This window comes from Chlorocebus sabaeus, chromosome 1 (genome assembly GCF_047675955.1).
Source record: "Chlorocebus sabaeus isolate Y175 chromosome 1, mChlSab1.0.hap1, whole genome shotgun sequence".
In the NCBI taxonomy this organism is placed as follows: domain Eukaryota; kingdom Metazoa; phylum Chordata; class Mammalia; order Primates; family Cercopithecidae; genus Chlorocebus; species Chlorocebus sabaeus.
In genome coordinates, this window is record NC_132904.1 from 19,305,879 (window position 1) to 19,448,682 (window position 142,804).

Below are 142,804 nucleotides of genomic sequence, written 5' to 3' on the forward strand. Positions count from 1 at the left end.
GGGTGTATGTAAAGGACAACTCCCTCTTCCAGAACTTTTTGCTCAAGACAAAGATATCTTAGATCCAAAGGTCAACCCAAAGCCATTATTAGAGAGAAGCCAGGAGAAGGGCAAGAGGGAAAGGCAGGCCCAGGTCTTGGTAGGAAGGAGGCCAGCAGGAGCTTCAGAGCAGAGCCAAGAATGAGACAAGTCCCCAAGGCAGGTTCCTCCCCTTTCCTCCTTTCTCACTCTGTGCAGGCCAGACTGTGATATTCTTGGCCTTTGCCTGGACCCCTTCCCACAAAGTTGGGGTGTGAGCAAATAAAGCCTTCAGTCCAAGGCTAGCATCCCCTAGCATGGAAGCAGAGCACACTGCACAGAAAGGTGCCATTCTCTGGCCATGGGGGCAGGAGACAAAGCCAGCATCCAGGCACTCTAGGCTTGGCTGTGGGCAGATCTCAACCACCTAGTCACAGCCAGAGAGCCTGCATCCCCTACTCACAGCTCACTCCTGGGCTGCAGCTTAAGTGGCTGCACTGAATTAAAGGATGGATTGAGGGCCTGGAGAAGGCCCTGCACTGACTGACCCCCAGCCTGGGGGTGTTTAAGTGGGCTGCGAGGCTGGGTGGCACTGCAGGATAGCACTCAGGACCCTCACTCTGGGCCCAGAGTGCTCTGTACTATTCTGGCCAGTTGACCCCCAACTCTTGACCAAGCTCTGGACCAACTCTTGACCAAGCTGCCCCAGTCTGCTCTGGATGCTTCCCTTCCTAAGGAGGAATAGGAGGCTCCTGACTCCCACAGAACCAAGATGGGGTGGCCGATAGCTTCATTCAGGCTCAGCCTTACCAAAACCCCGGTTTCCAGACCTCCCACAAGATTGACGACAGCACAACCTTACTCAGACAGGTCATTTATAAAACAAGTGAATATTCACAAACAAACTATGGGAGAAACACACTTTCCCAGCAATAGAAAATCTCTATAAAGTGCATTTTGCCCGCAACCATCTCTTCCCCATGCTGACCCTTAGGTCAGGATTTGGGGCATTGTTCCGAGGGAGCCCTCAGGGCCACCTGAGCTGGGAGAAGGGAGGCATGAAGCCACTGTGGAGCTCCAGGCTACTGGACATACCCTCTCCACCCTGCCCCTCCCTCCTGGCTCCAGGAGTGCACTGCCTCCAGGAGTGCACTGGCAGGTTGATCTGGGAACGGGCTGGCCTGCCAGGGATGGTGGAGAAGTAGGGGGAGGTGGTTCTGCCAACCTGTACCTTAGGAGAGAGCCAGCATCAGACAGGCAGGAAAAGAAATCATCCTGCTACCTGAAGGCACTGCTAGTGAATACTGAATCTGGGCCTCGGCCTTTGGCCTTCCCACGGTCTCAGATTTGTCCTTCCAGGTTTGCTTTACTCTCTTTCTGGCAATGGCCTCTGATACTTTCCTCTCGGCTGGGGCTGAGGGAACAGGGAAGCCCCCAACCCAAGCTCTGAATGCACACCATCCCCTGTGCTCTGCTCCCCTCCAACGATGACGGGACATTTCTAGTGAGGGTGACATACATACAACAGTTGGACTCTAAAGGCAGCTCTCTGGCTGAGAGAATCTGAGGATATCTCAGGAAGAAGCCTGTCAGTGTGGTGGACAGCTATAGGAGATGGGTCTGGCCCCAGGGTTCTGGTCCAAGGACAGAGGACAGTGAGGGATCGGGCTGGCGCCAAAAGAATTAACAGATCTGAGGCTAGGAAAGGTCACAGGGGAGGTAGAAAGGAAATGGCCCAAAGGCCAGCTTAATGATACATGTGAGGACAAAAATCCAAACAGGAATCAGCCTCATAGCCACACACATACACACACGTACCACATACACACACACACTCTTTGTGGCTCAAGTGCAGGCCACAGGGTGGAAGGAAGACTTGCTCTCGTTGGCCACTATTGTCCTTTCCATGACATCTTTCTCAACGCAGGTCTTTTGGCAGTGGGAAGGAAGAGGTGGGAGGCACAGGCCACTCCTGGAATGCGAGGGTTGGCTTCTCTGGGTCAAACCTCCCACCTACTGCTCCTGGAAGGGATGGTGTGCTGGGTGTAATCTCTGCTTGGACTTTTGCCAACTGCCCCTGGCAGTCCCCATCCCTGAGTCCCTCCACCTGAGTCCTTGGAGCTCAGCTACTGGGAGAGCTGACACGGCAGTCTGGATGCTGACAAGTCCAGGGCAGGCCCTGGAAGCCAACAGAACAAAGACTAGAATGGTTTCCCTGGCTGGGTGTCAGCTGTCCTCACTGGCAGCACTGTGGTGGTGCCTTGGAGTGTGGCCAGAGAAACCAGGGGACCTTATGCCACTGGAACCTGGGCTCCTCCTGGTAGAGTGACTGAGTTTGACTCTGGCCCCTCCACAGCTCCTGGGTAAGCTCTGAGGCTGGCTCTCAGCTTCTGGGAAAGGAACAGTGACAGCTGGGATTCTCTTTCTAACTTAGGTTCTAAATCCTGAAAAGGTAGGTGTGCTGTCTTAGGCTCCTATTACAGTACCAGGCATATCCCACACCAGTCAGGTATCTGCATGTACTTCTGTAGGGTGGTGGAAACTTTTTAGATCTGTCTATGGCCTCATATGCTCAGTCCCAGATGCCCAAGGAAGGGCCTGGGACTGAGCCCAGTAGCAGAGAATTTTAAAATAAGAAAGAGAGGCCAGGTGGCTACGTCTGGACAGCATCCATCCACTCTGGCCTGCTCAGCCTCCAGGTCAGAAAGCAGGAACTCAGCAGGGCTCTGGCTGCCTCCAGAATCCCATGCTTTGGACAACAGCCAGAACTGCTGCCCTCCTGCTCCACAGTCTGACGTGAGGAGGGAGGGAAGGAGGTCTAGGGAGGCAGATGCCAGAATCCCTGCTAGGGTCCTACCACTAGGTTCTGTTCAGACAAGGCAGCTGGCTTGCAGGGACAGGTCTCGGCTGAAAGTCACTGCCATAACCTCGAGCCTTGTGTCTGGAGGCCGGGAAACAGCACTGGCGTGCTACAGGTACTCTCCTAGCCCAGGCAACATTCAGAATCACGAGTGTCGACAGATGCATGCACACGCAAACAGGCACACCACTCCCTCCTCTGCACACGCGCATACACACACACACATGCTCGCTCTATCTCTGCCCGGTGATCAGCTTCTCTGCAGGTTGTACTCTGCTGCCGCGGTGGCTGCTTGGGCACCCAGGCTTTGCTCACGGAGCAAGGGCTCTGCAGCTGGAAGAGAAAAACAAGTGCAAAAGGAGCATTCAGGAGGCTGCTCAGTTGCCCAGGGACGCAAGCTCCTCTGGCTGCTTCTCTGGGGACACTCAGAGTGGGAACTGGGAAGAGCTGAAAGAGTGAGCTGAAAGGGCCACGGTACCTGGGGACAGGTTGTTGTTGGGATGCCACTGGGATGAGAGAATACTGCCCCTCTGAAGTGCTGATGCAGGACAAGCTCCCCCCTGCAGGCCCTCCACCCAGGGCTGCGGGCAGCAGAGGAGGAGGAGGAGGACAAGGCTATGTGAGAGTCACGTGAAGCCTTGGGGGATACTTGCTCAGCTATGACAAGGGCAGCTTCTGAATCAAGGCACAGCAGCTGCTGCCAGAGATGGAGAATCAGGAAAAAATGGCTGGAAGAGAAGCCCGCTGGGACCAGTAATTTTGAAGAGTAAGGCAATGACTGAGTTTAGAATCAGCAGGTGAGCACATTTCCACATATAGATGAAAGCACCCTGGCACAGTGCTGGAAGATTGTGGGGGCAGGAGGGAGAGAGGAGACACAAGGATGACTCATTTTAAAGATTTATGACATCCGGAATCTGGGGCAAAGAGAAGAAACAGCTTCATCCCTGATAACAAAGGAAGGACAGGGTGTGCCTGTCACAATGCTGGGTTATCTGTTTAAATAGGTTTAGTGTGTCTGAGAGTCTACAGAGACACACAGTGTCCCATTAAAAGTTTGTGCAGTTTAAATGTGGGTGAGGTAGGTAATAAGTAGGCTTGCTAAGCCTGCCGTGGGTCAGGTACTATACACTTGTGCTACGGCTGAATTCTGCCCCCCACAAAATTTTTATATTGAAGTCCTAACTCCCAGTACCCCAGAAGGTGACTGTATTTGGAGACAGGGTCTTTACAGAGGTAATTAAGTTAAATGAGGTCATTAGTGCAGGCCCTAATCCAATATGACTGGTGTCCTTAAAGGAAGAGGAAATTTAGACCCAAACAGTACAGAAGGAAGACCATGTGAAGATATAAGGAGAAGATGGCTGCTTATAAACCACAGAGAGGAGCCTCAGAAGAAAAGAAGCCAACCCTGGCAACATTTTGATCTCAGACTTCTAGGCTCCAGAACAGTGAGAGGACAGATTTCTGTTGATTAAGCCATGCAGTCTGTGGTACTTTGTCATGGCAGCCTGAGCAGACTAACAAACTTGAGATCCCAGTAACCTTGAAGCTTGCCCTCCATTTTTGTTGAGAAAACAGAAACCAGAGGAGAAGGAACTTGCCCAGGACAACAGCATTCATAAGTGGCAGAGCCAAGAAGGAAATCCACATCTGTCTGATTCTCAAATCTGTATTTTTACCAGCAAATAATCTCTATGATAGTATTGCTCATTAAGACTTTTGGGGAAGACTTTTAGAAGAAATTCAACATGGCAGCATGAAGACTAATATCCAACAGACATACATGTGAGTTAAGCTGTTATTCAAAAAGGGAACATGCTCTTAAAGTCAAAGACATTGGAGGCAAGGATTCAGTATTAGTCTTCTGACACATGCGATGCTTTTAAGGCCACATACTAAATCTGAAGCAGATTTTATCGGATGATAATTTATCTGGAAGCTGGGCAAAATAAAGAGCAGACATAAGAGTGGGTACCTGTATAGGTCAGTACTGTGTCTTATTCTTTTTTTTTTTTTTTTTTTTTGAGACAGAGTTTCACTCTTGTCACCCAGGCTGCAGTGCAATGGCGTGATCTTGGCTCACTGCAACTTCCGCCTCCCGGGTTCAAGCGATTCTCCTGCCTCAGCCTCCTGAGTAGCTAGGATTACAGGCATGCACCACCACACCCAGTTAATTTTGTATTTTTAGTAGAGATGGGGTTTCTCCATGTCGGTCAGGCTGGTCTCGAACTCCCGACCTCAGGTGATCCACCCACTTTGGCCTCCCAAAGTGCTGGGATTACAGGTGTGAGCCATCGAGCCCGGCCTTTTTTTTTTTTTTTAAATAGACAGAGTCTTGCTCTATTGTCCAGGCTAGAGTGCAGTGGTGTGATCTTGGCTCACTGCAACCTCTGCCTCCCAGATTCAAGCAATTCTCCTGCCTCGCCTCCCAAGTAGCTGGGACTACAGACACCCACCACCACACCTGACTAGTTTTTGTATTTTAGTAGAGATGGGGTTTCACTATGTTGCCCAGGCTGGTCTCGAACTCCTGATCTCAGGTGATCTGCCCACCTTGGCCTCCCAAAGTGCTGGGATTACAGGCGTGAACCACCGCACCTGGTTCTGTGTTTTATTCTTTAACATGTGTGTTATTTTCAATAATTTTTCCCTTTAAGCTTGTACTATAATAACCTAGCCTTTTTTTTTTTTCGCTACAAATAAATGTATGTATTATTAAGGTGTACATGTGTTTATTGAAATATGCTGATTGTGAGTGTATACTCCACACACAGGGCTCTCTCTGGCCCCTGTTGTTAAACTAAAGAGATGGCTATTCTTCTGAAATAGAAAACTCAGGATTGCAGGATATACCACAAAAGGTCCTCGTTACCCAACACCTCCATTTTTTTGTGTGTGTTTTATCCATTTTCAGGGATGGGGGAAGATAAAGAGTGCATGAAGACTCCTTAGAATAATGCTATTAATCTGGGGTTCCTGGGCCTTAAGGAGTCCAAGGATAGGCTTTGGGGCAGTCCATGGAGCTTCTGGAGTGATGTGCACATTGCTCTCTGTGTGTGAACATATGCAGTTTTCTGGGTATGGGTTCTATCCTCCATCAGACTTTCCAAAGTGGGGAGTAACCCAAACAGGGTTTAAGAACCAATGTCTAAGCTTAGAAGATAAAGGGGTGAGGTATAGTCAGGTGGATATAATAACAATTCAGACATATGTTGACTTCAGCACCAGTTAGTTTTGGGCACGCTAATGAAGGGAGGTGGCAGTGTCCTGGCCTCAGATAAGCCCTAGTCACCCAAGTCCCTCTATGATGGTTTCAAATCTACCAACGCAGAAAACCAAGGTTTAGAAGAACCAGCTTGGCCTTGCCTGCAAAGCTAGTCAAAGGCCTATTCAACTAGTTACTCAAGCTGCTTGATCAGCAGATAACTAGTTGGTGCCGTGCTCTTGTCCTCAAGCTAGGGCATGTGTCTGTAGAAAAAGGGGTCTGGGGAAATCAAATGAAGTCTTGCAGAAAAATGATGACAGCGGGACTAAAGGGAAGGGAAGAACAGCCAAGGGGAGGCAACAAGGGAGAAACTAACTCATAAAACATTCACTGAAAAATCAATATCTTACTTGTTCAACTCTTCCAACCTGTCATTAATACAAAAAACACAGACGTAACTAGAACAAAAAGTAGTGGAAAGACTGTCTCCCTCTGCACCCCAATGTTAGTTAGCATGGCCTCCTGGGTACCTTTGCCCTCACACCCCTTCCCATCCACTAGATGCTATCAAGAACCCAAGTGTATAAGTCCGCCCGTCCCTATGCTCCTCACCCTGGTAGGGTGGATGCACCTGTGCAGGCATGAGTTTATGCTGGCAGAGGGTCCACAACAACTGATGGTTTGGAGGAAACTTTGTTTGCAGACTGTCACTGAGTCTCAATGTTTCCCTCTCCCCATCATATTGGGCAAGGCACAGTGCCCAAGAGCTTGAGAAAGGCAGAGGTTTGCTACCTGCTTCCAAGTGAGGGCCAGGGAAGTACAGCTGGGCCTGGATGGGAAAGAGAGCTGAAGCTCTTAGCTCAGTCTTATTCCTCAGGTCAACCACACCTTTACCCCTCCCACAGCATGCAGATCATGCAAGAAAGTGGAAGGGACAGCCATCAGTCAACGTCTACTTATGAAGTACCAGGGAAAGCGCTAGGGGACGTGAGTCTAAACTTCTTATTTTCAAGGCAGGAACTGAGAATCAGAGAGGTGAGACTATTTGGGTGGAGTCTCACAAGAGGCAAGTGGCAAATCTGGGACACAGACACTGGCCTGAGTGTAATGCGGGCAGGTCTGGGGCGCAGACGCTGGCCTGAGTGTAATGCGGGCAGGTCTGGGGCGCAGACGCTGGCCTGAGTGTAATGCGGGCAGGTCTGGGACGCAGACGCTGGTCTGAGTGTAATGCGGGCAGGTCTGGGACGCAGACGCTGGCCTGAGTGTAATGCGGGCAGGTCTGGGGCGCAGACGCTGGCCTGAGTGTAACGAGGGCAGGTCTGGGATGCAGACGCTGGCCTGAGTGTAACGCAGGCAGGTCTGGGATGCAGACGCTGGCCTGAGTGTAACGCAGGCAGGTCTGGGATGCAGACGCTGGCCTGAGTGTAACGCAGGCAGGTCTGGGATGCAGACGCTGGCCTGAGTGTAACGCAGGCAGGTCTGGGATGCAGACGCTGGCCTGAGTGTAACGCAGGCAGGTCTGGGATGCAGACGCTGGCCTGAGTGTAACGCAGGCAGGTCTGGGATGCAGACGCTGGCCTGAGTGTAACGCAGGCAGGTCTGGGATGCAGACGCTGGTCTGAGTGTAACGCAGGCAGGTCTGGGATGCAGACGCTGGTCTGAGTGTAATGCAGGCAGGTCTGGGATGCAGACGCTGGCCTGAGTGTAATGCAGGCAGGTCTGGGATGCAGACACTGGCCTGAGTGTAATGCGGGCAGGTCTGGGATGCAGACGCTGGTCTGAGTGTAACGCGGGCAGGTCTGGGATGCAGATGCTGGCCTGAGTGTAATGAGGGCAGGTCTGGGATGCAGACGCTGGCCTGAGTGTAATGAGGGCAGGTCTGGGATGCAGACGCTGGCCTGAGTGTAATGCAGGCAGGTCTGGGATGCAGACGCTGGTCTGAGTGTAATGCAGGCAGGTCTGGGATGCAGACGCTGGCCTGAGTGTAATGCAGGCAGGTCTGGGGCGCAGACGCTGGCCTGAGTGTAATGAGGGCAGGTCTGGGATGCAGACGCTGGCCTGAGTGTAATGCAGGCAGGTCTGGGATGCAGACACTGGTCTGAGTGTAACGCAGGGCTCTTTGGCCAATGCCACACTGCCTCTACTTCCACTATTTAGCATTTTACCAATTGCTAGTGCCTTTCACCTTACAATGACAGAGTATACAACTAAACTAGTGTCAAAAAGACATCAAGGAGAATCCAGAAGTCAGGTTTCACTTGATGATTTACCCAGTCAGGCTTACTGCAGGGCTAACAAAAGCTGGCGGGGGAGGGGAAGAGGTGATCCTTGGCCAGGAACCTTTTGTATTCAATGGGGCTTCTCTCCACAGATCAGTCTGTACCAGCAGAAGGGCAAATGGAACACGTGAGCTGTTCTCCCCACGGTAAAATAATTGGACCAATGAGAGAAATCTGTACACAATTCAAGGCTAATGGAATCCGAAGCAGTCAGCAGCTTTGGGGATTATGGGGAACCATTTGAAACAATAGCTATTTGGGGGCTGGCTTGTTTTTCAGTTTAGTGAATGCTGTAAAATAAAACTTAATGCACAACAGACAGTTGGTGTGGATTTGAGGTAAGTGTGGAACCTACTGATTGGAGGCCATGTTTTCCTACCAGATCAGTTTAAATTTTAAGTGACTGTCCACCCTGTACACTGCCACAGGTCTGAGGCATTAGAAAAACAGAATCCAGAACTATAGAGCTCAGAGCTAAAGGAGACCTCAAAAGGCCCAGGATGTAGCCTTCAGGCTGGGGAAGAACGACTATTCACATCTTACACCTAAAGCATGGCAGAAGAGCTATGGATCCAGCCCAAAGTCACACAATTTAAAATGACAGAGGAAATGGGGGACAAAGGGACAAGTCTCCCCAACCCCCACCCCGCCCAATATAATATGATACTAATTTGGGCTACATAGCCACAGCTCTGTAGTCCATTCAGCTCAGGGTGCTGGCTCTGACTGAAGTAACCCCAACATAATCAAAGACACCCGGAGAAGAATGTGATTCCATTGGTATAGTGCATTTTACATATTCAAAGACTTTTCACATGTGGTTTTTCATTTTCTTTCCCTAACATGTAAGCTTGATGGGTAGGGCAGGTGACAAGATGCTATTATCACCGTTTTACAGATGAGGATGCTAAGCATCTTTAGGCCCAGGTGCCTCTGCCAGCACATGGTGAGACATGGAATACTCTCCTCTCAGCTGTTCCTCCCTAGTCTGTCTTGGAGGGAAGTCTGCACCTCCCCAAGTCCTCTGACCTCTGGACCCCCAACCTTCACAGTCTAGCCTGGTCTAACTCCCCACTGAGCCACCACTGGAGGGCAGAGTAAACCTCAAGAATCAGTCCTTAAAATCCCAGTAGGCCGACAATCTTCTGGACTCCAGGGCAAGAGATGGGTGCTTACCTCTGCACCCTTGTCATGTCTTCCCTTGGAATCACTGCCAAGCCTCTCAACTGGCTTTCTCACTCCCACCTGTTCCTCTGCAGGTCCTAGCCCAATGCCTAATTCATCCTCCCAAAATGCCAATTTGATCATTCCTGTTCCAAAATGTTTCTTCACTCCCAGAGAGTACACCAGCAGACTCACATGCCTGCCATTTACAACCCTCCATCATCGGACCCAACTGTAACCTTGTGTTCCTCTACAATAATAATCATAACAATACCTATAATAATTGCTGCTTACCAAGGACTTACGAGCCACACACTTGAGAAGTGTCTTGCCTATTACGCAGTCACCGTTAGCCGTCTACCAGTATCCACACTTCCTGGTTAACAGAACCTAAAATGTGTTGAGGAGGCAATGGGCCTGGCCCAGAAAATGGATTTTGATTGGTCTAAGTCAGTGATTCTCCAAGTATGGTCCCGGGACCAGCAACCCTTATAACACAGAACTGCAACCTCTTCTGTGCCCTGACCTTACTTTCTTACCCAGCTTTATTTTATTGTTTTCATAGCACTTACGGCCTCTTGACATTTTCTTTTTTTTTTTTTGGTGAGACTGAGTCTCGCTCTGTCACCCAGGCTGGAGTGCAATGGCGTGATCTCAGCTCACTGCAACGTCCGCCTCCTGGGTTCAAGCGATTCTCCTGCCTCAGCCTCCCAAGTAGCTGGGACTACAGGCACCTGCCACCACACCTGGCTAATTTTTGTATTTTTAGTAGAGACGGGATTTCACCATGTTGGCCAGGCTGATCTCAAACTCCTGACCTCGTGATCCACCCGCCTCAGCCTCCCAAAGTGCTGAGATTACAAGCATGAGCCACCATGCCCGGCTGGCCTGTTGAAATTTTAAATATTTATTTGTTTACTGTCTGTCTCCTTCCACTAATACGCACCCAAGGGGGAAGGGACATTGCCAGGCTTGTAGACAACCACATCCCCCAATGCCTGGAATGGTGTCTGGCAAAGTATGAGCTCTTGATATGTGTACAGAAGGAGTGCAGCTGCCCTTGCTGTCCCTTCTCTTTCCTCTTTGATCAAGAATTGATGGCTGAAGCAGGGGCTGCCATCCAAGCCCAGACCACCAACACTATTTCTGGGTCCCTTGTTAGGTAAGAAAAATAAGCCCCTATTTGTTTTAGCCACAGTAATTGAGCTTTCTATTATTAGCAGACCCCTACATTTCTAGCTGACACGTACAGATTTAATTTTTTTTTTTTTTTTTTTGAGACGGAGTTTTGCTCATCACCCAGGCTAGAGTGCAATGGCGCAATCTCAGCTCACTGCAACCTCTGCCTGCCAGGTTCAAGCGATTCTCTTGCCTCAGCCTCCCGAGTAGCTAGAATTACAGGCATATGCTACCATTCCAGCTAATTTTCTATTTTTAGTAGACATTGGGTTTCTCCAAGTTGGTGAGGCTGGTCTTGAACTCCCAGCCTCAGGTGATCCACCCACCTCAGCCTCCCAAAGTGCTGGGATTATAGGCATGAGCCACTGCGCCCGGCCCAGAGTTAATCATTTAATTGATGCAACAGCAACCTAATTTATAGGTGAGGAAACTGAGTCTCATAGCAGTTAAGTCATTTGTACAAGATCACATAAACCTTCAGCTGTTTTTCTTGTTCTAAGTGCCCTGCTCACTGCCTGAATCCAATTCACTTTTCAGGCCCCCTGGTGCAAACTTCTGTGATGTGTTTCCTGATTGTTCCAGACCACACCAGCTCCCTTCTGCTAAGCTTGTGTAGTCTGTATCATTTATCCAGGAATTCTAGGTTATTGCTCCTTTTTATCTAAGCAGACTGTTCAATTCTTGTGGATGGACAGCACATCACATTTTATATGTTTAATGCTCCCCCTTCTTCACCCACCTGCTGGCAACAATTTCATGTTGAATTGGACACCATTAACTTACTAAGCAACCTTGACCCAGACATTTAACCTCTCTGTTCTTTGGTCCTCTCATCCGAAAATCAGAGTGTCAGCCTGGCAAGTTCCAAATTTGTAATACAGGATGAACTTTGCTTAGTATCACAGAGCTAAGAGATAACCGAGAGAGTAGTAGGTTGCTAGTACTCCCAGGAACAAGACAGCACACATCTGTCCATCAGCAATGACTATGTCAAAGAGCCCAGAAAAGGTGAAGGGTGCAGGCATCAAATGCCCATCTCAGTGAGCACACAAATCCAGACACTCAAACCAGATGGCTGCAGCCTGGCCCTGAAGAAAGAGGGATCTGATAAAAAGAACCTATCAGCTCCATGGAGAAAAGTCACCCTCCATGACGAAGACACGGTGCATAAGGAACAGCCTGAGATGATGACTCAGAGGGGACAGGAATTTACATTTCCCCAAGAGGGGCATAAAAGGCCCTTCCTGCCCTGGGAAAGGAGAAGCCAGTGTTTTGACGACATTCGGGAGGCTTCCAAGATAAGCGCTGCCAGGGAGGTGCAGAGCTGAGGCCACAGGACGGGTGAGAAGGGAGGAGAGGCCGTAAAAGCAAAGATGATGACAGATTGCGTCTACTGGTCCTCAGGCAGGGCTGGACCGAGTGAGACACAGCACAGCCCTCTGTCCAGGCTTCTCAAGGTCAGTACTGCCCTCCACTGGCTGGCCTACAGAACACAGCCTGTCGGAGAGCAGGGGGCCTGGAGCAGCCTCAGACCCTGCAATGGGCCTTTTCCCCACTGCTTCACACACAGGTCTCAGCTTTCTTTTTGTTGAGCATGATTCACTTTAATAGGTAGAAAGTGCCACCCCTCGCCCCCATGCCTCCCTTTTTCCCTTAGCTAGCAAAAAAAAAAAAAAAAACAGAAAAGGGCTTGACTTTTAAATCTCTGATAAAAGTCAGAATGGTGGGATTTTTGAGCTGAAATCCTAAAAGTCATGCAGTCCCACCAGATTGTTATTATTATTGTTTTTAGAGATGGAGTCTCACTATGTTGGTTTGGCCAGGTTGGTCTTCAACTCCTGGCCTCAAGCGATCCTCCCACTTTGGCCTCCCAAGGTGCTGGGATTACATGCACAAGCCACCACAGCGGGCCCAATGGTAAGGGTCACACGGATATGATCGAGAAAGTACTCATTCCCTAAGCCAGGAATGAACCCGGCTGCCACTGTAAAATGGTAAAGCTTTAGTGGCTGAGCATTGGGTGGTCCCACCAGATTTTCATCTAGTTTGTTATGTTTTAACCTTCAGCTGGCAGGGCAGTAGGCACCCCCGCTCCCACCTTCCTTCCTGAGGTTGAATCTAGACTGCTGTCACTCACTCTCAGGCATCCTTGCTCGGCAGCTCTGGGGTTGGCAACTCTGCCACCTTGGCCCGTTTGCTGAGTTCTTCACCAGGTGGTTCCTCAGCTGCTTCCAGCTTGCGTTTGGGGGATGCTGGGCCACTGGGTAGTGGTCTTGGGCCTGTAGGGAAGCGTGTCAAAGGGTCACACAGACTGTGCATGCAGCCAAACTGACCCCACACTATGCAGCAGCAGTCTTTAGGGGACAGGTAGCACACTCATCAGTGGAATGCCAGCATGCTGCTCCTCAGACTTGCCCCTCGGCCTTGCTTTCAGCAGTGACTCTGCCTGGAAATGTGCAAGGAGAACATGACCGAGCAGGCCTGCTGGTAGCAGGGCCCGCTTTTGGGCCCCAAATGGCATGGGCTGTGGGCCAGAGACTGACTTGGCCTGCCTGCTGTCCTTGCTTTGAAGGTGAGGCATTCCCTCTGCAACCCTGAATCAGCCTCCCTGAGCAGCAAAGAGCAGGGCCCCTGAGAAGGAGGCATGCTGCCCATGGAGGCAGCCTAGCTGGCCCAACTAGAAAAACCCATGTTCGTGCCATCTCATGTTACTCATCTTCATCCCCAAGAAGGGAGGAGGCTCCAAATGCAGCAAATCTGTCCAGTCTTTCTCTGTGTGGCCACCACCCTGTCTGTGCTGCCTCCTCTTTGGCCTCCCTATGCCCGCTCTGGCCTACACTGTCCAATCTCCACCCAGCAGGCCAGGGAGTTTTTTCAGACCTAAGTCCAATGATGCCCTGCCCTACTGACCATCCTTCAGTGCACTGAAGGCTGAATCCTAGTCCTCGTCTTGGACATCGGGCCTGCCACATGCTGCTCATGCTGTATCTTGTCCTCATTTCCCCAGCTCCTCACTGGGACATGCCGCCACACTGACCTCCCTTCGGTTCCTTGAATGGGCTAAGCTCGGTACTGTTTGTGAGCTTTTTCTTGCTACTCCTTCTGTCTGGAATGGTATTTTCTCAGTGTGTGGCAGGCCTGGCTACTGCTCATGATGTGGGTCTCTGCTTACAGAGGTGTTCCCCGACTGCTCCAATCTCAAGTGACACAGAAGAAACTTTTCTTTCCCAGTCCCTCTGTCAAGACACTCGACTTTCTTTTCCTCCAAAGCACTGGTTATCTGGAATGATCCGACTTGGTTCCTTTACTATCTGACTGCCCTGGGTGAAATATAAGCTCCATTGGGCAAGGCCTCCTTCTGGCCTCAGTCCTGAATGACTGAAGTGCTGGCACAGGCCACAGGAGGCCATTGGAGGCGGGCTGCTGCTGCTCACCTGCACTGTTCACGCTCCCAGCCTGGCTCGAGCTGGGCTCTGCCACAGGGTGACTGAGGTCTTCCACACAGGAAGGGACAGATGCCAGTAGACCTGGGAGAGAGGCGGGGAGTAATCAGAGTGCCATCCCGCAGGATTGCAGAGGGTTACAGGGAAGGATGAAGCAAGCTGGGGTGGGGAGGATAGGAGCAAGACACTGAGGTTCCATTTCTTCCCACTGCCCCACAACTACTCAGGGAGGCCCAGTCCATCCCAGCCTGCAGTGTCCCATACCCAGAGAAGGTGTCAACCTGAAAGACAACACTCAGCCTCCCTTTGCAAGTATCTGGCCATCCCCATCTGGCACCCCCGAGTCTGCAGGTGCTGTCCTTCCCTTCAGTGAGCTAGGTGTTTGTGTCCTTACAGAGTCCCCGGTAGCGTGAGAGCTGCTGGTAAATCTGCTTCATTCGTTCAATGTTCAGCCGGCTGGTCTCGGCATGGTTGACGATGGGCCGTGGGTAGTCCACACCAATGATGCACTTGGCTGCCTTCTGAATTGACTCTGGGGCATTCCAGGGTTCATAGATGTATCGAGAGGGGAACCCTTTCAATTTTGGCAGGTATCGCCTGAAATAAGACACACCAGATGACCCATCAGCATACCTAGACCCTCCTTCAAAGGGCCCTGGGTATCCCATCCTAGTAGGAGGCCACAGTGGTCAGAAGCCAGAAAGCGTGGTCTGCATCCTCACCTGATGTAGTCTCCACTGGGGTCCGTACGACGGCCGAAGCCCACAGGGCAGTAGCAGTGGAAGAACTGCTGGAAGAAAGCACTGCAGGACAGCCACATCCAGCTGCCTGCGTTCACGCTGAAATCTGCATCCAGGAGCAGCTCATCAAATACCTAGATAGGGGAGAGGAGGATCAGCCTCCTTGGGGATCTGCTGCCATGTTTTTTCCCAAGTCACCACAGTGCCCCCAGGAGCCAGAGTCCTTCTGCTGAAGGCAAGCCACAGAGGATCTGGAGGGGATCTCCTGGACCCAGAAATCCCACCCCATCCCTCAGCCGAGAAGGGGGCTGCCCTTTGCTGGTCCTGACCAGAGGGGTACAGGCCAGCTTTTCGCTGAGAGAGCACTCACCCGGACCCCGCTCTCCCAGCTGACCCAGAGGTCCCCGCGGGTCAGGAAGCAGGCCACGGCGTGCCGGGCCAGGTGGTGGATCCAGCCCTCCTGCCTCAGTTGAGTCATGATGGCATCGATCCAAGGGAAGCCTGTCTTGCCCTCGGCCCACTTGGCCAGGGCCTCAGGATTGCGGTCCCAGGGAATCTGGATGCAGATGGGGTTCCCCTCCATGCGGTCAAACCTGGGGTTGTTGGTAGCTGCCGTGTAGAAGAACTCTCGCCACAGGAGTTGCCCAAATAGGGAGAGGGGAGGTGTGCTGTTCCGCTTCACCTGAGGGGTAGGGGTTGCACATGGATACGAACACTCACCCAGCTCTTAGCATGATGCCTCTCAGGTCTCTTCTACAAAGGAATCTGGGCCCTCCACAGACCTGGCAGCTCAACTCCCAGATGTGGAGGGACTATCCCCTAGAAGTGGCACAGTGTGCCTGCAGGTGCAACACCCAGGCCCTGCCTGCACTGTGCCACTGCTCCGAGCAAGAGGAAAGCTACAGAGGGCCGGGCAGCAGGAAGGGGCCTCACCACACGAATCTACACTAGGACTCAAACTTCCCAAGGCTGGTCATGTTCCTTGTCCTCAGAGTTCCTTGTTTGGGTCCACCTTCTAGAAAGTCAAAAGGAGTTTTCCTATCAGCGCACATGAAAAATACTTAGTCTGGGCCGGGCGTGGTGGCTCACACCTGTAATCCCAGCACTTTGAGAGGCCGAGGCGGGTGGATCACCAGGTCAGGAGATCGAGATCATCCTGGCTAACATGGGGAAACCCCATCTCTACTAAAAAATACAAAAAATTAGCCGGGTGTGGTGGCGGGCGCCTGTAGTCCCAGCTACTGGGGAGGCTGAGGCAGGAGAATGGCATGAACCCGGGAGGCGGAGCTTGCAGTGAGCCGAGATTGCGCCACTGCACCTCCAGCCTGGGCGGCAGAGCGAGACTCCATCTCAAAAAAAAGAAAGAAAAATGCTCAGTCTGGATTTTGGTTGAATAAGTTATACACACAGCCTGGATCTGGGGCCATAAGGTAATTAAGAAATCAGACCTCCAAGCAAATAATGACTTCCCTAAAGTCACAAGATTACTCACCAAACTGGCAAAGCTATCCCATGCCACAAAATCTCAATAATGGCAAGGATAAGGAGATAACATTAAAAAATGTAGATAGAGCCAGGTGTGGTGGCTCACATCTGTAATCCCAGCACTTTGAGAGGCTGAGGTGGGTGGATGGCTTGAGCCCAGGAGTTTGAGACCAGCTTGGGCAACATGGCGAAACCCAGTTTCTACAGAAAAATACAAAAAATTAGCCAGGTGTGGTGGCATGCACCTACAGTCCCAGCTACCAGGGAGGCTGAGGTAGGAGGATCACCTGAGCCCGAAAGGTTATGGCTGCAGTGGGCTGTGTTCACACCACTGCACTCCAGCCTGGGTAACAGAATGAGATCCTGTCTCAAAAGCAAACAAACAAACAAACAAACAAATGTAGACACAATGGCTAGGCATGGTGGCTCACGGCTGTAATCCCAGCACTGTAGGAGGCCAAGGGAGGATAATTGCTTGTGCCCAGGAGTTCGAGACCAGCCTGGGCAACATAGCAAGACCCTATCTCTACAAAGAATGTAACAAATTAGCTCTACTTGAGAGGCTGAGGCAGGGGGATTGCTTGAGCCTAGGAGTCTGAGGTTGCAGTGAGCTGTGATCAGGTCACACTACACTAGCCTGGGTAACAGAGCTAGACTTTGTCTCTTAAACAACAGAAACAAAAAAACCGGCACAAGATGAGGTGATCACTCTGAATGTTGACTGTGTTGCCCTCTCTCCTTCTGGGGACAGTTAACACAGGCTTATTTGCTTCTTGTCTATACAGCACGGCTCTGTGTGCAGCCCCTCTAGACCACTCCCTCCATCGCTGATGGGCAACTGCTGTTTCTGGACTCCACTTCTGAATGCTGTGGACACAGCCCCAGAGTGGGCAGCTATGCTCTTCCACTTCAGACTGGCTCCAGCCTCACCCTCTCCATGCCTGTCACCCTGGGGACCTTGCCCCGTCCACCAGCTGCCAGAGGATATGCCACCTCTAGGGTCACACCTGATGCCTGCTTTACTGCCTGTCCTTATTCTCTACATGGTAGTCTGGGCTTCATTCTGGTGGGCAGTTCACTCTGTGCTTGGCTCTGCCCTCTTGGATACTGACTCTTCTCTCCTCCTCTGGACTATCCACACACACTTAGGCCTTTCCAGGGGCCACAGCCCAACCCCCTCCCACCAGTGCCTTTTTTAGGGTGACTGACAAGCCCAAAAGGCCTGGCTGCAGGCCTTAGCTGCAATGTGGGCACGTATGTCCCCCTTACCTTTTTATACAGGTCCCACAGACGGTAGTAAAAGAGGCGGCAAGAGAGACAACCAAAGCGCAGGTAGGGACTGAGGCCCGTGGGGCTGGCCAGGAGGGAGTTGGCATTCATTCGGGGTCTCTCATAGTTGGCAACCCAGGCCTACAGCAGAAAGAGAAGGTGGTAAAAGGAAAGGCCTGGATGTTACAGAGGAAAAAATGGAGGCATTGGGTGGTTAAGGAACTTGCCTACAGTCACAGAATAGCCAGCCATGGAGCCAGCACTTGAACATTGTGCTTGTCCAGCTGATTTTGAAATGGAACCACCATCAGACCAAACAACGAGGCCATGTCCTTCCCTGACTTGCTCTTTAATTTGCAGGGTGATTGTGAACACGTTATTACGTCCCTCAGCTACGTATCTATTAAATAAGAACAAAATTTCCAGTCTCCTGCGGATTAAAATGAGTTATGAAAGAATTCTGAAAGCACTGAACGAACTCTCTAATTATACAGCAGGAAACACGGCTTCTACTTTACAGAAAAGAATCTCTCTCTCAGTCCGTCCTCCAGTCACTAGTGGCCCTGAAGTTATATTATAGACACCAGGGACTTCGCACTATTGTTCAACAGCAGCTGGGGAAGGAGGAAACTTCCAATCCATTCCTGGGGACCAATGGAGTCATTCATTTCTGGGGCCATGTGTCATATAACATTATCGGTCATGTTTTTATCATCACTGGTTGCTGGCATAGGACTTTACTTTCCTGACTCGCTGTTCCATGCAGTCTCTCACGACCTTTTTTTTTTTTTTTTTTTTTCTGAGACAGAGTTTTGCTCTTGTCGCCCAGGCAAGATCGTGCAGTGGCATGATCTCAGCTAACTGACACCTCCGCCTCCCAGGTACAAGTGATTCTCCTGCCTCAGCCTCCCAGGTAGCTGGAATTATAGGTGTGCACCACCGCGTTCGGCTAATTTTTGTATTTTTAGTAGAGACAGGGTTTCACCATGTTGGCCAGGCTGATCTTGAACTCCTGACCTCAGGTGATCCACCCACCTCGGCCTCCCAAAGTGCTGGGTTTACAGGCATGAGCCACCGCACCCGGCCTATTTTCACTTTCTTAACTTTCAACATCCTTTACTCCTCTCCACAATACTGTTTCACAACCTTGACTCTCTTCAGGCCTCCTGCTCCACACTCTGCTAGATACAGAAGCCATCAGGTGGGAAACACCTCTGCTTTCAGCCACTAAATCTACAAAGTCACCTGCACCCACACCTACCCCTCTTCCTCCTCCCCTCCTGTGACTCCGCCCAAGACCAAGACCTCCAGCTGCTCTGGAAGCCCCCTTTCTTCCTTCTCTTGCATGTTCAACCTTTCTTTCTAACTCTTCACTCCCAAAACATTGAGGAAATAATCTCGTTTCTCCTTTTTGCAAAGACAACAAAATAAAAACAAAGGGCTTCTGGCAACCCTGTAGACTTGGGCCCTTTTTCCTCCTTCACAGCCCACCTCTCTGCATTTCCCCTCCCCTACATCCCCTACCTCCAAATTTCTGGCCGACCCCATCCTGGCTTCTGCCTTGACCACCTGACAAGGCTGGCTCCCACAAGTATTCTGTGACTTCTGTGCCAGAGTCCTGTAGGCACTTTCTGTCCTTGTATTTTGGGATCTCTCAGCAGCACTGAACCTGCTGACTGTGCTGTCTTACCCTCTGTATTCCTTGGCCTCTGTGACTCCACATCACCTGGTATCTCCCGGCCGCCTGGCGCTCTTGGTCTTCCACCAGCTCCATCTCCTCTACCTCTCCCTTAAATGTGGGCACCCAGGGCTCAGTCCTAGGTTCTCTACTCAACTGTGTGCCTCGGCAAGCTTATCCAGGCCCATGGCTCCCGGTTCCACCCCTCTGCACACAATCACCACATCCATACCTCTAGCCCAGGTTGCTCCACCCAGCTGCCTGCTAGAAACCTCTACTCAGCTGCCTCTCAGGCACCTCAAGGTGGATGTGCCCTTTTCTTTCTTTAAAACCACACTCCCACTGGCCTCCCTACCTCAAATAATACACTGCTGGCTACTTAGCTGCCCAAGGCACAATCCTTTATCCCCTCACCAAGTCCTGTCAATTCTACTGCCCAAATATTTCCAAATCTGTCCTTTTCTTTCCATTCCCTGCTGCCACCAACCTGGTTCAGGCTAGGTCATATCTAGACTGGACAATTGTGACAGCCTCCTGACTGGCCTCCCTGCATCCACTCCCATCCCCTGCTAACTCGTTCTCCACACTGCGACCAGAGTGATGTAATGTCTGTTCCTCGGGATAATGTGCACAGTGGGCTTCCTGTTGCTCTGAGGACAGAGCCCAAATCTTCACGAAGGCTTTTGTAGCTCCCCAGCACCCAGGCCTTTCCAGCTCTGTCTCTTGCCCCTACTCTTTTTTTTCGAGACAGGGTCAGGGTGGAGCGCAGTGATGCGATCTCAATGCATTTGAACCCTCTGCCTCCCGCTGCCCCTCCTCTTTACGCATCTGCTCTCACTGGCCTTTGCCTGTGCACAAGCAGCTGCTTCTGGACCGCTGCCTTCCTTTCCCTCAACTTCACCTGGTTAACTGAAACTCTTCCTTCAAGTCGCAACCTCAAGGCCGCCTCCTCTGCAGGTAACCCCTGTGGTATCAGGTTAAGCACCTCTAACAGACACTAGGGATTTTTGCCTGCACATACCTTTGCTAGCCCCCCGCTTTTAAAACATTTTTATTTTTAATGAAACATGGATACAGAAAATCACACAAATGTGTGACTTAATGAATTATTCTAAGGCAAACCACCAAGGTTTGGGAAATAGCTTTGACAGCCACTCCAAGAGTCTATGTGCTCATCCCAGGAATAGTCCCCTCCTGTCCCCCAACATATATAACCCCTACCTCAGCTTTTATAATACACACTTTCTGAATTTCTGAAATGTTTACATTTTTCTATTTTGGCAAAACATGTTTGAAAGGAAGGACTTTATTTTTTCACAGTTATTCCCTGTGTTAAGTAGCTTCTTTTTTTTCACCCAAATGTGTATTCCTACGTGTTATAATTTAGTCTTGGCCATTTAAAAAACTTTATTTCTGCCTGAGTGCGGTGGCTCACGCCTGTAATTCCAGCACTTTGGGAGGCCGAGGCAGGAGAGTCACTTGAGGTCAGCAGTTGGAGACCAGCCAGGCCAACATAGTGAAACTCCGTCTCTACTAAAAAGACAATTAGCCAGGCGTGGTGGCATATACCTGTAATCCCAGCTACTCAGTTTTCTTTTCTTTTTTTTTTTTTTGAGATGGAGTCTCACTCTGTCACCCAGGCTGGAGCGCAGTAGCGTGATCTCCTCTCACTGCAACCTCCACCTCCCAGGTTCAAGCGATTCTCATGCCTCAGCCCCGAGTAGCTGGGATTACAGGCACACGCCACCACGCCCAGCTACATTTTGTATTTTTAGTAGAGATGGGGTTTCACCATATTGGCCAGCCTGGTCTCGAACTCCTGACTTCAAGTGCTCCACCCACCTCGGCCTCCCAAATTGCTGGGATTCTTTTTCCTTTTTTTTTTTTGAGACCCCACTCTCTGTCACCCAGGCATGAGTGCAGTGGCACGACCTCCTGGGCTTAAGCGATTCTCCCACCTCAGCCTCCCAAGTAGTCGGGACTACAGGCACATACTGCCACACCCGGCTAATTTGTTTTTATTTAGAGACGAGGGCTTGCCATGTTGCCCAGGCTGGTTTTGAACTCCTGGGTTCAAGAGATCCTCCTGTCTTGGCCTCCCAAAGAGCTGAGATTACAGGTGTGAGCCATCATGACTGGCCTTAAAAAAAACTTTTAATAGGTTATTTAAATTTATTTTAATCTGCACATTTCTGCCATTTCTTTCTTTTCCTTTCCATTGTTCTGGGAAAGAACCCAGGCCATCTGACTTGCCGAGATTCCCACAATCTGGATTTTGCTGACTGTATACTCACGGTGCAGTTCAACAAGTGCTCTGTCCTGTGTATCACCTGCACATTGGTGGCTGGTACCAGAAACTGGACTGGACTCAGGTTTGATCCCTTTGACAAGACTACAGGGGGCACATAATGCTTGCCTCCTTCTATGGTGTCAGCAGTCACCAAAACATAATGCGTCTTCATTGAGGGTTACAAAATGGTGGTATTCAAATTCTATCATTCCTTTTTCATTTAATAATCAGAATACTCTTATAGAGAGATGCTTGCCCTCCTCTACCACTGGGTAACCCAGTGGTAAAGATCACGTAGCTTCCTCCGCTCTTCAGTAACAGCATTTCATATTCCTGTGGAGAACCAGCCTTCCCTAATCTTAGTCCGAGTGGGTAAAGCAGAACTAAACCTACCTTCCAGTTCTGGGAGTGGACTCATGATGCAAGTCTGGCCAGGTCCTATACCTGGCCGCAGTCATTGAGTCAGGGACAGTCCCATGACCCAAACCAGGCCAATGAAAACACGCCTTGGGAATTTTCCTGATGTTTTTGGAAAAGAGGCACATACCTTCTTCTATCTAGTATTGCTAAACAGACTGAAAATAAGCTGCTGGTGACCAGCTCTGCCACTGATCAAGGAAAGCCTCTCTGAGGATGAAATAATAGAGAGGAAAGCAGAGCTGAAAGATGGAGAATGCATTCCTCATAGCATTCTTTGGAACCTGGATCCAGCTGTGCCTGAAGGCTACTCTTAGTTATGGAACCGAACCTAAAAAAACTTTCCCTTTTTCAAAAGCCAGCTTGCAAGCAAAACTGATTGATATAATCCTCATGCTCTTTGCTCCCATAACACTCTGAACCTTCCTTTCTAGCCCTTAGAACTTCTGTAATTCCTTGTTTAATGTCCATCATTTCCAGAAGACTGTTTCTGGAGACAGATTTCATGCCTATCTTGTTTGGCAGTCTTTCTAGAAGCTAGAACATCCTGGCACAAGTAGATGCTCCCTTCAGATTTGGAGAACTGAAGGAAGCTAAAATAAACATCCTGAAATCAGGTTCAACTCCTGTATCTCTAGCACCATCTGTTCTCCCAGATGTGCAGGACACAGTATTTCCTCTGGCCACCACAGAGTCTGAATGCATCCATGGCGTAAGGGCCCTTCAGAGAAGCGGCCCACTGGGGGTATGTGGAAAAGGAGCTCCTGTCAGTGACCTAAGGGGCATCCCTCTACAAAATGTTCTCCAGCTGATAAAAACTAACCACAGATGATAGCTCTTTATAGGTTTAAGCCTTATTCTACTCCTGCAATCCCATTTGTCATCTCCACCCTTCTGCCCCTTGGCCCAACCTTTATCTTCAAACTGGGCCCAAGAATCTCTAGATGAAGCTTTTAATGTGGACAGAGATAGCTGGTCTCAACCTTTAAGTCTGTGGGGCTTGCTTTCGGCCCAGGCTGATGGTAACACCCAGGTAGAAACATCAAGGCTGTCAGCCTTCGCTGTTGACTGGACACCTCCAGGGCTGGAGAACATTCTTCCCAAGTAGACTTGCCTTGGCTTCTTTGTTCTATTATCATTATCATCTGGCTGCTGGGCAAAATACCTATATACCTAGCCATCTTAGCAGGCATAGAAAAAGCTGAGATTTTAAAAACCAGTTGCAGGGGGCAGGAAACCAGGAGCTCACTGTTCTCAGACATGAGAACTTTCTCTGCTCCTCTAGCTGTGGGGCAGGGAGAGGGGGAAGTGAGGACCTTGTGACACTGTGCCTCTGAGGCCTGGGCTTCTTTCCTCCCCAGTTCTCACTGCACTGGGAGGTGGGCCATTTGCTGTGTGTCCAAGCAAATGGAAATCAACACGCTGAAAGAGTTCCGGCAAAAAGGTGCGGAGACACATCAACACAAAATAATCTTACAGATTTTACTGACCAGATATCCTCTTAGTAGGGTGAATCTGCCCACAGATCAAAGAAAAGCAATCCGACATAGCTTTAGAATAACATAGAACATGGTCTTACTGTATTATAAAGTGAGCATTCCTAATTCAAGACTCTAAAATCTGAAACACTTTGGATAAGGGATACTCAACCTGTAATTACTAACTTTGTGACCTCAGGCACGTTACTTAACCTCTCTAAGCCTCAATTTTGTAATCTGTAGAATGAACAGCTTAATACCTACCTTGTAGAGCTGTTGGAAATATGAAAAGAAATGCCAGCAGGTACTTAACTCAGAAATGCCAAGCCTAGTGACCAGCACATGGTAAGTACTCTCTAAATGGTAGCTGCTGTTAGTGTTGCTGTTGCTATGGCCATCAGGAGGCTAGGAGGATTTTTCATTTTCCAACCAGTATGAGCTAAGAGGGACTAAAGGACATGGACATCCCCTGCTGTGTGGACATCAGTATCTGCAGATCTGTGTCTCAGAAACGGCCCATACCTTCCGTTCCAAGTGCTTATCCAGGCGGGCCAGAGCTTCTGTCTCTCCTCCCTGCCAGACAGCTGGACCAAGTCCTTCAGTGGGGAACCCTGAAGAGAAGGAAGGGTCATAAGACAGGAGGTTTGACCATTTCAGTGATAGCCTGGCACAGCTGTGCTGTTATTTGAACTTTATGAGAACTGAACCATAGTGTCTCAGTGCTACTGGGGGTGAGGTAATCCTTAAAGTTTTAGCGTTTTCTAGGTCAACTTGGTTCTCTTCCCACAGTCACTATTTTCTCTGCTTTCCCCTGCACCCTCATCACTCCAGGCAGGTGAGAACAATCCTGGACCTCCTGCTTTTCAGATTAGCTGGCAACTGTGGTTTTCATGTGAAAAAGGCTAATAGCTTTGTTCAGATCAAAAGATTGGAGGGGTGGCTCACATCTGTAATCCTAGCATTTTGGGAGGCCAAAGCGGGCGATCACTCGAGGTCACGAGTTTGAGACCAGCCTGGCCAACATGGTGAAACCCTGTCTCAGCCGGGTGTGATGGCTCACGTCCATAATCCCAGCACTTTAGGAGGCCGAGGTGGGCAGATCTCGAGGTCAGGAGATCGAGACCATCCTGGCTAACACGGTGAAACCCCCATCTCTACTAAAAATACAAAAAATTAGCCGGGTGTGGTGGCGGGCGCCTGTAGTCCTAGCTAATGGGGAGGCTAAGGCAGGAAAATCGCATGAACCCGGGAGGTGGAGCTTGCAGTGAGCCGAGATTGTGCCACTGCACTCCAGCCTGAGTGACAGAGACTCTGTCTCAAAAAAAAAAAAAAAAAAGAAACTCCGTCTCTACTAAAAATACAAATATTAGCCAGGCAAGGTGGCAGGTGCCTGTAGTCCCAGCTACTCAGGAGGCTAAGGCAAGAGAATTGCTTGAACCCGGGAGGTGGAGGTTGCAGTGAGCCAAGACTGCGCTACTGCACTCCAGACAGGGCAGACTCCATCTCAAAAAGAAAAAACAAAAAATAAGAAAGGGGGGGGGTGAAAGAGCGTAGTTAGTAACCGGAGAGGCTGACAGACTCCCTGCTTTCAATAGAAGCAGTACTAGCTATACTGTTACTGAGAAGCCCACAGACACCAGCACCAGGCAGTGCCTGTATTGTCTGTGAGAGGGAAGTACAAAAATAGAGGCACAATCTAGAACCAGAAACAGAAGATTACATGTATGAGTATGAACAGAACAAATACTAGAAAGACATAGTTTAAAATTAATTGTGGTTACCTCTGGGTGGTGGAGTAATAGTGACTGCCATTTCCATCTTTGCTTTCCTGTGCTTTCTAACCTTTCTATAATAACATGCATTACTTTGACAAAGAATTTCTTTACACAAAAGGAGGCACCAGCACAAGTGGCTCTGGGCAGGAAGTACGCACCCAGCTCCTCCAGGGAGGGCACACCGTAGGTCTCATCATGGTTCTCCTGGATCTCGGCCCTGCAGCTCTCCATCTGCTGACTGGTCACCAAGCCCACCGGCTTCTTGGGCAGCTCCATGCGGCTGATGATGGCCTGAAAGCGCTTGTATGTAAGGGGTGGCTTCTGCCCATTCAGCTCAATGATCCTGGGAAGCCCAAAGCACAACTGGTGTTACCCACAAGGCCCTGTGATTTGGGTCCCTGCCCACCCAAAAAAGAACCCAGACTCTGAAGGTTTGAGCGTGGCTTTCCTCATCCACTCACAGGTCCCACGCCTGAGTGGAAAGGTGGGGGGCAAGGGAGGCTGCATCTCCATTTTACCGAGAGGGAAAATAAAGCCCAGAGAGCTGGAGCAGGTGCCTCAGTAATGGAGCAAGGCAGGGCCAGAGCTGGGACTCAATTCCAGGTTCCCTGGTGTTGACACAGAGCTGCCTAAAGACAGAGACTGAACATATCTCTAATCACAGAAAAATCCCTACTAACCAGCTTGGCACTTGGCCTATCTGTCCAAGCTACGGGAATCCCCATAGGCCTCTACCACCATGTACGCCCTGGAGAAAGTTCTTTGATAAGAGCTGAAGACATGTTTTTTTCTTTTTTTTTCCTACTCTAACATCATAAGGAATAGCAGACATGTTCCTTTCTTGGAAAATCATGCCGTTCTTAGCCTCCATTTATTAGAACATACAACAGAGAGATGGAGGACAGCTTATCTTCTCAAATACAGAGACTGGGGCTAGAGTTCATAGCCACAACTGATAGTTAAAGAGTGTCTTGTAGTTTACAAAGTATTTTTCATGACCAAGGGAAACATAACTGCACTCATGCATGAAGGAAAGAGTATCAGAGGGCGAAGAACAGAACGGAGGTTGTTTATATAAGGATGAATTAGGATGGTATGGAGTCACATTCCTGGGGCTCTTCCTGGCTAAGAAGTAGCTTACGCAAGGCCCATCTGGCTGGGTGAGTTCATTTCTCAGTTTGCTCTACCTCGCTCTCCCCGCGTTAGTGGAGATATATGGTCGGCTGCTGCCTCTGCTGTGCCTCCCCCTCCTCTGGCATGCAGCAGGAGGAGGATCTCCACACCCAGCCTTTCCTCCTGAGGGCCCGGCTCACGTGCACAGCTGTGTGACCTGGCTTCTTGGCAGCCAGCACTGGGTTGGGGAGTGGGGGTGGGGAGCGGCGGCGGCTGCTGGCTTGGCAGCAGCAGCAACAGCAACAGCAGCAGCAGCAGGAGGGTGACAGCTCTGGCATGGCAGGGAAGGGGAGGAGAGGATTTCCTCCTAGAATCTCTGAAAGCACAGAGGCTGTCACCAGGGGAGGAGGCTCCTCTGTAGTTAGCAGCTCCCTGCAGGGATCTCTAGAGCCCTCCCCACCACCAAGTAACATGGCCTGGAAACCCAGATAGTCATAGAGCCCGGGGAGCTCTTTTTTTTTGACACAGGATCTCGCTCTGTCACCCAGGCTGGAGTGATGTGGCATGATTACAGCTCATGGCAGACTCAAGCCCCTGGGCTCAAGTGATCCTCCCACCTCAGACTCCTCAGTAACTGGCACTACAGGCATGTGCCACCATGCGTGGCTAATATATTTCTTTATTTTTAGTAGAGACAGGGGGTCTCACTAGGTTGCCCAGGCTGATCTTGAATTCCTGAACTCATGTGATCCTCTTACTTGGGCCTCTTAAAGTGCTAGGATTACAGGCATGCGCCAGCATGCCCAGCCTAGGAACTCATCTTAGGTACAAAAGCTGGACCTGTGTGAACAGAAGTCTGTTGGAGGGGTAATAGGCAGGGTCCACTGAGGTCAGAGGGCAGCTATTGTGCAGGATGGAAGTGGGAGTAGGAGGCACAGGTGGGATTCGGGCATACTAGGAGCAGATCTGTAGAGACTCTGAGTGTGGGTCCTCACTGCTTCCATGCCTTGGGTCTAACAAGCCTCTCTGCCACCCCAATCGGGTAAAGCTCTCCGTGACCTGTTCTACAGGCCCTGACTCTGGCCTATTCTCTTCCAGCTTCTAGAAGATGCCATGCCTCCTGGGTCAGGTGGCCCTAATGATGAACCTCTCTGAGTTCCACTCAGCAAGGGCCCAAATTACTACCTCTCACAATTGGTAACCTGACCCCTGGGCCCCATCTCTTACCTTTCCAGGTCATAGAGTGTATGAGAGTTCTCGGTCACTACTTCCACACCAGCCTCCTTGGCCATCTTCATGATGGCTGCATCTCGTTCTTTCCCGAAGGGTTCAGAGTCATATTCAAAGGTCAAGCGGGTCACTCCCCATTCCTGTGGGGAGAGGATCTGTTATGCTCGACACTGTGTTTGGGGAGGAGGGGGAGGCTGGACTCTTAGTTCCTTCCTGGGAGAGAACAGAGCTAGTCTAGAGACCTGTCTGATGGGCAGCAAACAAACTAGGAACAGGAATTTGATCTGGAAAGCAAACAAGTTGAGGTTCAGAAAGTTTGAGGAGGGCAGGCAGTGTGGTGAAGCCAACAGCACAGCAACAGTGGAGTCAGAAGAGAGGTAGGCAGCCTTGTGCACTTGCTGTGTCCTTGAGGTAGGAGAATGCGGCAGGAGGCTATAAATACAATGCTCCTGGGAGACCCCCAGTCCCAGAGAGTGGCACTGACTCACGAGTGGGACAGGATCACAGCCTTCCACCTGCTCAGCAAGCTTTTCCCAGAGCTCCTCACAGCCCTGCAGACTTGTGGCCTAGTTTTCTTGGCAGAGTTGTGCTATGTGAAGTGTCTTAATTGTTTCCACAGCAACACTCCTAAGGCCAATAGCAAACAGAGCTAATAGGTTCCAGCCCTGAGAGAGTCAGGAAAGGAGAAGCGATCCTTAGTCTGGAGGTCAGAGGAAACTAACCAGAGGGGCTGCATGTTGGAAAGAAGGAAGTTCTTTCCTAAGCCTTTAGTCATTTCTGGTAGGAATTTCTAGATCTCATGGCAAGCTGGCCCAGTGAATGGTTGTACAGACAACCCACAGAAAACCCTAGAGCATTCAACTTGCAAGAAGAAAAACACATTCTCCAAAGTCTCTGGTCATGGTCTCTGAAAGCTCTGAACCACAGGGGCAAATGTCCTGGCCATGCACAGACTGGTCTGGTCCTGACTCAGCCCTGCCTGGGGAGTGGGTCCTTAGCAGGGCCAGTTATCCCTCATTCGAGCAGACCAGCATTAAACATTGATTAAGCCCTTGCTATAAGTCAGGTGCCATGCTTACAGTTCATATAGATTACATCACTGAATACTCACTGTAACCTGTGAACAATAACAATATTATTAAAAGACATTTTCTCCAAGAAGCCTTCTTGACCTCCTCCTTCAGTATAATTCTTCTGCACCTTGTCTTTTTTCCACTGCAGCATGTATTATATGACAGTGATACACTTGCCTGTTTCCCCATTAGTGTGAACTCTCAGAGCAGAAACCATGTTGTCTTGCTCATCATCATTATCCTTATACCTAGTATGGGGCCTAGTACCTGGCAGAAGCTCAATCAAAACACATTAAATGACTGAATGGATGACCTAGCTATAGCTCTGGGCTAGAAGTGGGTTGGCCTCTGAGTTGCTGGGGAAGAGAAGGGCAATGTTGAGGGGAGAAGGGAGGCAAATGTATTTATATGGTATGGTGGGTGAGGACACAGCTCTAGAGTCAGAATCCAAGATCATCACTTGTTAACTTCACAACCAATTATTGTTTCCTCACCTATAAATCGGGATAGCAGTAGCCACCTCTTAGACCTGCTGTGAGGAAGAAGTGAGTTGATGTAAACAAACACTGGGAACAGCGCTTGACTCACAGGCAGCCCTCAATGAATGTGGGCAATTACTAGCACTGTGTGATTTGTACATGTATGCGCAATTATGTGTGGGGGTGCAGGGAGGGGAACTGAAGGATGATGTATTCACTAAGCTGTTTGCCTCGACATGACTTTTCCTTTTGTCTCGGAGTTAGGGTGGAGAGGGGCAAGACAATCATTGTGTGCTGCTGAGGATGATAGCAGTCTATCCCAGAGCCCTCTGTCCATCAGTTCCTGTGCTTCTGTGTGGGCCTTAGAATATACTTTTAAAGGGATTGAGGGAAAAGTAGACTGGCCCCCTGATACTGCAAACAGAAACCTATGTGGCACCAAAATGAAGATTTCTATCAATCATTTATCCCATGGGAAACAAGAAAGCTTCTTCAGAAAGGCTGACTTTTCCCAATAAGCAGAGCAAAGCAAGATGGGAAACACAACTTGCTAGAAATGAAACCCCACCCTCAAAGTCTTGGCCTAGAAGGAACCCTAATAAATCTTGCTGGCTTGAGCCAAGAAAACATCGACAGAAGCCAGTGGCATCCGGGGTGGAATGACTTACCACATCCTATGTCTGGACTGAGCTGAGAGCTTTCCAACAAGACACTGGTTTCCCAGAATTTTTTTCCTTAACACAGTTTCCATTCCAAGAGAAAGCTAACTGGCTGCCGTTGCTCCCAACTTCTCTAGCAGCAATAGCCAGACCAGCCCTGATGTTTCCATTCCCTCAGTCGGAATATCATCTCACTCAGCCTGTGGGGAAACCCTCAGGGACAGAATCTCACTGTCTTCTCTGGGGCTCTGCACGCTTACCTTGAACAGCCTTGGGAACACGTCGGCTGGCTGTCCCCGGACTACAAACAGGCGGGAGTTCAGTTTCCTTAAACTTGTGTCCAAATCTTCCAGAGACTGAAGTAGGAACCTGCAGAGTTCACACAGGCCTTGTTAGTGATAACATCATGAAGAGTGGCTCTCTTTCCTAACAAAGCAGGGAGAAACTGGTTCGCTGTTTATGCCCAACAGGCAGCCTCACGATCACTAGGGCTGGAGAGGCCAGGGTTCCAGCCCAGGAGGGATGTGGTGGTGGATCAGCGCTGCTCTGCTTCAAACCCTGGCCTTGCCACTTACTAGCTGTGTGACTTTAGGCAATCACCTAACCTCTTTGCCTGTTTTCTCACCGGTAATGTGAAGCTGATGTTAGTACTTCATAAAATTGCTAAGAAAAGAAAATCGAATCATGTGTGAAAAACATTTAGCACCATGCTTGGCACACAGACATCACGAGATAAATGTGAGTTGTTCCTAGTGTGGTGTTTCTGTGTGATCAGAGGCAAGTCACTTATTCCCTCGCAGTCTCGGGGGCTAGATATAAGTATCCGCCCAGCACGAGGTTGTTGTGAGACTCACATGGGAGCCATCTGAAAAGCCAGTGCAATACCGTGGTATGAAGCTTTAAGGTCCTCTTAGCAGAGGACCAGACTGCCATAGCTGGGAAAATCCTCCTTACTCTGGTGGAAAAGACTCCTTGACTTTCTGCACGCATGCTGTGGGCCATGCGTATTTCTGCTGCCACAGCCTCACAGCCCGCAATGGGTCCCTAGTTCCCACAGCTTTGTTTGGCAGGTGGCTTACTCTCCAGGCTTCTCCAAGGTTCTGGTGATCAGGTTCTCATCCCAAGAAGGAGAAGGCTTTAAAAGGTACTTCTCAATAGCTATCTTCACATTTTTGTGAGGGTGGGGATGGGGAAGACTACAGATAGGCAAGAACTTCAGCAGCAGACCTGGATCACCAGGTGAAAGGGAAAGGAAATTAACACTTGCTGAGTGCCTTCAGTGTTTTATTTTTAAGTTAAATTAACATTATAACCAGATAAACTATTCAAGTGGCTCAAAATTCCAGAGACAAAGCAGTACACAGTAAAAAGGGCTTTCCCCTCCCTCCCTCCCCAGAGGCAACCAAGGTTATCAATGGGATTTTGGTTCTGTCATGCTTTTTAAGTGCATTTTTGCATTTAATTCTCTCAACTGTTTTGAAGGAAATAGTACCATCCTTATTATATAGATGAGGAAACTGAGACACTCAGATGTAAATTAATTTGCCTAAGACCATAGCTGTTAAGTGACAAAGCTGGGGATTCAGGAACCTAGGGTGGTCACCCTGAAACCCACATTTTCCTCTCTGTGCTTTTTTTTTTTTTTTTTTTTGAGACGGAGTCTTGCTCTGTCGCCCAGGCTGGAGTGCAGTGACACAATCTTGGCTCACTGCAACCTCCCCATCCCAGGTTCAAACAATTCTCCTGTCTCAGCTTTCCGAGTATTTGGGGTTAAAGGTATGTGCACCATACCCAATTAATTTTTAAAAAAATATTTTTGGTAGAGATGGGGTTTCACCATGTTGGCCAGGCTGGTTTTGAACTCCTGACCTCAAGTGATCCGCCCGCCTCAGCCATCCAAAGTGCTGGGATTACAGGCGTGAGCCTCCGTGCAGGGCTTTGTGCCCCATTTCTAAAGATTTCTAGTTGTACGCCAACTCTGCTCCAGGGCTGAGATTCCGCAGGCCCTCAGGAGTTTGAAGCCCTTTTCTCTAATAGCAATCTGACTACAGGTAGTCCGCTGGCATTCTCATCTTCCTCAGGAACCCACAGGCCGATCTGCATATGTCACAGACACCTCTGAGGCACCTGCTCTCTACCCCTTGGGTCTCCGCCCATCCCCAGCATTCTTCTCTGTCAACAATAGGAATGGCACATCACAGTCACATTCTCTCACTACTGGAGGTTAACAGAAGCAGTGACTATTCCCAGGCTGTCAACTAGAACCAGCTCCCACTGCTGCCTCTGACGTACACAACTTGACACACTCCTACGGCCAGTGCCACCGACCCACATTCTAGCACGGGCTGAGCCCTGGGCTCGGCTCAAAGCATCATGTCTGCAAAAGAGCATGTGGAAGACTCTCTGAGGGGCTGGGATGGAAGACTAACAGGTTGAATGCTGCTTTATGCAAACCAAAAGCTCCACCTCTGTGAATTTCTGTTTTTGAAAAATTGACACCTCCAGAAAAGGAAAAGGGAGCTGCAAGTGCGTCACTTGTGTTGGCCTCCCCCAAGCCTCACCACTCTTCTAGAAGGAAAAGAAGAGAAATCCATGCAAATGGTCTCATGCCATCTGAAACCTGGACTCTGCCAGGTAGAATGCCTAGGGTTAGGAGCGGTGATTTAAATTCTATAACCCCAGGACACAGGGTCCTCCATCTGCAGCTCCCAGGAGTGTCCTTACTGTGCGCTTCAGGGGCCTTTTCCTTCACAGTCCACGAGGCTGCATAGGACTTTGATTTGAAGCTATAAATAAGGTTGGAATGCACATGAAATCTAGGTTCCAGAACATGTAGCAATCTGCCTTCTATAGAACTTTATTTTTAGACCTCATTTACTAAAAGGAGAAATTCCTCGTAGCATCTCTAAAGTACAGCTAATCCTATGAGAGCCCTTTTCTTCTTTCACAAGAGATGTTTATAGCAGAAAGCAGAGATGTGAGGCTTGTAGAAGGCCCAACTCTGAACCCAGCAACTCAATAAAAATGATGATAATAATGGCAATGACTAACATTTAATGAGCGTTTACACTGACAGGCACTATTCTACTTGTTTCACATACATTATCTCATTTAATTCTCAAACAGCCCAATCAAGTAGGTACTATTATCATTCCCATTTTACAGATGAGGGAACTGAGGCATAGAGAGATTATGGAACTTGCCCAACATTATATATCTAATAAGTGGCCAGAATTCAAACCCAGGCAATCTGTCAGGCTTGACATGTTTGTTTTTAGCCAGCCACTGCCTCTCAACAAACAGAGCACTGAGGTTGTGCTGCCCAGGACTCAGCCGTTAGGGAGCACCAGAGGCCAACTCAAAGGCCAACAACACCTCTGCTGCCAGATCTTTCCTCCTCTGAGTGTGGTCTGACAATCAGCAGCATTGGCTATGAAACACCCAGGAGTCTGTTGAAATGCAGAATCTCAGACTCTAACCCAGACCTCCAAAATTAGAATCTGTATTTTAGCAAGATCCCCTGGTGATTCATTTGCATATTAAAGTTTCACAAGCACTACTCTAGAACACGGAACTTTACTTCTAGCCTCTGTTACAAGTTGCCTTTCTTTGCTTCTAGTTTGTTTCTACTAAACTTTCTCTCTTGGGCATCCATATTTCTGCCTCCCCTTTGGCCTGCTAGAAACGCTCTGCTTCTTCCAACTTCCCTCCCGAGTCAACCCAGGAAGGGAGGGCTCAGGACAGCCACCATACGGAGGCAACAGGCGGAGATGTGAGGAGGGTCCCCAGTATCTCCAGACTCCAGGCAGTGAGAGAATGCATAGAATGAGAAGCCACCACTAGGGTACCACCTTTGAGGCCTGCCAGGTGACAGCTGTCCATCACATTTGGAGCAGTGCCGCGACTGGGCAAAGGCTCACTGGGCAGGTATATGCATTCTTTCACCAGAGAGAACCCTGGGCCTTCTGTGGTCCCTCAGAACCCTCCTCTTTACTCCAATTTCTCTTTACTCCCATGAGGGGACTCTGAAGGAAACTGGCCTGGCATTGGAGGTGGTGGTGTTGGGGGCTGGCACTTCACCCTTGGCAGCTCTTAGCTGAGCTCACATGGCCAAAATTCAGAGCACATGGTCCTGGGAGAGCAAAGCTTACCCTTTGGATTAGACAACATGTGCAACTGAATTACATTATTACGTAAGTGCTCTGGAGCCAGAGGCCGGCAGAACTAGAGAAAACCAGACTGGGATTTCCAAAAATACAGAGAGGACACTATAACTCAGGGACTCTACAAGGCTAGCCTTTAGAATAAAACAAGCAGATCCTTTGATTAAGTACTCACATTTTGGGAAGGCCTTCTCTACGGATGGCTGTCTCTACTGATCCTGTGTTAAGGAATATTTTATTTATTTGTTGTTAATAGGGGGAGGGAAGATAACAGTGAATTCTTTTGGGTCCAGGCTGTCCTTGACCAAGTTCTTCTGCTTCAAGCCAAGGTTATCTAACAATAATAATGATACCACTGGCTGGCACAGATTGGCTACATAGGATATTAATAGAAATTAACTTTTCCTAAGTGATTAAGAGCGCTTAAGCCCCATGGAAAAGGATAACCTAAACTCACAATCTCTGGCAGGGATTTATTTCTAAGTATCTGAGTGATACTTAGAAATACTTAAATATTAAATACTTATTATTTAAAAAATATATTTATTCTTTCCTAATTTCAAAGAGAAAGATGAAGGTTTTTATCCCCTTTGGGCAAACAGAAACATTTCCTTGGCAGTAGAACGGTAAAGTGCCTCTCTCAGATATCAACGTGAATAGCTCAGAGAAGCTCCTGTTTCCCTGCCAGTAGACTAGTTCTCAACCCACTTCCCAACAGTCCAACAGTGTTCAGCTCTCAGCATCTGGGAAGAGAGGCACACTTGTTCTCATGTCGCATCCTGGGAAGTTCTCAGTTTACCCTATTTACCAATTCTGAGAGAAACGGGCTGAGAGGGAACATATTTTATTTTTACAAATTCCCTCTGTCCTGGAAGTTCCTGAAAGAGGTGCAGCACAGAGCCAGGGACAAAATGATTTAAATAAAGTGGAAGAGGAATTGTTGCTAACACCTACCTAAGTCACAGTGGGGAGAGAAAGGTAATGAAAAACCACAGAGCCCATTTTAAAATCTAGGAACTGCTCACATCTTCCTTTTGTTTATCTTCTTGCTGCAGTAACTCCTTCTAGATGTAGCAAATTTTGGGGGAGGTGAGGCTGGAGAAAATGTGAAAGGGTTTAGCCAAGCAGCACTTGGGAAAACAAAAAAAAAAAAGTCCTGAGGCTCATATAGCTGCAATTAGCCCATAAACTTCCCACCATCACCAAGGCAGGGAGTATACTAGCCTTCTTCTTGCTAATCAATGTGTGTATTTCTTGGTTGCATTTCTCTGTCCTTTTTTACTCCTAGTGCCATTCATAGTTATTTTAATCTGATTTCATCTGCAGAAAAACACTGTGCGGGAGTCAGTGTAGGAGGAGCAGGAGGGAAATAGAGTCACAGATTTTGGGTCCTCCCCTCCTTGCAGATGTTCCCTTGCCTTCCTAGGGAGGCTTCTCAGAGGCAACTTAAGCAGCTGCAGAGCTAGGACCTTATGGTGCAGCACAATTCTCTCAGACCACTCTCGGAATCCAGAAATAGCCACGGGACGATTACACATACTACAGTCATGTCAAGATATGGCTGGCTCCAGTCTTCCCCTCTATCCCCAACTTTGTACACAAGAGAATGCAGCTCTGCCTTCAACTGATCCAGGAAGCAAGCAGAATGGTGGAGGTGGTAGGAGTGTGTCTGTTACCAGGCCCAGGAGCAGTTATTATATTCAATCTGTTTGTGTTACTTCACCTCTTTCTTCTGAATGCCAAGACTAATTAGACTTCCTGTCAATGCACTGCAACACACTTCCTAGGTTGCCCAGCTCAGGACTGAGGTTCTCTAGTCCAGTGCTTCTCAAGCTTTGCTGCAATAAGAGTTTTAAAAACCTTAATGCCCAAGGCTGGGCACAGTGGCTCATGCTTGCAATCACAGCACTTTGGGAGGTTTAGGCAGGCGATTGCTTAGGACCAGGAATTCAAGACCAGCCTGGAGAACATGGTGAAACCTCATTTCTACAAAAAATACAAAAATTAGCCAGGCATGGTGGTGCAAGCCTGCAGTCCCAGCTACTTGGGAGGCTGAGGCAGGAGGATCGCTGGAGCCCAGGAGGTCAAGGTTGCAGTGAGCTATGATCATGCCACTGCATTTCAGCTTGGGTTGTCACCTGAGCAGGACCATGTCTCAAAAAACCCCACAAAAAACCAAAAACCAAAAACCAAAACCAAAACCAAACAAAAAACCCCAAAACCTTAATGCCCAGGCCATAACCAAGAACAATTCTAACAGAACTGGGGGAAAGGGGTTGGGCACAGTGGTTCATGCCCTGTAATCCCAGCAGCTTGGGAGACCAAGGTGGGTAGATCACCTGAGGTCAGGAGTTTGAGACCAGCCTAGCCAACATGGTGAAACCCTGTCTCTACTAAAAATACAAAAAAATTAGCCAGGTGTGGCAGTGGCCGCCTGTAATCCTGGCTACTTCGGAGGCTAAGGCAGGAGAATTGCATGAACCTGGGAGGCGGAGGTTGCAGTGAGCCCAGACTGTGCCATTGTACTCTATCCTGGGCAACAAGAACAAAATTCCATCTCAAAAAAAAAAAAAAAAAAAAGAATTCGGGGAAAGGGGCCCAGGCATCTTTTAAAGATCCTTATGGGATTCCAATACACAGCAGCCAAGATTGAGAACCACTGCTCTAGTCTGTCCCCTTATCTTATGTTTCTCATGGCACTTCGTTTCACTAAATTATGGTTGTTTGCTGGTCTTCTTTCAATAAAATGTAGGCTCCAGGAGTTCTGGAGCACAGATACATCTGCTTATTCACTGCTGTATCCCTAGCAACATCTAGAGCACTACCTGGCAGATATTAGGCACCCATTAAGTAATCAATTAATATCTGCATTCCTACACAGCCTCTGACTTCAGGATTTGACTCAGGCATCTGAGCCACATTCCTTTTCTCCTTCACTAGATTGACAGCACGATCACAAAACGATGACCCACAAAAATCCATAAACACCTGGTTCCTAGCAAACTGGAGTTTAATCAACAGGAATTTTATTGTTGATTTTTAATCTCCCCTATCAAAAAAGAATAGGTAGTACTAGGCAGTGTCCCCCAAAACCCAATAAAAGAAGAAACTCTGTGACAATGTAACAAGAAGGTAGTCGGATTCCATTTGGCTGGCTCTGACTGGTGCAGGGCAGTCTGAGGCTTGGCTTAATGTCCACACTAGGGATGGTCATTTGATGATGCTTGTCAAACCCAACCTCCTATCTGTAGAAAACTGGAGCAGAGACAGAGCAATAAGGCAGCCTGAAAACTGTGGGCAGGCTCTCCACAGGACTCTTTAATTGTTCCTTCTATATAAACTGGGCAAGAGGGGACACTGAACAGACCTACTGCTAGGAGCACTCACTCTCTTAGCAGGGTACACACCTTGGAGAGAAAAGAATGGTGTGCCGAGAGCCACGGTATCCTGGAAATAACCCTGTCCATCGGTGCAACAAGGCCACAAGCAAACATTCCCCAGAACAATGTAAACAAACCCAGCGACTGCCACTAGGTGTTCTGAAGAGCGATGAGTACATGATGTCTCAAAACTCTTTAATTTGAATACTGCTTACAAAGAAAATACATTAACGACCTGTTCATCTTTTTCCATGATCATGTCGACTCCATCTCCTGGGGGGTCATCAGAGGGGCCCTTGATATCATGGCTTTCCTGCTCCCTAACCTTAGCACAACAGTTCATAGAAGTCTCATCTCTAATGGCTCAACTGTCCTCTAAAATCATGACAAGAGGATGACGGGGTGACACTTTGGATCCTTTAAAATTTTTTTTATCGAGGTCAAAGCTCCAGAGCAGGGCTTAAACCATTTTGGAGAATCCCCTGGATTCTCTGGAGCTTCGAACACAACGCAATTCCACCTGAAGACGCCTTTGGCTTCTTTATTTATAATATAGGGGAGAAGACTTTATTTAATGCTAAGCCAGGGTCACCTGACACCCCTGGAGGCAGGACGGTCTGGGCGCAGGGAAGCCAGGATGGGTGGTAGGGCGGATTCAAACAAGCCAGAGGCTTAGGAATGATCTCCCCGAGCCCAGCAATGGGCTCTTTACTTGAAGAATGCGAGCAAAAACCCGTCCCGCCCTCACACCACAGTATCTCCCTTCTGCCCCTCCCTGAGTGGACCGTAAGAGCCCTAGACCAGGAGCCCCTGTTCCGCCACTCACTGGCTGCAAGTCCTTGGACAGGTCGACTTTGGGTCTCCAGGGCCCAAGGGTCTCATCTGTACAACGGGGATCATGATCTCCGTTCCACAGGCAGTTTTGAGGCTCAGAGGGGTAACAGTGCGAACGCGCTTTGTCAGAGGCTGAGCCCTGGCCCACCGGCGCGTTAGGACCATGACGAATTACTTCCCCGGTCTCGGTTTCTCCACCGCCTCCCAGCCGTGGAGAGGTTGAGAGAATCGTGCTGTTCGCCGGTCACCCCAGGGTCAGGGTCCTGGCTGCGTCCCCGCCACCCCGCCCCGGGTCCCCTCACCTCCATCGGTTGATCCCGACTGAGGAGGAGGCCGCGAACCACGGGTCAAGAATGTAAACGCAGCGCACGCAGCGCGCCCCGCGCACGGCCGCCAGCAGCGCCGGGTTGTCGTGGAGCCGCAGCCCTTTGCGGAACCAGTGCACTGAAGAGGCGCCGTCCGTGCCGGGCGCTGGCGCCGGGGCCACAGCTGCCGCCGTCGCCACAGTCGCCGCCATGACTGTCCAGACTGCTCTGGCCACCCCCGCTCCGCCCCGGTAGGCGACGCGGACCCCGCCCACAGACCGCCCAGTGACCTATGACGCCGCAGCTCCTCCCTTCGTCCCCGCCCCCAGGGCCTTAGAGCCCCTGTGCCATTGGCTGAGTGCCTCCCGCCCGGCGATTGGCCCAGAGACGCCAGAACAGGCCCCGCCCCCTCACGTTCCTACCATGTGTGGGTCCGCCTGGGTGGAGCTGGCAGGCGGACAAGTGACGCAGGCTGGCACTGTCCGCGGAGGGCCGGGAGTGGGCCGAGTCTCGAGGGACAGCGGATCTCTTACACATGTCCTGTTCAGGGCCTGCTTCTAGAAGAAGCTGCCTGGGCTGGTAGGGGTTGCTGTGACTACAGCCAGAGACTTGCAAAACTGACAACCGACCTTCCTATTATCACCAACATCGTCACCAGCATCATCTACATCATTCTACTACAACTGCCATTTATTAAGTGCACTTTATATGGCAAGAGACATGATCATCTCCTTACGTAGTCGGTCTCATTTACTATTCTGAACTCAGCCCAGTTACATTCATTTAACGAACACCAGTGGAAGAGCTGCTGTTATTTTCGTTTTACAGATGAAGAAAATGGAGGGTGCCGCAGGTTGAGCGACTTGCTCAGTATCATAAAGCTACTAAGAGGGATTTCACCCAGATTATTCTGATTTTGAAACTTCTGCTTTTATCCACGAAGCTATACTTCTCTTTGTGCGAAGATCCTTGGTAATTCCAAGTGGCAGAGTCCAAGGATGGGGAAGGAATGCCCTGATACGCAGCATTAGAGGACTTGGGAGTAGGGGCTGGGAATGTGGAGGACTTGAGCTCGTAATTATGCCATCAGATGAATTTATTTTCTTTTAGTCTGTTTAGTAGATCCAGTGGTACTATTGTGTGCAAAGCACTGTACTGGATTCCAGGCGGGGTCCAGAGATGTGGAGGACACTGTCCCCATTCTTCTGGGACGCCAGGTGGAACCCTCTTATTCCTCTGGCGTCTAGCATAGAGCTTGCTGATTGACTGACTAAATGGCAAGAGAAGCTATAAACACCAGCAACAAGGTGTTGGGGAAGGCTAAGATGGCTTAGTCAAGCTGCAGCTTTGGGGTTATCAGGTGGCGAACAGTCTGTTTCAACTTGGCCCTAGGTTGAGCCCAGGCTTGGAACCCTTCCTGGACCTGGAACAGTATGATGAAAGCATTTAGCAATTTAGTCTGCAATTTAGTGGCATTAATTGGCACCACTCTCTAAACCAGTGTCACTGCAATCCTAGGCATTCTCTGCCATTTCCAGGGCTTTTCACAAGCTGTTCCCGCAGTCTAGATCACACTCCCTCTTCCTTCTTTGTTTCTAACTCCAGTTTGCTCTGTGTCATTGTTCAGTATAGATGTCACCTTCTTGCTGTCTGATCCCAACCTGAATAGTGCCCCCTCTCATTCTGTGCTTCTTTGTGGTCACTTGTCTTGGCACACAATACTGGAATTTCTTGCTTAAATGTCTTAATGCCCCATTAAAGTATAAACTCCTGGAGAGCAGGGGCTGTGGCTTATTTACAGTTGTATGTCCAAAGTCTAGCTCAGTGCTTGGCACCTAATGCTCAAGGATTATTTGGGTAAAAATTGAACTAGAGTCTCATATTGGCAGGCTCTTAGAGGCTTATCCTAGTCCCCTTACCTGGCCCTGTCCTTATTTTTGAATTTCCTTTCCAAATGCTTGCTGAATAAATCGATGCCACCTTTCATTACTTTTATTTTAAGGTTTTGTGTTCCCCCTCTCCTATCCCCGCTTCTCTCCACAAGGCTGGTGCTTTGCTAGGAATGGAACAGAGTGTAAGGAGGTGTTTCTCCCTTAAACAACCTCAGAGATGAGTCCTCTTCCCTTCTTCTCCTCTAAATTCCCGTAATGCTGTATCTGTATTCTGTGAGCCCGGGACTGTGCTTGTCTTACTTATCAGTGTCTTCCCAGCTGGTGCTCTGGTACCTAACATATAGTAGGTGCTCGGAAAACATTTGCCAAATGATCAAAAGTCATTTCCCTCCCCTCCCCTTGCCTCCCCTCCCCTCCCCTCTCTCTCTTATTAAGCTATCATGAGAGGCAGTGTGGTGTAATGGTTAAATCCTAGGCTTCGCACATTGGAGTTGCTGAGTACAAATTCTAGTTCTGCTTTTATTCTCTGTGACCTTGGATAAGCTAGTTAACCTCTCTGTTCCTCACTTTCTTAATCTTTGCAATAGGGTGATAATAGCACTTAGGATATACTAAGCATTTGTACTGTATCAGCTACTGTTATTCTGAGCAGCAGGACCTGTGTCTGGTTTTATCTTCCTTGTAATGCTCAGCCCTGGATCGTACATGTAATGTGGGCTTCATAAGTTGCTGAGTAAATAAAATATTTTACTCATTTTTAAAAGTCCTCGAAATTTTGCCAATAATGAAAAAACAAGTAATCAACCTCAGTTCCCAAAACCTAACAGATCAATTATTTCTTATCTTCATGTTGCCTTCTAGACTTTGTCCACAAACACCTAAGCAGACTGTAATCAAAGCAGAGGTTCAGTGCTCCATGGTTTGCATGGTTTGTTTGTTCTTTTTTTTTTTTTTTTTTTTTTGAGACGGAGTCTCGCTCTGTCACCGGAGTGACAGTGGTGTGATCTCGGCTCACTGCAACCTCCGCCTCCTGGGCTCAAGCAATTCTTGCCTCACCCTCCCAAGTAGCTGGGATTATAGGCGGCTGCCACCACACTGGGCTAGTTTTTATATTTTTAGTAGAGTCAGGGTTTCACCATATTGGTCAGGCTGGTCTTGAACTCCTGACCTCAGGTGATCCACCTACCTTGGCCTCTCGAAGTGCTGGGATTACAGGTGTGAGCCACTGACCATGCCCTGCCTGTTCTTTTTTTTTTCTTTTTCTTTTTTTTTGAGACAGGGTCTTGTTCTGTCACCCAAGCTGGAGTGCAGTGCTGTGACCCTAGCTCAATAACAGTTTCAAACTCCTGGGCTCAAAGGATCCTCCTGCCTCAGCCTCCTGAGTAGCTAAGACTACAGGCACACACCACCATGCTCAGCTAATTTAAAAAACATTTTTTTTCTTGGTAAAAACAGGGGTCTTGCTATGTTGCCCAGGCTGGTCTTTAAGCAATCAACTCCTAGCCTCTATCAGTCCTCCCTCTTTGGGCTCCCAAAGTGCTGGGATTATAGGCATGAGCCATTGCACTAGGCCCAGTTTTTTTGAAACTTAAAATATTAAGCCTGTTGTATATTGCTGCATCATTACTTTTGTGTGTGTGTGTGTTTTTTTGTGGTTTGTGTTGTCAGGTTGACAAAGATGAACTATTAATACTTCATTGAATAATTGCATATTGCTTTAGTAGATTAACAGTGTAACATTCAAGAATCAGGAAGCAGGTTGGGTGCGGTGGCTCATGCCAGTAATCCCAGCACTTTGGGAGGCCAAGGCAGGCAGATCATTTGAGGTCAGGAGTTGATCTGGCCAACATGGTGAAACCCCGTCTCTACTAAAAATACAAAAAGTAGCCGGGTGTGGTGGTGCGTGCCTGTAATCCCAGCTACTCGGGAGGCTGAGGCAGGAGAATTGCTTGAACCCGGGAGGTGGAGGTTGCAGTGAACCAAGATCATGCCACCACACTCCAGTCTGAATGACGAAGTGAGACTCCGAAAAAAAAAAAAAAGAATAGAGAAGTAAATCTGACACTAGATAGAATGGGGTGCAAAGTCCACTTTGGGTTTTTACACTTTAAAAGGGACACGGAGAAATTGGAGAGAGACCAAAGAAACTTGTACGTTGCTAAGGAAGTGAAATATAATGGGGTACTATTGTCTCTTCGAGAGAAATAAGAGCTAATTTTTGACCTCGTAATAATGCACTCTAGTGTACACCTTGTAAAAAGTACCTCCAAAGAGTGGTTGTCATGAGGATGTCAAACAACCTCGTTTACACTAGGAAGAGTGAAGATTGGAGAGACTTCTTAGGATAAGGTGCTTTAAGGATGAGATGAATTAGCCAGGAACTGAGTGGCGTCTTTCTTCCCTGAAGATGCTTACGCAGATAGATTAGTCCTGTTTTGTCTCTTTTTGTTAATGTCCTGCATGGAGACTGGATTAAACAACTTTATACTTTGGCTTTGAACCGCGCTTTGGGTAAATATTTGATGATTGGCTGAAAGGTAACTGGGCGCGGCGGGAGGGACTTCCCCGGCGAGTTTAAGTTACCCGCGCCCTCTAGTGGTAGGACTGGGACAACGGCGGTTCGGTTTTCGGCTGTGCGGGGAACACCAGGACCTATCCAGTGTGCAGCCGCGGCATCCCTGTTCCCAAGGCTTCACGCAAAGCCTACTTTGATGTAGTGACGTAAAATGTTCGTTATTAGAACTGTTCAGCTTGAGAAGCAGTAAAGCTTATTGAGAGCATAGACCGTAAAACTAAACTCCCTGCGTTCCATTTCCAGATCTGACATTAACTAGCAAATTACTTAATTGGGCGAGCTACTTAACCTCTCTGTGCCTTAGTTTCCTCATTTGTAAAATGGGGATGATGATACTAATAATAAAGGACAGTATGAAATTAGAGAAAGGTGAATAGACTAATGAGTCAGAATTGAGAATCCAGAAACAGGTCCACATGAATCTGGACATTGTATTCACGACAAAGATGTCCCTGTAAAGAAGTGGGGAAAGTAATGGGTCAAACAGATATTCTATTGTAAAAAAGTGAAAGTTGACTCCATCTCACAACATACAAATCAATTCCAGGTAGATTATATGCTTAATGTGAGGGGTAAAACAATAAAATTTTAAGAAGATCGTATTGGAGAGTATCTTTGCAACCTTGGGGGAAGACAAACATTTCTTGAAAAAGACATGAAAAGCACTAACCATTAAAGAAAATATTGATGAGTTGGACTATGTTAAAATTAGGAACTGTTGATCAAAAAACATTATTCAGAGAGTGAAAAAACAAACCATAGAATGAGAAAAGATACTTACATAATATTTATAATTCTTAAAGAGCTCAAATCCAGAATATGTCAACAGCCCTTAGAAATCATAATAATAAAAAAAGATAGGCAACCCAATTTGAAACTAGGCCAGACTTGAATAGGCACTTTCTGTGTAGTCCTAACTAAGCAAAAGGAGTCAGACTGGTGAGATTGAAGGAAAGCAAAAAGAAAAAGCAGATAAACTGTAAGTCTGCCTTTCTTTGTGGTCCAGGACACATTGCCCTCCTGTGCCCAGCTATCACCAGTCCCTTGGCTGATAGAAAAATACAAGTTAGCTCACTGCAACCTTGGCATTATCAGCACTGCACAAAGCCCTCTTCAGTACACAGCACAAGCACCATCCTATAAAATCCCCAGCAAGCCTTTGTCTCTTTGTAGTCAGTTCCTTTCTTGCTGACCTGCCCATTGCACCCTTGCAATGTATTTTCATACTTTCTATAATAAATCTGCCTTTCTTTACCTACAACTGTCCTGGTAAATTCTTTTTACTGCCTGCACGACGCTGGCCCCAGATAGTGGCTACCTGTGACACTTTCCACACACCCTCGCCCCAAAGAATGGATATTTAAGTGAGCAATGAACACATGAAAAGGTACTCACCTTCATTAGTTCATTAGGGAGCTACAAATTAAAACCACAATGAGGTATCACTATAGGCCCACAAGAATGAATAAAGTTAAAAGGATTGGTAAAATCAAGTGTTTGGGAGGATGTGAGCAATTAAAATACGCTGCTGTTGGGATTGTAAATTGATACAACCATTTTAAAAAACTGTCTGTTATTATATATTAAATTCAAAAAGCCAAATACCTTACAAATCATGAACGATATATTCTATGACGCAACAGTTTCACTCCTAGCATATACTTAACGGAAATCCGTGCACATGTGCACCAAAAGACAGGTGCAAGAATGTTCATAGCAGTATTATTAGTAATAATAATAAATCAGGGATAACTCAAATGTCCATCAGCCAAAGAATAGATAAAAAATTGTGCTGTATTCAAACATAGGAATACCATACAAAAAACCTACAGTTATAGGCAGCAGTAACATGGGTGATTCTCACAAACTTAAGTGAAAGAAGCCAGAAACCAAAGAAAATATTTACATATGTGATATGATTTGGCTCTGTGTCCCCACCCAAATGTCGTGTTGAATTATGATCTTCGGTGTTGGAGGGACCTGGTGGGAGGTGCTTGGATCATGGGGGTGAATTTCCCCCTTGCAGTTCTCATGATAGTGAGTTCTCACAAGATCTGTTTTTTTTTTTTTTTGTACTGAGATGGAGTCTCGCTTTGCCGCCCAGGCTGCAGTGCAGTGGTGCGATCTGGGCTGTCTGCAAGCTCCACCTCCCGGGTTCATGCCATTCTCCTTCCTCAGCCTCCTGAGTAGCTGGGACTACAGGCGCCCACCACCACGCCTGGCTGATTTTTTGTGTTTTTAGTAGAGACGGGGATTCGCCATGTTAACCAGGATGGTCTCGATCTCCTGACCTCGTGATCCACCCGCCTCGGCCTCCTAAAGTGCTGGGATTACAGGTATGAGCCGCTGCGCCCAGCCCAAGATCTGGTTGTTTAAAAGTGTGTAGTACTTCCTCCTTCCTTCTCTCTCTCCTGCACCCATGTGAAAATGTACTTGCTTCCCATTCGCCTGTCTGCCATGATTGTAAGTTTCCTGAGGCTTCCTCAGCCCTGCCTCCTGTACAGCATGTGGAACTGTGAGTCAATTAAACCTCTTTTCTTTATAAATTACCCAGTCCCAGGCAGTTCTTTATAGTGGTGTGAGGATGGAAAAACACAATATGTATATATCCACTACATAAAGTTCGCAGTCAGACAAAACTAATGTGTGAATAGCCAAATAAGTAGAAACAACCCAAATGACTGTCTTCTGATGAATGGGTAAATAAAATGTTGTCTCTCCATACAATGGAATATCATTTGGCAATAAAAAGGGAGTGTTGGCCGAGCACAGTGGCTCACGCCTGTAATCCCAGCACTTTGGGAGTTTGAGGTGGGCAGATCGCCAGGTCAGAAGTGCGAGACCAGCCTGGCCAACATGGTGAAACCCCGTCTCTACTAAAAATACAAAACTTAGCCGGGCATGGTGGTGGGTGCCTGTAATCCCAGCTACTCGGGAGGCTGAGTCAGGAGAATAGCTTGAACCTAGGAGGTGGAGGTTGCAGTGAGCCGAGATTGTGCCATTGTACTCCAGCCTAGGCGACAAAAGCAAGACCCTATCTCAAAAAGGAAAAAAAAAAAAAAAAAAAAGGAGTGTTGTGTTGATACACATAACAACACTGATGAACCTTGAAAACATTATGCTAAGTGATAGAAGCCAATTACAAAATACCACATATTGTATTATAGAATTCCATTTATATAAAATGCCCAGAATAGCAAATCCATGGAGATAGAAATTGATTTTCTAGGGCTAGGAGGGCTGGGGGTGAGGAAAATGAGGAGTAAACACTAATGGGATGATGAAAATGTTCTAAAATTGATTGTGATGATGGTTGTATAACTCTGTGAATATACTAAAAACCATTGAAGTGAGTTTACCTTTAATAGGTGAATTGTATGTTATGTGAATTATTTTAACAAAGATATTATTAAAAAACTTATAGACTGTTATTAATATAATAAAAAGTAAAATAAGCCTCAGAACAAGAACAGGATTTTATTATTATTCTTTTTAAGACGAGATCTCAGGCCAGGCACAGTGGCTCACACCTGTAATCCTAGCACTTTGGGAGGATGAGGCGGGTGGATAACCTGAGGTCAGGAGTTCGAGACCAGCCTGGCAAACATGGTGAAACCCCGTCTCTACAAAAAAACAAAAATTAGCCAGGCATGATGACTCATGCCTGTAGTCCCAGCTACTCGGGAGGCTGAGGCATGAGAATCACTTGTACCCGGGAGGCAGAGGTTGCAGTGAGCCAAGATCATACCACTGCCCTCCAGCCTAGGCAACAAAGTGAGACTCGGTCTCAAAAACAAACAAACAAACAAACAAACAAACAAATGGTAAGGTCTTGCTCTGCCGCCCAGGCTGGAGTATGTATGTCATGGCTCACCACAGCCTCAACCTTCCACACTCAAGCCATCCACCCACCTCAGCCTCCCAAGTAGCTAGGCCTGCAGGCATGTGTCACCACACCCCGCTAGTGTTTGTATTTTTTCGTAGAGATCGGGTTTCTCCATGTTGTCCAGGCTGTTCTCAAATTCTGGAACTCAAGTGATACGCCCGCTTCAGCCTCCCAAAGTGCTGGGATTACAGGCACGAGCCACCGTGCTCAGCCAGGACTTTGAAAAGACAAGTATTCCACTCAGAAATTCTATTTTTTAAATTATACTTTAAGTTCTGGGGTACATGTGCAGAACGTGCTGGTTTATTACATAAGTATACACATGCCATGTTAGTGTGCTGCACCCATCAACTTGTCATCTACATTAGGTATTTCTCCTAATGGTATCCCTCCCCTAGCCCCCACCCCACAACAGGCCCCAGCATGTGGCGTTCCCCTCCCTGTGTCCATGTGTTCTCACTGTTCAACTCCCACTTATGAGGGAGAACATGCGGTGTTTGGTTTTCTGTTCTTGTGTTAGTTTGCTGAGAATGACGGTTTCCAGCTTCATCTATGTCCCCGCAAAGGACATAAATGCATCCTTTTTTATGACTGCATAGTATTCCACGGTGTATATGTGCCACATTTTCTTTATCCAGTCTATCTTTGATGGGCATTTGGGATGGTTCCAAGTCTTTGCTATTGTGAACAGTGCTGCAATAAACATGTGTGCACGTGTCTTTAGAGTCAAATGATTTATAATCCTTTGGGTATATACTCAAAGGATTCCTGGGTCAAATGATATTTCTAGTTCTAGATCCTTGAGGAATCCCCACATTGTCTTCCACAATGGTTAAACTAATTTACACTCCCACCAACAGTGTAATAGCATTCCTATTTCTCCACATCCTCTCCAGCATCTGTTGCTTCCTTTTTAATGATTGCCATTCTAACTGGCATGAGATGGTATCTCAATGTGGTTTTGATTTGCATTTCTCTAATGACCAGTGATGATGAGCTTTTTTTTCCATATGTTTGTTGGCTGCATAAATGTCTTTTTTTGAGAAGTGTCTGTTCATATCCTTCACCCAGTTTTTGATGGGGTTATTTTTTTCTTGTAATTTTTTTTTTTTTTTTTTTTTTTTTTTTTTTTTTTTTTTGAGCCAGAGTCTTGCTGTATCTCCTAGGCTGGAGTGCAGTGGTGTGATCTTGGCTCACTGCAACCTCTGCCTCCCAGGTTCAAGCAATTCTCCTGCCTCGGCCTCCTGAGTAGCTGGGATTATAGGTACGCACCACCACACCTGGATAATTTTTGTATTTTTGGTAGAGACAGGGTTTCACCATGTTGGCCAGGCTGATCTCAAAATCCTGACTCAGGTGATCCACCTGCCTCGGCCTCCCAAAGTGCTGGAATTACAAGTGTGAGCCACCACGCCCAGCCTTTTTCTTGTAAATTTGTTTAAGTTCTTTGTAGATTCTGGATATTGGCCCTTTGTCAGATAGATAGATTGCAAAAATTTTCTCCCATACTGTAGGTTGCCTGTTCACTCTGATGATAATTTTTCTTGCGTCCTGAAGCTCTTCAGTTTAGTTAAATCTCATTTGTCTATTTTGGCTTTGTTACCATTGCTTTTGGCGTTTTAGTCATGAAGTCTTTGCCCATGCCTATGTCCTGAATGGTATTGCCTAGGTTTTCTTCTAGGGTTTTTATAGTTTTAGGTCTTACATTTAAGTCTTTAATCCATCTTGAGTTAATTTTTGTATAAGGTGTAAGGAAGGGATCCAGTTTCAGCTTTCTGCATATGGCTAGCCAATTTTCCCAACACCATTTATTAAATAGGGAATTCTTTCCCCATTGCTTGTTTTTGTCAGGTTTGTCAAAGACCAGATGGTTGTAGATGTGTGGTGTTATTTCTGAGGCCTCTGTTCTGTTTCATTGGTCCATATATCTGTTTTGGTACCAGTACCATGCTGTTTTTGTTACTGTAGCCTTGTAGTATGGTTTGAAGTCAGGTAGCATGATGCCTCCAGCTTTATTCTTTTTCTTTAGGATTGTCTTGGCTCTGCGGGCTCCTTTTTGGTTCCATATGAAATTTAAAGTAGTTTTTTTCCAATTCTGTGAAGAAATTGGAATTTAAAGTAGTTTTAAAGAAATTTAAAGTAGTTTTTTTCCAATTCTGTGAAGAAAGTCAGTGGTAGCTTGATGGGGATAGCATTGAATCTATAAATTACTTTGGGCAGTATGGCCATTTTCATGATATTAATTGTTCCTATCCATGAACATGGAATGTTTTCTCATTTGTTTGTGTCCTCTCTTATTTCATTGAGCAGTGGTTTGTCGTTCTCCTTGAAAAGGTCCTTCACATCCCCTGTAAGTTGTAATCCTAGGTTTTATTCTCTTTGTAGCAACTGTGAATGGGAGTTCACTCATGATTTGGCTCTCTCTTTGTCTGTTATTGGTGTATAGGAATGCTTGTGATTTCTGCACATTGATTTTGTATCCTGAGACTTTGCTGAAGTTGCTTATCAGCTTAAGGAGATTTTGGGCTGAGATGATGGGGTTTTCTAAATATACAATCATGTCATATGCAAACAGAGACAATTTGACTTCCTCTTTTCCTAATTGAATACCCTTTATTTCTTTCTCTTGCCTGATTGCCCTGGCCAGAGCTTCCAATACTATGTTGAACAAGAGTGGTGAGAGAGGGCATGCTTGCCTTGTGCCGGTTTTCAAAGGGAATGCTTCCAGTTTTTGCCCATTCAGTATGATATTGGCTGTGAGTTTGTCATAAATAGCTCTTATTATTTTGAGATATGTTCCATCAATACCTAGTTTATTGAGAGTTTTTAGCATGAAGCGCTGTTGAATTTTGTCAAAGGTCTTTTCTGCATCTATTGAGATAATCATGTGGTTTTTGTCATTGGTTCTGTTTATGTGATGGATTTTTTTATTGATTTGCATATGTTGAACCAGGCTTGCGTCCCAGGTATGAAGCCGACTTGATCGTAGGGAATAAGCTTTTTGATGTGCTGCTGGATTCAGTTTGCCAGTATTTTATTGAGGATTTTCGCATCGATGTTCATCAGGGATATTGGCCTGAAATTTTCTTTTTTTGTTGTGTCTCTGCTAGGTTTTGGTATCAGGATGATGCTGGCCTCATAAAATGAGTTAGGGAGGATCCCTCTTTTTCTATTGTTTGGAATAGTTTCAGAAGGAATGGTACCAGCTCCTCTTTGTACCTCTGGTAGAATTTGGCTGTAAATCCATCTGGTCCTGGACTTTTTTTTGTCGGTAGGCTATTAATTACTGCCTCAATTTCAGAACCTGTTATTGGTCTATTCAGGGATTCGATGTCTTTCTGATTTAGTCTTGGAAGGGTGTATGTGTCCAGGAATTTATCAATTTCTTCTAGATTTTCTAGTTTATTTGTGTAGAGGTGTTTATAGTATTCTCTGATGGCAGTTTGTATTTATGTGGGATCAGTGGTGATATCCCCTCTCTTATTTTTTATTGCGTCTATTTGATTCTTCCCTCTTTTCTTCTTTATTAGTCTGGCTAGCGGTCTATGTGTTTTGTCCAGTTCCTGGACTCAATGATTTTTTTAAAGGATTTTTCGTGTCTCTATTTCCTTCAGTTCTGCTCTGATCTTAGTTATTTCTTGTCTTCTGCCAGCTTTTGAATTTGTTTGCTCTTGCTTCTCTGGTTCTTTAAATTGTGATGTTAGGGTGTCGATTTTAGATCTTTCCTGCTTTCTCTTGTGTGCATTTAGTGCTCTGACTTTCCCTGTACACACTGCTTAAATTGTGTCCCAGAGATCTGGTATGTTGTGTCTTTGTTCTCATTGGTTTCAAATAACATCTTTATTTCTGCCTTAATTTTGTTATTTACTCAGTAGTCATTCAGGAGCAGGTTGTCCAGTTTCCATGTAGTTGTACGGTTTTGTCCACTCAGAAATTCTAAAGTCTAAATACATTATTTACATTAACTTTGAATGAAGTTTTTCACTGATGTTGTGGGGTCTTTTATTTACCTGAATTATGATACCTTGGTTTAGTGTGTACAATGTTTTAAGTGAATTAACCTGGCCAGGCAGGGTGGCTCACGCCTGTAATCCTAGCACTTTGGGAGGCAGAGGCGGGCGAATCACCTGAGGTCAGGAGTTCGAGACCAGCCCGGCCAACATGGCGAAACCCTGTCTGTACTAAAAATACAAAAATTAGCCGGGCATGATGGCGCACACCTGTAATCCCAGCTACTCAGGAAGCTGAGGCAGGAGAATCACTTGAACCTGCCAGGGGCAGAGGTTGCAGTGAGCAGAGTCATGCCACTTCACTCTAGCCTGGGTAAAAAAGCGAAGCTCTATCTGAAAAAAAAAATTTAATCTATTGATGTCCATATTTAAAAGATTCTGAACTCACAAATTAAAACAAAAAAAATAAAAACTAATCTATAGTATTAGACATCGGACATCAGGATATTGGTCGCCATTGACTAAGAAGGATGGGATAGTGTGGGGGCTCCTGGGAAAGATTTTAGGGTGCCGATAATGTTCTGTGTAATGTGTTTATTTTATGGTAACCCATTGTGCTGTATTCTTTTATGATTCTTTTTTTGTTTGTATATATGCTACAATTTAATTTAGAAGTTTAAGAAGAAAAGATGGTGGCTCTGGGTGGGTCTGGCATGGTGAGCTCAGAATACCCCCATTTGTTTCTGTCCTCTCTGGCTGTATTAGCCCCAGAGAGTGGCCCCCAAGGGTTTCCCTGTAGTGCCCTGGGTTCTGCACAGAGACATCCTCTGGCTACGCAGCCCCTGTGAAGAATGGTGGATCTCTGGCGGTTTCCCTAGAACCCTTCTGAGAATGTTCTGCTGGTTCTAGGAATTGAGGAAGTTGGACCTGTGGGACCTAAGCTCTTAAAGCCATACACAGGTTTTTGCTGGAGGCAGGAAGTAGCTAGTAGCATCCTTTTGTTAAGTCTTACCGGGGCTTGCACTATTTATCCAACAGCATGGGAGGAGGAGACATTGAGTAAAGTTGGGCCTGGCCTCCTGCCTGGCACCCTGACCTGGTAACCTCGAACAAAGGGCCAAATAAATGGGCACGTGAGTGCTTTCTTATCTTCGCTACAGCTGACTATGAGTAGACCGGATGTTCCTTTCCAGCCGGGATGTTCCTTTCCGCAGTGTGGTCATCAGATAATAGAGTCAAGGGCTGGTGGGAGGGAATGGGAGGTGTGAAAGAAAAATATCTTGGGCCCCCAAAATCACTAAGGAAAACTCCAGCTGGAAACTGCTTAGGGCAAACCTGCCTCCCATTCTATTCAAAGGCATCCCTCTGCTCACTGAGATAGATGCACATCTGATTGCTTCCTTTGGAAAGGCTAATCAGAAACTCAAAATAATGTAATCATTTGTGTGTCACCTATCTGTGACCTGGAAGCCCCCTCCCTGGCTTCGAGTCTTCCCGTCTTTCCAGACTGAACCAATGTGCTTCTTACATGTATTGACTGATGTCTCATGTCTCCCTAAAATGTATAAAACCAAGCTGTGCCCTGCCCACATTGGGCATCCGTTGTCAGGACTTCCTGAGGCTGTGTCTTCAACCTTGGCAAAGTAAACTTTCCAAATTAGCTGAGACCGGTCTCAGATTTTCTGGGTTCAGAAGAGGCTATGCTCAGATCACCTGGGACTGAGCCCTTACTCAGTTCCACCATGCAGAAAAGCTGCCCTTAGTTTCTCCTTGAGAGACAAGGGGCCAGCCTAGATAGTGGACTCTATATTAAAGTACAAACAGGCTGGGTATGGAGGCTTGTGCCTGTAATCCTAGCACTTTGGGTGGCTGAGGCGGGAGGATCACTTGAGGTCAGGAGTTCAAGGCCATAGTGAGCTATGATGGTGCCACTGCACTCCAACCTGGGTGACAGAACAAGACCCTGTCTTAAATAAATAAATAAATAAATAAATAAATAAATAAATAAAGCAAACACAAGAAAGCAAAACCAAGAGGAGGGGCTCCAGCCAAGCGAACAGGGGCACGTGACCTTGTTTAATTTCAAAACAGAAATTTCACATGTTGTTGCTCAACAGTAACTATTCTTAAAGGTCAAGGGAAGGAAGAGGGGTGTGTGTGTTTGAGGCCCCTTGGGGGCTTTTAATGGGATTTGCAGTCAGGTAGACCTGGATTCAAATTCCAGCTTGGATATTTGCTGTGTGGCCTTGGACAAGTGGCTTAACTTCGCTGGGCTGCAGTTTCCTTATCTATAAAATGGAGATAGTACTATTACCTCCCTCTGAAGGCTGTTGCAAGGATTCTGATTGCTAAATTGTGTAATGCACACTGCACACTGCCTTGCACATAGAAGGTTCTTGCTGACTGGCAGTCAGGATGATCACGTTATTATCGTTACTGGCTCAGGTGTGTTTTTCTCAACCTTGTTATTTCGGACCAGACAGTCCTGTGCTGTGGCGGCCGTCCTGAGCACTGTAGGATGTTTAGCAGCATTCCTAGCCCCCACCCACCAGATTCCATAGCAACTCTCCAGCTGTAACAGCCACATGTCTCCAGACAGTGCCAAATTACCCCTAGTTGAGAACTACTGAGCTGGAGGTAATGCCTGGGAGATTGAGGGAGTAATCATGTGGGTTGATCCAAAAAATGTGATCCAGACAGGAGGATCTGATGTGGTGGGGGATGGAAATGGAGGAACAGGATGGGCCAAGGGTTAAGGAGCCAAGTAAAACCAGCAGATCCCAAATGAGCAGAGAGCGGGGATAGGCTCTGAGCAGAAATGGGCCCGAAAATCCCAAAGAGAGTAGGTCCAACAGTTTCATCTGGGTTTCTGTTTCTTTGTGTAATGGAATTTGTTTTTCCAGTTGTAAAAGTAATGTACGTTCATTTTAAACAAGTTGGCAAGTTCACAGAAAAGCCAATCAGAAAATAAAAATCTTGGCTGGATGCGGTGGCTGATGCCTGTAATCTCAGCACTTTGGGAGGCTGAGGTGGGCAGATCACCTGAGGTCAGGAGTTCTAGACCAGCCTGATCAACAGGGTGAAACCCCGTCTCTACTAAAAATACAAAATTAGCTGGGTGTGGTGACACATGCCTATAATCCCAGCTACTAGGGAGACTGAGGCAAGAGAATCTCTTGAACCCGGGAGGTAGAGGTTGCTGTGAGCTGAGATTGTGCCATTGCACTCCAGCCTGGGCAACAAGAGTGAAACTCTATCTCAAAATTAAATAATAATAATAACAGAAAAATCTTAAGTAATCCCAGCACAATTACACAATAGAGTGAGATATGCTCATTTGTTCTTTTTGTTCTTGTTGTTTAAGAAACAAATGTTTCTTAGTGGTCACTGTGTGCAGACCCTGCTGGGTGCTGGGGTGTCTGTGTGGGTGGGTGACTGGGGACTGTTCACATGCTCCGGACAAGACAGCGTGGGGGACAGCCTTGACTGCAGGTAGGCACAGTAGGGGTGGTGTGGTGGGGAGAGCAGAGCCTGTTCCTAGGGATGCTGCTGGTCGTTTTTGTCCTCTTCTACTGGCCTTCTCCTTTGAGGATCCATGCAGTGTCCTGGTCCTGGCTCCCTGATCTGGATCTTTTTGGAATCTGCTCATTCCTCTCCATCCACATGGCCCTGCACAGGCTGACCCCACCCACCATGTTAGTTTCCTCCTGCCATGCTCCACTTTGCTTCCTGTGTGCACCAGCCACCCTGATGTTCCGTCCCTGCCTCACCTGTATCCTGTTTCATGTTCTTCAGGTTTTAAACATTGTGGTAAAATACACATAGCATAACATTTACCGTTTTAATATGTATATTTTTTGACAGGGTCTTGCTCTGTCACACAGGCTGGAGTACGGCAGTGTGATCATGGCTCACTGCAGCCTCGACTTCTTGGGCCCAAGCCATCCTCCTGCCTCAGCCTCCAGTTGTAAAAGTAGTGTAGCTGGGTCCCAGCTGTGTAACTGGGACCACAAGTGTGTGCCACCATGCCTGGCTAATTTTTGTGTTTTTTGTTTTTTTTCTTTTGGAGAGATGGGGCTTCACTGTGTTGCTCAGGCTGGTCTCAAACTCCTGGGCTCAAGCAATCCTCCCATCTCAGCCTCCCAAAGTGTTGGGATTACAGGTGTGAGCCACTGCACCCGGCCTGACCAGTTTTAAGCATACAATGCGGGGGCATTGAGTACATTCAGTGTTGTGCAACAATCACCACTATCCATTTCCAGAACTTGTACCTTATCCCAAATGGAAACTCTGTACCCATGAAACAATGAGCCCACATTCCCCCTGCCCCAAGATCTCAGTCACCTCTATTCTATTTTTGTCTCTATCAATTTGCCTATTCTGGGAACCTCGTATAAGTGGAATCACACCATATTAGTCCTTCTGTGTCTGGCCTCTTTCACTTTAGCCCATGACTTCAAGGATCATCCATGCTGTAGCATGTATCAATACTTCATTCCGCTCTGTGCTGAATAATATTCCATTGTATGTCTACATCACATTTTGTTTATCCATTCATCCATTGACAGATACTTATTTCCACCTTTTGGCTGTTGTGATTAGGGCTGCTATGAACATCGTTGTACTCTTCTTTTTAAACAGCTTTATTAAGATATAACTTACATACCCAAAAAAAATGTACCCAGTTAGGTGTACAATTCAATGCTTTTTATTATAGTCACAGAGTTGTGCAACCACCACCACCACCATCTAATTTTAGAAGATTTTCCCTCACCTCCCACCCCCAGCTCTAGGCAGCCAGGGATCTATTTTCTATCTATAGAGATTTGCCAATTCTAGACATTTCCTATAAATGGAATCAGACAATATGTGGTCTTTTGAACCTGCCTTGTTCATTCAGCATAATGCTTACAAGCTTCATCCATCATCACCTGTTTTGTAAGTGAAATTGTATTAGAACACAGCCCTGCTCATTTGTCTACATCTGATCTACAGCTTTGAGCTTCAAAGACAGAGTTGCAACTTACAAAGTTGCATGGCTCACAGAATCAAAAGGAGCTACTATCTACCCTTTCACAGAAAACATTTGCTGACTCCTGATTTATGCCCTTCAAGTTGAGTTTTCTGGAGTCTAAACCGATAAAGGCACCAAAAGATAAAAAGCAAAAAGAGGCAAAATTGACGCCAAGGACCCCAGGCCTATAAAAGCTACCATTATTGGGCCCCCACCATAGTGGAAGCATCCCAGCCAGCCAGGCAAAGAAACACAGCAGAGGCAGAGCCCGCCTTACCTGGGAGGAGGAAGGAGACATATTCAACACCAGAGACAACTTTTTCCAGCAGGCTCTGATCACTCAGGGCATCTTATAGAAAATGCATTGGCCTTCCCCAGGAAGAGCAAGTGAAGACACCATTAGAGGAAGGGGGTTCAGCAGGCTAGATGCATGGCCCATGGTGACTCTGGCAAGCTGGTTCAACATACAGCAAAGCTTGGCAGATCCTGAAGTATCAAAGAATTCCCCAAGGCCCTCCCCAAATTGTTGCAGGCCAAAATGGTTCGGACTCATTTTTAAATATTTATTTATTTATTTATTTATTTATTTGAGACAGAGTCTCACTCTGTCGCCCAGGCTGGAGTGCAGTGGTCGGATCTCAGCTCACTGCAAGCTCTGCCTCCCGGGTTTACGCCATTCTCCTGCCTCAGCCTCCGGAGTAGCTGGGACTACAGGCGCCCGCCACCTCGCCCGGCTAGTGTTTTGTATTTTTTAGTAGAGACGGGGTTTCACCGTGTTAGCCAGGATGGTCTCAATGTCCTGACCTCGTGATCTGCCCGTCTCGGCCTCCCAAAGTGCGGGGATTACAGGCTTGAGTCACTGCGCCCGGCCTATTTTTATTTGTATTTATTTTTTTGAGACAGAGTTTCACTCTTGTCACCCAGGCTGGAGTACAGTGGCATGATCTCAGGTTGCAGTAGCTCACTGCAACCTCTGCCTCCCGGGTTCAAGAGATTATCCCACCTCAGCCTCCTGAGCAGCTGGGATTACAGGCGCCCACCACCATGCCTGGCTAATTTTTGTATTTTTAGTAGAGACGGGGTTTCACCATGTTGGCCAGGCTGGTCTCGAACTCCTGACCTCAAGTGATCCACCGGCCTTGGCCTCCCAAAGTGCTGGGATTACAGGCGTGAGCCACTGCATCCAGCCTGTTTTTATTATTATTAATTATTATTATAACAGAAGGCTTGTTATTATAACTATTATTATCAGCAGTAGCAAAAGCAACCACACAGCTCTTCTAGTTCTCTCTTGCTTCCCTGCCTTGCTCATTAGCAAGAACACAGTAGAGAAGGGCAGTAAAACCTTTCACACACTCAGAGAGCCTGTGAATGTTTTTTATGATACTAATCGCTGCTGGAAAATGGTAGAAGCAGCCAGACCGATCCCCTATGGGAAGCTTCTCTTCTGTGGAGGTGGAAAAAGAAGGGCATTTGAAATGGGACAGAAAATAGTCACAATCCCATTAGCTCTGGTTGGTAGAGATACTGCCATCTTTGCCCTGTGGGCTCTGTGTCCTACTGGACCTCTCACTGATGTGATAAGCTTGCAAAGAATTTATCCTCTAAGAGGCTGTGAAACGATGGCCTGATGCTGAATTTGGTCCACATATGTGCCACACAGCCCCCACGCACAGTCTTTTATAAATTTGAATCTTCTTTTAAACTCGGGAAATTGCACATAAACTTTCAGATTTCCGGTTTCTCTTGCAAAATTAGAAATACCAGCCTTTGAGGCCCACATTCCCAAATGGCAAAAAATGATGAGAGCTGAGGATTGGCTCCCTCATGCAGAACTGTCTAGTTTACCATCGTCTCCATCCAGCTTGCTTTCCTCCTTTATGTAACTAGTTGTCCCCGTTGGGCTTTTCATTAGGAATTCACTCCTGTGATGGTAAGTTTCATCTTATCTGAGATTGCAGCAGCAGGGAAGGAGTGGAGATCCATTTAGCAGATGAGGGCATCAGGGATGGATGCAGCACTAAGGTCCACGCATCTCGAGTTCCTGCCAGCACAGCCCTCTCCCACCCAGCAGTCTAGAAGGCTGTTCTGGCAGGCCTTAGAGCTGAAGCCATGAGCCCACATAGCAGAGGGGAAAAAGCCCCGCCATTCTTTCTCCTGGAAGCTTCCATCCAATAATCACACATGCTGTTCTTGTGCCAATGTGCTAAGCAATGCAACATGCATGATCTCATCCAACCACTGCACTGCCCTCTAGAATAGAAATTATTATGATCCTCACGCTACAGATGAGGCAACCAAGGCTTAGAGACATCATTTGCCTGTGGTCATACAGCTAGGAAGTGGCTGGGAAACTGAGGCTGTAAACATGTTATCTTGCTCTTGCAAAGTCACCCAGCCAACAGGTGGCAGAGCGGGGATTCCATTTCAGGGCCAACTGACTCCAAAGCCTAGAAGCTGGAAAACTGGAGGCCAGTGGGGCAAACTAGTTTAGCTGGCAGTATTTTTGAAAATTTGGACTTTTGGCTTTTTGCTGGTCTCACTGGTCCCCACTTTCTCACAGGTCCCACCAATGCTGTTGCCTCACACCCTGGCTTCTTTCCTCATGCATGGTGCCTGCCTGGCCTCAGGAGGGGTGACAACCTTCACATCCTCTGCACGTTCTCTTACCTCCCAGAGTTCAACTCTGATGGGCTTGAGCTCTCAGTTCTAGGACAGAGATGAAGGTCCGTGTTTGTCTCTGTTGATCCTACCCCGCCAGGTTTTGGGAGTTGAGAGCAGAGACAAATGGAATATGGTTTGGTTCGTGTTCAGTTCCATGGCTATGATGCCATTCCAGAGCCCAAGATTTAGAGGATTGATCGGGTTGGTTCCAGGATCCACTGATTCACTGCGGTGGTGGTTGAATTGATTGTATCGTTTTAAATCATTTCTCTACTTTCTCTCCCTTTGAGATTCAATCCAAAGTGACAGTGCTTTAGATCAGGGGTTTTCAAACACAGGTGTGGGTTCTGTGTCTCATTTACTTTTCTGGGAGGAGGTAGGCAGGAAAACCCATGGGCAGACATCATGGCAGGAGTTTGGGATCAGGCTGAATGGGGCTGAACTGTTACCCGGATTAACCAGAAAGTCTAAGGAGTGGATGAAAGTCCAGGGGTGGAGCCTAGGTTGGTTCAGGGGGAAGCAGGGAAGCCATAGAACCGACGAAAGGCTGGGAATAGGTTGAGAAGCACAGTACAGAGTAAAAGGAAAAGAAGAGGATTGTTTGGAGGTTGAGAACCCAGGCAAGTGCCCAGGAGCTTGCTCTGACAGATGCTGTTGGGTGAATAGTTTCAATTCAAGCCCCGCTGGGCTGCATCATCCCATTGTTCTAGTCATGGGTTCTTAAGGCTTAGAACAGGACCATGTTAACCACAGAATAGAAATGCTGAGCTAAGCCAGCTAAGACACTTTAGCTGCATGGGAAGGAAAATCTGTTAAAAGAAGCATAAATGGTGCCTAAGTTGGTTAGTTCCAAAGTTCAGTGATGTCACCGAAGACTCAGGTGTCCTAAAGTGATTGCCCTCATGGTCCCAAATGGCTGCCACAGCTCCAGCCATCATGCTGAGCATCCCTCAGGACACTAGAGAGGGAACATTCCTGTTTTGTGTCTCTTTTGAAGAGTTGGAAAACCTTTCCAGAAGCCAGTAGTAGACTTCTCATGCCTCATTGGCCAATCCTGCTTAAACCCATAACTGACAAGGAGGCTGGGATGATCAGAATTCATTCTAATGAATCAAGACTTAGTGCCACCTCTCCCTTCTCCAAGTCTTCTCAGAAGAGAAAGGAAAAAAACTGTGGCTATGTATGCAAGGATGAAAGAGCAGAGATTGGTCCACAGGGACTTCTACTCACTCCCCTCACTGAAATCCTATGGCCAATGTGTGCAAGGCTCCTCCCACCCCTGTTAGTTTAACTACGTCTAGAGCACATCCTCCATGTGTGAAGGGACACACCCGAAGCTGCCCTGCTTGAAGCAGGAGTGAAGGCCAGGAGCCTACTTGGCTCTCCAAGCTTCCTGGAGGCACTGATCTTGTCCAGCAACTTTATTTTATTTTATTTATTTTGAGATGGAATCTCACTGTCACCCAAGCTGGAGTGCAATGGTTCAATCTCTGTTCACTGTAGTCTCAACATGGGAAACCTCACTCAGCCTGGACACGGACAGGATAGATAGATTGACAGCTCTTTCTCAATTCTGTGGGTGGTGGTGCATGGCCGTTCTTAGTTGGTGGAGCAATTTGTCTGGTTAATTTCGATAACAAATGAGACTTTGAAATGCTAACTAGTAGAGACCAGGTTTCACCATGTTGGCCAGGCTAGTCTCAAACTTCTGATCTCAAGTGATCCTCCAGTCTCAGCCTCCCAACGTGCTGGGATTACAGGCATGAGCCTTCGTGCCTGGCCCCTCCCTCTATTTTATAGACATGGAAACAGAGGCATGGGGGAAGTTAAGTGACTTTGGATACACTGCTAAAAACCAGTGTATCTCAAATGCGGTGGAAACATGGCCTTGCCTCACAGGGTTAGGACTAAATGAGGTGAAGGATGTAAAGAGGCTAGCTCAGGCCCAGCACATATTAGGCACTCAAGAAGGGCAGGTCCTCGCTCCTTCTGGCATAGGGGAATGAAAGATGAGGTGAGGCAGGGACCCAAGGTACAGTGACCTGGGGAGGCAGCAGGGCTGGAATTACTGGCTGGCTGGAAAATCAGATAACCCTTCTGTGGCTACAGAGCAAGGTGTGTGGGTGCCAGACTCCTGGCCTGGTAGAAATGACAACTGGCCTTACCCCCAGCCCACAGGCACCCTCCACCTGCCTGAGAATCCTCTGAGAATGAATCCTCTCCTCCTCCCCAGCCAGCCAGTACCTGGACAGAAAGCTGACAGGCAGTAGAGGGTGTAGAAATAAACAATGACCAGGTGGGGCACGGTGGCTTACGCCTGTAATTCCAGCACTTTGGGAGACCGAGGCGGGTGGATCGCCTGAGGTCAGGAGTTCGAGACCAGCCTGGCCAACATGGTGAAACTCTGTCTGCTAAAAATACAGAAAAAGTTAGCTAGGTGTGGTGGTGCATGCCTGTAATCCCAGCTACTTGGGAGGCTGAAGCAGGAGAATTACTTGAACCTGGGAGGCAGAGGTTACAGTGAGCTGAGATCATACCACTGCACTCCAGCCTGGGTGTCAGAGTGAGATTCCATCTCAAAAAAAAAAAACAACAACAAAAAAAAAAAGAAAAAGAAAAAAAAAAAGAAATAAACAATGACCACACAAGTAAGACCACACAGAGGCTTTTTATTCAGAGCCATAGCAAGGGAGTCGGCCACCACTACAAGAGACAGAGTCTTGCACTTTTGTCTGGGCTGGAGTGTAGTTGCATGATCTCATACTACATATATTTGACAAACACTCAGAGTCAGACAGAATGAGAAAGATTTGCAGTGAGAAAAAGGGAAGGCTTCGGGTGTGCCCTCACTGGAGGCTGTTGGCATGGGGGTGCTAGAGGCAGCTAACTAGAAGCCCAACATCCTACGTGATTGATTGGTCCTGAGTTGGATGTGGTGGTTGTACTGTTGGGGAGGGTGTCGGGGGACATAAGGAAACTGGCAGTCACTGGCAATCATTGACGAAGTCCTGATCCTTCTGGGCCAATTGCTGCAGAAGTGGTGGTTTGGCTTCCAGGGCTGATCATGATGGAGGTTGTAGGGCAGAGTTCTATTATCATACACGGTTTGGCCATTGTCTGTTTGTATATTCGGTCTCTCGGTATGCAGAGAGGGAGGCCTTTCTATGTGATTTGGGGCATGTTGCTAACCTCTCTGTGCCATGGTTTCCTTACCTGTGAATGGCATATTAATAGTACCTGTTTCAGATGTGAATATATATCAAGTTCTTAGAATAGCACTTGGCATGTGGTAAGTATCCAACACAATATTAGTTATTATTTAAAAAATTATGGGCCTGCATGGTGTGGTTCACACCTGTGTAATCCCAGCACTTTGGGAGGTGGAGACAGAAGGATTGCTTAAGGCCAGGAGTTTGAGACCAGCCTGAGCAACACAGTAAGATCTCATCTCTTCAAAAAATAAAAAAATTAGCTGGGCATAATGGCAGGCACCTGTAGTCCCAGCAACTCAGGAAGCTAAGGCAGGAGGATTGCTTGAGCCCAGGAGTTCAAGGTTACAGTGAGCTATGACTGTGCCCCTGCACTCTAGCCTGGGTGGCAGAGCAATTTTTTTTTTTTTTGAGACAGAGTCTTGCACTTTTGTCTGGGCTAGAATGTAGTTGCATCATCTCAGCTCACTGCAACCTCCACCTCCTGGGTTCAAGCGATTCTTCTGCCTCAGTCTCCTGAGTAGCTGGGATTATAGGCACCCACCACCATGCCTGGCTAATTTTTTGTATTTTTAGAAGAGACAGGGTTTCACTATGTTGGCCAGGCTGGTCTCAAACTCCCAACCTTGTGATCTGCCCACCTTGGCCTCCCAAAGTGCTAGGATTACAGGCATGAGCCACCACACCAGGCTGACAGAGCAATTCTAAAAAAGTATTAGTATTATTATACTCAGTGGAAAGGGCACTGGCCTGGGAGGAGGGCTCTGGGTAGCTCTGGTCCTGGTTCTGCCCCATCACACTGTGACCTCAGGCTTCTTGAGGCTCCTCTGAGTCTCAGCCTTGTCAGCAGAGCAGGGGGCTGGGCTCTGACTTCCAAACTGGTTCCCAGCTCTAATGTTGTCAATTCCCCACTGGGTGTGTAGTGACAGCCTGCCATCACCCCTCCCTCCCCGACACCCACACTCCATCTGTGCTCCCAGCACACCTGGATGGGCAGCTGCAGCACAGCAGGCTCTCCTGTCCTCATTTCAGCTGGTTTCAGGCCCTAAATTTAGTCCTTTCACAGAAGCCACAGTGTGTGGGAGGAGGGCTCCGAGTAGGTCTGGTCCTGGTTCTGCCCATCACACTATGCCTGTGCGTGAGGGCTGTATGCGGCGGGGGCAGCTTTTCCACCCATGTGGTATACTCCAAAGCGAATCAGGCAGGAGGCCAGGAGAGCTGAGCACTACATCCGATCAATGCGCTTGTTGTGGGACAATCAAAGACTGCAGAGACTGAAAAGAAGGTTCAGGAGAGTTTATTAAGGTGATCACCGGCCCAGCTGGACATATGTCCAGAAAGTCTGAGCCACGAACAAAGGGCTTTTCCTACTTTTAAACATCTTAAGGCGGGGACTACGTGAGGCTGGAAGCGAGTTACAGAAGCAAGAAACAAAGGCAGCATTACAACATTTCTTACATCTTGAGAGAAACATGTCTTGCAATCTAAACTTAGCGGTCTTGTGACCCTGCAAGCCGTGCAGGAACTTGCTGGCCTGTAATAAACTTTGAGGAATGTGGAGTTGGGGAGTATAGATAAGGTCCACTGTCCACAGAGAGAAGACAGGCTGTTAATATTCCCTTTTAACTTGAGTGTAAGCGGGGAGGGGTGACATTTTGCAGCAACTTTAAGAGGATTTTAAAATTTCTATTACTACTACTATTAGGTTATGGTTGATTTCATTAATTCCTTCTTCACACTGGGTGAGTCCTTTGACCCTTTAGGGCCTCAGTTTTTCATCTGGCAACTAATTTTTTTTTTGTTTTTTGTTTTTTGTTTTTGAGACAGAGTCTTGCTCTGTCACCCAGGCTGGAGTGCAGTAGTGTGATCTCGGCTCAGTGCAACCTCCCGCCTCCCAGGAGATTCTCCTGCCTCAGCCTCCTGAGTAGCTGGGATTATGGGCATGCACCACCAGGCCCAGCTAATTTTTGCATTTTTTGTAGGGATGGGGTCTTGCCATGTTGCTCAGGCTGGTGTCTAACTCCTGATCTCAAGTGATCTGCCCACCTCCGTCTCCCAAAGTGCTGGGATTACAGGCGTGAGACACCATGCTAGGCCTGGCAATTAAATTTTATATATGTTGATGCCTTAAGCCATCATGTTATCTCTCTCTCTTTTTTTTTTGGAGACAGAGTCTCACTTTGTCGCCAGGTTGGAGTGCAGTGATGTGATCTCGGCTCACTGCAACCTCCACCCCCTGGGTTCAAGGGATTCTCCTGCCTCAGCCTCCTGAGTAGCTGGGATTACAGGCACACACCACCATGCCCAGCTAATTTTTGTATTTTTAGTAGAGACGGGGTTTCACCGTGTTGGTCAGGATGGTCTCAATCTCTTAACCTTGTGATTCACCCGCCTCAGCCTCCCAAACTGCTGGGATTACAGGTGTGAGCCACCGTGCCCTGCCCATATTATCTCTTAAAGTAGAACAACTTTCCTTTCTTTCAGAGGAGGAAAAGAATCAGAGAGAGGTTAAGTGAGTTGGCTAAGCCCACACAGCTAGCACATGGTTTGAATCTAGATCTTTAGACCCTAAGACCTAGTCTTTTTTTACCTTTAGATAATTTCACCTTTACTTCCATTATGGGACTATTATGATGATAACATGAAAATAATAAATTTTATACTAGGGAAGCAACATGGTTTTACAATTGAGAGCCAGACTGCCTAGGTTTGATTTCTGTTATGAGGATAAAGTGAATTAATGTTTGCGAAACACTTTCAACCATGCCTGACATCCAGTAAAGTTTATTTAAATGTTTGCTTAATTTAAAAAATAGCTCCCTTGCCAATCAGCATGTGACCTTAAGCAAGAAGAAAGTGTTTGCGATTAGGATCAGGAGACTCATGGTCTACTTTGGGCATAGCCACTACTTTGCTCTGTGGCCTCAGAAACTTTCTTTAACATTTTGTGCCTTAGTTTCCTCAACCGCAAAGTAAGGAGCTTGGGCAAGTTCAGTGATGAGCAGCATTTTATGAACAAAGATCAAGTCAGAAAAAAAAAATCAAAACTTTTTTTGCTACATTAATTTTACCCATTAGAGTCCATTGCGGGGAATATTCCAGTGTAGTGGGTGCAGCCTCAGCTATTGTCCCAGCATGCTGTGGGGCTCATCCATGGGCCCCCTAGCAATGGTCTGGGTGACCTATGTGTCCTTGCTTGGGGGTGAGGGTGTCTGGCCTAATCACATCCTCCTCCCAGGAAGTGGAGAGTCGGATCTGAATGTTAGACTGGGACGCATTAACACGTGCTCTGGCTGGAAGGCTGTAAACTCCTGCTGCTGATGGCTACAGAATTCTGGTTCCTGCCCTTTTTGAGAATTAGCTTTTCTGATCTTGAAATTCCATAAGAAACCCCAGTTTCCTTCAAACAACCCCCACCCCATTTACTTAGGCTAATGTATCAGTTATCTATTGCTGTGTAATAAATGACCCCAACATTTAGAGGATCAAAACAACAATTGACTATTTCTCTAGAATCTGTGGGTGGACTAGGCAGTTCTTTTGCTGGTTTGACCTAGGGGCACTTGTGTGGCTGTGTTCATACAGTGGGGTTGAGAGCAGGCGCTGTTGACTGCGGTGCCTCGATTCTCCTCCACGTGGCCTTTACATACGACTCACTTAGGCTTCCTGATAGTATGGTGGTCTCAGGACTGCCAGGGGAGAGGCACAAGCTTCCACTTCACTTAAGGCCTGGCCTCCGAGGCCCCAGCATGTTACTTTTTCTGTATTCTATTGGTTAGAGTAAGTTACACAATCAGCCCTGACTTAAAGATTCAACAGAACCCACCTCTTGCCAGGAGATGTAGTATGTGCGTACGTGGCTGGAAGGAACGGAAAGTGACCAGATGTGCATGCAACTACTGTGACTAGTTTCAGTTGATTTCTTAGTTGCAGGCAAAAGAAATTTAACTAGTTTATCCTATGATTTATGAACTCCCACCTTCCATACTCTGATCTCATCTCTTAGCATCTCTTGGCCACCTTGGCCTTGCCTTTCCTTACTCACGCTGGCCATACTCCCATCCCAGGGCCTTTCCACGTGCTGATCCCTCTTCCTGGCATGTTCTGACCCCAGATCTTCTTCTGACTGCTCCTTTGCCGCATTTTGATCTTTACTCACATCTTTATGTGGAGAGGTCTTCTCTGACCCTCTGATCTAAAGTCATCCCCCTGACACCATCAGTCCCTTAACTAGGCCTTATCTTCTTTGTGGCATTTGCGATGTATTATTTATATTCTGTGTTTTTGTTGACTGTTGTTCTTCTCTCACTAACCTCTAAGAATATAGGAACTGTGGTCTGTCTCAATCTCTGAGGTATGCCTGGCATATGGTAAGTACTCAAAAAATATTTACTGAAAAAAATGAATTTTAATGCTTTTTAGATACGATAATATTAATATTCAAAAAGTCATGATTAGAGGCTGCTTAATCAAAGTCACAGATGATTCCATGAAGGGAGGCAGGCTGATATTTAGGCTGGATAATCTCAGTGATCCTGATCCTTTCTGATTCTGAGAGTCCATGACTCTAAGTGAGAAAGTGCTAGGAAAATTTAAAGGCATAGTATAAACCTCTAGCTATTACTATTGAGAGGGCACACTGGGAGTTCTGTGAAGAACTGGGCTTAAACTTTCATTATACATTCAGATCTAATGTGTTCCTGGCTGAGTTATACGAAATAACACAGACATGTCCCATTTGTTTTTCCTACATATCATGGGCTACAGAGGGGCTGCTATCAATGCCCAGCCATAAGAAAGATTATGCTATGGTCTGAATGCTTGTGTTCCCCTAAAATAAATATGTTGAAACCTAAGCTCCACTGCAATAGTATCGAGAGATGGGACCTTTAGGGTGATTAAATCATGAGGGTGGAGCCCCCATGAATAAGATTAGTGCTCTTATAAAAGAGGCCAGAGCCAACTTGTTTGCTCTTCTGCCATGTGAGGATGCAGCAACAAGATACCGTCTATGAAGCAGAGAATGAGCCCTACCAGACAATGAATCTGCTGACATCTTGATCTTGGACCTCCCAGCCTCCAGAAATGTGAGCGATAAATTTCTATTGTCTATAAAATTATGCAGTAAAACGTATCTTGTTAGAGCGGCTCAAGTGGACTAAAGCAGGCTGTTTGGCGGTCTTAATACATAGCCTCGTTATCCTTTGAGCCTCCTCCCATGAGAGGTGGGTTTCTGTCCTGTGTTGTTGATTCTGGGCTGGCTTCTGATTTTTCCAATCAGTAGAGAAGGGCAGAAGTGAAACTATGTGACTCCAAAGTTGGGGCAGAAAAGCGCAGGTAGCTTCTACCTATTCCTCTTGGGACACTCAGTCTGGGGGAAGCCAACAGCTTGTAAGAAGTCTGACCACTCTGAGCCTCCCATACTGAAAAGGCCATATGTAGATGCTTCAGTTGACAGCCCCAGCTAAGCCTCCAGCTGACATCCAGTTGCCACCCATGTCATGAGTGGTCTTGGACATTCAACCCAGTTGAGCTTTCAGACAACTGCAGCCCAGGCCAACCTCTGACTGCAACCATATGACTTCAAGCAAGAACTGCTCAGCTGTGCCCTTCCCCAAATCATAAGCAAAATGAAATGGCTGTCTTCAGCTGCCAAATTTTGGGGTAATATGTCAGGCATCCATAGTAAGTGGAATAGGCCATTTCTTTAGTGCTTTCTCCTTCACAAAGACCTCCATAGTCCTAACATCTCAGAATCGACTTGATGTCCCCACTGAATCATTTCCCATCCCAGTCTGCGGACATCTCAAACTTAACATGTCCAAAAGTAAACTCTTGGTCCCAGGCCTGTCTCTCATTGCTTAGTCTTCCCTGTCCAATAAATGGCATCTCCATTCCCAGTTGTATAAGGCAGAAGTCTGGCATTGTCCTTGAATTCTTTCTTCCTGTCAACCCCACAGGCAATCTCTCTGAAAGGTCTCTTGGCTTTACTTCTAAAATGCATCTCAGGCCAGGCGCAGTGGCTCACACCTGTAATCCTAGCACTTTGGGAGACCGAGGCGGGCGGGTCACCTCAGGTCAGGAGTTCAAGACCAGCCTGGCCAACATGATGAAACCCCATCTCAATTAAAAAAAAAAAAAAAACCAGCTAGGCATGGTGGCATACACTTGTAATCCCAGCTACTCGGGAGGTTGGAGCAGGAGAATCACTTGAACCCAGGAGGCAGAGGTTGCAGTGAGCCGAGATCGTGCCTTTCCAGCCCGGGCAACAAGAGCGAAACTCAGTCTTGAAAATAAATAAATAAATAAATGCATACATACATAAAATAATAAATGCATGTCAAAGCTGTTCTCTTCTATCTCCACAGCAACCACCCTAGTCTAAGCCACCATTGTTTCTCTTGTGGCCACACTGTAACTTCTTGACTGGTCACCCTACTTGTGCCCTCACCACCCTTGCCTTTGGTGTCTATTCATTCTCCTCACAAGGGCCAGAGAGATCTTTGTAAATTATAAATCAAATCAGGGCACTCCCAGTGGCTGCCCATGGCACTGGGAATAAATCTAAACCCCTTGCTGTGGTGCTCAATTTGTTACTCCCGGCCTGAGCCCAGGCCTCTAACCCCTCTTTCCACTCTTCCCCATGGTGAGTGGAATCAAAAGGAAACAGCATTTTGAAGGAATGCCAGAAAGCTGTCAAATTTATCTCTACCTCCTTTCCTATTTCTGGGATTTGTCCTCCTCTGTGAGGCTGGGCCCCAGCGGAAACAGCCAATTAGCTTCCTCAAGTCTGCTCCTGCTACCCTGAACTTCTCTCTGGTCCTTGACCACCTTCAACTCTTTTCCTCCTGCAGGACCTGTGCACAAGCTGTGACCTCTGCCTGGAATGCCCTTTCTTCACTCTTCCTATGGCTGGCTCCCTCCCACCATTTGGGCCTGAGGTTAAATGTTAAGCTCAGAGAGGCCTGTGAATATTCCATCTGGAGAAGGTTCCCCCAGATCATCTACATTTTGCCTTTTTGTTTTATTCCTTCACTGTCCTTATCACACATGCATTTATTTGATTGTTTGTTTTTAGTGTCTTGTCCACTGCTTCTCCCTTAGTGCTTGGGCATAGTTAGCACTCAATGAAGAGACTGTTGTTTGTTGATGTGCACAGTAACAGTAGCTCGCTATAGTCCTGTACTATGCTGTGCACTCTACATGCTTCATTCACAATCATTATGTGTGGCAGGATGGGCAAAGGATTATCCCCATACCTCAGGTAGGAAAAGTGAGGCCCAGAAAGGTTAGGGGACTTGCCTGAGGCCATGTAGCTTCTAAGAAGTGGAACCCAGGTCTCCTGACCCCTGATCAGGTGCTCTTCAAAAGCAGAAGTGAAAGGGCGACGCAGGAGAGGCATGTGGTCAGCTGGCTCAGGCTATCCCTGGGCTTCATTTGCATGAGAATTGGGGTCTATGGCACTGTGTGGATCCAAACCCATCTACCTACACTGTGTGTCTTTGTATGTGTGTGTGGAGTCCTGCACAGTGGGTGAGGGCTGTTCAATTGTGTCCTAAGAGTTGGGCCCTCTCTAAACTATTTTAACTCATGAATTTGTTTACATTTGAGAAGCCAGAAGTCATGCATCCTTTTGTCTGCATTTAAGCATTTTTGGTGAAAAGTTGAAATTTAGATCTTTCTCTCTTTTTTTATTTTTAATTTTTTTTAGAGGCAGGGTCTGTTCTGTCACCCAGGCTGGGGTGTAGTGGTGCAATGAACTGTAGCCTCCACCTCCTGGGCTCAAGTGATCCTCCTGTTTCAGCCTCCCTAGTAGCTGGGACTACAGGCAGACGCCACCATGACCAGCTAATTTTTAAAGTTTTTGTAGCAGCAGAGTCTTGCTTTGTTGCCCAGGCTGGTGTTGAACTCCTGGGCTCAAGCGATCCTCCTGTCTGGGCCTCCCAAAGTGCTGGGATTACAGGCATGAGCGGCCACGCCCAGTTTAGATTTCTCTCAAAAAAGTGCAAATAGCATTAAGAAAATAGTCCCAATTTTCTGAATGTACAAAGGGTGCAGAAATGATCATGTCCACTCTGTTTTAGGGACCTGGCAATGGCGTAGCAATCAATCCGATCATGTCCAGATTGACCACTGCATTCAAGGTCTTCACCCCACATCCCACCCTGCCTTTCTGGTTTCCTCTCCAGTTCCAACCCCTAAACCTCTCACCGCTCCCACTTGTGCTCTTTCCTGAGCTTAACCTTCTCCCTGCTCTTCCTCTAAATCTCCTCTTTGAGGCCTCTGCTCACTCAGTTAGCCTGTTCCAATATCCTGGCCCTTGTCAGGACCTGGCTGACTCCCCAGACTTGGTCTGTCCACCTTCTGCTTGCTCATGGCAATATATTCAGATCTCCAACGTGGCTTCTGTTATGGGGCTGGCATACATGTTTACGTGCGAGCCGCTGGAAGCAGATTATATTAATATAAGCAGATATATTAATATAATCCGGGTCTTCATATTAATATAACTGCTATAGTGTGGATGTTTATCACCAAACCTCATGTTGAAATTTGATCTCAATGTTGGAGGTGAGGGCCTAATGGGAGGGTCACAGGGGCAGATGCCACATGAATAATCTATATTATTCATGAATCAATAATATATCAATTATTATATAATTAATGATACTATAGACATTATATATTAATATATCAATAATCATATAATCATTAACAATATATTAATTATATTAATACATTAACTATTATGTATTAATATCACTAATATACTATTTTATTACTAATACATTAACCATACAATATTAATATTAACAATATTAATTATTAAATATTATTAATATAGATTAATAATCACTTGTCAAATTTTTTTTTTTTTGAGATGGAGTCTCACTCTGTCACCCGGTTTGGAGTGCAGTGGCGCGATCTTGGCTCACTGCAAGCTCCACCTCCTGGGTTCATGCCATTCTTCTGCCTCAGCCTTCTGAGCAGCTGGGACCACAGGCGCCCGACACCACGCCCAGCTAATTTTTTGTATATTTTAGTAGAGACGGGGTTTCACTGTGGTAGCCAGGATGATCTCGATCTCCTGACCTCATGATCCGCCTGCCTCGGCCTCCCAAAGTGCTGGGATTACAGGTGTGAGCCACCGTGCCCGACTTGTTAATATTCTTAATATAAATTTATTATTAAGATTATAATATAGATTAATTCTTAAGATTATAATATAGATTAATTATTCTTATCTATAGTAATATCCTCCCTGAGTGGGTGGTGAGTTCTTACTTTGTTAGCCTCATGAGAACTAGTTGTTAAAAAGAGCCTGGCAGCCAGTGTGGTAGCTCACGCCTGAAATCTCAGCACTTTGGGAGGCTGAGGTAGGAGGATCGCTGGAGACCAGGAGTTCAAAGCCAGCTCGGGAAACATACAAAGACCCTGTCTTTACCAAAAATAAAAACAAAAAAATCCACCCGGAGCACAGTGTGCACGTCTGTAGTCCTAGCTACTTGGAGGCTGAAGTGGGAGGATTGCTGATTGTGCCACTGCACTCCAGCCTGGGCGACACAGTGAGACCCTGCCTTTAAAAAAAAAAAGAGCCAGGGCATCTCCTCCTTCCTCTGTCTTGCTTCCCCACCTCAACATGGGATCCCTGCACAGCTGGCTCTTCCAGAGTGAAAGCAGCCTGAGGCCCTTCACCAGATGCCCAACCTTGAACTTTTCCCAACATCAGAATCATCAGTCAAATAAGCTGTTTTTTTTTTTTGGAGATGGAGTCTCACTTTGTCACCCAGGCTGGAGTGCAATGGCGCGATCTCGGCTCACTGCAACCTCCACCTCCCAGGTTTAAGTGATTCTCCTACCTCACCCTCCTGAGTAGCTGGGACTACAGGTGTGTGCCACCACGCCTGGCTGATTTTTGTATTTTTCTTAGAGACAGGGTTTCACTATGTTGGCTGGGCTGGTCTCGAATTCCTAACCTCGTGATCCTTCTGCCTTGGCCTCCCAAAGTGCTGGGATTAGAGGCTAGAGTCACCAGGCCCGACCAATAAGTCTTTTTTAATTTATAAATTACCCAGCCACAGATATTCACTTATAGCAACACTAAGTGGACGAAGACAACCTACCACAGTGCCTGGCATATAACAAGTGCTCAGAAAAGTGCTGGGTAGGCTGGGTACGTCGGCTCATGCTGTAATCCCCGCACTTTGGGAGGCCGAGGTGGGTGGATCACCTGAGGTCAGGAGTTTGAGACCAGCCTGGTCCACATGGCAAAACCCCGTTTCTACTAAAAATACAAAAAATTAGCCAGGTGTGTTGGTGGGCACCTGTAATCCCAGCTACTTGGGAGAGTGAGGCAGGAGACTCTCTTGAACCCAGGAGATGGAGGTTGCAGTCAGCCAAGACCGTGCCATTGCCCAGCCTGGGTGACACAGCAAGACTGTTTAACAACAACAACAAAAAAGTGCTGGGTATTGGACTCAGAATGCTGGGGTAGAGTCAGGTACCAAGCTCTGAAGGCACAGACCTCTGAATCCTCCTCCTGCCTCTTTCTTCCTGGGGCCCTCTCTGAGCCTCAGTGTCCTCATCTGTAAAAAAAAAAAAAAAAAAAGAGATCAGTGACAGCTCCCACCTCAGGGGCCACGGGGAGTTGTGAGGATGAACTTCACAACTTCACAAGGGTGGATGTACAACACTCAGCACAGCCTATGGCCCTCAACAAGCACCCAGTAAATGACAATGACAACTAATAGGAAACTTGAAGTCTGGTCACCTACCTTCCAGGAAGGAGCCTGGTATCCTTAGAAAGAACCAGCTCCTACAAAGGCTGCCTGCTAGTGGGTGGGCTTGGTGAAGGCAGGGATGAGCCCCCCTTCCTGACAGATCCCCAGCTCCCCACCACCCCAGGGCCCTGTTCACAAACCTCCAGCCCTGCTCCCTCTGACAGGTCCCCGGCTCCCCTCCATCCCCTGACCCTGTTCATAAATGCTCTCCAGCCCTGCTGCCTCTTCCCTCAGGCCACACACACAGGATCTTCCTGATTCTTTATTGAATCACAAACAACTCAGGGCGTCAGGCCGCAGCAGCTGCATTAGAACCCACCTGGGATTGTGAGGGGACTGGAGAGGGATGGGGGAGAAGATCCACTCTCCCCAGCTTTTCTTTTTTTTTTTTTTTTTTTTTTGAGATGGAGTCTCGCTGTGTCGCCCAGGCTGGAGTGCAGTGGCGCGATCTCGGCTCACTGCAAGCTCCGCCTCCTGGGTTTACGCCATTCTCCCGCCTCAGCCTCCGAGTAGCTGGGATTACAGGCGCCCGCCACCATGCCCGGCTAGTTTTTTTTTTTTTTGTATTTTTAGTAGAGACGGGGTTTCACCATGTTAGCCAGGATGGTCTCGATCTCCTGACCTCGTGATCCACCCGCCTCAGCCTCCCAAAGTGCTGGGATTACAGGCGTGAGCCACCGCGCCCGGCCCCCAGCTTTTCACTATAGGGACTAAAAACCTCAGAAATCACCCTAAGAGAAAGGACGTACCAAATGCCCACCAGAAGGGCCGGGGAGTGAAAGCCATCCCGAGGGCAGGAGGGTGTGGTGAAGGGTGCTATGGTCCCAACATCTGTGTGTATCCCTCCCTCCCCCTGCAAATTCGCGCTGGGATTCTCACCCCCAACGGTGACGGTATTAGGAGGTGGGGCCTTCGGAGCTGATTGGGTCACGGGGGCGGAGCCCTCATGAACTGGGTTAGAGTCCTTATAAAAGAGGCAGGAGGGAGCTTGCTTGTTTGTGCTTCTACCATTGAGGATACAGCGAGAAGGCACCATCTATGGAATGGGAAACAGCCCTCAGCGGAGTCCGAATCTGCTGGCCCCTTGATCTTGGACGTCCCAGGCCCCAGGACTGTGAGCAGTAAGCTTCTGTTGTTTGTAAGCCACCTGGCCTACGGCATCTTGATATAGGAGCTCGCTGGACTAAGTGGGGCCAAGCAGGCCCTGTCAGCCGCAACCTCAGGGAAGAATGTAAAGGCTGGTGTCTTACCGTCACAAGGCAAGCGGCTCAGAACAAGCTATAACACCTCCCTTGCAGAGATCGGGGGGCGCCAGACACAGCTGGGGTGGAAAGCTGTTAGTCTGGACCCTTGCTCCATCAGCCCCACCTGGGGAGGAAGGCTGTGGGGGAGGCAGAACTGGGAGAAGAGAGAAGCAGCTCCCTGGCTCTGATTTCAGAAGGCTGTTACCTGAGCCAGGTGCTGGGAGACCAGAGGAGCAGGTGCCACTCAGGGCCAGAGGAGCCACGCAGGACAATGTGGTGTTAGGGACTGGGGAGGATGTTAATGACCCTGCTTAACCTCTAAGAGAAGCATGGTTCCCTCGTGTTCGAAAGCTGGACGTACAGGGTGCAGATGGTGGGCACTTTCTCACAATCCACCCCATTCCCGGGCCACTGCCCAGCAGCCCCTGGGGATCTGCTGGTCTCAGAGGGAACTCGATCATTTCCTCCCTGGGTCCAGCCCACACGTTCCTCCGAAGGAAGGCTGGTTTGTGGGCCCAGGGTGAGGCTGCCTGCCCACCGCAGATGGAAGGTTTCCCCACCCTCTCCAGGTGGCTGTGGTGGGGCTAGCTCCCCTGAGTACAGTGAAGCCTTCGTGGCTTTGCCGTTGCTGTCCCTTCAAGGTTGTTGCTTGTCCCTGTTCTCAGAGTGATGTGGAGGCAGACAGGCCCTGGAGGTGGAAGGAAGGGGTTCAGCTCTCACTAGGGTACTCCCTCGGGAAGGACAAAAACTCAGAAATACGAGAGGGTAGAGACAGATTTGGCAACTTTCTGGTATTACTTATAAACACTGGTTCCTTCAACTTTCTGATACTACTTGTAAACACTGGTTCCTTCTCAACCACCGTATTTTGATTGGGTCTGTAAGTAGTGCCCAGTCCATACCACAGCACCCTTCTGGGGTCTAGGAGACCGCCTTCACTGCTGTACGGGCTCCGGGGCCAGGCCATCCAGGGTGCCTGTGGCGCTCACACCCCCATGGCACTCTTCTCGCCCTCTTTGGGGCTGGGCTCCTCTGGAATCTTCTTCATCTCCCAGCCTCTGACCCAGGTGTAGGCAGAGGAGCCGCCCAGCACCATCATGTTGCTCGTCCACCAGAGGAAGCTCTTGGCCTCCTCGTAGTACAGCACGGCCAGCACCGTCTGGGCACAGGCCTTGGCCGTGCCCGACACATTGTGGGTCAGGGGACTGGTGAACTTGATCTGCAGTCCTGTCACATAGCCGATGGCGAAGCCAAACAGGCCGCCCAGCGTCATCATCCCCCAGAAGTGGGCACTGCCCAGCTGGGCAAAGTCACGCAGGGCCTGAAGCTCCCCGAGCAGCATGAGCAGGGGCAGGAAGAGGACGCAGGCGTTGACGTTGTTGTAGAAGGTCAGGCGCCAGATGCTGCCATCTACCGCTGGGAGCACCTTCTTGGTGTAGATGGCGTTGAGCGAGACACAGAGGCTGGCCAGCACGCCAAAGACAGTGCCCGGCCACGACAGGGTGCCTTCTGCCTCCTCCTGGTCCACACCAAGCCAGAAGCCCCCTGCAGTGGGGAGAGGAGGAGTGGGGGAAGGGTGGGGAAGAGGGATGAGGATGAGGAGGAAGAAGGACAGAGGATCAGACACCAAAGTTCACAGACTGAGTACTGCGGCCCTCCCCACTCCTCCCTAGGCCTCCCTCCAATAAGCACAGCCAGAGTCTCTACTGCAGGCAAGGCACTCTACATGGACTATGGGAGCGGCCCAGGGCAAGAAAACCTCCTCTGGCAGCTTATCTGCTAGCAGAGGAGAAAGACATGAAAACAAATCGCTTCCCAGTTACTTCTTTAATTACAATTTTAAGAATTGTAATGAGGTCCATAAAGCAGTACAAGGTGCTGTGAGAGTCCGTAAGTGGGCGACTGAGCTGGCCTGCGGCATCTGAAAATAACATTTGAACTGAGTTCTAAAAGATGAGTGCCACTTAGTGGTTAATGCGATTTAAGGTGACCCTGGGTAAATGACTTTCAGTGTCTAAGTCTTGGCTGCTTCTTGCATGGAATGGGAGCCTATGATGTCATCATGGGGAGCATTAAGTTAGAATCTCTTGTGTCATTTGGGGCAGTGACTCTGAGACTCTCATCTTGTGTCACCTCCTGCTCAAAGAGCTTCCATGGCTCCCCACTTCTGCCATCGGGACTATACTCCTTGGCATGGCAGGTGGGGGTCCCTGAACCTTTGCCAGCCCTTCCTCTGTCCTGTGGTTGCCCTGGCCTCTCTGCTCGTCTCCCTGCTTCTCACCCTGGGCCTCAATGTCCTTGTTCATGTCCTGTGCCAGAAACACCCTCCTTCTTTTTAGGGGATTCTACACATCTGTCAAGGTCAAAGTTGGCCTCTCTGGGGGAATCTTTTCCTGATAGCCCCAGAACCTGGACTTTTACTGCCTCGCTTTCCTTCAAAGCCCCTTGCCTGCTCTGGGCTGCTGGGCCCCTGCCCATGGTGACAGCCTGGTCTTTTCAGCCAGATCCCATGCTCCTAGAAGGCAGGGGCTGAACGATGCACGTTATACTTCCTGCCACAGCATCTGGCAACATGGGGCAGTGGGGAAAGCTTTGGGGACAGATTTAGCTTCCAATCAGGCTCTGCGACTTAGAAGCTGAGTGGCCCGGGAGAAGTTACTTAACCTCTCTGAGCTCTCTGGGTCACCTCCCTGTCCACTCCAGTCAATCTACTCTCCACCTTGCAACCGGAATGATCATCCTGAAGTCTAGATCAGCCCAGGCCGTGCCCTGGCATGAAGCCCCTCTGTGGCTCTCCGCTGCCTTCGGGAGAAATTCGACTCACTCACCATAGCTCTCAGGACCTGCACCACGTGGAGTCAGCCTGACTGGGCAGCCTCGTGTCTGGTGAGTCTCCCTGTGGTCCAGCCATGAAGAAGTGCACATGCTCTTCCTTCTGTCTAGAAAGTTCTGTCCCTACTTCTTCCTCTAAATCCAGTTTCTAAACTTCCTCCAGAAGGCCTGCTTAGACTGCCCTGTCCCTGGGTCCCCTCCCTCGCCCAGAGCTCCCACAGCCCCTTTTATGCATGCCCCATCACAGCCCTTACCATGCTAGTATAACTGTCACCACCATGCCCTCCAGGAGTGTAGGAGCTGAGGTTACCTTTTCCAAACTTGTATCCCCAAAGCCTGGCACGGTGCCTGGCATGTGTTTAGCCACCAATTACTAGTTGTGGAATGAATGAATGAAAGTTGTTATGGAGGTGGTTGTATTAAAGGAGACAGGATATCTCCTACATTATAGGCACTCAACATGCAGCACTTTTCTCTTTTTCTCTTTATTTTTTGAGACAGAGTCTCGCTCTGTTACCCAGGCTAGAGTACAGTGGTATGATCTTGGTTCACTGCAACCTCTGCCTCCTGGGTTCAAGTGATTCTCCTGCCTCAGCCTCTTGAGTAGATGGGATTACAGGGATGTGCCACCATGCCTGGCTAATTTTTGTATTTTTAGTAGAGAGGGGGTTTCACCATGTTGGCCAGGCTGGTCTCGAACTCCTGACCTCAGGTGATCCACCCACCTCGGCCTCCCCAAGTGCTGGGATTACAGGCATGAGCCACCATGCCCAGCCCAACCACAGAGCCTGACCCTCCTCTTTCTTGACATAACCTTTGCACAAGAGGTACCCATAGACCTGCTGGGAGCAGGGTGAGGGGGGCAGAGAACTGCACCACCTACTCACCTGCTTGGCTAGAGCACCCACAGCCCTCCTGGTGGTTACCTTCTGAGTCCAGAAGCAACTGCAACCTCAATGTTCTAGAGTGACTCTCACCCAGAAGGAACTTTTTTTTTTTTTTTTTTTTTTTTAGAGACTGAGTCTCGCTCTGTTGCCCAGGCTGGAGTGCAGTGGCGCGCTCTTGGCTCAATGCAACTTCTGCCTCCCGGGTTCAAGCAATTATCCTGCCTCGGCCTCCCGAGTAGCTGGGATTATAGGCACATGCCATCATGCCTGGCTAATTTTTGTATTTTTAGTAGAGAGGGGGTTTCAACATGTTGGCCAGGCTGGTCTCGAACTCCTGACCTCAGGTGATCTACCTGCCTCGGCCTCCCAAAGTGCTGGGATTACAGGCATGAGCCACTGTGCCCGGCCCAGAAGGAGCTTTGAAAGGTATTTTGTGACATGGGGGGCTAGGAGGGGAGGCCTAGAACAGTTGCCTGAGACTCGTCTTCCCCCACAAGGAGGAAGAAAGGGGAAACACTGCAGATAGGAGGCCAGGACCTGGGTCAGCAGAGAGCACCCACCTCTCCGGCCCCTGTCCCAGTCAGGCAGGCCGGTGAAGGTACCATTCTCAGAACCTCACCGTTGGTTACTTGGATGACCTTTGGGATTTGGGCCCAGTTACCCTAGTGTCTTCACCTTCCTGCAAGCAAATTCTCCAACTAGGAGCCTCCACCCCTGAGTCCATTCCTGGCAGGGTCAGCAGGAATGAAGTAGAGAGCCCTGGGGCATCTGAGGAGCACAGAGAGGAGGGGAGGTGCACCTGTTCCCCTGAGGGGGAAGTGGAAGCAGGTCAGGAGAGTTCTGGCAGGGAGGAGTCTTGCAGCTTCCCCACTCTAACCATGACCTTCTCCCCTCTCCCCTCTTGGACCTAGACCCAACAGCCCTAGATCCAGCAGTTGCCCAACAAGCGGAAACATTTTCTAGGACAGGTGGCATGGATGGGTCCCTTCCCCCACCAACTGGTGCATCTCGCCTGGGACTCTGAGCCACCAGCAAAGAATGTGGGCCAAATAAGATAAACTTTATAGCACCAGGAAAAACCTGCATAGGTTCAAATGAGGATTCCATTCCTAGATGACGCAGCCCTGGGAAGACTCGGAGCGAATGGGATGCTGGAGGCTCTCTAACCCACCGTGGGGCCCAGAAAAATATGGGCCCATCTAACCTGTGCTGTCCCATACCATAGCCCTCAGCCACATGTGGCTACTGAGCCCTTGAAATGTGGCTAGAAAATCAGATTGTAACACCTGCAAATGAGGAAATGAATGTTTAACATTTCACTTAATTTTAACTTAAATAAGTGGCCAATGGCTACTGTATTGAATACTGCAGTTCTAACCTCCAAGAAGAGCAGAGGGGATAGAAGCATTGCCTGGGAGTCTGGCCAATCTGGGTTTGCATCCCAGCCTGGCTGCTTGGTAGCTGTGTGGCCGTGGGCAAGTAACGTAACATCTCTGAGCCTCAGTTTCCTTGTTTGTATAGAGATGACCACTGGTAGTGATGCCACAACCCAGGGGATCTCTGGGAGAACCAAAGAGATGCTATATGTGAAATAATCAGCATAATTGCCCTGTTAATAATTATTATTTTCTAAGGATCAAGTCCGGGAAGACAGCTGAGGCCTCTTAAAGCATATCGCTTGCTACTGTCTCAGGCGCTATCCTGAGCTGGCAGAGAGTGATGGTATATTTCTTAAAAGACGTATTGTCCTCTAGTAAGAGCACTGGATGGGAAATCAGGACACCTGGGCTCTTGAGAAACAATAGAGTACAGTGGTCAGGCATGTGAACTGCGAAGCCAGATGGCTTGAGTTCAGATCCCAGCTCTGCCACTTATTAGCCGGGTGATCTTGGACAAGTTACTTAACTTTTCTGTGCCTTGGTTTTTCCATCTGTAAAATGTGGATTATAATCCCATCTTGTTATGAGGATCAACTGAGTTAATATGGCTAAGATCTATGTGCCTGGCACATTTTAATCACTCAACAAATGTCAGTTGCTTTTGCTGCTGTTGCTATTATTATTATTACTATTGTTCTTGCCCTGGCTGGGCTCCTAACTTGCTGAGTGGCCTTTAGTAAGTTACTTGCTCTCTCTGTGCCCCCAGGCTTTCTCCTATGACTGCTGCACCAAAGGAGCTGGGACAGATGAAGTCCTAGGATGCCTAGAAGGGTTGTTCTTCAGGGTTTCAGTCCCCATGACCACCCTATTCCCCGTGGCCCAGCTGCCACTCACCGATGATGATGCCGCAGGTGAGCAGGGCATACAAGGAGGTGGTCTGCTTAAGCAGCAGGTAGGAGAGCAGCACATTGAAGACGGTGGTGAGCGAGCGGCCCACATTGTAGAAGGCCACACCGACGTACTTGAGGCAGAGGTTATTGAAGGTGATCATGCTGATGAAGACCACTGACAGAGGCAGGACACTGCGGGCCACCCTGAGGTCCAGGCGCAAGCTGGGGAAGTCCACAGCACCAGGGCAGCAGGCGGCCAGAGCGCTGAGGCCCTTGCACAGCAGCGTGGTCACCAGGCACTGGTAGAAGGTGACGAAGATGGGGGTATCCAGCTGCAGGGAGGGGCTGTCCAGCAGGTACTTATTAAGGAACACCATGGAGATGGAGGTGACCCAGTAGAGGGAGACCACCAGCGCAATCTGCAATGCCCGCAGCAGAAAGGGCTTCTCCTCGTTGGCTTCTGCCTCTGTAGAAGGGTCTGAGGCCCCGGTCAGCGCCATGTGCAGGATCCTGGACCGCTTCAGAGGGGCCCTGTTCATGGTAGCACAGGAGCTGGGTCACCCCGCGGCCAGAACTCTGATTCCCTGGAGTCCAGGGCAGTGAGCTCACTTGTGCTCTCTGCAAGCCGCAGCCCTGATTGTCACATGGGGGTTGGCCTAAAGGCCTCCCCAGTGTCCTCATGGATAGAGAAGTTCTGCTTTGGGGTGAGCCCAGTAGTGCCGCTCCACAACCTGCTCCCACCCCAAGGGGGATCCTGAGACAAGACACAGGGCAAGGGGGAGGGATAGGCTAAGGCGGTACGGCCAGGGTAGAGAAGACCTGTGAGGGGAGAAGAGGCTGGGGCCTAACAGGGAGGGGTCGCAGAGAGAAGGGAGGGGAGAGGAATGGCAGGGCGGGGCAGGAGGAGGTACGCGGGGCGAAGGTGCAGGAAAAGGACGCGGGGCAGAGTTGGAAGAGCTGCCGAGAGGGCGGCATGGGCAGCTGTGGGAGGGAGGGGTGGGCAGGGGGAGGGAGGCGTTAAGGGAGCTGCCGCAGGCCGGGCGCAGCTGGAGGGAGGGCTACGGAGGGGTCAGAGGGGCTCGGGACTTGGGGCTGACGGACGCGGGAGGGGGCTGGGCCGGCGCCCACGTCTCGCTGCCTTCCCGGGCTCGGTCGCCGGCTCAGCCCAGGAGGCTCCGGACAGCCGAGGCCTACTCCCCGCGAGGCGGGCCCAGGACTCACTTCCTGGCACGCCCCCACGTGGCCTTAAAGGGCCCACACGCCCCGCCTTGCCCTTAAAGCGACAGCCCCAGAGAGGCGGCGTTCGCCAGTCCCCAGCCCCGCCCCTGCGATCCGCTGCCCGCTGCTGGCGGGGGGACCTCGGCAGCCACAGGTTTTTCTGTGTGCTTGAGCCTCGCCCTGCTTCCTGCAAGGGCTGCATCACCCTCACCTGCCCATCCTCATCTCCGTCTGCCCCGGAGCCTCCGTCCCCCGACTTGGCTTGGCTTGGCTCGGCTCGGCTCGCAGGTCCACCTCCCGGAACCCCGACCCAGGACCCGGGCGGCGCTCCATCAGCCTGGACTCCTCCACCTCCAGAGCCCCGCGTTGCAGCTCCACGTCCCTCTGCCAACCCGACTCATTCTTCCACAACGATGTTGTGGTCCCCTCCTTTCCCCCTCATTTTCACCGCCCCCAGGCCCTCTCCCAAGCCGGAGACTCCCGGCAGCGCTCCCAGAGGCCGGAGGCCACGCCGCCTCTCTCGGACTTCAGTCTGTCATCCCTGTGCTCCTATCGAGGTTCTCTGGGCGGCCCGGATCCAAGATTCCAAGGGCTCAAGGCAGCATCTCTTACCCCTTCCAGAAAATACTGTTTCCCCGCCCGGTCCAGCCGCACCAGCTCCCGCGCCCCTGCCTCTGTCCCCCGGCCGCGAAGGCGACCTGGCGCTCACCTCCTCCGGTGCACTGGGCGCCCGCCCCGCCACCCTGCGCCGCACCTGCAGCGCCGCACCCTGGGCCGCGCCCGCGGGGTCGACTTCCTGCTTTCCGCCCCGGGCCAGGGCACCGTGCCAGCCTCGCCGGCCTGTTAGCGGCATGGGGCCTGGGGGTGCCGGCGGAGAGGCGGCGATTCCGACGGTCGTGGGCGCAGGCCCCCTCCTCTTTCTAAGGCCTCTCCTGTCCCTGGTACCCCCGCCCGCCCGGGACCCCGGCTTCAGTTACCGCAGCTGGCACGTCCCGGGACCTGGCTTTATCCCTGGCCCGCCGCGCTCCCAGCTTGCACTTCCAGAAGTGCTTGAGGGGACCGCCCGGATTCTTCCAGCCGGCAGTGAGGGGAGAGTCCCCCGCCCCTTCCAGGGCCGGGGCCCGGGAAATCTAGCCTGTGGTCTGCCACTCACCAGGCAGCCGGGGGAACGCGGAGGACCGACTTCTCTGGTTCGCGCTCTAGCACCTGCGTGGGGCGGCCACTTCCTCACACGGCCTGAGTTATCTTCATGGTAAAACTAAGGGGCTAGGCTTGACCTGTGGGTCCCAACCTTCTTGCCCAGAACTCTAGGTGGTATGGTCGAACATAGATGTTTGTAATATTTTAGGCACCATTTAATTAGTGCCATTTAATGAACGGGTAAGATGATGTCATGGCTGGGATTTGTTTGAAAATACTCAGAATACTCACCAAAAATATTTTTTATTTTTATTTATTTATTCTTTTTGAGACGGCGTCTCGCTCTGTCGCCCAGGCTGGAGTGCAGTGGTGCTATTTCAGCTCACTGCAACCTCCGTCTCCCGGGTTCAAGCGATTCTCCTGCCTTAGCCTCCCGAATAGCTGGAATTATAGGCGTCCATCACCATGCCAGGTTATTTTTTTGTATTTTTAGTAGAGACGGGTTTCGCCGTGTTGGCCAGGCTGTTCTCTAACTCCTGACCTCAGGTGATCCGCCGGACTCGGCCTCCCAAAGTGCTGGGATTACAAGCGTGAGCCACCGCGCCCGACCTCAAAAAGATTTTTTTAAAAGGTCGGTAGATTAAACAAGATAAGCCATTGATAACTGTAGCTGAGCATAAATACACGAGGACCCATTACAAGAGTTTCCTTACTTTTGTGTACATTTGCAAATTTCCAGAATAAAAAGGTAAAACCTATGTAGTAATTTAAACTCTCAGATCCTAACTACACAAACCTTCCCTGGAGCTGAGTGCAGTCCTGGGTGGACTGTAGGGAAATGGGAGGGTTGCAGGCTGCAGTGAAGTGAACAACTGGGCTAGAGCAAGCCCCGCCCACACCCTACCCTCTTCCACTAGCCCCAGGTACTAGCACTGCCCTCTTCCTCCTCAAGGGATGAGACTCTGCTTCCTAGTTATGGGCTGTTCTCCACTTGGAGGATACCGTCTGGTTATCTTGTCACTTTTGGAACCAAAATATCCTTTTGGGGAAAGAAAGACTTAAAAGGGACTGATCTGATCTCCTGAACCCCACCTGGAGTCTACCTCTGGGATTTTCCTTTGAAGGTGTGGGTTTTGGTTTATTAAGAGCAATGCGTACCTGTTCCAGTCTCTCCTCTCTTATGCCCGAGAGCTCACCATGACAAATAATTTAATGACAGGGCAAACCTGTCTCTGAGAGGCACTGGTGACCTGGAAGGGCCTTCTCCTTGGCACATTAGCAGGAATTTATCTGATGTCTCCTGCCACCTTGAACTGGAGGGAAGAGATATATATTGGATATAGGCCAGAAGCGCTTTGCTGAGAGAGGCCTAGGGGAAGTCAGTGCTGTGTGTGTGGGGGACAGTGTGGGCTCTCTATGGAGGCCAAAGTACACCCCTGTCTCCAATCTCTCACCTTACATCATACCTGAAATTCTGTCATTAGTGTCACTCCCTTGGATTAAGGTTGTAACAGGCCAGTACAGCAAGTTTCCTGGATTCTAATCCTTTTTATGCCTTATGAGGGAAAGGAGTGGTGGGGATGTTTCTTAGGGGGTCTAAGGCCCCCAGGAACTGTGTACCTTGCATAAACGGTTTGCTTTTGAATTTTCTTTAAGGAATGTTAATTGTTTAAACCATCCACAAAGGGTGAAGTTTTAGGTCTTGCCAAGAGTGATTACCCAGGGTGTGAATTTGGTGTGAGGTGGAGCATAAGATCATCAACGTGGCACCTGAAGGGCTGTAATAGTCCCTTTATGGGTGTAGTCTCATTTTCTTGCCTTGGCTGGGAGCCACTAATAATGTCAGCAGGAAATTATTTCTGCCAGTCACAGTGAACAGAACTAACTTCCCAGGTTCAGGTGTCAGTGGATTTATACCTATGTGGCTTGAGAACTTCTGGGAACACACAGATGTTGACTATCTCACTCTTTGAGTTCAACAAGGACTCATGAGCCTACCCTATGTGATAGACACTCCTAGTTGTCTACCAAAATTCACTCCCCCATTCATCCAAAATAATTGGATTATAGCTAGTCTCATGGTTGCCCAGCCAAAGACTACATTTCCTAGCCTTCCTTCTAAGTAGATGAACCATGTGACTTAGTGGATGGTGAAGGGAGGTGTCTTGGTGAGTTCAGCCTGCTATAACAAAAATACCATAGATTGAGTGGCTTAAACAGTAAGCATTTATTTCTCACAGTCTGGAGGCTGGGAGGTCCAAGATCAAGGCCCAGGTGGATCTGGTGTCTGGCGAGGGGCTGCTTCCTGCTTGTAGAAGACTGCTTTCTCCTTCTGTCTTCACCTGGCAGATAGATGGGAGTGGAGTTGGGGGTAGGATCTCATGTATTTTCTTATAAGAGGACTAATCCCACCATGAGGGTTCCACTCTCATGACCTAATTACCTTCCAAAGACCCATCCCCAAATACTATCACACTGGGGCTTAGGGGTTCATTTGAGTATATGAATCTTGGAGGGACACCTCCAGTCTATAGCAACAGGAGAGATATGCTAATTTCTAGGTCTTTAAAACTTTAGGAGTGTGTTCCTGCATGTTTTTTCTTCCTCTTCCCATAACCTGGAAACCAAATGCATCTATAACCCAGTCTTGACCATGAGGACAAGGACAACGTCTTAGAGACTGTGGAGGAATGTGATGGAAAGAGCCAAGGTCCCTGATTCTGTGGAGCAGAGACATTAGCCATTGTGGACTGCAGGAAATCACCTTATGTCCCTGCATACCTACACACTTCTAAAGGGGTCTCTTTGCTACAGCAACCAGGCCTTTACCCACATGCCTACTGGAATGTCATTTCCTCCTCACACATTTATTTTCTAGGCAAAATTGAGAAGGCATGAAATTGGTTAGTCTAATCTCTCTGTTCCTGTCTCTTTTGCTTTCTCTCTCGCAGTTTCCCATCCATCCATCCATCCATCCATCCATCCATCCATCCATCCATGCATCCATCCAACCATCCATCTGTCCATCCTGACCTTATCCAGGACCTAGCACAATGCCTGCCACAGTAGGTGCCTAGTGCCTCTTTGTGGAATGAGTGGAAGTCAGACCATGGGTAGGAATGCCTGGAAATCAGGGCCAATTTAAGAACTTCGTTGACCCTAATACCTGAAGTTTATAAGGCTTCTCATTCATCCCATATATAATTTGAAGGGGTGGCCTGCCTCTCCACACCTGTGGGTGTTTCTCGTAAGGTGGAACGAGAGACTTGAGAAAAGAAATAAGACACAGAGACAAAGCATAGAGAAAGAAAAGCGGGGGCCCAGGGGACCGGCGCTCAGCTTACAGAGGACCCACGCCAGCACCGGTCTCTGAGTTCCCTTAGTATTTATTGATAATTATCTTTACCATCTTAAAGACAAGGGAGTGGCAGGACAATAGGATCATTGTAGGGAGGAAATCGGCAGTAAGACATATGAACAAAAACCTCTGTGACATGAATAAGTTTAAAGGAAAATGCTGTGCCTTGAGATGCATATGCAAACATCTCCATAAACCTTTTAGCATTATTTCAGCCTATCACATGGAGAGAAACCTTGGACAATACCTAACTTTCCTAGGCAGAGGTCCCTGTGACCTTTGGCCATGTACATGTCCCTGGGTAATTGAAATTAAGAGAATGGTGATGACTTTTAACCAGCAAGCTGCCTTCAGGCACTTGTTTAACAAAAACACATCCTGCACAGCCCAAAATCCATTCAACCTTGAGTCACCGCAGCACATGTCTCTTGCAAGGACAAGGTTGGGGGTAGGGTCACAGATTAACAGCATCTCAAATACAGAACAAAAATGGAGTCTCTTATGTCTACTTCTTTCTATATAGACACAGTAACAGGCTGATCTCTTTCTTTTCCCCACATAATTCAAAGTAAAAATTAACACTAAACTACAAAATACATGTGAGCAGAGCAAAAATCTTTTTTTCCTCATTATTACTGGAATGCTCTTTTGAAAATAGTAAGTTATTTCCAGAAAACAATTATGTCCTCCTTTTCTAGTGCTTGTGGCAGGTACTACCAACCATCTATTTCAGAAGTTGACAACTTTTTCTGTAAAAGGCCAGAGAGTAAATATTTTAGATTCTGTGGGCCATGTAGTCTATGTCGAAACTACTCAACACTGCTGTTGTAGTATTGTAAACAAATGGGTACAGCTGCATTTCAATAAAACTTTATTTGTAAAAATGGAGGGATGGTGAGAAGTTGGTTAATGGGTACAAAAATACAGTTTTAGAAGGACTAAGTTCTAGTATTCGATAGTAGAGTAGAAGAATTATAGTTGACAATAATTTATTGTATATTTCAAAATAGCTAGAAGAGAAGAATTGTAATGCTCCTAACACAAAAGATAAATGTTCGAGGTAATGGGTATCCCAATTACACTGATTTAATCATTATATATTATATACATGTATCAAAATATCACATGTACTCAAAAAGTACAATTATATCAGTATTTTTTTATTTTTATTTTATTTTATTTTATTTTTTTATTTTTTTGAGAGGGAGTCTCGCTCTGTCGCCCAGGCTGGAGTGCAGTGGCGCAATCTCGGCTCACTGCAAGCTCCGCCTCCCGGGTTCACGCCATTCTCCTACCTCAGCCTCCCGAGTAGCTGGGACTACAGGCGCCCGCCACTGCGCCCGGCTAATTTTTTTCTATTTTTTAGTAGAGACGGGGTTTCACCATGGTCTCGATCTCCTGACCTTGTGATCCACCCGCCTCGGCCTCCCAAAGTGCTGGGATTACAGGCGTGAGCCACCGCGCCCGGCTATATCTGTATTTTTTTTAAACGTTAAACAAGTAGTGGGCCAGATTTGGTTCACTGGGAATGTAGTTTGCAGACCTCTGGTTTACTCTATATTAAATTATTCAAGAAGAATAATTGGCCGGGCATGCTGGCTCACGCCTGTAATCCCAGCACTTTGGGAGACCGGGGTGGGTAGATCACTTGAGGCCAGGAGTTTGAGACCAGCCTGGCCAACATGGTGAAATCCAGTCTCTATTAAAAATACAAAAATTAGCTCAGTGTGGTGGTGCACATCTGTAGCCCTAGCTACTCGGGGTGGCTGAGATATGAGAATTGCTGGAGCCTAGGAGGCGGAGGTTGTAGTGAGCTGAGATTGTGCTACTGTACTCCAGCCTGGGCGACAGAATGAGACTCTGTCTCAAAAAAAAAAAAAAAAAAAAAAAAAAAATTCTTCTTTCTTACTAACATTCCCCGTATTTTGTTTGTAAGTCAACATGTCAACATGTTTCACCTCGAACTGGTTACTTGCAGCTAGAGGTGACTACGTGACATAATTTTGGCCAACGAGTAGTAAGCTGAGGATTTCTGGGAAAGTTCTTGCTTTTTACCATAGGTATAGACTTTTTTTTTTTTTTTCCTTTCTTTATTCTGCCTAATGCAGAACTGATGTCTGGAAAGGCAGCAGCCATCCTGTGGCCATGAGGCAAAAACTATGAAGAGGAAAACTAAGGATGGCAGAACAGAAGCTTGGAGCTGTCCTGAGTCCTTTAGAGCTTGGCTAAGCTTCCCTCCCATCTCTGGGCTGCCTAAGCCTTGTTGTAGGAGGTGACTAACCCCTATCAGTTTAAACCTCTCCAGGATGGTATTCTGGTTTTGGCTGTGGAGGAAAGTCCTAATGTAAACAGTGCTCTAGTGGGCAATTCAGTGTTGCTAGAACTCATGTTGAAGGTTCCAGGAAGGCTCAGGACTGGGTGGTTTCTGGGTCTGGGGCAGCAATGTGGAGGATTCACTTGTCAGGGAGTGAACCCATGCTGATGAGCTAAAGGTGGGGTGGAGAATTCCAAAGGCAGGGCCCATTTGCCAGAGAAGGATTGGGAATGGGAGAGTCAGAATGAGAACAAACAAATCCCAAAGCATGAGATGTGTGGCTAGAAACTAGGGGAGGGGATTCTTCAGGCAAGAACGGGAAATAGGCAGGGGATTGGCACAGAGTTGGCTCCCCTTTCACAATGACACTTACAAGGCACCACGTTGAATCCCTGGTCTGGCTTCTGGGCAGTGACTGACTTTGGACAGTGCTGGCCTATTTGGATCTGTTGAGATGTAGAGTAGTGATATGGTTTGGCTCTGTGTCCCCACCCAAATCCTATGTTGAATTGTAATCGCCAGTGTTGGAGGTGAGGCCTGGGGGAAGGTGATTGGATCACAGGGATGGTTTCAGATGGTTTAGCATCATCCCCCTAGTGCTGTCTCATGACAGAGTTCTCCCGAGATCTAGTTGTTTAAAAGTGCATAGCACCTCCTGCTTTGCTCTCTTCTGCCCTCTCCGGCCATGTGAGACATGACTCCTTCCTCTTTACCTTCTGCCATGATTGTAAGTTTCCTGAGGCCTCCCCATCCGTGCTTCCTGTACAGCCTGCAGAACTGTGAGTCAGGTAAACCTCTTTTTAAAATAATTTACCCAGTCTCAGGTAGTTCTTTGTAGCAATGTGAGAACGGACTAATACAAGTAGTAAAAAGCATCACTTCACAAAACTCCTGAAATATGCATCTGATTAATCTCTGAGCAGGAGTGATGTCTCCCCCATCCTAATCCATTGGGAGTAATGGTGTCTGCCCCTCTTGGTGGAGGGTGTGTTACCAGCAGCTAACATTTATTGGAGATTGGCTTCATACCAGGTGTTTTATATACAACACGTCAGTCCTCACAACAATGCTGTGAGGTAGAGTCCACCATCATATCCTTATTTTCCAGAGGGGGAAACTGAGACACAGAGATGTTAAGTCTTTGGTTCAAGGACACCCAGTGAGGAGGTAAGAGCTGGATTTGAACCCAGGCCATTTTGACTTCTGAGCAGAAGTTTATCCTGTTGCGTGAGCTCACCTCACTCCAAGAGAGTTTTCCAATTGGTCTTCCAGGTCCTTGGTCCTATGGAGTGACCCTGGCCTTGCTGCTGTCCATCCTGCTGTTGAAGAGCAGATACGTGCTTAGGGTTGGATTGCACCAGTCCCAGGGTTCTCTCCACGCTGGTATTTGAGAACCCTCTGACCGATTGTCTGGTCTTTGTCTGTAGCTTTTCCACCCATTAATCTTATCTCCCATGTAACTGTAAGCTCCGTGGTAGTAGAGAGGCTGTCTAGGGATCGTCATAGCTAATAGTTATTGGGCACTTGCTGTGTGCTCTGCCCTGGCCTCAACACTGCATGGATTAATTCCTCTAATCCCCATGATACCTCTGTGAATTGGGCATTCTTATTCCATTTTACAGAAGAGGAAACTGAGGTCTGCAGAGGTAAAGTTAACATGCCTAAGGTCATAGGGGCTGATAAGTAGCAGAGCTGGGATTTGAATCCCAGGCCAACTGATTTACTCCCTTAACTATTCATGTTATTCTGCCTCTCCTTGTGTATATAGCACTTTGTGGTTTACAAAGCATTTTCACCCACATTAAAAAAAGGCTGTCAGAGCATTGGAGCATCAAAAAACCTTAGAAATTGCCCACCCCACCTCATGTTACAGAGAACAAATAGGTCAAGAGAGGAATGAGTTGCTCAGGGTCACACAGTTTATGAAAGGGTGAGACAGGACTGGAACCCTGCTCTCCTAACTGTTCATAGAGAGCCCTGCCAGACCCCAGGCTCCTTCCCTGCCCTGTGAGCTCTCTAAGCACTGGGGCTGCATCATAGGCATCCTTAGGCCTCTGGCCCCTAGCACAATGCCTTGCACACAGTGGGTGCTCAGGAAGTGTGCATTGAATGGATGTGAGGCCAGGGCTCATGTCATTATTAGACACACCACTCCATTCCAGTACATCTTTGGTATGTCTCATGGCATGGGGCACGATGGCCGGCTCATAGCCGGTGTACTGGGTTGAACAGTATCTCCCCCAAATTCATACCCAGAACCCCAGAATATATGACCTCACTTGGAAATAGGATTATTGCAGCTGTTTTGAGTTTAAATGGGTTCATACTGGATTAAGGTGGGCTCTCAGTCCTGTGACTTGTGTCCTTGTAAGGAGAGGGGGATTTGGTGACGCAGAGATACAGAGTGGGCACACATGGCTGGAAGGCCCTGTTAAGATGGAGGCAGAAGGTAGAAATAGGACTGGTGTAGCGCCAAGCCAAGAATCTTCAAGGATTGTTGGCAAGCTCCCGAAACTTGGAGAGAGGCACAGAACAGATTCCTCCAGGAGGAACCAACGCAACGGACGCCTGCTGATTTTTGCCTTCTGGCCTCCTGAACTGTGAGAGAATACAGTTTTGTTGTTTTCAGCTACAAGTCTGTGGTAATTTGTTATAGCAGCTCTAGGAAACTAACGTAGTAGGTTTGTGAAAAACAAAACCAGAAACTGTTGCTTCACCGATAAATCCCAGGGGGATCACAAAAGCAACAGCTTTTGGCCAGACACAGTGACTCACCCTCTGTCAGTTTGGGAGGCTGAGACAGGCAGATCACCTGAGGTCAGGAGTTCGAGACCAGCCTGGCTAACATGGTGAAATTCCATCTCTACTAAAAATACAAACATTAGCCGGGCATAGTGGTGAGCGCCTGTAATCCCAGCTACTCAGGAAGCTGATGCAGGAGTATCAGTTGAACCTGGGAGGTGGAGGTTGAAGTGAGCCAAGATTGCACCATTGCACTCCAGCCTGGGCAACGAGCAAAACTCTGTCTCAAAGAAAAGAAAAGAAAAGAAAAAAAAGCAACAGCTTTGTCTCAATCTTGGCTGGGGGTGAGGAGAGAGAGGGTTCAGCGGCTGAGTTAACACTTCCCTCTGCGAGTCCATGGCGCAGATCCACCTGGAGAGACATTGAGGCATGGCGCAAACCTCCCCAGACTTTTGGGTCTTGGCCTAGTGGCTACAATCTTGAGATTTTTAGATAATTTCTCCATCACTCTAGACCTCAGTTTTCCCATCAGTAAGATGGAAGGGGAGCCAGGCTTAATGGCTTCTAAGGTAAAAGACTCTGATTCTCATCCCAGATGGTAAGTGGGTTGTAGGGGAGGGCCCGTTGAAGCCACATGAAATTTACTGGCTTATGTCACTGGGAAGTCTCAGAGATCTACTAGCTTTAGGTGCAGCTTGACCCAGTTATTACAGATCCTGGTGTAGGCTCTTATCCAAGTATTGGGTTTGTTCTGAGGCTCCATGTGATGGCAAAATGCCTTCAGCTATTCCACATCTTACACCATCTGGTTGAAGTCCGGTGGGAGGAAAAAAATCACTGTTCTTCCAAAGTCTTGAGGTTCACTCTGATTGGCTTGGCTCAGGTCACATGACCACCCTGACCAATCACAGTGGCCAAGTAGATAAGACCAGCGCTCTGGTTTAAGCCCTGTGTCACAAGCTCCACTCCCTGGGAACTGGGGGTTCCTAGCCAAAGGCCCAGACAAGGGGGACTGAGAGTTGGGGAGGACTCTGCAAGTGAATTTTGGGAGGTATTATCACAAGGGGATGAATGCTGGACAGCAAGCTACCAGTGTCCACATGAGGAGCCTGCCTTGGAAGCCGGGAAGGGAATCTGGAAGGTTCCTACTTTGTTCAGAGCTCTCCCACACTCATCCCTATACCTGGCTAACATATCTTTCACACACTCATCCCTACACCTGGCTAACATATCTTTCACACACTCATCCCTACACCTGGCTAACATATCTTTCACACAGTCATCCCTACACCTGGCTAACATATCTTTCACACACTCATCCCTACACCTGGCTAACATATCTTTCACACAGTCATCCCTACACCTGGCTAACATATCTTTCACACACTCATCCCTACACCTGGCTAACATATCTTTGAGGGCTCACTGAAGATGTCCCTTCCTTGGGGAGGCCCTCCTATTAGAGTCTGTCTGCCCGATGGTCACTCTGAGCTGCTCCTGTCCATTCCTTTTCTGATGAGATGTGAAGGAGGTATGGGCAGGAAGCATCTAGTAAGAGCATCCTGTTTTTTTTTTTTTTTGAGATGGAGTCTCGCTCTGTCACCCAGGCTGGAGTGCAGTGGCATGATCTTGGCTCACTGCAACCTCCGCCTCCCGGGTTCAAGAGATTCTCCTACCTCAGCCTCCCGAGTAGCTGGGATTACAGGCATGCGCCGCCATGCCCGGCTCATTTTCTTTTTTTAATTTATTAATTTTTATTTTTAGTAGAGACGGAGTTTCGCCATGTTGGCCAGGCTGGTCTCAAACTCCTGACCTCAAGTGATCCACCTGCCTTGGCCTCCCAAAGTGCTGGGATTACAGATGTGCGTCACTGCGCCCGGTCCCATTTCTTGTTGGTAGTGTCCCACCTTGGCTGTTTTAGTATTCTGGGGCCATCAACCCAGACTCCTGCTCTTCTCTAGCCTAAGGGCATGACCTAGCCAAAGGTGCATAACCCAGGCAAGGCTAATAAACCAATTATTTACTTTTTCTCTCTCTGAAATGGAATCCAGAGCAGACGCAACAACAACAAAGCCTGAAATTGGCTATAGCTGATTCGCAGTTGCAACAACATCCAGAGAGACCATTCACGGTTTCCTGCAACTGAGATTTCCAGAGCTGCCCTGCTTGTGGTTCCATCCCAGCCTGATTCTTCAGCTTTTTCCTCAGTTCTGTGAGCTTCCCTGCACTCTTCTATTAACCATTTCTTTGCATAACTTGGCTGAAGTCTGTATCTGTTGCTTGCAATCAGAAAACCCTAGATAACATTGTGGGCATTTCTCCCTGTCCAAGGAGAGAGGTTAGAGCAGGAACTGACCAGTGCCAGGGAGCGTGTTTGGACACGTTTGGACACCACAGCCCCACCTTCTTCTTAAGTGGTGGGATTCCAAGAGCAGGGGCAGGGAGAAAGGAAAAAAGCAGGGCAGCAGGAAGTGTAGACCAGGATGTGTACATACTGGTGTGTTTGCAGAAGGGCTCCCAGCAGGCGGGTGCAGGTTAAGGTTGACTTCTTTCTCTTAGTCTCTGCTGTAAACCTGGCAGGTGCAATGAGGTGGTGGTGAGGTGGGCTGCTGTGGATGCCTGGGAATTTGAAATCGGTTTAATTTAGCAAACATCTTCCAAATGCTCTTTTTGTTTTCCCCATCCCTAGGTTTACTGTTCAGTTCGGATGATTTAGGGACACCTCACCCTGGCATGCTGATAGCACTTTTACCCCCTCACAGGTTTTGAATGGTCTGAAATGAACATCAAGAACCCAAGTTTAACATACAGCTTATATAAATGAATGAATAATGGCATAAATCAACTGAGTTAAACAATTTCAATTTTGGAGCCACAGAATCCATGACAAGAATCCTCTCACTAATTTTTTTTTTTTGTTTGCTTTTTTCTCCTCTCTCCTGTGGTACAGCAGAGCAATAGAAACCTTCCCTTTTAAAATGGCATGGACCTAGGTTCAAGTCTTAGGTTCACTGCTTTATAAGCTAAGCTGTATTTGTTTGTTTGTTTTGAGACAGGGTTTTTGCTATTAGCCAGGCAGTGCAGTGATGTGATCATGGCTCACTGCAGCCTCCACCTTCTGGGCTCAAGAGATCCTCTCACCTCAGCCTCCCAAGTAGCTGGGACTACAGGTATGTGGCTAACTTAAAAAAATTTTTTTTTGTAGAGGCAAAGTTTCACCATGTTGCCCAAGCTTGTTTTGAACTCCTGGGCTTCAGGGATCTGCCCACTTGGGCCTCTCAAAGGATTACAGGCCTACTGCACCCAGCCTGAAAGCTATATTTGTAGACAGAGTTTCCCTCTGTCACCCAGGCTGGAGTGCAATGGCATGATCTTGGCACACTGCAACTTCTGCCTCCCGGGTTTAAGCAATTCTTGTGCCTCAGCCTCCTTAGTAGGTGGGATTACAGGCATATGCTACCATGCGCTACTGAGTTTCGCATTTTCATTAGAGACAGGGTTTTTCCTTGTTGGCCAGGCTGGTTTTGAACTTGAAAGCTGTATGTTCTTTTTTTTTTTGTTTTTTGAGATGGAGTCTTGCTTTTTTGCCCAGCCTGGAGTGCAGTGGCGTGATCTCAGCTCACGGCAGCCTCCGCCTCCCGGCTTGAAGCAATTCCCCTGCCTCAGCCTCCTGAGTAGCTGGAATTACAGGTGCCCGCCATCATGTTTGGCTAATTTTTGTATTTTTAGTAGAGACGGGGTTTCACCATGTTGTTCAGGTTGGTCTCAAACTCCTCACCTCAGGTGATCTGCCCATCTCAGCCTCCCAAAGTGCTGGGATTACAGGTGTGAGCCACCGCTCCTGGCCGAATGCTGTATTTTAAAATACAGAATGGTAATAATATATTACTTAGCATAGTGTCTGTCATTTAGTTACTTATTATTAGTTTTCCTTGTGTTTTTTTTTTCCCTGTGCTGGTTTTTCAACAATTCCTAAGAATCCTCTTGGCACTGGGCATATTCTTCATCATTGCACTAACACTCTATCAATTAGCTATTGCTGTGTAACGAGGCTTTTCAAAATTTAGCTCGTGAATCTATGGGTGGATTGGGCAGTTCTGCTGATCTTGGCTGGGCTTACATGTTTGGTGGTCAGCTGGCTATAGACTGGTTTAGGATGGTCTCAGTTGGGATAACTGGGCATAACTAGGATGGTCTCAGTTGGGATAACTTCATGGGGTCTCTCATCCTTCAAGAGGCTAGCCTGGAATTGTTCTTTATTATTATCATTTTTTTGAGATGGAGTCTCACTCTGTTGCCCATGCTAGATTGCAGTGGTGTGATCTTGGCTCACTGCAACCTCCGCCTCCTGGGTTCAAGTGATTCTCCTGTCTCAGCCTCCCGAGTAGCTGGCACTACACGCACGTGCCACCGTGCCTGGCTAATTTATATATATATATATATATTTTTAGTAGAGACAGGGTTTCACCATGTTGGCCAGGTTGGTCTCGAGCTCCTGACCTCAGGTGATCTGCCTGCCTTGGCCTCCCAAAGTGCTGGGATTACAGGCATGCGCCACTGCACCCAGCCAGCTTGTTCTTATGGTGATCAGAGATCTGAGAGAGAGCAAAAATGGCAGGGCCTTTTGAAACTTATGCTCAGAATTGGTACAACATCACTTCTGCCTTATTTATTCTATTGGCCAAAGCACCCCCCTAGGCAGAGCAAAGTCAGAGTATGAGGAGGGTACAAAGTTACAGGACAGCAATCTACCTATATTGAATACAGGTAGGACAATAGTTGGGACTATTAATGCATTGAAATCTATCTGACACACTATAGTCTATAATTATTTACTTCTCTCTCTCCAACCGGACTCTGTTTTCTTCACTGCAGGATTCTTTGTGCCTAGCACCGAGCTTGGCACATAGTAGGTGTTCAACAAACGTTTGTTGATTGAGTCAATGAAGAGCTGGACTGTGGAGCTGTCCCTGGCTGGGGAGCCGGTTGCTTGGTCACTCCCAATCTAGATGAGAATCACTGTGAGTCAACAGGCTTTGAAGTTTGGTTCCAGCCTTCCAGCTCAGCCAAATTCTTCTCTTTCACCTGGGTTTTGGTCTTTGGAAGGTAAATAGCTGAATGCTTATTTTGGTGTCATTCTGACATTTCTGAAATTTTGCAAGATCAAAGATCTTGTGATTGAGAAAGGGATGTAATATTTAACCCGTGTAATTATGTCAGGAATACAAACAAGGCAGGTCATTTGGATTTATTAATATCTGGACACTCAGTTTCAGATATAGTTAAACATTTAAAAGTCTCTTGAACTGAAAAAAATCTCCTTTCATGCTTTATATGTTGAAATTGTTTCTGTCAGTTGGTGAATACACATATATTTATTATTCCAGGATAAAATGGTACAATAATTAATGATAATTGAGAGGTGTGAATTTTATTTGCAAACGTAATTGTTAGGTTTCAAATATTTAAATAAATAGAAAATAGCCTGATAGTTCATATGAATATTAAGAGAGTGTGTTAGCTAGATAACTTTGGGGAGAACATTTTATTCTTTAGGAGCCAACAAATGTTTATACAAATTTAAATAAGAATACTAGGCAGAATAATAGAGATTCAATTATCTTTTATAATTCCAATCTTTATAGAATTATTTGGCAGAATAGCAGCTTAAACATTAAATCAAATAATTTTTAGGAACTATATTTAACTTGTAGTTATTTAATTCCACTTAGACCATTAATCTCTTAAGAAAATGTCTACTTGAGAATTAGTCATATCTTGTGGGATCAATTAAAGGTAAAATGTCTGTTTTTCTACTTCAAAATTTTATAAGGAAGAAAAATTCTGCTTTCAAGTGCAAGATTCACAATAGACCAACTTCCATTCAAATTCATTCAAATATGATAAAGAATATAAAAAACATGAAAGAAAAAAGTGGTTAAAAATAAAGAGGTATCTGCCCCCCCACCTTTTTTTTTTTTTTTTTTTAACAAATACAAAGATCTTGTTTTAGGCCAGGCGTGGTGGCTCACGTCTGTAATCCCAGCACTTTGAGAGGCCAGGTTGGCAGATTGCCTGAGGTCAGGAGTTTAAGACCACCCTGGCCGTCTCTACTAAAACTACAAAAACTAGCTGGGCGTCGTGGCGGTCCCCTTTAATTCCAGCTACTTGGGAGGCTGAGGCAGGAGAATCGCTTGAACCTAGGAGAGGGAGGTTGCAGTGAGCCGAGATCACGCCACTGTACTCCAGCCTCGGTGACAGAGTGAGACTCCATCTCAAAAAAAAGAAACAAAAATCTTGTTTTTTTCACTAACTTCAGTTGAAAATGAGAGACTACTTAGTATGACAAACGTGCAGTGTGTGATTTTGAGAGCAATGGAACCTTTTAAGGTACAGAGAAGGTAGCATTCCTTTTTTTTTTTGAGACAGAGTCTCGCTCTGTCTCCCAGGCTGGGGTGCAGTGGCGCAATCTCGGCTCACTGCAACCTCCACCTTCTGGGTTCAAGCGATTCTCCTGCCTCAGCCTCCTGAGTAGCTGGGATTATAGGCATGTGCTACCACGCCCAGCTAATTTTGTATTTTTAGTAGAGATGGGGTTTCTCCATGTTGGTCAGTCTGGTCTTGAACTCCTGACCTCAGGTGATCCGCCCACCTTGGCCTCCCAAAGTGCTGGGATTACAGGCATGAGCCACCGTGCCCAGCATGAACTTATTCTTTTTTAATGGCTGCATAGTATTCCATGGTGTATATTTGCCACATTTTCTTTATCCAATCTATCATTGATGGGCATTTGGGTTGGTTCCAAGTTTTTGCTATTGTAAATAGTGCTGCAGTAAACATACATGTGCATGTGTCTTTGTAGTAGAATGATTTATAATCCTTTGGGCATATACCAGCAATGGGATTGCTGGGTCAAATGATATTTCTGGTTCTAGATCCTTGAGGAATCACCACACTGTTTTCTACAGTAGTTGAACTAATTTACATTCCCGCCAAGAGTTTAAAAGCATTCCTGTTTCTCCACAACCTCTCCAGCATCTGTTATTTCCTGACTTTTTAATAATCGCCATTCTAACTGGTGCGAGATGGTATCTCATTGTGGTTTTGATTTGCATTTCTCTAATGACCAGTGATGATATGTTTCTTGGTCACATACATGTCATCTTTTGAGAAGTGTCTGTTCATATCCTTTGCTCACTTTTTGATGGGGAAAAACACAATTTTAAAATGAGCAAATGACTTGAGTAGATATTTCTCCAAAGAAGATATGCAAAATGCCAACAAGCACAGGAAAAGATGCTAGAAATCATTAGTCATTAGGGAAACAGAAATCAAAACCACAATAAGTAGCCCTTTACATCCACTAAGGTGGCTATCAAAATAATAATAATAATAATAATAATAATAATATTTAAAAAAAAACAGACAATAACAAGCATGGCCAGGAAATGGAGGAACTGGAGCTTTCATAAATTGCTGGTGGGAATTTAAAATGATGAAGCTGTCTTGGAAGCAGTCTGGCAGTTCCTCAAAGGAGTAAACAGAGAGTTACCATATGACCTAATAATTCTACTCCTAGGTATAAGCCTCAGAGAAATTAAAGCAAAGGTCCACCTAAAAACTTGAATGCAGACGTTCATAGCAGCATTCTTCATAATAGCCAAAAGGTATAATAACCCAAATGTCCATCAAGTGATCAACAGATATATGAAATGTGATATGTCCATACAATGGAAGGTTGTTCAGCCATAAGAACGAATTAAGTACTGATAACATGTTACAACATGGATGAACTTTGAAAATATTACATTAGGCCAGGCGCAGTGGCTTGCACCTGTAATCCCCGCACTTTGGGAGGCTGAGGTGGGTGGATCACGAGGTTAGGAGTTTGAGACCAACCTGACCAACATGGTGAAACCCCGTCTGTACTAAAGATACAAAAATTAGCCCGGTGTGGTGGCGTGTGCCTGTAATCCCAGCTACTCAGGAGGCTGAGGCAGGAGAATCGCTTGAACCTGGGAGGCGGAGATTGCAGTGAGTTGAGATTGCGGCATTGCACTCCAGCCTAGGCGACAGGGCGAGGCTCCATCTCAAAAAGAAAAAAAAAAAAAGAAAATATTACATTAATATTACATTAAGTAAGTGACACCAGTCACCAGAGACCATATTGTATAAATCCACTTACAAAATGCCCAGATAGGTAAATCTACAGAGGCAGAAGCTAGATTAGTGTTTGCCTAGGACCTAGGGGGCTATGGGAAATGCAAAGTGACTGCAAAAATAGGAAGGTTTTTTGCTGGAGTGACTAAATTATCCTAAAATGGTTGTGGTGATGCTTGTACAACTCTACAAATATAGTAAAGATCACTGATACTTCAAATGATAAATGGTATGGTATGTGATTTATACCTTAATAAAGCTGTTTTAAAAAGCTATTAGAGGAAAAAAAAGCTGTTAGAGCTTAAAGTGAGTTAAGCAAGGTTGCAGAATACAAGATCAATACAGAAAAATCAACTGTATATATAGAAAAATCAATTCTATATATGGAAATAAACAAGTGGAAATTGAGATTTTTTTTTTAAAGTACCATTTATAGCCAGGCATGGTAGCTCATGCCTGTAATCCCAGCACTTTGGGAGGCTAAGGTGGGGGGATCACTTGAAGTCAGGAGTTCAAGACCAGCCTGGCCAACATGGTGAAATCTCTACTAGAAATATAAAATATTTCTACTTCATCTCTACTAGAAATATAAAAATTAGATGGGTGTGGTGGTGCATGCCTGTAATCCCAGCTACTTGGGAGGCTGAGGCAGGAGAATCACTTGAACCCGGGAGGCGGAGGTGTTAGTGAACTGAGATCATGCCACTGTACTCCAGCCTGAGTGACTCTGTGTCCAAAAAAAAAAAAAAAAAAGAAAGAAAGAAAGAAAGAAAAAAAGACCATTTACAATATCAAGGAAAACCTGACATACAGAATACAAGCAAGATTCGTATGCTAAAAACTACCAAACATTGGCCAGGCGCTGTGGTTCACACTCGTAATCCCAGCACTTTGGGAGGCCCAGGCGGGCAGATCAGGAGGTCAGGAGATCGAGACCATCTTGGCCAACATGGTGAAAACCCATCTCTATTAGAATACAAAAAATTAGCTGGGCGTGGTGGTGTGTTCCTGTAATCTCTGCTACTTGGGAGGCTGAGGCAGGGGAATCACTTGAACCCAGGAGGCAGAGGTTGCAGTGAGCTGAGATCATGCCACTGCACTCCAGCCTGAGCAACAGAGCAAGACTCTGTCTCAAACAAAACAAAACAAAACAAAACAAAACAACACAACCAAACATTGAAGAAACAAATACTTAAATAAATCAAAAGATATGTGATGTTCATGGATCAAAAGACTTTAAATTGTTAAGATGTCAATTCTCCCTAAATTGTATTATATTATAATAATACAATTGACTGTTTTTCTGTAAGTTCTATTAGTTTTGCTTCATATATTTTGGGGTTCTGTTGCTTGGTGGATATACATTTATAATTGTCATATCTTCACCTCCATAAAGACCCTAACTCCAATACAGTCAAAATGGCAGGGGATGTTAGGGCTTCAACATATGAATTTGTTGGCAGAGAGCGGGGATGCAAGTCAGCCCATAGCACTGAATAATATTCCACTGTATGGATATCCTACACTTTATCCATTTGCCTTTTTTTTTTTTTTTTTGAGACGGAGTCTCACTCTGTTGCCTAGGCTGGAGTGCAGTGGCACGATCTCAGCTCACTGCAACCTCCGCCTCCTCAGTCCAAGTGATTCTCTCACCTCAGCTCCCAAGTAGCTGGGATTACAGGCGTCTGCCACCACGCCCGGGTAATTTTTGTATTTTTAGTAGAGATGGAGTTTCACCATATTGGCCAGGCTGGTCTCAAACTCCCGACCTCAGGTGATCTGCCTGCCTTAGCCTCCCAAAGTGCTGGGATTACAGGCATGAGCCACCATGCCTGGCCCCATTCACCTTTTGAAGAACATCTTGGTTTCTTACTTCCAGGTTTTGTCAGTTAAGAATAAGGCTGCTATAAACATCTATGTGCAAGTTTTTCTGTGGATATGTTTTCAACTCATTTGGGTAAATAACTGAATGCGATTGCTGAATCGTATGGTATAACTATACTTGGCTTTGGAAGAAGCTGCCAAACTGTCTTCCAAAGTGGCTGTACCACTTTGCATTTCCACTGGCGTGTATGAGAATTTCTGTTGATCCACATCCTCAACAGCACGCGTTACTATTGGTTTTTTGGATGTAGCCATTCAAATAGGTGTGTAGTAGTTTCTAATTGCTATTTTAATTGACAATTCCATAGTGGCATATGATGTTGAGCGTCTTTTCATTTGCTTCTTTCCTATCTGTGTATCTTCTTTGGCAGAGTGTCTGTTCAGATGTTTGCCCACTTTTAGTTCGTTTATTTTCTTAATAGTGAGTTTTAAGAGTTATTTGTATAGTTTGGATAACAGTCCTTTATCAGACATGTATTTTGAAAATATTTTCTCCCAGTCTGTGGCTTGCTTTTTTTTTAAATTCTCGTAATAGTCTCTTTTACAGAGCAGAAGTTTTTAATTTTTTTTCTTTTTTTTTGAGACAAGGGTTCACCGTGTCACCCAGGTTGGTGTGCATTGGTGCAATCATGGCTCATTGCAGCCTCAACCTCTTGGGCTCAGGTGATCCTCCCACCTCAGCCTCCCTAGTACCTGGGACTCAGGTGCGTGCCACCACACCTGGCTAATTTTTGTACTTTTTTGTAGAGATAGGATTTTGCCATGTTGCCCAGGCTGGTCTCGAACTTCTGGGCTTAAGTGACGCTCTCACCTTGGCCTTCCAAAGTGCTGGGATTATAGGCATGAGCCACTGTGCCCAGCTGAAGTTTTTAATTTTAATGAAGTCCAAATTACCAATTTCCTTCATAGATTACGCTTTTGGTGTTTTGATCTTAGTAGGCTGGATTGTTGTCCACATTTGATTGTTGGAAAAGCAGGTCTGAAGTGAACTGCTCAGAGTCAGCCAGTACCTGTGCATAAGCCAAAGTTTATCCGGTCTCCTCGTTGAGGGCATTCTTCACCGCACGTGGAGCAGCAGGAGGGACCCATGTATATATGTGTGTTTGTGTGTATGCACACAGATGCATTTTTGTTCATGAATGCAAATAGGTAGGGCATACGCATTTGGTGTTGAGAAGCCAGCAGACTGTTGCATAAAAAGCAACGTGGGTGGCTGGGCACGGTGGCTCATGCCTGTAATCCCAGCACTTTGGGAGGCTGAGGCAGGCAGATCACGAGGTCAAAAGATCAAGATCATCCTGGCCAACACAGTGAAACCCCGTCTCTACTAAAAATAGAAAAATATTAGCTGGGCATGGTGGTGCATGCCTATAGACCCAGGCACTTGGAAGGTTGAGGCAGGAGAATCGCTTGAACCTGGGAGGTGGAGGTTGCAGTGAGCTGAGATCGCGCCACTGCACTCCAGCCTAGGTGACAGAGTGAGACTCTGTCTTAAAAAAAAAAAAAAAAAAAAAAAAAAGCAATGTGGTTGAACAAAGATATACAATTTCTTACCTCTTAGAATTAAAAAAAATAAACCATTAAAAGCTGTCATTTGTCAGAATGGGGAGCAGCTAGAATTCTCATATACTGCAGGGTGGTGGTGAAATGGTAGAGTCACTTTGGAAAACAGTTTGGCAGTTTTTTTGTATGTGTTTGTTTGTTTCTGAGACGGAGTCTGGCTCTGTTGCCCAGGCTGGAGTGCAGTGGCACCATCTCGGCTCACTGCAAGCTCCTCCTCCTGGGTTCAAGCAAGTCTCCTGCCTCAGCCTCCCGAGTAGCTGGGACTACAGGCACCCTCCACCACGCCCGGCTAATTTTTTGTATTTTTAGTAGAGACGGGGTTTCACCATGTTAGCCAGAATGGTCTCGATCTCCTGACCTCGTGATCCGCCCGCCTCGGCCTCCCAAAGTGCTGGGATTACAGGTGTGAGGTACTGCACTCCGCTGGCAGTTTTTTATACAGTGACACATTTTCCATATGACTCTACACTCTCATTGTTAGGTATTTACTCAAGAGAAATGATAAGTTATGTTCACCCTGAAACCTATGTAAAAATCTTCACAGCAGTTTTATTCCTAATAGCAAAAAATCAGAGAAAATGCAAACGTCCATCAACAGGCAAATGGATAAACACACTAGGATATTTGCGTACAGGGGAACTCTACTTGATGAATGGGTAGAATACTACTCAGGAGAATGAAAGAACTGCTTGACTGTAACAGCAAAATGTATGAATCTTGGCTGGGCGCAGTGGCTCAAACCTGTAATCCTAGCACTTTGAGAGGCTGAGGTGGGCGGATCACTTGAGGACAGTTCTAGACCAGCTTGGCCAACATGGTGAAAACCCCGTCTCTACAAAAAGTACAAAAATTACCCAGGTGTGGTGGCGTGTACCTGTAATCCCAGCTAGGGACTGAGGAGGCTGAGGCATGAGAATCGCTTGAACCGGGGAGGCAGAGATTGCAGTGAGCTGAGACCGCGCCACCGCACTCGAGCCTGGGTGACAGAGCGAGACTCTGTCTCAAAATAAATAAATAAATACAATGTATGAATCTCAAAGATATTTTACTGAGTGAAGAAAGATAGACACAAAGGAGTATATACTATATGAATCCATTTACATGAAATTCTAGAACAGACAAATCTAAGCTCTGGTGATAGAGAACTGATTTATGGTTGACTGGTGATGGGGGGGATTGATTATAAAGAGGCACAAGAAAACTTCCTGGGGTGATGGAAATGTTTAATATCTTGTCATTGTCAGTATCAGTCAGGCCGGGTGTGATGGCTTATGCCTGCAATCCCAGCACTTTGGGAGGCTGAGGCAAGAAGATTGCTTGAGGCCAGGGGTTCAGGACCAGTGTGGGCAACATAGCGAGACCCTCTCTCAACAGGTTAAAAAAATGAGCCCAGCGTGGTGGCACATGCCTGTAGTCCTAGATACTGGGAGGCTGAAGCAGGAGGATCGCTTGATTCCAGGAGTGCAAGGTTACAGTGAGCTATGATCACACCAGTGCACTCCAGTCTGGGCAACAGAGTGAAACTTTATCTCTAAAACAAACAAAAGCAGTCAATCAATATCTTGATTATATGGTTGTTATAACGCTGCACTTACAAATCTGTGCATTTTATTGTATCTAGTTATGCTTCAATAAAACTGACGCCAAAACAAGTTGGTTGAAACAGTATTTTTGGCCCCTGTTTTATCAAGTATTATTAATTTTTATGCAACGACGATAGCTTCCAAAGTGCATTTTAGCTCTATACGCCAACCCCACCTTCAGACTTGTGGGCTTTTAATTGCTAAATAATTTCCCAGCAATTATGCATTCATCTGATGAAGTTATTACAAATTTTAAAGTTTTTCAGGGTTCCAAGTGAATCAACTGAAAGAAATTCGGTTGGAAATGAATGTTTACAGCCATTAGTTCCTGTCTTGATAAGGTCGTTGCACCCCGGGGAGATTTTGCAATTTTTGCATGCATTTTGAAAGCAATTTTGTCTTCTTTCTAGGTTGTTTCATTAAAACAAATTCATTTTCAGTCATCCATGTCCACTTTACCTATTTGGCTATGTTTTCACAAATTCCACGAAATTTCTAGTCTCTTAGAGAGGAAGACAAGATTGACAGTTCACAGAAACACTGACAAACAAACAGGGCAGGCATAATGAACTGAAAATAGATTAGGACATGAAATTTTAAAAAATGTCAAAGTCTGAAAGAGGACTACAAAAATGGAAAAATATTGTAACACAATGGATAAAGAATGATTTTATAAAGTCCCCAAATTCTGTTACCAGCTTGCTACGTGGGGCAAGTTTAACCTCTTTATGCCCCATTTCCAGGTCTGAAAGGTAGGGGCTAATGATGGAACCCCTTTATGGATTATTGTGAGGATTAAATGAAGTCGTTCACGTCAAAGCCTTCAGCCCCATACCAGGCGGGCCACTGCACTCCAGCCTGGGCGACAGAGTGAGACTCTGTCTCAAAAAATAAAAATTAAAATAAAATAAAATAAAATAAATGTTTGCTGCTATTATTATTACCTCCGTAGTGCGTAATAATTACTAATTACAATTAAAAAACCCCCAGTGACTAGACGTATTGTCAACCTTTTGGATCATTTTACTTGGGTCATATTGGGGGTATGGCTGGCCGGCTGGTGGTTTAGAAGGTGATTTGGTCACTGGACTGGTATAAGGAAAAGGAAGGATAGTTGCAGGGTTAAGGAGGCTAAGAGGCTTAACTTTGAGGGAGCGTTAGATCTTGGTGTCCCCAAGTTCTGAATTTATTCATTTAGTCACTCAGCAAACATACTGATTCCTCGGCATCCATGAATAAGTTAGGGATCTGGGGAGATGGCACCCAGGCTGGGGAGGGGTTAGCCTAAATGGCCTCTAAGCTCACATCCACCCTGCAGGGAGGAGATCCAGAGGCTGAAAGTGACTTGAGAGATATTTGAGCAAAGTCAGGGCTGGGACCTGCTATGTGCCCTCTGTCCCACTGGTGAGCAATTCTCCTAGCACCTATGATCACAGGCCAGGGTAGGAAGTACTTGAGTCCTAACAGGAGAGTAGTCACTTTCATCTGGGAAATAATGGCATGCAAGCCTGGCATTGACAGACTCGGGGCATTTGGACACCTATGGAGAAAGGGCTGTCCAGGTGGTAGGCGCGGTATAGGAGAAAAATAGGTGGATCTGGGAAACATTAGACACTGTTTCTTGTGTCATAGACTTTCCCTCCAAGTCCAGAAGGGCTTCCTGGAGGAGGAAGAATTTTGGGCTGACACTAGGACCTGGGTTTGATGAAACTGAGTATAGCAATTCTTTAGTATTACCAGGCAACATAAATTTCTACTTCCAGCTATCTGTCCTCTCCCCCTGCACACTTATTGGAAGCTGGCATTTTTCATGACTCACCTGATAAAGAGTTTTTAGAAATGTAACTCAAGGTAGGAAGGACATAGACACTCTTGTAGTATTATTGAATATGAAAATTATGCAGGTGGGTGATTTCCCCTAGGGGACGATTCTATGTGAGTTTTAGACATCTCGCCGGAAGCCAGGCCACAATAAGGACCCCATCTCCTTTCCCCTGTCCTTATGATCAAAAGCCGCTGTTTCCCCATATTTTTTTTCTCATTCTAAAGCAGAGTCAGAAAGAGCCAGAAATGACTGAGTGTCCAGGTGGGAGGCTGGAGGCAAGCGGAAGAGGGGCTTGGGGGAGAGGGTAAAGGGAGGCAGAGAGGGGAGGGAAGCGTGGGTCTGAGGTGGACTCCTTTCTTTTGTTTTTGTAGACTTAGGTTATTCACTATGAGAGTCCTTTCTTTTTGCTTTGTTTTTTGAGAGACAGTCTTGCTCTGTCACCCAGGCTGGAGTACAGTGGCGCAATCTCGGGTCACTGCAACCTACACCTCCCGGATTCAAGCGATTCTCCTGCCTCAGCCTCCCGAGTAGCTGGGACTGCCACCGAGCCCGGCTAATTTTTGTATTTTTAGTAGAGAGGGGGTTTTGCCATGTTGGCCAGGCTGGTCTTGAACTCCTGGCCTCAAGGGATCCACCTGCCTTGGCCTCTCAAAGTGCTGGGATTACAGGCTTGAGCCACTGTGTCCAGTGAGAGTCCTTTCCTGACTGCATGGTTCAGTCCTGAGTGGACACTTGGAATTCAGGCTACAGACCTGGAAAATGCCATCCTTGAACCTGCTGGGTGGGCGCCCATTCTGTCCAACCAGGAAACAGCTCCCAGCACCCAGGTGCTGGGGATACAGCGAGGACAGGCTGGGTGTCTCCTGCCCTCAGGACCACCTCGTGTGGTGGGAGACACGCATATGCAGAAAGATGGAAACATGGCAGAAGAGGCAGGAATGGAGCTGGGAGCTTTGGATCTAGGGCAGGTATGGCTGAGCTAGGCCGTTTCATTCTCTCCTCCTGAAGAATGCCCCCCTGCCTTCTGCTATTGTTCTGTGGGATCCCTCTCTCGTGCTTAGGAGCCTAGCCAGCAGTAGCCTCAGTGACCTCAGGGACAGACCCTCACAGCAGCAGAGGAGAGAGGGAGGGACCGGGGTGTGGGTGGCAAGGCTGGTGTGAGATAGGGAGATGAGAGTGTCTTAGCTGGAGGAGCTGGGGAAATCCAGGCTGCCCATTTTTCAGAGGGGAAAGCTGAGACTCTCATAGAGCAAGGGATTATCCAGGGAAAGGAACATGAGTACCGAGGAGGAAAAACCTGGGGGGCAGGGGCCCAGAAGAGAAGGCAGATCCCTCTCTACCCCACCCCCAGGCAGGAAGCCCAGGCTCTAACCACCACCTTTGGGCCAGGCACCTCTCCTGTCCTCTGAAGGGGCGGGGGAGAGGGGGATGAGTGTGGCTTCTGGCCCGCTGGATATGCTTGCAAGGCACATTTGCAGATTTGCTGCTGCACAGGGCGGGGTGGGTTGGTGGGGAGGTCCCAGCCTGATGGAGCACCTGGAGGGTGGAGAGACCTCTTGGCACCTGTTTACTCCCTCTCAAGTCTCAGAGGCAGCCCAGAGGCAGAAGGTGACTTGATGGACACTTGCACAAAGTCAGGGCTGGACAGGGCAGTTCCCCAGGCAGCTCCCCTTTCTGGTGCATTCTTGAATTAGTGGGAGGGCAGGTTCACTCTCCAAAGTTGGACCATAAATTCTCTGAGGGGCAGGATCACCTCACCCAGACACTGGCCCTCATACATCCCAGGGTTCCAGTAAATGTACACCCCATCCAGTCGCTTTTCTAACTGCAACAAGAGCTAAGTAACATTTATTGTGCACTTACTCTGTTCTAGGTACTATCACAGCAGGGACTGCTTTTCATTCTGGCACCAATTCTGGGAAGTAGATGGTATTATTATCCCCATTCGACAAAGGTGGAAACTGAGGCCCAGTGAGGTGAAGTGCCTCATATAGAGACTTGCTGAAGGTCACATGCAGACGGAATCAGGACAGGAATCCCTGTGGGTTCACAGCCTGCCCTGAATGCCCCACTTTTCCCCTTTCCTAGGGCCCCTGGCACTCTTTCTGGTGCCAGGCTCATGCCAAGCTGAAGGAGCCATTCTGGAAGCAAATCTGGGCAGGCGAAGGCCAAGCAGCCAGTTCACAGGGGTTGTGTTGACAAGTTTCTTGGCAACGTGGAAAGTCTGACGATCTTACAAATGTGTGAAACTAAGACTCAATTTTCCCTCATCCTATCTCCCCTTTCTACCCACCCTCCAACATGGATCTAAATATGGATCCCATGTTGGGGGGGTAGCCCCCCTCTCTAGACTGCAAGAGAAGACGACGTTGGGGAGGAGGTGGGGGCAGTCAAATTGGGCAAGAGCGGCCTCGGATGATGCTGCCTCCAAAAAGGTCCCTGTGTAAGTATGAGGTGGGTGACTGAAATTTCTGAAATCCGTATCTGAGATCACTGGGTGGAGTCATACATTTCCACCCTTCTGGGATTAAGGACACAGCAAGGAAGATCATTTAGGGCGAAGTCACCGTTTATGGGAATCTAAACTGTGACTTTGGCAAGGTGCGACATAAAAATGCTAATATGTGTTTATGCACTAAGCTGGAAATAATGCCGAGCCCCTCAGTTAAAAAAAAAAACAAACCAAAAAAACTGTCAAGAATTGCAGTTTCCTCGAGTCAGAGGAACTAAGTGAGCTGTTAACTGAGGACTGTAAACCTGCCACATGGCGACGTTGCTTTGGTTATTCAACAGAAATACCTGCTTTCTATATGCATGCACTGTGGTTTACATGCCTCTGAATTTCTAATTTCTGCAGGAGATTCTGGTGACTAGTATGCGTTTTCTCAACATTCACAGTTATTATAACTTTAAATCTTTTACCCATATTCTATAACAATGTCATCCAAGTGTTCTTTAAGTGGTGGTGCCGAAAAACGCACCTGAAAATCGATAACATTGGAAAGGAAATGAGATGTGATAAAACGTTACGAAGAAGGCCAAGCCACCGGCAGGAAATGCTGCACTGTTAATTTAGCAGAGAGTGCGTTATGAAATATTAGCGATAATGCCGGGAAAATAAAAAGCAGCATTAAAGCAAAAATATGCCACAATTGGGGTAATTTATGCAACACATTCTTTCTACTTTGCATTCATTTCTCTGGCCAAATTAGTCAGGAATTATGCTCGCTTTGAATTATGCAAGGTGCTCAGGACTACAGGCTTTGCATAAAACGCGACTGCCCTGAGGTTCTCAGTGGGTGGAAGAATGAGTGACCCTATTCTAGGGTTATCTTAGGCCAGGCAGTTGTACCCTCCTGTCCTAGGTGGGGATGCAGTGACCTCATCTGTAAAATGGGACCTTTGGACCGGCTTGTCTTTCTTTCCCTGCTAGACTATGTCGAGACAGGCACCATTGTATTTCTGCCCCAAAGGTGTCTTTTCCTGGATGGATCCCATAGCTGATACCAAACTCGTCTTTATTAACTGTGAGGCTGGCCATTCAAACACCAGGTGCCAGAGAGGGTTCCTCACTCATCGGAATCCAGGTGGGATGAATCCTCGGAGGCAAGGTCCCTCCACCTTCACCCTAGAGTCACACAGAGACTTGCCCTGGGGGCTGGTGACAGGTGGGTGGGAGAAGAAAAGGCCCCTGGGGAGCAGGAGAAAGCCAGGTGCCATGGGGACCCAGCGCCACTGGAGGGCAGCACCAGCACACGGCTCAGGCCGCCTCTCTCGGAGCCGGGAGGGAGGGCTGGGTTCCGCGCGCCAGCGATGCCCGGGTGCGCAGGACACCCCCACGTCCCTGCTCTCACGAAGTTCCCATTCTCCTGAAGGAGACAAAATAAACATGAACAAATGAACAAGTGTGCCTTGTCAGGCAGCAAGTGTTGTTACACACAAGATAGTGATGGGGGTGGGGACACCGTTAAATAGGGGCCAGGGAGGCCTAACCCGGGAGGGGACAGCTGAGATGCCGCTTGGGTGGGGAAAACAGCCCGAGATCTGAAGGTGTTCATGGAATGGGGAAGGGGCCCCTAGAGGAGTCGGGGAAGCCCGGGTCAGGCAAGACGAGAAAACTGAGGAACAGAGAAGCCAGGTAACTTACCCAGGGTCACAGAGCCGGTGAGCTGGGGACAGCGCCTGACGACGCCCGAGAGCCTTCCACCGCACTGGTTTCTCCGACCTTCCTCTCTAAACAGGACCGCGACAGTCACAGGTTCTGTCCCACTCCCCATTTCTGACTGTATTCCCCATAAGGAAACAGGGCAGGGATCACTGGCTGTGAGCCCAGCAAGTCCCCTCCCGTGGCTTTCTCAGTTATTAAATGGAAGGGTGGGTCCCCCCATAACTCCGAAGCTCCACTCTCTAAGCGTCCGCGGGCCGGGAACGCCTGAATTCTGGCTCGCGAGCACCTTCTTGTGGACAGTTTTGGAATCACACGCTCAGCGGGAAAAGGTCGTGGGAAAATGGTCTGTGCCTATATCGGAGAGGCTAGTGGATTGGAAGGTATCACTGAGCGTGGGTGCACGTATGTGTGTGTGCGCGCGCGCACGTGCATGCGTGCGTGCATCTGTGTGCCTGTGTGTGATGGTCTGTGTGTGAATGTACCTCTGTGCATATCGGTGTGTATGGTTGTGTGTGGGCACATACCGCCTGTGCCTCTGTGTGTGTGTGTGTGTGTGTGTGTGTGTGTGTGTGCGCGCGCGCGCGCACTCCTGTTTGTTTATATGAGCACAGGCACACACATGTCCATGTCCATGTGTGTGAACCTGCAACTATTTTTTCGTCTGTTGTGTGTGCTTGTTTTTGTGTGCCTGCGTGCATGTGCCCATGTGCGTGTGTGTTTTGGGAACTGGGACACAGAAGATGATACGAGGAGTCCCCAGTCTTTCTCACAAAGGCCTAATCGCTCTCCCTGAAGCCAGCTTCCTCCCCCACTTGCTTCTGTCTGCACCATCGCCTGAGTTCTCCAACCTGAAGTTTTCACCAACATTTTTCGATGATTTTTCTGTTTCGTGTCCATTGAGGCTCATTTGAATGTTGCAGATCATAGCACAATATATGATTCTCAGGCTGGGCGTGGTGGCTCATGCCTGTAATCCCAGCACTTTGGGAGGCTGAGGCAGGCGGATCGCCTGAGGTCAAGAGTTCAAACCAGCCTGGCTAACATGGTGAAATCCCGTCTCTACTAATAATAACAAATTAGCCAGGCGCGGTGGTGGGTGCCTATAATCCCAGTTACTCGGGAGGCTGAGGCAGGAGAATCACTGGAACCTGGGAGGCAGAGGTTGTGGTGAGCCGAGATTCTGCCACTGCACTCCAGCCTGGGTGACACAGCGAGACTCCGTCTCAAAAAAAGAGAGAAAGAGAGAAAGAAAGAAAGAAAGAAAGATTGATTCTCCTCTAGTCTACTCACTCAAATCATGAGTTTCACTTCTCAAGTGGGCTGATCACCCACTGTCCTGTTGAGACCTGGGGACTTGTACAAAGTCATACCCTGGAGGATTGAGCTGAAAGCCAGGTACACAGTAACTAAGACAATGGAGTGTTAGCCAAGCACTCCACACATCCCATTCACATGTGTGTCTTACTTGACTTACAGGCTGATCTTTTGTCTTTTTTTTTTTCCTTTGTGTGGAGAACAGGGTCTTGCTAATTGCCCAGGCAGGTCTCGAACTACTGGCTGATCTTTCAAGCCTAGGCAAGGTGAGGCTAATTATTCCCATTTTACAGATGAAGACACTGAGGCTCAGACAAGGAAATAATGAAAATAGTACTGCAGGACCCATCTAACCAATATGCAAACTCTCTCATCCAGTTTTCATAACATCATGAATTCCCTTCTTTAAAAGACAAGGAGATGGAAGCTTTAAAAATGTCAGGTCAGTGCTTAATGCCATGTAGCCAATCAGTAGTCAAGGCAGGATTTGAACCTCGCTCCAGAGTCTAAAGCCCAAAACACAATGGCAGGCATGAGGGCCCCCGGACACACACTAACTCAAGCTCTTTCAGCCACACACTGTCCCTTTGCCACGCCTCTGGGGTCCTAGAACATCCTCCTCTGAGCCCAAGGGGAGGTCATTCCCCATCCTGCGTGCCCCAGCTCCTCTCCCAGATGGGGGGCAGGTGAATCTTGTCACCTCTGCCACTCTCAGAGGCTGAGATGGGGGCTGAGCATTAATTATGCAATAACCTCGCTGTGGCGTGCCTAATTGTCTGATAAGCATAATTGAATCTTATGGATTACACCAACATTATTCCAGGGAGCAGTTTAAGGCAGTTAACAGAAGTCATACTCGCTTTGTGATATCTTCCTCCTGTCTCCCCTCTGGCTGGGCTGTGAATCCTTTCCTGGGGGCTGAGGGAGGCTTCGAGGTGCAGGGGCAGGCAGGAGGTGAGTGACAGCACAAATGTCGCATCACCTCATCCCCCCGAGGGCATCATCTTCCTGGCCGAGAAAAGCGTGAGTGGCAGGTGGAATTATCATTTCATAAATGAGAATGCGGCATCGGAAGGCTGAGAGACTCTTCCAATTTCAGTCTTGCTCGTTGCTACTGGTCCTTGGTAGCATCATCTGGGACTGTTTAGAAATGCAGCATCTCAGCCGGGCTCGGTGGCTCACGCCTGTAATCCCAGCACTTTGGGAAGCCAAGGAGGGCAGATCATGAGGTCAGGAGTTCGAGACCAGCCTGACCAACATGGTGAAACCCCGTCTCTAAAAATTAGCTGGCTGTGGTGGCGTGTGCCTGTAATCCCAGCTACTCAGGAGGCTTAGGCAGGAGAATTGCTTGAACCCAGGAGGTGGAGGTTGCACTGAGCTGAGATCACACCGCTGCACTCCAGCCTGTGTGACAGAGTGAGACTCTGTCTCAAAAAAAAAAAAAAAAAAAAAAGAAATGCAGCATCTCAGGCCCCACCCTGGACCTACTGAATGAGAAGCTGCATTATTTTTTATTAAATGAATTTTTTTTTTTTTTTTAAGAGATGAGGTTTCGCTCTGTCATCGAGGCTGGAGTGCAGTGGTGCGATCGTGGCTTGCTGCACCCTCGAACTCCTGGTCTTGAGAGATCCTCCAGCCTCAGCCTCCCTAGTAGCTGGGACTACAGTCAGAGCCACCATGCCTGGCTCCCAGAATCTGCATTGTAATAGTATCTCAGGTGACTTATTTGCACGTTGCCCTTTGCTGAGTGCTGGTTTATATAATTATTTATTTATTGCCTATGTGGGATCCATTGTCCTTTCTTGTGGCAGCAACACCTTGACTTCCATTTGGGAAATAACCCTTCTTCCCATATGGGAGACCCCTAGCCGTACCCCTACTCCTACCTCCCTCAGACATTGACCCCAGGCTAGGCCAATGAGTCAGTTCCAAGATCTTTGAGGCACTATCGAGGAAGATGCTTTTGATGGAGTTTTGTTGAGGCTTCTTCCTTCCCTCCCTCCCCTGCCGTGGTTCACTGTGGGTGAGTATTCTTCCCCACACCATCCTTGGTGAGCTCAGGGTAGAAGTGATGATGTGTGGGTTCCAAGCTAGGCCTTAAAGAAGTATCTTGTGTTTCCCCTTGTCCCTCTAGGGCTCCTGCCCACCATGAGGAAGGAAGGTACACCCAGGCGACCATGGTACCTTCATCTGGAGTCCAAGATGGAGACTGTGGGGCAAATTGGACCCAACCAGGGACTGGAGTCCAGCCTAACTCTGATATTAACAACCCCCAACTAACTTGCAGACCCATGAGTATGAAAGGAATGGTTGTTACAAGCAACTGAGATTTTCAGAGTGCTTGTTACACGGCATTGTTGCAGCAGATACCTGACTGGTATAAAAGACGTAGTTTCTTTCCTGGGGATTGCTAAACTGAATTTGTATTTTAGATGTTATCTTGTCAGGAGGAAAGCAGGGCCTGCCTAAGGGCAAAACCAACCCAGAGGGAAATGGAGCTGAGATAGGATAAGAACCCTGATCGTGATGATAGCCTTTGTTTTCAGGGATCCAGCCTTGCAGGAGTTAGTCAAGACTCTTTCAGTCTCAAGGAGTAGAGAGCTGAAACTTCACTGGCTTAACCCCAAGAGGGAATTAGCGGCTCACATAGCTCAGAAGTCTGAAGGTGATGTGGATTTCAGGTGAGGCTTGAATCAGTAGCTCCTGGACCCGTGTCCTTGTCTCTCTACTCTGCCTCCCATTCTGCTGGTTTCATCTGGAGGCTGGTTCCCCTTTGTAATATCGTAAAATACATATGGAGCTGTTGTCCACATTTCCTGGCACGTAACTCCTAAAATCTATGGAATCTCCAAAGTGGTAAGTGTCTTTTTGTATGCTGAGGAGTTGACTGATGGCTGACAGCCCCTAGGTAGCTTGAGGATGGGGGCTGCTATAGAAAGATCAAGGCAGGATTAGAGGACTAGGACTTTCAGCCCCACTCCCATTCTCCCTTAGAGGGGAGAGGGACTGGAAGTTACCTTGATCACCAATGGCTGATGGCTTTAATCAATCATGCCTGTGTAACGAAGCCTCCATAAAACCCTGAAGGACAGAGTCTGGAGAGCTTCTGGACAGCTGGACACACGGGGCTCCTGGAGGATAGCGCTCTGCTCTCCCATACCTTGCTCTGTGCATGGCCCCATCTGTGTCCTCTGTGGTATCCTTTATAATAAGTGAGTCACCATGTTTCCCTGAGTTCTGTGAGCGGCTCTAGCAAATTAATCCAACCAATGAGGGGATCGTGGGAACCTCAGTCATAGTCGGTTGGTCAGAAGCACAGGTGAAATACCCTGGGACTTGTGATTGGCATCGGGAGAAGGGGAGCAGTCTTGGGGACTGAGTCCTTAACCTGTGGAATTTGACGCTATCTCCAGGTAGGGAGGGACAGAAGTGAACTGAATTAGAGGACACAGTGTCTGCTGCATAATTGATTGCTTGCTTACTATGTGGGGACGCCTCCCCAAACACACATCCGGTGTAAGAAGCCCACTGTGAGTGTATAGTGGGAGAAACAGTCTGCTTATCCATGTACTCTCAGACCCTTGTTGGAGCACGATGGCGTCCTTGTTCGGGTCTGACAGGAGAGATAGTTTGTTCTGGAAGTGGTGAAGCTTCTTTCTCAGGAGCTGGCAGCAAATGTCTCAGGTCTCATGGCCTCACGTCAGGTCACAAACTGTCCCTGCACCAATCTCAGAGGCTGGAGACAGAATGTGCTGATGGGCCAAGGCTGGCTGGCTGGGGGGCAGGTTGGCTTCATTGAACAGCACACAGCCTCAAGAGAAATTGGGGTTGGCCTGAGGAGAGGCATGGGGGATTCTGGCTGGGCAGATGCAGGAGTTCCCTATCGCTGCTGTAACACAGCACCACAAATGTGGGGGCTTAAAACAACATACATTTATTCTCTCACTTTTTTTTTTTTGAGATGGAATCTCCCTCTGTCGCCCAAGCTGGAGTGCAGTAGAGTGATCTCGGCTCACTGCAACCTCTGCCTCCCAGGTTCAAGCAATTCTCCTGCCTTAGCCTCCTGAGTAGCTGGGATTATAGGCTCCCACCACCAGGCCCGGCTAATTTTTGTATTTTTAGTAGAGATGGGGTTTCACCATGTTGGCCAGGCTGGTCTTGAACTCCTGACCTCAAGGGATCTTCCTGCCTCAGTCTCCCAAAGTGCTAAGATTACAGGCATGAGCCACTGTGCCCAGTCTATTCTCTCACAGTTTTTGAGGCTAGAATTTGGATAAGGTGGGTCACGGTTGGTTCCTTCTGGAGCCTCTGGGGGAGAATCTGCTCTATACCTCGCCCAGCTTACAGTGGTTTCCTTAGCTTAAGCACTTGGTGTTCCTTAGCTTGTAGCCACATCACTCCAATCTCTCCTTCTGTTGTCACATGGTGTATGACACATGCCACCACGAACAACTCATTTCTTTTTTTTGTATTTTCTGTAGAGATGGGGTTTCGCCATGTTACCCAGGCTGGTGTTGAACTCCTGGGCTCAGGTGATCGCCTGCCTCGGACTCCCAAAGTGCTGGGATTACAGGCATGAGCCACTGTGCCTGACCAAGCCACCATGGCCAGCCCACGTGGCCTTCTTACAAAAACACCCGTCAATGGATTTAGGGGCCACCCTAATTCAATATGACTCCATCTTAATTTAACTAATGATTTCCGCAAAGAACCCATTTCCAAAGCAGGTCACATGCTGAAATTCCAGATGAACATTTTTGGGGAATGTGATTCAGCCGGTACTGAAGATAACTAGCTAATGCTCACCAGATTAAATTAGGATGACAAAATCCATTCTGTTCCAAATTTTTCTTATTTTGGAATAATTTTAAACTTATTAAAATATTGCAAAAATAGTACGGAGTTCCCTTAATATCCTTCCCTTAGCTTTCCCTAATGTTACCGTCTTGCGTAACCATAATACAATGATCATAACCAAGAAATTGACATTGACACACTACTACTAACTAACCTACAGACTTCGTTCAGATTTCACTGGTTTTTCTATTAATAGCTTTTTTTTTTTTGGCTCCAGGATGCAGCCCAGGATTCACACTGCATTTAGTTGACAGGCCTCCTTAGTCTCCCACAGGCTGGGACAGCTCCTCAGCCCTTCTCTGTCTCTCATGACCTTGACACTTTGGAAGAGTATTTGTCGCTTATTTTGTAGGATAGTCCTGTATTTGGGTTGTATGTTGCTTTTTCATAACTAGACTGAGATTATGCGTTTTAGTTATGAGCACCCGCAGAGGTAATGTGTCTTTCTCAGCGGCTGCGTGGTGTCCATGTGTCTGGTTTTGTTAACCTGGATCGTTTGGTTAAGGTGGCGTCTTCTGGGTTTCTCCACTGTCAATGGACTCAACTGACTATTCTCTTTGCAATTAATAAGCATCTGGAGATACTTTGGGTGGAGATACTTAGAGGCTATCCAGTGTATTAGTTGGAATTCTTCTGTCCTGAACAAGTTATCCTTTCTTCCCCATCCATGCTGTTTTCATAACGTTTCTCCCAGTTAATACTAACTCTCAGATCCTAGATTTGCCGAGTTGTCCACTGTCTGACTATATCCTGATTATTACTTAGTCATTTCTCAGTTGCTAGGTAATATTTATCAATTTCCCCTCAATTACAAACAATGTTGCAATGAGTGTACTTTTATTTATTGCTACTTGCTTTTGAGAGTCATTTTGAAGGCTGCAGTCCCTCAAATAGAAAGTCTGAGGCAAGAGGTATGAGCATTTTTAGTTTTTCATAGATATTGCCAAACTGCCCTTCTATGAGACCGCACTAGGTAACACCACCACCTCTGGTGTATGGACCTCATTTGTCCACCCATTCATTCATTCATATGGCTTGCCTTTGGTCAGGTTGTGCAAGGGCAGACTCAGGGAAAGCAAAACCTCCTGAAACTCTCCAGCCCCTTTACAAGTTCAGCACCCTCCTTCTCATTTATTTTATTCCCTGCCTCATTTTCTTATTCTTCTTTTTTTTTGAGATGGAGTCTCACTCTGTTGCCCAGGCTGGAGTGCAGTGGCACGATCTCAGCTCACTACGACCTCCGCCTCCTGGGTTCAAGCAATTCTCCTGCCTCAGCCTCCTGAGTAGCTGGGACTACAGGCGTGCTTCGCCATGCCCGGTTAACTTTTCCATTTTTCAGTGGGGATGGGTTTTTGCCATGTTAGCCAGGCTGGTCTCGAACTCCTGACCTCAAGTGATCCACCTGCCTCGGCCTCCCAAAGTGCTGGGATTACAGGCGTGAGCCACTGTGCCTGGCCCCTGCCTCATCTTCTTTAGCACAAATAAATTCCACATGTACAATACTTTAGAACAGTGTATTTTTTCAAGACATAATTCACATAAAATTCACTCTTTTACAGTGTCCTATTCAGTGATTTTTGATATATTTACATTGTTGTGTAACTATCACCATTATTTACTGTCAGAACATTTTGATTATCCTCAAAAGAACCCCCATGCCCATTAGTAATCACTGCCCATTACCCACTGCCTCCAGCCCAGGCAACCAGTAATCTGTTTTCTGCCTCTATGGATTTGCCTATTCTGGGCATTTCACATAAATGGGATCCTGTGATATGTGGTATTCGGTGACTGGATTCTTTGGTTTAGGATAATGTTTTCAAGGTTCATCCATGTTGTAGTGTGTATCAGCACTTCCTTTTAATGGCTGAATAATATTGCATTGTATGTGTCTTTTAGTTTGTTCCTGCATTACTATAAATAAATAAATATGTGAGGCTGGGCAATTTAAAAAGAAGAGCGGTTCGTTTGGCCCACAGTTCTGCAGGCTGTACTAGTATGGCACCATCATCTGCCCAGCATCTGGGGAGGCCTCAGGGAGCTTTCAATCATGACCAAAGGCAAAGGGGGAGCCGCTGTGTCTCATGGCCAGAGCTGGATGGAGAGAGAAGCAGGAGGTGACAGGCTCTTTAAACAACCAGGTCTCACGTGATCTACCAAAGAGAAAACTCACTTATTACCATGGGAATGGCACTGGGCCATTTACGAGGGACTCGCCCCCATGATCCAAACACCTCCCACCAGATTTCGCCTCCAACATTATATATGTATTTTTGAGATGAAGTCTCGCTCTTGTCACCCAGGCTGGAGTTCAGTGGTGTGATCTTGGATCACTGCAATCTCCGCCTCCCAGTTACAAGTGATTCTCCTGCCTTGGCCTCCTGAGTAGCTGGGACTACAGGCACCTGCCACCACGCCTGGCTAATTTTTGTGTTTTTAGTAGAGATCAGGTTTCACCATATTGGCTAGGCTGATCTCGAACTCCTGATCTCAGGTGATCGGCCCACCTCGGCCTCCCAAAGCGCTGGGATTACAGGCGTGAGGCACCATGCCCGGCCCACTTCCAACATTGGTGGCTACATTTCAACATGAGATTTGGAGGCAACAGACATCCAAATAATATCATATGCTAGACCACAGTTTGTTTATCCATATATCAGTTGGTGGACATTTGAGTTGTTTATGTCTTTTGGCTATTATGAGTAAGGCTGTTGTGAACATTGGTGTATGAAGGTATTTTTTAATTTATCATGATTACATACCTAGGAGTGGGGTGACTGGGCCGTATGGTAACTTTATGTTTCACTTTTGGAAGAATTGTCAAAATGGCTGTACCACTTTACATTCCCACCAGTGATGTATGAGGATTTTGACAAAATCCTTATACAAATCCTCTGAAACACTTGTTTCTGTTTGTCTTTTTGATTACAGATAGTCCCCGACTTACAGTGATTTGACTTAACAGCTTTGCGATGGTGCAAAAGCAATAGCCATGCAGTAGAAACATACTTCCAGAACCCGTGCAATCATTTCGTTTTTCACTTTCAGTATGCTAGTCAATAAATTACATGGGCTATTCAACACTTATTAGAAAATAGGCTTTGCATGAGATGATTTCGCCCAACTGTAGGTTAATGTAAGTGTTCTGAGCACATTTAAGGTAGACTAGGCTGAGCTATGATGTTTGGTGGGTTAGGTGTATTAAACGCATTTTTGACTTACTGAATTATTTTAAAATGTATTGAGTGCATTTTCCACTTATAATGGGTTTATTGGGATGTAACTCTATCGTAAGTCGAGGAGCATCTTTTCTTTTTTTTTAGAGCCAGGGTCCAGCTGTTGCCCAGACTGGAGTGCAGTGGTGCAATCATAGCTTGCTGTAATCTCAAACCACTGAGCTCAAGTGATCAAGCCTCTTGAGTAGCTGGGACTACAGGTGTGCACCACAATGCCTGGCTAATTTTTATTTTTATTTTTAATTTTTTTTGTAGAAATGAAGTCTCAATACATTGCCCAGGGTGGTCTCAAACTCCTGGTCTCAAGTGATCCTCCTGCTGCGGCCTTCCAAAGTGTTGATATTACAGGCATGAGCCACCTTGCTCAGAGGAGCTGAGGAGCATCTGTATAGCTAGACTAGTGGGTGTGAAGTGATAGCTCATAGTGGTTTTGATTTGCATTTCCCTGGTGACTAATGATGTTGAACATCTCTTCCTGTGCTTGCTGGCCATTTGAATATCTTCTCTGCAGAAATGTGTATTTGAGTCTTTTACCCATTTTTAAAACTGAGGTTAAAAAAATTTTTTTTTTTAGATGGAGTCTCGCTCTGTCGCCCAGCCTGGAGTGCAGTGGTGTGATCTGGGCTGACTGCAACCTCTGCCTCCTGGATTCAAACAATTCTCCTGCCTCAGCCTCCTGAGTAGCTGGGATTACAGGCGCACACCACCACGCCCAGCTAATTTTTGTATTTTTAGTAGAGATGGGGTTTTACCATATTGGTCAGGCTGGTCTCAGACTCCTGACCTCAGGTGATCCACCCTCCTTGGCTACCCCAAATGCTGGGATTAGAGGCATGAGCCACTGGGCCCAGCCTAAAATAGAGTTTTAAAACTGTAGAATTGAAAGAATTTTTTATATATTCTAGATACTAGGCCTTGGTCAGATATATGATTTGCAAGTATTTTCTCCCATTTTGTGGACTGCCCTTTCACTTTTGTGATGTTTGCCTTGAGAATACTTGCCAGTGGCACTTGTGGCTGCAGGTTTACCCCGAGATAACTTTGCCACGAACAATCTTGCACTTTTTTTTTGAGATGGAGTCTCGCTCTGTGGCCCAAGCTGGAGTGCAGTGGCGCCATCTCAGTTCACTGCAAGCTCCACTTCTCGGGTTCACGCCATTCTCCTGCCTCAGTCTCCTGAGTAGCCGGGACTACAGGTGCCTGCCACCATGCCTAGCTAATATTTTTTATGTTTTTAGTAGAGACGGAGTTTCACTGTATTAGCCAGGATGGTCTCAATCTCCTGACCTCGTGATCCACCTGCCTCAGGCTCCCAAAGTCTTGGGATTACAGGCGTGAGCCACCGCACCCGGCCACGATCTTGCTTTTATTATTATTTTTGCATCGCTCTAGTATAATTGACATTGGACACAAAAGACATCATTCTATTTATAGCAGGCTGGTTTTAGCAGTGGTATTTCCATTTACGAATTATAATCATTCTCAATCACTGAAAATGTCAAACCCTAGAAAACGTAGCTTTCTTATATGTGATGTTAACATCATTCTCAGACATTGACTGAAGATTCATTTGATGAATCCGATTTTTCTGATATAGACAATTCTGATGATTCAGATGATTCTGATGTTAGTTCTGTTTAGAAATAACTCCAAGAACAGTTTTTACACTTTGTTTTCACACTGAAAATCAGTCAGGTTTGCTTCAGCGTCAAAGAGCATGTTTATGTAAATTTAAGTGAGCCCTGGTTTTTGTAAATTTAAGTGAGCGTCGGCAGTGAGCTGAGCTTTTGTTCTAAACAGGAAAATGGTTAATAATGGTCTTTGATGCACAAAAGTTTTAAATTTTGGTGAAGTCCAATTGATTTTTTTTCTTTTGTTGCTTTTGCTTGGGTGTAATTTCTAAGAAATCATTGTCTGATCTGAGGTCAGGAAGATTTACACCTATGTTTAGAGCGGTGTACTTTTTTTTTTCTTTGAGACAGGGTCTCGCTCTGTCACCGAGGCTGGAGTGCAGTGGGGCAATCTCAGCTCACTGCCACCTCTGCCTCCTGAGTTCAAGTGATTCTCATGCCTCAACCTCCTGAGTAGCTGGGACCACAGTCGAGCATCACCATGCCTGGCTACTTTTTTTTCCTTTTCTTTTTTTTTTTTTTGAGACGGAGTTTTGCTCTTGTTGCCCAGGCTGGAGTGCAATGGCACGATCTTGGCTCACCGAAACCTCCACCTCCCGGATTCAAACGATTGTCTTGCCTCAGCCTCCTGAGTAGCTGGGATTACAGGCATGCGCCACCATGCCTGGCTAACTTCGTATCTTTAGTAGAGATGGGGTTTCACTATGCTGGCCAGGCTGCTCTCGAACTCCCGACCTCCGGTGATCTGCCCATCTCAGCCTCCCAAAGTGCTGGGATTACAGGTGTTAGCCACCACGCCCGGCCTAATTTTTGTATTTTTAATAGAGATAAGGTTTCACCATGTTGGCCAGGCTTGTCTTGAACTCCTGACCTCACGTGATCCACTCACCTAGGTCTCCCAAAGTGCTGGGATTACAGGCGTGAGCCACCGTGCCTGGCCAGTAGTATATTTTTAAATACAAGTTTTTGACCACTATTCACAGGAAGAAAACATTATGTGTTGCTACCTAGCATTCCCATACATGTCTAAGTTTCATGAAATAATATATACTCTTCCCATTTTCTATTCTGTTCTATCTCACTGGAAACAATGCCAGTCAAATCCCACTAAATCGAGCTTGTGACCTATTTATTGGCTGGGAATTGTAGTTTGAGAAATCACTGCTTAAGAGTTTATGAGGTACTCTTGTGTACCTCCCCACATTTTCTCCTGAAGGCAGGCTTGTGAGGCAGATGATACTGTGTCTGTTTTTTTTTTTTTTTTTTTTTTTTTTTTTTGTGACAGAATCTCGCTCGGTAGTCCAGGCTGGAGTGCAGTGGCACAACCTCGGCTCACTGCAAGCTCCGCCTCCCGGGCTTACGCCGTTCTCCTGCCTCAGCCTCCTGAGTAGCTGGGACTACAGGCACTCGTCACCACGCCCGGCTAATGTTTTTTGTATTTTTAGTAGAGACGGGGTTTCACCGTGTTAGCCAGGATGGTCTCAATCTCCTGACCTCGTGATCCGCCTGCCTTGACCTCCCAAAGTGCTGGGATTACAGGTGTGAGCCACCGTGCCCGGCTGATGCTGTGTCTGTTGAACAGGTGGGAAAACAGGCTCAGAGTGACTTCCGGTGGTGACATGGCAGAACTGGCATTCTGACCTATGCCAATGCATTTTTTATCTTTGTCATCAGCTTCCCTGCAATGATTTCCACACATTAGCATGTTTAAGAATGTGCTGGGGCCGGGCGCGGTGGCTCATGCCTGTAATCCCAGCACTTTGGGAGGTCAAGGTGGGTGGATCATGAGGTCAGGAGTTCAAGACCAGCCTGGCCAAGATGGTGAAACCCCATCTCCACTAAAATTACAAAAAAATTAGCCAGGTGTGGTGGCATGTGCCTGTAATCCCAGCTACTCCAGAGGCCAAGGCAGAGAACTGCTTAAACCTGGAGGGGTGGAGGTTGTAGTGAGCTGAGATTGCGTCACTGTACTCCAGCCTGGGGGACAGAGGGAGACTCTGTCTCATAAAAAAAAAGAAAGAAAGAAAGAAAGAATGTCCTGGGATGGCTTGTTAAAAATGCAGATTTCCAACCTTCACTTGCAAAGATTATGACTCTAGGTCTGAAGTGTGGTGCAGGAAATCACATTTTTAATTATTATTATTATTATTTTTTAAATTTTAGATAGCATTTTGCTCTGTTGCCCAGGCTGGAGTGCAGTGGCTCGATCTCGGCTTGCTGCAACCTCCTTCTCCTGGGCTCAAGTCATCCTCCCACTAAGTAGCTGGGACTACAGGCACATGCCACCATTCCAGCTAATTTTTGTAGAGACAGAGTTTCACCATGTTGCCCAGGCTGGTCTTGAACTCCTGAGCTCAAGCCTCCTAAAGTGCTGAGATTATAGGTGTGAGCCATTGTGCCTGGCCTAGGAAACTGCATTTTTTAACAAACACTTCCTGGAAAGCAGTGAGAGGAGCTACAAGTTTGTGCAAGGAACACTGCACCAGGAGTCAGGAGACCTGGATCTCCACCTGCTGGCTCTGGGAGGGGCTTCCACGGATGTTCCCTGAGACTGAGCACATAGGACACCAGCCTGGGGAGATGGCAGGAGACAAAGATATAGCCAGTCCTGGAGCTCAGCGGCTCACACTCCAGAGAGCACGTTTGGGAGGTGATGGGATTGCAGTTTTAGAGGTTGCTGGCTGTGCCAGTGGGCTGAAGCCGAGAAGCAGTGACATTCTGCTTGCCTGAATAGTTTGTTCTTTTATTAAAGCATTGAGCCAACATATACAAATAGGGAGATTTCAAGTCATAATATGATTTCTGGCATCTCTTGAAGAGTCAGATCTGGTGACTTAGACTGTGTTGCTGCATGACCGGGAGAGGCTGGAGTTGGTCTGGGCCTGCCCCTGTTCAGTTCGCCACAGTCCTCACCACTCCCTATTGTCTTTCCTGCCACCCACTCATTTATAGGCTGCTTCACCCCATAGGCATGTGAGAGTGGGTTCCTGGACTCCATGGTGTCCAGAGGCCTCCATGCTCTGGCTCTGAGACTGTAGGTTTCCCCCAGCTGCACTTGACCCACGTTTGCACACTCCTGCGTCCTCCCTCCATCCTCTTCCCACGCCCTCTCTGTTCCCTTCCCCCGGACTGTGGGCTTTTCTCTGAGACATAACCATGGTGGTGTGGAAAGACCATAGCCTCTGGGTTCCAGTGCCCACCCACCATGCCCCACTGAGTGGCTTTGGGCAAGTTAGGTAAACTCTCTGTTAAGTAACCTCAGCTTTCACCTCTGTAAAACAGGGGGAGCACTTCTCACCCACTCCTGATATTTCCGTCCTTGTAGAGGGGGCATCTGTTAACACGGTTGACCTGGGCCCAGCCTCATCTTCCCCAGGGAGGAGGGGGTGACTGGCCTAACTGGCGCGCCTGGGACCTGGTCGCTGCCTGTGCGGCTCAGCCCCTTCCTTCTCTTCTCTTTGGGGGTCTGCCCACCTGCGGAGACGAGCCTCCTCTCCACGCTCTTCTCTGCCCCAAGTTTTACAGGGGCCAGCTCTGTCTCTGTGAGGGGAGGCTGGATTCTGAGGGCGATGTCCAGCAGTCTGGGAGTGAGTGGGTTTGTCTAATTCTGGGGTTCAGTATTAGGAAACTGCAGACCCAAGATGTATTCTCCCAAATCACCTCCACCAATAGTCAAGACTGAAATTCATCTCACTTCGTTCTGAACAGGGGCTGGGAAGACGGGTACTGGGTCCACTCAGACACCCTCAAATAGTAGTTCCTTTGGCGGGGGTTGTGAGGGGCCGTGCCTGGCAGATAGTAGTTGCTCAATAAACGGCAATTGTTATTGTTAAAACTTTTGCTTTTCCTACTTAGTTACACTTTGAAATAGGAAAGGGGGACCAGTGCAGGGAGGGGTGGAGTAGGGTGGGGACAAGAGGAGGTGGGTGTGTGTGGGGGCTGGATTCAAAGGACTGTGAAGAAATAGATAAGGAGGAGGGTAAAGTAGCCTGGATAATGCTTCTCTTAAAAGCTGCCTTCCAGGGCCTTAGAAGTGTATGCAAATCAAATGCAAATCTCACGCATATTTATCAGCAGCCCTCCTTGGGAAGTCGGCCGGGATGTGACCCTGGGGGACAATTTGGGTGGAGGTCACTGAATTCCAGAGAGTTTGCAGTGACAACCAGGGAGAACAGTTGCCTGGGAATGGGTGTGGGGGAGGGTGCGAGGAAAGAGTGGTGAGAGCAGACATGGTGGGGGTAGGTGGGGTGGGGCTGGGATCTGGGGTGTGCAAGGGGGCGGAGGCCAGTCAGGATGGACACAGGAGCCTACGGAGCGGAGCGGGGAGACTGTGTGAAGGTACAGGTGGCCGCCAGCAGCAAGGGGCACTCAGCAACTCTGCACCCCTGGACCCGCTGCCTCTCCTAGCCAGACCTACTCCTTAGTCCCAAAGCTTAGAAAGACAGCGTTGGATCCTGAACAAGCCCTGGCCCTGGTATCAGACAGACCTTGGTCATCCTCCAGCTGGGTGACTGTGAGCCAGTTACCAAGCCTCAGTTTCCTCTTCTGTAATACAGGTTAGTAACAGTCTTCTCCTTACAGAGCTCCTGTGAAGATGCCGGGAGCGAGGCATGGCCAGGGCTGGGGAGAGAAAGTGCTCAGTGAGTGTGAGTCTAGGGCCTTCAGACTCGTTCCAGCTGCTCCTACCCTTCACGGCCCAGCTGGGAAATCTGTGCTTTACATGCCCTGTTTCATTTAATCCCAATGAGCTCTGGCTGTGTAGCCACTATTATTACTCCCAGTTTACCAATGAGGATGCTGGAGTCCCGTAAGGTAGAAGAGCCGGGTCGGAGCCAGCTTCACACTCAGGCCTGGACTGTTTCTCCTGATGCTCTACAACCTCCTCCCAAGTGTTAGAGCTGGTGGGTTTCCGAGATGGGTAACTCTTCATTTAATACATGAAATGAAGCCCAGAGAGGTTGAGGGACTTGCCTAAGGTCACACAGCCAGTTAGAGGCAGAGCTGGAGCTTGACCAAGGATCCTGACTGGGGGTCTTGCTCTCTTTCCCGCACAGAGTACAAGACCTCCCCTCCCAGGCAGCTCAGCCTGACCGCTGCAGGGACTCTGTTTCCCCTTCTTGGTCTTGTGGCACTGACTGCCCGGGGTGGCGACTGGGTGCCACCTGGGTGCCTCTCAGTCCTTGGAGGTCCCCTCCTCTCAGCTGAGAGTCTGAGGGAGTGCTGCCTGCTATGGGCTTTGGGAGACTTCCTGTCCTCTGCCCACCTTCTCCCCCACGATCCCTCAGCCTCTGCCTCTGCCTGGGTCTCTCCCACCCCTGCTCACCCGCTGTCCCTTCCCCTTTCCCACTCCAAGGCTGTCAGTGTTTGGGGGAGATTATGCAGTGTTGACATTGGAATATGAATTAGGCGACAGCGGCAGCCAAATATTGGAATTAGGGAAGGCAGGAGCCCAGGCGGGGATCCAAGAGTGGCTGGAACATCTGTGTCTTGGCTGTTCCAGATGCCTGACCCTGCGCCCACCTGAAAACGACGGGTCCCAGAGCCGCAGACAAGCTCTGATGCAGCCAAGGCTTGGTCCTTGACTTGCCAGCCGAGACCACAGCTAAGAGTCCCACAGAACTTGGCCCCATCAGCTCGCTGGATTCCGAGCCCCAGAAAAAGACAGATGCTTCTGTTGTGAGTTGACAGACGGAGGCAAGACGCTGCCCAAGGATGTATCCTTCATTTAATTGTCTGAAATCCCATCTTCACTGCTCAGTTTCTACTGCTCAGGCCAGCATTTGCAAAAATGTGTTCCACAAAACCCGAGTTCTGCAGGCTGTTAAGAAGTTTTGTGTAGAAGGGGGTTTCATGGCCATGTACTTGGGAGAGATGTTAAACAGAGCTAAGCAGGACTTCCCAGGCAGGGCCTTGAGTAATTTAATAGGCATAGCTATTCATCAGAAGGGGGAGGGACAGAGTCTGGAGTATTTCCTAAGCTTGTTTGACATGTTCTCATGGAGTATCTTTTCTCATGAGTATCTCATGAGTATCTGTTCTCATGGAGTATCTTTTTGGACCAATGCGAACAGATTTAATTGTATTCTAGCAGCTGCTGGTACCTCTGTCCGGGGGCTGGCGTGAGATAGACACTTAATACATATTATGGATTGATACTAAATCTCTCAGAACCTACTTCCTGCATCTGTAAAATGGAATAGCAGCACCTGCCCTGAGTGTTTTAGATTTAGTTTTTGAAAGTCAAATGAGAGGCCTGTGTGTGGGAGTAGTTGCAAGCTGAATAGTTGCACATTTCTCAGGAATGATTACGATCAGCCCTGCCTCTTCTTTTAACTAATCTGATAAATGTAGACACGCTGACAGATTTGTGATAATACTCCCCCCTGGGGCTTTTCCATTTTCCTCTCCAGGAAGAGGGCCATGTTTAGCAGAGCATTCCTCAGTGTGAGTTCATGCCTTCCTGGGCCTTATCGCATGGGATTGCTAGTGGCAAGCTCAAGGCCAGCTTGCTGGGTGGCAGGACAGAACGGCAGTAGATTCCAGGACTCTTGACTCCCGAGTCCAGCACTGTGCTTGTCCCAGTGCTGCCATGGTGCCAGGTGTGGGACAGGACACTGGGGAGGCACGTACGTGACAGAGGCACTTCCTGGACCAGCTTGTGGTGACACCGTACTCATCACCAGACACCCCTCTCAGGGTCTGAGCGCTGCCCCAAGCTCCCTGCAGGCCAGCCATGCTCGAGTCTGGGACCAAGAGTGCTCTCTCTAAGGAGGCTGGGATCTCAGAGTGGGACTCTCAGCATCCAGATACCAAAGGGGGTCATCCTCTTCCTCCCTGTCTTCTTCCTGCAGGGGCTTCTTGGGCCACAACCTCACCTTTGCCCATCCCCCTCAGTTGGGAATTGTCTGAATTAAGAGTTAAATAAGGTCAGATCTTGGAAGGATTGAGCCACCTCCCCCAGGAGGCCTGGAGAAAACTCCAAGTCATAAACCTATTGGCCTGGAATCCCTCACTTCCCTTATCTGTGCCTCGGTTTCCTCATCTGTAAGCTGAGGAACCTCATCTAGCTCTAGAAAGTCAGTCTATGGATTGAGAAACATCATAAACTCCTTCTATTTACGTATGAAATACTTCTTGTAATTCCCTCTCCCGCTGTCCACTCTCCTGTGGGGTCCTCCTCGTGTCACCCCGTGTGATTACAGCAGCTTCCTAAGGTGTCTCCTGGACTCTGGTACTTCTTCCTCATGTCTGCCTGGAGAAATCTTTGTAGGTTCTGCTCTCCTCCTGCCCTTTCCATACTTTCAAACTTGGGATGGCTTCCTGCTGGCCCTGGGTAAGGTCTGTGTCACGTCTCTGCACCTCTGCCGCAGAGACCACTTGGGATTTTCTAGAGACCTGAACTTTTACTCCTCCTAGCCTTTGCTTTTGCCATTTCTTCAGCCAAAATGCCTTTCCTCCTCCTGACGATGACATTTTCTGCAACTTGCAAGACCTAACTTCTTCCTATCCACCTTGCTTCTCCTCTGCTCCCTTAGTGCTCCCATTGTAAGTGCCTTTGTGCTTGTTTTGTTTTTGACACAAAGTCTTGCTCTGTCACCTAGGCTAGAGTGCAGTGGCACAATCAAAGCTCACTGCAACCTCCATCTCCTGGGTGTGAGAGATTCTCCTGCCTCCGCCTCCCAAGTAGCTGGGATTATAGGTGCCGGCCATCATGCCCTGGCCACCATCCTCGGCTAACTTTTGTATTTTTAGTAGAGACAGGTTTTTGCCATGTTGGCCAGGCTGGTCTTGAACTCCGGACCTCAAGTGATCCACCCTCCTTGGCCTTCCAAAGTGCTGGGATTACAAGTATGAGCCACCATGCCTGGCCTGTGCTGTTTTTTTTTTTTTTTTTGCATTGTATCATAACCAGTTAACGTACTTGATTTTCATCACTATAAATCACCTTGTGTGACCAGTGATCCCAAACATTTAGCATTTTCCTTAAGTTACAAAAGTAAACCAGTCACAGTAGCTCACTCCTGTAATCTTAGCACTTTGAGAAGCCAAGGCGGAGGATCACTTGAAGCTAGGAGTTCAAGACTAGCCCTGGCAACAGCGAGAATCCATCTCTACAAAAAATACAAAAACACTTTGGGAGGCCAAGGCAGGTGGATCACCTGAGGTGGGAGTTCAAGACCAGCCTGGCCAACATGGCGAAACACTGTCTCTACTAAAAAATACAAAAATTAGCCAGGTGTGGTGGCCAGCACCTGTAATCCCAGCTGCTCAGGAGGCTGAGGCACAAGAATTGCTTGAACCCAAAAGGCGGAGGTTGCGGTGAGCCGAGATCGGGCCACTGCACCCTAGCCTGGATGACAGAGTGAGACTCCATCTCAAAAAAGAGAGAGAGAGAGAAAAAAAAAAGACCCAAAACAAAAACTAAACAAATACAAAAAATTAAGTGGGCACGGTGGCACACACCTATAGTCCCAGCTACTCAGGAGGCTGAGGTGGGAGGATCGATCACTTGAGCCTGGAAGGTCAAGGCTGCAGTGAGCTGTGATGTGCCAAGGCACTCCAGCCTGGGTGACAGAGTAAGAGCCTGTCTCTCTTAAAAAAAAAAAAAAAAAAAAAGCACTCTTGTAACATCTCCAAATGGTTGAGAAGTAAAGTGAAACGCCCCCTCCTCCAACCCTACTGGTCAGTCCTGCAACTCCTGGGTAATGCCTGCTAATGGTTCCTTGTGTTCTTCCACCCGTATGCCTTCTTTGCATATTCAATGTGTATGCATGTACCAAAATTGATGTAACTGGCCTCCATTACGGGACATTTAGGTTGTTTTCCATTCCCTACTGCTATAAATAATGCTGCAAAGATCTCCTTCAGATTCAAGTATTTCTGCAGGCAGTGTCTTAGAAATGGGATTGCTGGGTCACAGAGAACATCCACTTAAAATTTTTAATGCACACTGCCAAACTGTCATCAGAGAAGACTCCCAGCAAGTCTCAAACTGATATGGAAATATCTGTCCTCCCTTGAAAGCGGGTCTGGATCTTAATTTATCGCTGTGGCCCTGGCATGTAGTAGGCTCAGTAAATGCTTGCTGAGTGACCCTATGGGTTGTCAAGCTCTGGCTCTTTATTTTCCCAGAAAAAAAGCAGCCTTTCTGCCCCTAAAAGAAGTCTACAAAGTCAACTGTGAGACCAGACCTTGACCTGTTCTGTTTGGCGCTCTGGATTGCCGAGCATACCGAGGAGTCCTGGGTACTTTCTTTGTTAAGTGGGGGGTGTGTGGATTTTGTTTTCAAAGCTGGCCTGGAGGCTCTGGGTTGCCATGGCAACTCTTGAGCAGGGCCGCCTTTTCCCTTCCCTCCATCTTGGGAGCCCTGGTTGCCATAACAACTGATTGGTCCTCTCCACTTTCTCCACCTCTGCCACAGGGCTCCAGCTTCCCTCTGGGGGCACCACTGTTCTTAGGGCTGGGGAAACCCTGATTTCACTTGACCCATGTACCTTGGGACCCTCTTGAGAGGAGATGTTAGTGAGGCCCTTAATGGGGAAGGTGGCGGCAGAAAACAGCATGGCCACTGGGAAGGGGATAGGGCTCAGGTGGAGGAAGAGTGAGGTTCCCTGCTCCATCCTAGCCTGGGAGAATCAGTGTTGCCTGGGGACCAGGGCAGGAAGCAAGTTCCTCTGAGGTTCAGGGGTGGTTTTGGGGATCAATGAGGTACAGGGACTGTGAGGTCTCAAGCATTCTTCCTCAACATTTCCCGTTGTAGATGGCAGAGCCGATGCAGTGGCACCCCTGAGCTGCCCTCAGGGGGTCCTCAGCCTTGGAGGAGGCAGGAGACCTGGGCTATGGAGCCACTCACAGGCCCTACTGAGAATATCTTGGTGTCCATCACAGTCCTCTTCAGAATGCCCAGAATACAGGGACAAGGAGTGAAACTGGCGTGTTTATTAACACAATGGAATATTCTGTGGCCAAATCAAAGGAGGACATTGAGGATTCTGGTGACACCTGGAGATGTACTAGTCAGGGAAAAAAGCAAGACCCATAATGCTATGTGGATACTGAGTGCGACTATATAATGCCAGTGTGGACTTCACAGAGATGGAATTTGAAAGAATGCAATATAGATGCAAATAGAGTTTTCCCCACACTACCTTCTCCCCCGGCGTTTCCTCATCTCTGTCAACAGCCTTGCCACCTACTCTGTTGCCCAGACCAGAAACTTGATTCAAACTAGACTTCTCCCTCTGCCCTCATGCCCCGTTCCTGTTAGTCATAGGTCCTGCTGGTTCCAACGCTGAGGCAGCTTTCAGAGTAACTCCTCCTCCTGTTCCCACATTCACATCCCCCAGGAGCCTCTCCCAGCCTGTCTGTTCCCCCACATTCCCCCTACGCTGTGCTGCCTAGCCCCCCTGCCATGCTGCTGCCCCAGGGCAGATGTGGCCAAAGGGCTCCTCTCCACCTGCTCCTCATTTGCTCCAGGATCAAGGACACGCTTCCTGGCCCATTGAAGGCCCTTCCGGATCCACTTCCTGAGCCCAAGCTCTAGCTTCTCCCTGCTTCCAGCCATGCAGAAGGCTCTCTTTATTCCTCTTTGCCTGTGAAGACAGCTCCCTCTGGCAGGAATACCCTTCGCTGCCTGATTTGCCTGGTCAACTCCTATCCCCCATTTCAGATTTTGCCCAAGACTTTCTAAGATGGCAGAAGAAAGAGGTTTCCACTCCATTCCCCTCCTGAAAACTGCACAGAAACCACAGGAGATCAGGAATAGAAGCCTGAACTCCGTCTTTGATGGAACACGGAGACCTCTCTACTCTTGAATCTCAGTACATGAATGGGGGAGGGGAAAGCTGCTGGAGGAGGATGAAGGGCTCAGCAGAGGGGAGAAAGATCAAACCTCTGTACTTACAAGTGGGGAAGGCACTAGAGAAATGAACTGATTTTCTCTACAGAGACCCAGAAAGGGTCCAGGATCAGAGGCAACAGGTATCACAGGAAGTGGGTCAGGACTTGAGAATGGGGTGGGAGTAGTTTGAAAGTCTGTGTAAGGTGACTGTCCTCCTTACTCACATGAGAGACCAGAGGCCCTGGTCTCAGAGATGCCAAGTGTGAAGAGAAGGGGTGAGGTGTCCTAGTAAAGGCTCCCAGCCTCCTTCCCCACCCACCTCCAGGGTACCAGCACTAACCCTATGCAAAGACTGAAGTGTGTTTTCCCTGGAGAAATTAAACAACCCCAAAGAAATGACTGACAGATGCTTATGCTCAGGGGTTTGTAGCAGATAAGCTGGTGGGAGCAACTGAGTGTCCAATTAATGTGCCTCACTCAGGTACTTCATGCCTCCAACGGGCCTTGCGGTGGGGAGCCCTTAAACACCAGCATACACCCAAGGATCACGGATACTTGAGGGACATTTTCTCATTATTCCGAGGAAGATATGAACCAAGAGGAAATGGAGATTATGCAGGGAGCAGAATACAAGGTTAAGAAACCATAACTGATCTCCTTAGAGAGATACAAGAACATATTGCACCCATTAAAAAGTAACAGAGTGAAATAAAAAAGTAATAGAGAAAAAGAAAGAACCCTTGAAAGTAAAAACATCGATGGTAAAAATTTTGAAAAGTATCAAGAGTTGGAAGATAAAGTGGAGGAACTTCCTCTGGAAATACAACGAAGAGAGACAGAGGCACGAAGCAGAGAAGAGGCAGGAGAGAAAGCGTAAGCAATTAGGGGATCAGGCTGGGCACAGTGACTCATGCTTGCAATCCCAGTGCTTCAGGAGGCTGAGGTGGGAGGATTTCTTGAGGCCAGGAGTTTGAGACCAGCCTGGGCAACATAGTAGGACCATATTTCTACAGAAAATAAACCAGTTAGTTGCATATGGTTGTGCACCTGTAGTTCCAGCTACTAGGGGAGGCTGAGATAGGAGGGTCACTTGAGCCCAGGAGGTTTTATTTTCTTTTTTTTTGAGATGGAATCTCGCTCTGTCACCCCGGCTGGAGTGCAATGGCATGATCCTGGCTCACTGCAACTTCCACCTCCCAGGTTCAAACAATTCTCCTGCCTCAGCCTCCCGAGTAGCTGGGACTACAGGCGCATGTCACCATGCCCGGCTAATTTTTGTATTTTTAGAAGAGATGGGGTTTCACCACGTTGGTCAGGTTGGTCTCAAACTGCTGAACTCGTGATCCACCTGTCTCAGCCTCTCGAAGTGCTGGGATTACAGATGTGAGCCACCGTGCCCGGCTGAGCCCAGGAGTTTGAGACTGCTGTTGAGCCCTGATCATACTACTATACTCCAGTTTGGGTGACAGAGCAAGACCTGTCTCTGAAAAAATTTATATATAATTAAGGAATCAATCTAGGAGGTCCAACATTCAGCTAATAGGGGTCCCAGAAATGGAGAGAGGAAGGAATGAAATTGTCAAGGAAGTGATACAAGAAAATTTCCCAGAATTAAAGGACATGTGTCCTAGATGGTAAGATCCCCTGAGTGTCCAATTCAGTCAGTGAAAAAAACATCCACATCCAGGCTCATCATTACAGCCTTTCAGATGCGGGGATCAAGGCAGCTCTGTGAGGTTTCTGGAGAGAGCTGGCTGGGACTTCGACGAGACAATGAGGCACTTGCCTCGTGGGTGGAATTTAAGGGGGCACCAAAAAACTCAGTGATCAAGGTAAAAAAATTAATGCAGTATTTAAAAAAGAAGCTGGGCGCGGTGGCTCACACCTGTAATCCCAGCACTTTGGGAGGCTGAGGCAGGCGGATCACTTGAGGTCAGGAGTTCAAGACCAATCCAGCCAACATGGTGAAACCCTATCTCTACTAAAAATACAAAAATTAGCTGAGCGTAGTGGTACATACCTGTAATCCCAGCTACTTAGAAGGCTGAGGCAGCAGAATCGCTTGAACCTGTGAGTTGGAGGTTGCAGTGAGCCAAGATCGTACCACTGCACTCTAGCCTGGGTGACAGAGCAAGAGTCTGTCTAAAAAAAAAAAAAAAAAAAAAAAAAACACACAGAGAGAGAAAAAAAAAGTAACCCATGATAAACAAACAGCAAAATTTTAAGTTAAGACATGGTCCGACAGGACTGGGATTTGGGCGAGGTGAGTGAGGTCAGGCTGAGTAAGTGCAGATTCAGATCCCGTCTTTATTTGAAATTGGCATTTCAATGAGTGAATTTTTTGGCACTCCCTTGCATGTTTGCATCTCAGATGGGTGCCTCACTCACTTCCCAGCCTGCACAGGAGCCCCAGCCCTGCACAGGAAGCCTCTGGAGTGGCTATGGCATCAAGCTGCTCAACAGTGACACTGGAAGTTTGAAGACAAGGAGGCAATGCCTTTCAAAAATCTGACTAAGACTGGCTCATGAGCGGTGGCTCCTCCCTGTAATCACAGCACTTAGGGAGGCTGAGGTGGGCGGATCACTTGAGGTCAGGCGTTGGGGACCAGACTGACCAACATAGTGAAACCCCATCTCTACTAAAAATACAACAATTAGCCGGATGTGGTGGCACAGGCCTGTAGTCCCAGCTGCTCAGGAGGCTCAGGCAGGAGAATTGCTTGAACCTGGGAGGCCAAGATCACACCACTGCACTCCAGCCTGGGCGATAGAATGAGACTTCGTCTCAAAACAAGCAAAAAAGATCTGACTGAAAATGTTTTTCTAACTAGTATTCCACACCAACCCAGACTGTCAGTTAAATGTGATGGGAGAAATAAAGAGCTTTCTAGACATACTGTGTCTTCAAATAACTTGCCTCCTATGTACCTTTCTTAGGGAACTGCTGAAGGATGTGTTTAATTTAAATCAGGGCTCCAAGAAAGAAGTTAGATCCAGAAACAAGGGCTGCAACACAGGAGGGAAGAGAGAAGAGAGAAGGGAATTCCTTGGGTCATGGCTCCAGGGACACCAGGAGACAGCTATGCCTCGGACCAGAGAGCAAGCTGCCAGATCAGCAGGAATCAGAAGGCTCTAGGGGCTGGGGGAGTTTGTCCTCAGGGAAAAAACTTGGCCTAACAAATGATCTGACAGGTTTGGTGATGTGGAAAATGATATTGAGGGCGTGGAAAGATTTCATCAATTGTTTTCAACAACAACAACAACAACAACAACAACAGACCTAAGTTGATGAAAAGTGAGGTAATTGTTAACAGGAAGAACAAAGAAGAAATGAAATAAGGTCATAGGGTGCTACTTGGCCCAGGAATAAAATAATATTTGTGTATTTATAAAAGTGAAAATGTGGAATGTGGATTTTAAAAGATTGAGATATTATTTTGGGAGCATAAGGGGAGGAAAAGAGGGAATGGAAGAAAAATTTCTCTAAACACACCCAGGCTGAGATGACTAGCCAAGAGAGTGAAGAATACACATACTATTTAGTTTAGTTTTATGTATTTATTTATTTAGAGACAGGTTCTCTGTCACCCAGGCTGGGGTACAGTCACTTGATCTCAGCTCACTGACACCTCCACCTCCTGGGCTCAAGCAGTCCTCCTGCCTCTGTTTCTCCAGTAGCTGGGACTACAGGCATGTGCCACTGCACCCGGCTAATTTTTGTATTTTTGGTAGAGATGGGGTTTTGACATGTTGTCCAGGCTGGTCTTGAACTCCTGGCCTCAAGCGATCTCACCTCCCTTGGCTTCCCAAAGTGCTGGGATTACAGGCATGAGCCACCGCACCTGGCTTAAAGAATACATGTATTATTTAGAAATGGGGATAGAAATAACAGAAGAGACAGCTTTGGGGAAACAAAGTGAAAGGATAGGAAACAAGAGACTTCCATTTTCACTTGTAAGCCTTTGGGGGCACTATTTGGTCTTTCAGATTTACAAGTAATACGTTGATGAAACTAAAAACAAATTGGCCGGGCGCGGTGGCTCAAGCCTGTAATCCCAGCACTTTAGAAGGCCGAGATGGGCAGATCACGAGGTCAGGAGATCGAGACCATCCTGGCTAAAAGGGTGAAACCCCCTCTCTACTAAAAAATACAAAAAACTAGCGAGGCGAGGTGGCGGGCGCCTGTAGTCCCAGCTACTTGGGAGGCTGAGGCAGGAGAATGGCATAAACCTGGGAGGCGGAGCTTGCAGTGAGCTGAGATCCGGCCACTGTACTCCAGCCTGGGTGACAGAGCGAGACTCCGTCTCAAAAAAAAAAAAAAAAAAAAAAACCAAAAACAAAAAAAAACGAATTTAGACAAATAGGTTTGGCTCATATTCTCTCCTCTATGAAGGAAGATGTCCCCTATGACCCTGCTGTCCTGAGCCTTCTGTGACAACCTGAGCACAGGGCTTGTATCCCCAGCACTGACACATGGCCCTATTCTTCATTTACTCAAAGACTAAGTGAGCGATTTTTTTTTTTTTTTTTAAATAAAGTTCGTCAAGTTCAGGATAATTTAAAAAACAACAAAACCCAACTTTTGAAGAGGTCGAACTGGGAAAGTGATGCTATGCTTTTAAAGGGGCACTTATCTTTTACTGGCTGTTACAGGTGATAATGACACTTTTTTTTTTCTTTTTCATTTTTGAGGGTCCAGTGTGTTTGGGTGGGGTTCCAGGCTGGATGGGAACACGGTGGGATTACAGGCAGATGTACCCGGGCTCCAAGGCTATCTCTGCCACTTACGAACTGGGGGCTTGAGGCAAGTTACATAACTTCCCTGAACCTGTGTTTCCTTGTCTCCACTGAGGGGATAATAACAGAAAAAACACTTTGTAGTGTTGTTCAGGATGAGAAAAATAGCCCATAGTAGGTGCTGATTAAACAGGATCATTTTCTTAAGCTGCAGGATATTCAGTGACAGCACCTCTTCCCTCGACTCCACTTCTTGAATTCCTGTCCTTATGGAAACTTCTGGGAAACTCTGGCCTTTGTCTTTGACACCACTGGACCCTGGGCTCTGTGTGGACACACTGCATATTAGCACAGTGGCTCATGGCACCTACAGCATTTCAGAGACATCCGAATAATTCCATTTTGGGATTTGTGCTGAGATGGTTTCAGTGGCTTTGCTTGGTTTCTAAACAAAAGTTATTTAGGTGGGAACAGATTCAACTTGAGGTTTTCGTGATTTTCACACGACCTTTAAATACCCCTGATTTGCAGTTTCCTTCTTTCTCTAATGAAAAACTGGATCGCCTTGTTAAAAAGAAACTTAATGTGATGCTGTTGGCCTGCAAATCTCCTAGCCTCCCTCTCTCCATTTCATTGGCTCCCACCCTCTCCTGCCTCCCTTGGCTGCTGCACCCACCCTCTAACCCAGCAGTCCTCAGCTGGCCTCCATCCACTGCTCCTTCCGTGGGAACCACAGCTCACTCAGAATTCACCAAGGCCTTCCCGGTAGCCACATCCAGAGACCTTGTGCACTTCCTTCTTCAGGCTGAATTTAACCCCTCTTCTTGAAATGTTCTCCTACTCTGGCTTTGGGACACAAAAGAAGCCTACTAATTTGTTCCCTAAAGTTCAGTTCTTGCTTTTTTTTTTTTGTTAACTTTATTGCTTTATGCTTTATGCCTTTAATGATCACCTCTATGTGGATTATTTTCTTAGCTCTCTTCCCCTTTCATGCCAGTGTCTCCCTGGAGTCCTACTCTTGAGTCCTGATGGACTACTGGCCATTTTCCCTGAGACATCTTGAAGGTACCTCACCTCTAAGATAGACCCAACCATCTGTCCTGGTTCCCTGCCTCTACTCCTTCCTTTAATCCATGGCCCTTGAAACCCTGGAGTCCTCTTCCCTTCATTACCACTCTCCCTTCAGCTTTTACATCACGAACTTGTCCACGCCCTCTGATCTAATCAGAATGGCCTCCACACTGTCCCCAAACATGCAGTCATTCCTGTGTTATGCCTGGAATATCTGGGAGGGCACACTGTCACAGTCACATTTTTCAAAAAGAGAGTCTTTGTATTAACCCATTATATATTTGCTCAGAGACCAAGGATCGTGCAAAGCATCCTTTGTCCCATCAGTCTCCCAAAACCGGGCCATCACCGGGCAGAGGACTTGTCCTTCTTCTTGGGGTCAACTTGACCAAAGGTGTGTGCAGGGGGAGATGGTATTTCTAGGTTCACAGTTCAGCCCTCTCCTCAGAGTCTCGGCTCCATCCTGCAGAGGAGACGTTAGAGCCTTAAGAATTTAAATTCTCCAGATTCTTAGAGCATGTCTAAAACAAATCAACTATTCTCTTGCTCCTGTGATGCATTATTATGCTAATAAAGTCGCTGTCTTTTTACTTAATCTTGCCAAGGAGACTCTCTCCTCAAGGATGGGGAGGGGAGGCACATTCCATCCCGCCATGCATCTCATACTCTTCCCCACCTATCTTGGTTTATGCTGTTCTGGTCATCTATTTGGGATATATACTTCTCTCCCATCATTGTAATAACCATCTTCCTATTCTCCAAGGCAGGGAGATCTTAACCACTTTTGTGCCATGGGCACCATTTAATGGTCTGATAAAGCCTATTAGGCCTCTCTTCCAAAAAATGAAAGATATAAAATACACAGGATTATAAAAGAAACTGAAAACAGTAACTATTCAAAAAACCAAATTTATGATATAAGAATACTGTCCTTCTTTATTAACATAAAAAAACCACCATAATTTCTTTTCTCTTTTCCTTCCTTCCTCCCTTCCTTCCTTCCCTCCTTCCCTCCTTCCTTCCTTCCTTCTCTCTCTCTTTCTTTCTTTCTTTCTTTCTTTCTTTCTTTCTTTCTTTCTTTCTTTCTTTCTTTCTTTCTTTCTTTCTTTCTTCCTTCCTTCCTTCCTTCCTTCCTTCCTTCCTTCCTTCCTTCCTTCCTTCCTTCCTTTCTCTTTTTCTTTCTTTCTTTCTTTTTCTTTTCTTTTTCTTTTTTCAGGGTCTCTCTCTGTCACCCAGGCTGGAGTCCAGTGGCATGAGCTTGGCTCACTGCAGCCTCGAACTCTTGGGCTCAAGAGATGCTCCCACCTCAGCCTCCCGAGTACCCGGGACTACAAGCACATGCCACCATATCTGGCTAAATTTTAAATCTTTTGTAGAGATGAGGTCTCACCCAGGCTGGTCTCAAACTCCTGGGCTCAAGTGATCCACCTGCCTCTGCCTCCCAAAGTGCTGGGATTACAGGCATGAGCCATCATGCCTGGCCAAAAAGCTACTATAATTTCAAAGTACAGTAGTGATGAACATAAATGATATTTTGTTCCTCTCTCCAATATCTACCATATTATGTGTGACAGGAAAGTATCTGTTACATCTTCTTCTGTGGTTTGTAGCCTACCTTTATAATGGAAGAAAATGTGAAGTTTCGGTTAGAGATCAGTGAATCTAAAGATGTAAATTTTTCCTCATCTAAGTTCTTCTGTCCATGAATTCTATGAGTTCTTAATGGGAGGCCCCTGTCAAGCACCTTAACTCCTGCTTCCTTAATTCAACCCTCCCTGACTGCCACAGTTCTGTTGGAGTTTTCCCTCATGCTAAACTCTTACAATAGTTATTTGTCTATTCATTCGACAAACATTGATCAAGATTGCTCATACATGTGCAAGTCACTGTGCCACATGTGGGGAGCCCACATCATGCTAAGCAAGAACCAATTTTACCAGTAGTGGAAGAGACAGACCTATTCCTATTCAGCCATAGGGTGCACTATGTTTGCACCCTAAACATAGTGCAAAAAGCAGATGGGAGAGCTTTAAACAAAGGTCCGAAGTATCCCAGAGAAGCAGAAGTTAACATTTCGACTTGGCGAAGAGATGGAGCAGTGAAAGGTTCCATGAGGAAGTTGGCATATGAGCTTGGCCTGGTAGAGGGAATAGGATATAAACAATTTCAACATAGTTTAATTAGATCTTGCTGGTATTTTTCCTTTTTCTCTCTTGACATGAGTAAATACAAATCTTCTAGCAGGTGGAGATCATATCTTTTTTTTTTTCTTAGATGGAGTTTCACTCTTGTCACCCAGGCTGGAGTGCAATGGCACGATCTCGACTCACTGGAACCTCCACCTCTCAGGTTCAAGCAATTCTCCTACCCCAGCCTCCTGAGTAGCTGGGATTACAGGCGCCAGCCACCACGTGCAGCTAATTTTTGTATTTTTATTAGAGACGAGTTTTCGCCATGTTGGCCAGGGTGGTCTCGAACTCCTGACATCAGGTGATCTGCCCGCCTTGGACTCCCAAAGTACTGGGTTTACAGGTGGGAGCCACTGCACCAGGCCAAGATTGCATCTTAATATGCTTGTTGATTAATAGCATTTTTGTAGAATGTAAGTTTCTGTATTAGTTAGTTATTGCTGTGCAACAAACCACGCCCAAACCCACACCTTTAAATGATAGTCTGTTCTTTCTCATGGGTCTATGGGTAGTTCTGCTGACCTGGGCCAGGACTGGCTGTTGTTAATTGGACTCTGTGGTCACTAGCAGCTTGGCAAGAGGCTGGCTGGTCCAGGGTGGCCTTGGCTGGGATGACTTGGCTGTCCTCTTCTTTTTCAAGTTGTGTTTACATCAAGTTTGCTGCTGTACCATTGGCCAAAGCAAGTCACAGGGCCAAGCACACAGTCAGTGTGGGAGGACACTGCCCAAGGACAAGGGAAAAGGGAGGCATAAAAAAATGTGGCCATTCATAGAATCAATCCATCATCGTCTTCACAACTTAAATCTTTAGCCTTAAATCCTTAGTGGAATGGGACAGATCTAAATCAATAAAAAAATGCATAAGTAAAATAGTTAAAGGGCAGGGCGGCAGTTTATAAATTCAGTTAGTGATGGGTCATCTCCTGTGGCTATATCCTAAAAGTTTGAAGAATGTTATCCACAGAGGTTGACTGGGTCATCCTTTTACTATTATTTTTTAACCAGGATACAAACCCATTGAACTGTCTTTTCACGTTTGATGTTCCATCAGTTAAGCATTCCACACGATTTTTCATAGAGATGTTTTCTCTCTCCCTGAGGACATCTGCAATAGTCCAGAACACACTTTTCCTGGTGCTTGCCTCTAAGTTGCTATAAATATCAGACATTCTGTCAGCAGCTCAGGGTCACAGCTCAGGTTTCCTGAGCCAATATCGCTTGCCCCTATGCCTTGAGTTGTGTCAGTTAGAAGCAGCGGCTGGGCAGGCAAAGTGAAGTGCAAAATACAGGTGAGAAAATGTGTTTTCTGAGTAACTGGGCAAAACTGTGTGTGTGTGTGGGGGGGGGCAAGTTTATCCATAATGGCAGTGTTGAGCTTGGTGTGTGGGGTCACGCAGACCTGAGTGTGAACCCTGGCTCACCTTTTGTGGGTCATGTGACCTCTGGCAGGTGGCTTAAATCTCTGAGCTCCAATTTCCCCTTATCTGTGACATGGAAGGAACCACATAGATGGACTTCTCAGTTTGTGACGAGGATTAAATGAGCTACTATGCTTATAAAGTAAGCGCTCAATAAGCATTCAGTGTTATTTCTTACAGAGCGTAAAATAATCTGAATGAGGTTACCAATAGTTGGAATACAGTTCTCTGTTAGTTCAGATAAGAGAGCCTAAGAGGCTTGCCTTTTGACCTGTGTCTTGCTGCTAACAGGAGGACCGTATGAGCCCCAGTTCTCGTCTGTAGAGTGATTCACATTGTCCTGCACTGAATTCACAGCCTCATTGTGGCAGTCAAATAGCATATTGCACAGGAAATTCCTTTGCAAAAATAATTTAAAATCTCCTTAAACGAATACTGCACGATCTCACTAATATGTGGAATATAAAAAAAGTAGACGCTTAGGAGCAGAGAGTAGAATGGTGGTTGCCAGGGGCTGGAGGGTGGGGGATATGCGAACAGGTTGGTCTATGGGTACAAAGTTCCAGATATGCAGAATAAGTTCAGGAGATCTAATGGTGACTACAATTAACAATAGTGTATTGTGTATTTGAAATTTGCTGGGAGTAAATCTTAATTGTTCTCACCAAAAAAAAAAAAAAAAAAAAAAAAAAAAGAAAAAAATAGACTTTGGGAGGCCGAGGTGGGCAGATCGCTTGAACCCAGAAGTTTGAGACCAGCCTGGGCAATACGGCAAAACCCTGCCTCTACTAAAAGTACAAAAAATTAGCCAGATGTGGTGGTATGTCCATGTAGTCCCAGCTACTCGGGAGGCTGAGGCAAGAGGATTGCTTTAGCCAGGAGGCTGAGGTTGCAGTGAGTCAAGTTCACATCATTGCATTCCAGCCTGGACGACACAGTGAGACCCTGTCTTAAAGAAAAAAAAAAAAAGGAACTATGTGAGGTGATGGATATGTTAGATAATCGGCTTGAGTGTGGTGAACATTTTGCAATATATACACATATCAAAAATCACATTGTACACCTTAAGTATATATAATTTTTGTCAATTACACCTCAATAAAGCTGGAGGAGGAAAAGAAGGCCCAGAACTGGGCAACAGCACTCAGGTCTGATCAGTCTGCATATCCAAGACCCCAGCACTTCTGGAAATGTTGTTCTCTTGTTTCTGGTTTGATTCTACTCTTTTTTGAGTCCCAAGAAACTGCCTGACCAAATCCAGCCTCTGTACACAGTGGGTCAGGCTCACTTCGAGGCCTGTCATCTTTAGCCTGTAAGTCTCTGAACTCTCCAGAAGTCCATCTTCTAGGCTTGTGATTCTTATTTGGAATATGCTCCACTCTAACACATTTGTCAGTGTTTTTCTTTTTGATTGCACTTGTTTTTCCCTCAAAAACTGAACTGACTGGCACGGTGGTGAGCACCTGTAATCTCAGCGACTTGGGAGGCTGTGATTGAGGCAGGAGAATCCCTGAAACCCAGGAGTTCGAGACCAGCCTGAGCAACAGAGCGAGATCCTGTTTCTAAAAAAAATAAAAAATAAAAAAGACTGATGTGAATCGACATAAGACCTGTGGTTTGAATACTTGTTTTTTGGTTTAAGTATGTTATGGTGGTTATATTTTCAGTTACATCATACCCATAAAAACAATGTTTAAAATCCAGCAAAAATCCCAGCACTTTGGGAGGCCGAGATGGGCGGATCACGAGGTCAGGAGATTGAGACCATCCTGGCTAACACGGTGAAACCCCATCTCTACTAAAAAAATACAAAAAACTAGCTGGGCGTGGTGGC

General features: G+C 47.5%; 2 protein-coding genes and 1 long non-coding RNA gene across 6 annotated transcripts; all 3 read right to left on the minus strand.

Annotated features, from left to right (window-relative positions):
- Nucleotides 1-876: 876 nt before the first annotated feature.
- CRY2 (cryptochrome circadian regulator 2) lies at nt 877-38,755 on the minus strand. The gene is made up of 12 exons (XM_008000546.3): nt 38,517-38,755; nt 30,098-30,206; nt 27,624-27,766; nt 25,442-25,626; nt 24,031-24,119; nt 17,646-17,786; nt 15,262-15,573; nt 14,874-15,025; nt 14,546-14,748; nt 14,143-14,235; nt 12,846-12,987; nt 877-3,211 (listed from the first exon to the last, which is right to left on the minus strand). Exons 1-11 carry the CDS (start codon nt 38,729-38,731, stop codon nt 12,848-12,850), a joined length of 1,782 nt encoding a protein of 593 aa, XP_007998737.1. The 5' UTR covers nt 38,732-38,755; the 3' UTR covers nt 877-3,211; nt 12,846-12,847.
- A 34,266-nt stretch (nt 38,756-73,021) lies between these two features.
- Nucleotides 73,022-82,026, minus strand: SLC35C1 (solute carrier family 35 member C1). Of its 4 annotated transcripts, none has more exons than XM_008000563.3 (3): nt 81,918-82,026; nt 79,727-80,253; nt 73,022-75,279 (listed from the first exon to the last, which is right to left on the minus strand). In XM_008000563.3, exons 2-3 carry the CDS (start codon nt 80,220-80,222, stop codon nt 74,720-74,722), a joined length of 1,056 nt encoding a protein of 351 aa, XP_007998754.1. In that variant the 5' UTR covers nt 80,223-80,253; nt 81,918-82,026; the 3' UTR covers nt 73,022-74,719. The 4 variants fall into 4 exon arrangements, with proteins under 4 accessions (XP_007998754.1, XP_007998744.1, XP_007998762.1 ...); XM_008000553.3 differs by lacking the exon at nt 81,918-82,026 and adding an exon at nt 81,650-81,855; XM_008000571.3 differs by lacking the exon at nt 81,918-82,026 and adding an exon at nt 81,553-81,635.
- Nucleotides 82,027-109,010: 26,984 nt separating this feature from the next.
- On the minus strand, nt 109,011-110,015 carry LOC119624461 (uncharacterized). The gene is made up of 2 exons (XR_012095359.1): nt 109,657-110,015; nt 109,011-109,378 (listed from the first exon to the last, which is right to left on the minus strand). It is a non-coding gene; the product is annotated as an uncharacterized lncRNA (long non-coding RNA).
- Between the last annotated feature and the right edge of the window lie 32,789 nt (nt 110,016-142,804).

What these genes read in the sequence shown, in the direction of transcription:
- CRY2 (XM_008000546.3), bottom strand. Translation starts at nt 38,731, where the DNA reads ATGGCGGCGACTGTGGCGACGGCGGCAGCTGTGGCCCCGGCGCCAGCG. An exon ending in TGTTCCCAAGGCTGTTCAAG is followed by an intron (nt 27,767 to 30,097) that starts GTAAGCGTGCAG and finishes CTCTCCCCACAG; the next exon opens with GAATGGGGAGTGACCCGCTT. An exon ending in GCTGGGAGAGCGGGGTCCGG is followed by an intron (nt 15,026 to 15,261) that starts GTGAGTGCTCTC and finishes TCCCCTATCTAG; the next exon opens with GTATTTGATGAGCTGCTCCT.
- SLC35C1 (XM_037999467.2), bottom strand. Translation starts at nt 81,273, where the DNA reads ATGGAGCGCCGCCCGGGTCCTGGGTCGGGGTTCCGGGAGGTGGACCTG. An exon ending in ACGGAGATGAGGATGGGCAG is followed by an intron (nt 80,254 to 81,151) that starts GTGAGGGTGATG and finishes TACCATGAACAG; the next exon opens with GGCCCCTCTGAAGCGGTCCA. An exon ending in CACCTGCGGCATCATCATCG is followed by an intron (nt 75,280 to 79,726) that starts GTGAGTGGCAGC and finishes TCCCCACTGCAG; the next exon opens with GGGGCTTCTGGCTTGGTGTG.